The sequence below is a fragment of the Silene latifolia genome, chromosome 7 (assembly GCF_048544455.1).
Source record: "Silene latifolia isolate original U9 population chromosome 7, ASM4854445v1, whole genome shotgun sequence".
NCBI classification, from domain to species: domain Eukaryota; kingdom Viridiplantae; phylum Streptophyta; class Magnoliopsida; order Caryophyllales; family Caryophyllaceae; genus Silene; species Silene latifolia.
In genome coordinates, this window is record NC_133532.1 from 125,724,147 (window position 1) to 125,841,921 (window position 117,775).

The window sequence follows — 117,775 nt, forward strand, 5'->3', positions numbered from 1 at the left end:
TCAACATGACAAATTCCGAATCAAATCAAATTATCGATCCCACAAAACCTCCCTCTTACTCGTTTATTCGTGTCGAGCAACCGGGTACTAGTATTGCTCTGATTGCTTTCAATGGCAATATCTATGACAAATGGTCACGTTCGTTCCATCTCGCTCTTATGGCCAAAGGCAAAGTGAGATATATTGATGGTACTATCTCAAAGCCGTCTGACACTTCTGTCAATTTCGAAACTTGGCGACCGACCAATGCTTTGGTCACAATGTGGATTTTGTGTACAATCGAACCCGGGTTACAAAAGCAAATCTCTCTTCACCCCGAGGCAAAACAGATATAGAATGATATAAAGAAACGTTTCTATCAAAACAATGAGGCTCGTATTTATCAGTTGCAGGCAGAGTTGCTCGCTTGCCGCCAGGATCCAACAGAGTCATTGACGGCGTATTATGGATAGATGACAACGATTTGGGATGGCTATTCTGGAACACGACACTATCCCGTCTTGTGTGATTGGTTGAATATTATCAACAACCGTCGGGAGGAGAAAAGGGTACGTGATTTCCTCATCGGACATGATGAACGCTTCGCCAAGACCCGCTCTCAAATTATTAGTTTTACTCTTCTTCTGTTAAATCATGCAACGGGTCTGGGCCGCACCCAAATGGAGGAGAGAGAGTCCGCTTTATAAGGTCAAGGAGGTTCCACTCTAAAACCAATTGGCTATAGAGGGAGTAGCCCCTTGCCTTATAAAGTGATAATTTTCTCCTCTTTTATCAATGTGGGACAACCCTCACATGTGGAAACTTTGGGTTTTTTCACACTCCCCCTCACATGTGAGACCCACTTTTCACACAGACTGGACAAATTCATTCAACTGAGCAACTTTGCTCGTCCAGCTGCAAACATGGCCCAGTATTAACTCAGATCGGACAAATTCAACTGAGCAACTTTGCTCGTCCGTCTCTGCAAACTTTGGCCCATGAAACCCAGGTCTTTAGACATGGGCTCTGATACCATGTTAAATCATGCAACGGGCCTGGGCCGCACCCAAATGGAGGAGAGAGAGTCCGCTTTATAAGGTCAAGGAGGTTCCACTCTAAAACCAATTGACTATAGAGGGAGTAGCCCCTTGCCTTATAAAGTGATAATTTTCTCCTCTTTTATCAATGTGGGACAACCCTCACATGTGGAAACTTTGGGTTTCTTTACATCTTCCCAATTTAGATCTTATTTATAATCGACTTTTACAAGATGAAAAACGCTCCGAAATTTGTCGTCTCATAAAACTGAAACCACACACAACACCATGACAGTCCATCACGGACCACAACAATCGGGGGGATATTCGTACCAATACCTCTGAACCCTCCAAATATTTTTGTCTCGCTTGCCAAAAGTCGGGTCATAGTTTGAAGTATTGATTTAATGTCATAAGGAACTTTCCCGAATGGTGGGGAGATCGTCCTCGTGACCGTATTTATTTTGGTCCAAATGAAACGGATTGGAGCAAGGCTGTTCTCGTCCCTGATATTCGTGGTCGTGCTCAGTTTGAGCATAGCAAAATCTCTGTTCCGGGCTCTGTTCCAAAAGCTCACATGGCGTCTGCCCAGAACCACATCGTTGGTAATATTGCTTCATCTTCCCGTTCATCTTTATCTGCTCTTGACAGGGTGCATCCCATCATATGTCGGGATGTTTGTCTCAATTTATGAATATTCGTTCTATTGCCCCCTTATCCGTTGGCCTATCCAATGGCGATCTTACTCTTGCTATTAAAACTGGTGACATTTATTTGTCTCCTCGCCTTGTTCTATGAAACGTTCTATAAGCTGACATTTTACAATGTAACCTAATTTCAGTTGCGTGCTTATTAATTGACACGTCTCTAACTATACAATTTTCGCAGCACTTATGTCAGATTCAGGACCGTGCTTCGAAGTCGGTAAATGGTGCGGGTGAACAACGCGAGGGGTTATACTATTTCAAAGAGGTTCACAAAGATGAGGTACATATTAATGCCGTTGGGACTGCTAACACGGTCGAGCTTTGGCATCAGAAGTTGGGGCATCCTTCCTCTAGTCTATCACGTTTTTTTCCTTTTTTGCACAATAAAAGCAAGACTTTTAACGTGAGATCAAAATCAGAAATTAAGAGCTGAAATTGTTAAGAAGACTCCAAACATTCTAAATACAGTTATTCTTCTGTATGACGAAAAGTTATTTGTGACATCTAATAATCACTTTTTCTTTTTACAATTATTTAAACGGGTTGTGAAAAATTACAAGCTTATTTCACGTCACAAATTAGAATTGGTGTTCAAAATAAGGTTACTAAAGCTCTTTCCCATCTTCTGCCGTCCAATAGACTCCTAAATATTTAATTTATCTCGTCAAAGTCAAGTAGTCAACTTCTTTTTATTAACCTCATATAGTCAGTCCTATACAGTAAGAGCATCTCCAATGGTTAAGCAAAAGGACTTGCTTGCAAATAAAAAAAGTTTTCAAGCTACTTGCTTAACCATTGGAGCACTTTACATGTACTAGCTTAAATTGAGCTAGTAGCTTCATGGAGCTAGTAGCTCAAATGGGCCTACAAGAAAAAATCTACCAATTAAAACAACACTTAAATATTTTTAATTTTTATTTTCTAGGTAAAATAAGTAAATGTATTAATTAAAAGAGTGTTGTGGAAGGTAGTTGACATATGGTGCATTTAAGCTACAACACTAAGCTAGTAGCTTACCATTGTAGTAGTTTGTAGCTTAAAAATATTCTAGCTTGAAAATCTTATGTGAAGCGAAGGTAAAGCAAGAAAGAACTACCTACTATCATTGTGGATCTTCCCAAGGCGTGACCAGGCCCCCAAGGCAAAGGCATTGGTACATGTGGTCCAGTATTTAGAGCCACAAAATTCAAAACTATCGAAGAAACCAAATTAAACTATACTCCCTTCTATTTTGAATAACTGTCTCATTTACCATTTTCGTCTATTTATATAACTGTCTCATTTGCCATTTTCCGTCTATTCATATAACTCTCCCTGTGTACCATTTGCCATATTTGGACATAGTTTTTTACTTTCCTACCTTTGACTCTTTTCTTTATTTACCACCCCAATACCCTTAACTCATCATATTCAATACTTTTCATTATTTAACTCTAATATTCTTATCCCTATACAATAATTTTCATTATGTTAACTATATTCCTTAATTTGCGTGCCATTGTCCAAATGGGACACTTAATCGGAATAGGAGGGAGTATTTGTTTTCAGCAAAAATTAAAATCGACATGATCCAATGACAAGCCATTAATTTGTCCTATCAATATAAGTGGGTGATTATTTCACACGTCTTACTTTAAACAAAATACTTCTAACTTAAATAAGAATTTATGATATTCAAAATAGATGATTACTTAATCAATCGAGTCACTTTTAATTTCAAACTTCATTTGGAGCGCTTCATTGAAAAAAATATCAAAATATCAAAATCAGGTTTAGGACTTTAGGTACTTAATTTTGCCCTTGAAGGACGTTTCTTGATTACGTACTTAATTTTCTCCTTCACAGAACCCTACATAATACGACTAGTATTCTTGTCCACCAATTAATAATCCCTCCGTCCCAATTAACTTTTTAACTTTCTTATTCTTTACAGGAAATTTTAATTAAACGTAAATAAATGATTATGACACGGGAGAGTATTTGATACATATATGTACACATGCCACAGTCCACAAAATACTCTTCATCAACACAAAATTTCATTTGTACTAAACCTTAATTAGTTAGTTAGTTATTAAACACAAAAATGTACCAAAATAATTGGTTATTAGGCTTTCTCCAAAATATAATAATTCTTATAATAATCCATCAAACCTCGATCACCTCAGTCGAATCCGCCTGGAGCTGCTCAAATAGCACAATGTTCAACAACGGAAGTACTTATCAAACCAATTTAAACACCGTTTTCCGCGATCTCGCCTCCAACGCAACTAACAACCCTCAAGGTTTCTATAGAACCACAGCCGGTAACCCGTCAATAGAGGCCGTCTATGGCGAATACCTCTGTTACGGGGGCGAGAACATCAGCTCATGCCATCAATGTGTCGTTACCGCCACCACTACGGATATACCATCGAATTGTCGAAACACGAAGGTTGGTATTTTCTGGGAAGACCATTGTCAGGTTCGATATTCAAACACGTCTTTTTTCAATAGTATCGATGAATTTCCTTCGATTACTGTTTGGAATTATGCCAATATAATCGGTGACAAATCACGGTACTTTGAGGCAGTAACGAATATGATTAGTAATGTGCTCGCAGTTCGAGCAGCCGAAGGCGGGTCATTTAAGAAATTTGCAACCGATTTTGTGAATTATTCGGCGATTCAGCCTATATATGGGTTGGCACAGTGTACTCCGAACTTAAATGCTAACGATTGTTACCAGTGTTTGAACTCGTCGATCGAACGCTTTGATAAACAGAGGCCGGGAGGACGGGTTTTGGTGCCGAGCTGCGTAGTACGGTATGAGACTTACCCCTTCTTCAATCTTTCGTATCTACCACAAGTAGTTCCACCATCACCGTCACCATTACCATCACCATCACCGTCTCTGGCCTCTGATTCTAAACCAATACATGTATCAAGCAACGCTAACGGTACGTACTCCAATATTTCTAATTTAGTATAACTACTACGGAGTATAATTTTTTTTTTCTTTTGGGTCTCTAAACACGTACAATTTTCATAATAGGAATATTTATAATAGTTGAACCTCAACTATCACCTTAAGGTTTTGGTTGAGTTTCAACTATTATAAATATTCCTATTATGAAAATCAAATAAATTTAAGAATAAAAGATGAATCATCTCAACTAAAACCATGGTTGAAGTTCAACTATTATAAATATTCCTATTATAAAAATCAAATAAATTTAAGAATAAAAAATATTTATTGTCACCAATTCACCATCCTAGAAGTAGAAACGCCACTAGCTGAATAATGGGTCGGGTTTGAGTTGCGAGTCTTGGGACAAAATTAGTAAACGTGAGTCATTTGTTATTGAGTCATATGGGTCAAGTATATCGTTTATTGTATTATAGTAATGATTGTTTTTAATCAACCTTTTGTTGATAAAGTTTTTAAATTGGTGGCCTGCGATGATCCATATGATATTTCGGGTATATTGGGGAGCAGTGTTATATACAGGTTTGATGGAATGGTTGTTGTTGGCTGTGGTTATGTCTATGGCATTGGGCGTGCGCGAGACGGTTGTCAGCTAGAAGAAGAATTCACCTACTTACCAGTGGTACAATTTTGATATTAATTAAATTTGTGACTTCCGCAACTAGTTGTGTAATACTTTGGTAAGGTTGTAATTTAAATTAATTTAATCATGTTTGGCCTGAGAAATAATTAACTAAATAATGTTTTGTAGTTCTTGTATAATTATACGATTTTTTTATAAGTGTGTTAGAGATTATAATAATTAAATTGTTGTTTATTCGTACCAATAAAACAATAAAGGGGGAATTATTTTTAATTGTTATTTTATTACCACGTCATCAAACTTAACGCTTATTTAATAACCTTTACATTAGGGGGTACCATGGGCAAAAAAAAATGGAACCTCAAGGGTACCGTAGGCAGATTCTTAAAAGTAGGGGTAACATGGAAAATCTGACAAAATTAAGGGGTACCACTGAAAATTTCCGTATCTCAGTTATGAAATTTTTTTTTTGAAAAAAACAACGTACAGATATTAATGGAGAGTACTTGATCATATTATTAAATTTAAATATAACTATTAGATATAATGAGTAGCAATTGTCCGTATTCGATATTCGGGATCTGGTTGGATGTCGAACTAAGTGGAAAAAAGATAGTGTAATTCTGAGTATGTTATTTGTCCCACATTGAAAAATAATGCAGCTTTGATGAATATATATTACGTATAAATAGTAGAATTGTCCCACATCAGAAAAATAATCCAAGTTTGGTGAATTATTACATATAAATAATAGAATTGTCCTACATCGAAAGATTAGTATAAGGTAGGGTGATTATATGATTATAAATAAGAATTAACCCACGTATATATTAATCTTTTATTTTTTTTTAAAGAGATATTTTAATAATATGTAAACCAATCATTAGACATAGAATGTAAACATTAAACCCTTCTAACGTTTTTTTTTTTTTGCATTATAAATAAGTTTATTATCCCGTTGCAACGCACGGGCATTCAAACTAGTATCTATTTAAAATCTACTATTTATAATGTTCCAAACCCCGGGTACGGGAGTGGTTAGTTATAGTAGTTTGCTAGGCTATGTACAAGGTCCACGATCAACACGGGTCTTTTCCAGCGCATTTTGTCATCACTCAGTGCATCCCGGGATCCTTCCTAAGACCTCACCCATCCTAAGACTACTCTCAGCCAAACATGCACGCTTAACTGTGGAGTTCTTTCTGATGGATAACCAGAAAAAAAAAGTGCACCTTATTGATATGGGTAGTATTTTCAATCCTTTTAAGCACAAGTCATATTTTAAGCCTATACTTCAATAAACCTCTTCAAGGGGTACCCCCACCCAAATAACGTCTTCGGTTCAGTGGAGTATTACAATTATGCGTTTTATGATGATCACTTGGCCACTGCAGCCCCTGAAGGGGGTGGCTTACATGGTCCATGTGGTGGTGCGGGAATGCATGGGCCCGGGGGACTCAACCCCCTCGTCATCAAAAAAATAAATAAAAAGAATATATATAGGAAAAAACAATTTATGTATCTTAAATACAAAAAAAAGGAATTTTTTGGGTAAATAGGGTCATTTAGCAAATTAATTGGATTTTTGGAGTCGGTTTCAAACTAGTTGGGGTCAATGGGTCCACGTCATTGCTTTCATCTTTTTTTCCCTTTTTATGTAAAGCCGCTGAGTTCTCTAGCGGCTTATATCCCTACCATTTTTATAGTACCAAATGCAATTTTTTTTTGGTTGGCCATGAAAGCCGCTGACTTTCTTGGCGTCTTTGGCTCTTTGCATACTAAATTTCAAAAAGTTGCATGCTTACATCATACTTGGTATATGCTGCATTTTGTGAAGCCGTTAGGCTTACACTAGCTACCCAAAATGGTAAAGATACAAGTCGCTAGGAATCTTAGCGGCTTTATCTAAAAATTGGAAAAAAAAAATGAAAGCGATGATGTGGACCCATTAACCCCAAATAGTTTAAAACCGATTCCAAAAGTCCAATTAATTTACTAAATAACGCTATATGGCCAAAAACAAATGAGAATTTATGGTTCATACAAAGGCTACATAAAGTCTTAGCCTCTTTCTCATCTTCTGCCCTTCAAAAAATTCTAAATATTCAATATATCGCTTCAAGCCAGTGTAGTCAACTTCTTTTAAGCTCATTTAAGATAGTCAACGGGTCCAACCATGATCGAATTGGACTATTAATCAGTCGGGTCCCTTTCAATTTCAAACTTCATTTAGAGTGTTTCATGGGTTGGTCACTTTCAATTTCAAACTTAAATTTGTCCTTCAAGGACGTAATTTACTCCTTGAAAAATATCAAAATCAACCTCTTTTTTTCTTAAAAGGATTCCAACCCATAATGCACGCACAAAGGCAACAAATGATAATGACGATGGCAGTATATAGGATCAGGATCCGGTGAGAACCATAAAATATTCTTCATCAACACAAATTTTCATTTGTAACGCTAAACCTTTAATTAGTTAGTAATCAAACACGCACAAAAATGTACCAAAATAGTTGGTTATTAGGCTTTCTCCAAATTTTAATTCTTATAATAATCCATCAAACAACGATCACCACAGTCGAATCCATCGACATCTGATCAAATAGCACAATGTTCAACAACAGAAGTACCTGATACAATTCCGCATGATGACATATTTAAAAATTCATTAGTTTATTTTCTAATTTAGTTATCTCTTTATCTCAGTTTTAGGAAGTTTAATTATCTATTATATCTTTTAGGTAATTTATTATTTAGCAAAAATAAGAAAGATCTCATCAGAGATACTAGGTCGTTATTAGATTATTTTTGAAGCCTATATAAGGCGTGTAATTGCGGTCACAATAGATAAGTTGAAGATTGAATTAAAATTAAAGTTGTAGCTTTGTTTGTGTTTGCAAGTTCTGTAAACATAGGATCGGCGCATTTCGTTCCAAAACGGTTTCTGTCTGACGCATTTTCAGGCTTAAACTAGATCGTCTAGCATGCGCTTTGCTATATCGGTCACCCTTGTCCAAAGCATCGGTCTGTTTTGAGCAAATATCCCCATTTGTTCGTTCTTATTCACGTTATTGTTATTGTTTTATTGTTTTTGTGCTCTCGTTATTTCATATCTGCACTGCTATTGTTATTGCTTCCGCTACTTTCGAAAATTCGGGTTAATTTCGTATCATAAGTGGTATCAGAGCTTCCTTATGTGTGCTTGGTTTATACATTTTTGTCTATGTCGTCGTGGGTTTAGTAAGTGGCATATTCCTTAAGTCCAACCATAACTAGATCAAAGTTCGCGATTGTAGAATTGAATTTCCGATACAAAGCAGGGCTCTCTATCGGCACTCAAACAAATTCTAGCTACTTAACGCGCTACACAATCTCATCTCTCTCTCCGTTTTAACATGAGAAATTGAGAACATATATAAATAAGAATTGAAATTGCGATACACTACTCTATTTTTGACTTTTATCATTATTTAAATCGGTTATGAGACGTCAAAGCTTGTGACGCGTCAGTCGTCACAAGCGAGAATTTATGTTCTAAATAAGACTCTATATTAGGATATTAGGTCCATTAGAGCCGGCTATCGCCTAATACCATAAATCCTAGACGATAACCGGCCCTAATGGGCCTAATATCCTAATACTCTACATAAGCTCTTTCCCATCTTCTACCTTTCAAAAGATTCCTAAATTTTCAACGTAAATATAATAATTTTCCTAAACATGGTCAATTTCCTAAAAATAAAATAATTAATTAAGATGGTCAATTTCAAGGAGACCAAAAAAAGAAGATGTCTGATAATTTTCCTAAATATTTATAGAAGATGATCAATTTCCTTAAAATAAAATAATTAATTAGTATAAACATGCAGACTTATGGTATTAATTATTATCATCATACAATTATATATTAAATTTAAATTCTATGCAATTTTATTAAACTTTATAGTTTATTAGATGAATAGAGATGTTAATTATTTAACATACATAAATATAATAAGTAGGTTATAAATAATTCAAGTTAGATTCCATAATATATAATATTGCATAATTATTTCGATTTGATTTAATGCATATATGTAATATATTTACATAGATATATAATTCTCTTAAAATTGCATGCCTAAGTAGTTAAAGTAATTTCGTCAGAAAAGAAAAGAATTGTATTAACATTGAATATAGTTATATGATAATAATCACTCATTTGAATAGTAAAAGTAACAATATTATCAACGAGATTAGTGAGAGTGGTAGAAACAACAACGGAAGTAGTGAAATAATCAATATTAATACGACAATAGTGAGTAACAATAATTACAGCGGGAGTAGTGAAATTGTCAATATTAATGCGGCAATAGTGACAGTAACAATAATCAGTAGGTCTCATGAGAGACCGTCTCCCACTAATTTAGTGGGAGACATAATAGGAAAAAAAAAGAAATTTAATGGGTCCCTCACACCATCATGTGAGAGGTCTCTCAATAACGCTATTGAGAGGCCGTCTCTCTGGAGCTTTTGTGAACAATAATTACGGCGAGAGTAGTGAAAGTAACAATGATTATGGGCAAGTAGTGAAATGTTATTACTATTGTTTCATTAATAAGAGTAAAATATTAATAGCGGGAGACCTGAATTTGTCTCACAATTTATTTCATCGTAATTTTAGATTATGTTATAAAAAATATATTAAAATATAAATTTATGGGTTATGCAACATTAAGTAATTTTATTTAATGAAAATAAAAATTTAATGGTAAGTAAAAGTAGCCCGGATAAAGCCGGGCACCAATACTAGTATAGTTAGAAAGCCAGGTCCCCTAGAAAAGACATAGATACATATGGTCCAGGCCGTCTAGCATTGAGACAAATGGTCCAGTATTTAGAGCCACAAAATTCAAAACTAACCTGATTCGAGAAGCCCAATTAGAAGTGTTGGAAATTTTGATGAATACAATGTTTTTTTTTTTTGTTTTTTTTTTTTGGAATATTCTTTCGTGTATTCCTGAACTTTTTCGTTTTCTATGGTGTACCCCTTGTTTTTCACAAAAAAACTTTGACCGAGAATAATTCTCTATTACGAGTTTAGAAAACGGTAATTTTTTTTCCAAACCAATTATCTCGTCAAGGCCTTCAATTTGAAAAAAAAAATTCACCGCTTTTTGAACTCTTAGCCGGTAGTTATGGTTGGTCAAACATTTTTTAACGAATAAACTTTGACCGACCATAATTCCCGACTACGAGTTGAGACGTTGGTGAGTTTTTTTTCAAACGGAAGACCTCTTAAAAACGGTCAATTTGGAAAAAAAAGTTTATCGTATTCTGAACTCGTAGCCAAGAGTTATTGACGGTCAAAGTTTTTTTGCATGAAAAGAGGGGTATATCATAAAAAATGAAAAAGTTGAGGGGTACACGAGAGAATATCCTTTTTTTTTTTTGCAAAAACCAAACTCAATCTAATCCGATGCCAAACCAATAATCCAATATAGCTTATTTCAGAAAGTCAACGAGTCCGACAATGATCGAATTGGAAAGTATTTAATCAATCGGGGTCACTTTCAATTTCAAACTGCTTTTGGATTGTTTCATGGGTTGGTTTAGGTACTTCATTTTCTCCATCCATGACTTTTTTTGCTAATGTACTCAATTTTCTCATTCACACATTGAATAATTTTTTCTCCTTCACAAATCACATATTGAATAAATAAATATTTGATATTCGCATTGATACAAATTTAACACCACAATTTTTCACTTACGCACAAAATGTACCAAATTAGTTATTTATTAGGCTTTTTACCGGTGCTAATCGTTACAATAATCCATCAAACGACAACCGCGTCAGCCCAATCCGCCTACATCTGCTCAAATAACACAATGTTCAACAACGGAAGTACTTATCAAACAAATTTAAACACCCTTTTACGCGCTCTCGCTTCCAACGCAACCAACAACCCGTCAGGTTTCTATAGAACCACAGTCGGTAATCCGACAATAGAGGCCATCTATGGCGAATATCTCTGCACTGGGGACCAGAACATTAGCTCCTGTCACCAATGTATCGCCACCGCCACCACCACGGATATTCCAACGATTTGTGCAAACATGAAAGTTGCCATTTTATGGTACAACGAATGTCTGGTTCGATATTCAAACACGTCTTTTTTCAATAATATGGATCTTTATCCTGGATCAATTTTAGTGAATGTTAATAGTATAGTTGGAGATAAAAACCGGTTTACGGACGCAGTAGTGAATATGATTAGCAATGGGATAGCGCTTCGAGCAGCCGAAGGTGGATTAGATAAGAAATTTGCGACGGATTTTGTCAACTATTCGATAATTCAGCCTATATATGGGTTGGGACAGTGTACTCCGAACTTAAATCCTAACGATTGTTATCAGTGTTTAAACTCGTCGATGCAATACTTTCAACAAAGGATAGGTGGTCGGTTTTTCGTGCCAAGCTGCGTTGTTCGGTTTGAGACTTACCCCTTCTTCAATCTTTCGTATCTATCACGAGTACCTCCACCGTCACCGTCTCCGTCTCCGGCCTTTGATTCTAACCCAATACCTGTACCAAGCTACTCTAACGGTACGTACTCCAATATCTCTTATTATCTTGAATTATGGTAAACACCTACACATGCTGAGTAAATGGGTCGGGTTTGAGTCGGGTCAAGATTAGTAGACGTGAGTCGATTGAATATTAGGTTTGACTTGGGTTGGGCAAAGAGTTTGACTTTGACGGTTTGACTACTTATATGCAATAGCAAATCCAGAAACATTTCTTTCTGGGGTCCTGATTAATATTTAAAATCTATATACATATAAAAAAGTTATAAATTTATTTTTTTAGCCTAAAAATTAGACAAAATAAGCAAAAAAGAAATTTGTTTCCGTTGGTCGCGCACCCCGAAAGGTTGTTAGTAGATCCGTCGCTGCTTATATGTTCTAAATTAATTTTAAACACTAAAACTTGGGAGAGACGGTCTCTCACTAAATTATTGAGAGACCAAACTTTCTTACCCTTTTATTTGTATTTCGTACTGATGGGGCATATTCTGCACCGCTGACCAAGTCAACAATACTGAGCAAGGTCAAGGGTATCCACAGTAAAGTCAACGACTCGAACAGTCTAGCCGACGGAGCCCATCGGCCTGTCACCTGGGTCTCGGCCAGACAAATAGCCAGCCGGGACACAAATCCGCGTACTCATATCCAAGACCCTCGGCGAGCTCGCCACAGTCCATCGGCCGAGGGTACAACGGTCTTTTCACCTAATAGCCACTTGGCCACCTGGCCACTACGTGACAAAAGGTGAATGCCTATAAATACTCCTCAACCTTCATTGAGGAAAGGATCCACAAATTGACCTAATAAACACTATTCATCTGGTAATATCTTCCTTATCTCTCTACAATACACTCTTAGCCAAGTAACAACAACTTACCTCTCTAAGTTTACTGACTTGAGCGTCGGAGTGAGTACGCTCGGCCAAAGCCGAGCCCTCAGTTTGTTCATCGTTTCAGGAGACCGCAAGGAGGATTCAAGCAAGGACATCATTCAACTAGCTACGAGTGGTATCAAACATCCGCTCCGGAATTACACAGGAACAATTGGCGCGTCTCGTGGGGGAAAAAGCATACTAAAAGCTAGTCACATTCATTCCCAAACAACAAAAACAAAAACACAAGAAAAACCCACCCCAAAAGCTAAGAGGATGTCAAAACAACATGTAGTCGTGACCGACGAAACCGAGCCACACCAGGATGATACATTTCACCATTCTGGGGTAGTGCAACCTTCCACCGGCGGAGTAGTCCAACCGGAATTCGGAATGCCGATAACACCGGACACACCGCCGCCCGTCAACCAGGTCACCATCATGGGACAGGTGGTTGACATAGCAAAGTCGAAGACACTCCTGGACCTGGTGGGAGTGCACCAACTCACACAGCACGCCGACACGAGCGACGGAAGCCATCCGGGAGACCGGGGCCCGGGCGTGACTCCAAGAAACTTGAACGAAGCACTGGGAGAAGCAGACCCGATCAAGACGCCGGAGGAGCCCAGGGTGGTCGTGGTAAACATAAGTCCTTCTCGCACTCGGGAGAGGACACCGCCGCCGCAACATCGACGAGGCACACCCCGGGAGAACCAGCGAAGCCCGACTCAGGAGAGTCGGAGAAGAAGCCCAAGTCGAAGAAGGAGTCCTTCCCGCTACGAAGAGAGAAGCCGGACTAGGAACGTGAGGAGTCGGTCGCCGCGTGTCATTCGACACGTGGTCAAACAACCCCTCAGTGACTATGTCCTAGACACCGCCGTGCCACCCAAGCTGAAGTTACCGACGCTCACATACAAAGGAGATAGTGACCCAACCGACCACGCCGAGGCCTTTGAGTCTCACATGTCGGTATGGGAGCAGCCCGACGAGTGCAGTGCGGGTCTTCCTAACGACCCTACATGGATTGGCTCAGAGTTGGTACAAGGGGCTCCCCGACGGCTCGATATACTGTTTCGCCGACCTAAAGGACGCTTTCTTGGCCCAGTACTCTTGTAACAAAAGGAGGGCCGTGGAGACATCGGACCTCCTAACTATCAAACAGGAGGAAGGCGAGTCTCTACGAGCCTATGTGAAGAGGTTCGACGGCAAGGTTCAGCAGATTCGGGAGATCAACCCCGAACTGGCGGCTTTCGCACTAATGAAGGGCCTCCCAAAGGGAAGCTTAAAAGACGAGCTCATCAAGCACGGGGGTTTAGGCCTAGATGCCGCTAGGAGAATGGCCGATCAGGCCATCAAAGTAGAAGACTACCACAAAACCTGGGCAGGCCCGAGCGAGACTGAGCCCTCAGAAAAGAAGTGCCGCCGGGAGAACAGCCAGGATGAAAGACGCCGCGACGACAGTAACCCACGGTCCGACAAATCCACCAGGAAACAGAACTCGGCGGGCGCCGGGGGGAGTTCGGCACCATACTACCGAAAGCAGTACTATGATCACACCCCCCTGGTTGTATCCGCCGCAGAAGTCCTCGCCCTGAGCAAGAGCGAAGGTCAGAAGTGGGAAAGGCCTCCTAAACCGAGGGGCGACGGTGACACAAGCCAATACTGCGAGTACCACGGCTACACCGGCCACTCAACAAACGATTGCCGACATCTGAAAAATGCCATCGAGGAACTGATCCAGAAGGGGAGTCTAGGCAAATATATTGCCGGAGGCCGAAGAACAGATACCGGCGGATCAAACAAGAAACCCGTCTTAGAACGGAAAGGAGTAATCAACGTCGTCATCGGGGGCGACGAGAACGGCGAGTCCACTCGTGGGTACAAACGGCACCTGCATGAGCTATATCTAGCCATCAACTTTGTGCCCAACTTAGCAACCCCCGCTTCCAACATCCCCGATATGACCATCGGAAAGAAGGATTACGAAGGAATCGTCGCTCCTCACAGCGACCCACTCACAGTCCACCTGGACATAGCCAACCACTTGGTGAAGAGGTGCCTAATTGACACAGGCGCTTACACAAATATTATGTACGGAGAATGCTTTCTTAGCCTCGGTCTGAAGGTTGAAGATTTGACCCCCTGCACCAGCCCGTTGTACAGCTTCTCTGGGGCCGGCATGGAACCCCTGGGGTCAATCAGGCTGCCAGTAATGTTCGGAGAGCGAGGTGCAGCCAAAAACGTTATGTCGGAATTCGTGGTCATTGACGGTTCATCCGCCTACAACGTCCTCATAGGCCGCGACACCCTGAGCGCGGCTGACGCGGTGATGTCCATCCGAGCTCTGACATTGATGTATGTCTCGGACCGGGGGGAAGCGCATAAACTCATCTCGAAGAACGAGAACGATGAGCCGGTGAGTATCCAAGTATTCGCCAGAGGGTGCAACCTGCAATCCTTCGAAACGGCGAAGAAATCAGAAAAGGGGAAGAGCCCATCCTTACGGCAGGATGGCATACCCAAGGATACCACCGTCGGCATGGTAGAGGGAGCGGAGACCGAGGAGGTAGAGATTGACCCGGGCCGCACCGTGACTATCGGTGTCGACCTGGAACCAAAGTTCAGAGCCGCTCTCCTAGATCTGCTGAGGGAAAACAAAGACGTCTTCGCCTACTCAGCGGCCGAGATGCCAGGCGTGAGCCGGGAGGTAATCATTCACAAGCTAAACGTACTCCCCACCGCTCGCCCTGTCAAGCAAAGGATGAGAAACTCCTCAGCCGAGAAAGATGACGCCATCAAAGCCGAGGTAGATAAATTACTAGAAGCGGGCTTCATTATGCCTTGTACTTATCCTGAGTGGTTAGCCAACGTCGTGATGGTAAAGAAGTCATCGGGGGCATGGAGAATGTGCGTAGATTTTACCAACCTTAATAAAGCATGCCCCAAGGATTGTTACCCTTTGCCTCGGATAGATAGCTTAATCGACGCCACGGCAGGCTACACCATCCGAGCTCGCTAGACGCCTTCTCGGGATATCACCAGGTATTTATGGATGAGGAGGACATGCCTAAATGCGCATTCATCACCGCGAACGGCACATACATGTACAAAATGATGCCGTTTGGTTTGAAAAACGCCGGTGCAACGTACACCAGACTGGTGGACAAAGTATTCCAAAGTCAAAAAGGGCGAAACATCGAGGCTTACGTCGACGACGCTATTGTGAAAAGCAAGTCCGACAGCGAGCACTTGGCCGACTTACGGGAAACATTTTGTTCACTAAGGAAGTACAAGATGAAACTCAACCCCATGAAGTGCAACTTCGGTGTCCGGGCAGGTAAATTCCTCGGTGTACTCGTCAGTGCCAGAGGCATTGATGCCAATCCAGATAAAGTCCAAGCAATCTTAAATCTACCGGAACCAAGGAACCGAAAAGAGGTTATGGTACTGACCGGGAGAATGGCGGCTCTCGCCCGTTTCATCTCTCGATCAGCCGACAAGAGCACCCCATTCTTCAAAGTGTTAAAGGGGAATAAAGACTTCAGCTGGGGGGAAGAACAGAGCACAGCTTTCAAACAACTAAAAGCTCATCTACAGACTCTCCCGACTCTGTCCAGGCCGATGCTAGGGGAGACGCTATACCTGTACATAGCAGTTACCTCGGCCACGGTCAGCGCCGTGATCATCAGGGAAGAAGACAAACAAAGCAACATCCAATCTACTTTGTCACCACACACCTTTGTTTACCGAAAGGAATTACCCGCTGATTGAAAAAGCAGCTTTCGCCGTCGTCATTGCCGCAAGGAAGTTAAAGCCCTACTTCGATGCCCATCCCGTGACGGTCCTAACCGACCAGCCATTGGAGAAAGCACTGGAAAAATTTGAACAATCCGGCAGACTCGTCAAGTGGGCGGTGGAGCTATCCGGTTTCGGCATTGAATACAAACCGAGGCCTTCGATAAAGGGGCAGGCACTTGCAGATTTCCTGGCTGAGTGCACATATCAAGAGGAGATACACCCCGGTGTATGGGAGGTATTCACCGACGGGTCCTCCACAACAAACAACAAGCAGCGCCAAGCATCCTTATCATCGGCCCAAACGGGGACGAGTTTGAGTACGCTTTGAAGTTCACCTTCCCGGCCTCAAACAACGAATCCGAATACTGGCGATGATAACGGGGGTCGAACTAGCCAGGGCCGCCGGAGCGGAACACATTGTGTTGAAGACAGACTCACTATTGGTTACCAACCAAATCAGAGGAGAGTTCGAGGCGCGAGACGATGGGATGGTAAGATACCTGGAAAGGGTAAAAGCCGACACAGCCAAATTAAAGTTCTTCAAAATTCAGTGCATCCCCAGGTCCGAGAACCACCGGGCCGACGCTCTCTCCAAACTTGCCAGCTCAACCATCAAGAACATCAGCCGAACCGTGCTGGTAGATATCAGGAATACGAAGAGTATCACCGAGGACGTCGGCATGATGGGAAACGTAGAGACCGAGACAACGTGGATGACTCCGATAATGAAATACAAGCTCACAAGTGAGTTGCCGGATAACCGCAATCTCTCGGCTAAGCTCAAAAGGATCGCCGCCAGGTACTTGGTATTCGAAGGGGAACTATACAGAAGGTCCGTAATAAGACCACTCTTGAAATGTGTCGGTCCAACCGACGCAGAGCTAATCTTGTGAGAGATTCACGAGGGCATATGCGGACACCACATGGGGGCAAGAACGCTAGCCCACAAAGCTCTCCGCGCCGGCTACTTACGGCCCACCATGCTTCAGGACTCGAACGAAGACCAAGAAATGCGCAAACCGCGGATGCATGCCCGGTGATACACGCTCCTTCCCGAGACCTACAACCGGTGCTTAGCCCCCTCCCTTTCGCACAGTGGGGGATGGACATGCTAGGGCCATTTCCAACGGCCTCCGGAGGAAGGAAGTTCTTGATCGTCGCGGTTGACTACTTCACCAAATGGGTTGGAAGCGTAGCGATCGGCGAAGACCACAGCGGCCGTCAGAAAGGTAATCTGGGAAAATGTCATAACCCGTTTTGGATTACCCCAAGTCATGGTATTTGACCACGGCCGAGAATTTTGGAGTGACCTAATAATGAACTGGTTAGAAGAGCTTGGCATCAAGTTTGCATACTCCTCCGTCTGCCACCCACAGAGCAACGGACAGGCGGAGGCAGCCAATAAGACAATCCTCAACGGTCTGAAGAAGACGGTGGAAGACCTTAAAGGAAGATGGGCTGATGAGCTACCCGGCGTCCTGTGGTCCCTACGGACCACCGAGAAAGAAGCAACGGGGTACACTCCTTTCCATTTAGTCTACGGATCCGAAGCAGTCCTACCAATTGAAGCGACGGTGCCAACATTCAGAACGGCTACCTTTAACCCGGTCGAAAATGAGGAAGGCCTTAAAGCCTCCCTAGATCTGGTCGAAGAAAGCCGTGACACAGCACGCCTCAACTTGGCAGTATACCAAAACCGTATGAAAAGAGCCTACAACCGAAGAGTCCACAAAAGGGACTTAAAAGTAGGAGATCTAGTCCTAAGGAAGTCGGCCGCCACCAACAAAGGAAACATTCACGGTAAACTGACGGCCAACTGGGAAGGTCCCTACAAGGTGGTTGAAGAAATGAGGCCGGGTACATACCGGCTGACAGACATGGAGGGTGTGCCTTTGATGAGCCATTGGAACACAGACAACTTAAGAAAGTACTTTGTATAGCGGCGGAGGTGTCCAAACCCAATGTGGACACCCCAACGCGTGATCTTAAATGAAGAAACAACCAAGTTCTCCATCCAAGTGCTTGTCCCCTCCATAGTTGCCACCCAAAGAGAAGAATTGCTGCCGAGCCATAACCCCGTTACCTTGGCAATTGGCCGAGAGCGACGGGGACACAATGACCGGTATGCTAGAAGAATTGCTGCCGAGCCATAACCCCGTTACCTTGGCAATTGGCCGAGAGCGACGGGGACACAATGACCGGTATGCTAGAAGAATTGCTGCCGAGCCATAACCCCGTTACCTTGGCAATTGGCCGAGAGCGACGGGGACACAATGACCGGTATGCTAGAAGAATTGCTGCCGAGCCATAACCCCGTTACCTTGGCAATTGGCCGAGAGCGACGGGGACACAATGACCGGTACGCTAGAAGAATTGCTGCCGAGCCATAACCCCGTTACCTTGGCAATTGGCCGAGAGCGACGGGGACACAATGACCGGTATGCTAGAAGAATTCTTCTTGCGAGCCATAACCCCGTTACCTTGGCAATTGGGCCGAGAGCGACGGGGACACAATGACCGTGCACGCTAGAAGAATTGCTGCCGAGCCATAACCCCGTTACCTTGGCAATTGGCCGAGAGCGACGGGGACACAATGACCGGTACGCTAGAAGAATTGCTGCCGAGCCATAACCCCGTTACCTTGGCAATTGGCCGAGATCGACGGGGACACAATAACCGATACATCGAAAACGTTACGCAGCTGAGATATGCATTCAAACCGCCTCGGCCATACCAAAGGTAAAAACGAAGGCACTGAATTAAATAACGCAAAAAGACAAACAAAGGTGGTTGATCAATGCCTCGGCCAAGCCAAAGGCCAAAAGGATAAACTTTGTTAAAAGAGGTGAAAGAAGAATACAAGACGACGGCCGTCCCCATAGGGGCAAGCCTAAACACAACCTACCAAGAGAGTTTTTACAAACAGGGAAAAGAAAAGCAAAAGATTACAAACATATCAATTGAAGCGCCAAAAGATGGCAGGGAGGAAAGGCTCAATAGTTGGCCCCCGAACAGCTAAGGCTATCCGAGATGCCGGGTGAGTCCGGAGACGACCGCCCGTCTCCCTATGCCTGTTGCTTCCCTCTATCAGAGGCAGCAGCATCTACGGTGGCCGGCTCAGGAGAAGGCTCGACATTTTCAGGCACCTTTAGCCTCTCAGCCTCCTTTTCGGCCTCCTTTGCATCATAGGCCGTCTTGGCCAACGCTATCTGAGCTGCTTTCGCCGCCTCCGCCTTCTCAGCAGCCGCTGTCTCCACAGCTTCAGCCAGCTCATCCAGGATCTGGTCATATTTATCCCACGGGAAAGTGCCGTCGGGGTCGAGCCTTCTGATTGCCTCCTTAGCCGCCTCCTCGGCCTGGTCCCGGAATTGAACGCACATTTTTGGGAGGAGATCATCTTGAAGCATGACAATATCCTTCTCCTTTTGAGCAAGGATAGCCTGTGTGTCCCTAAGCACCTCCGCCTGCTTCTGGAACCGATCCTCCCACTCGTCCCTCTTGGCAACCACGGTGTCGTAGGCATCCTTATACCTATCCCGCTCCTCCATCATCTTGGCCGTGGCACCATCAGCCGACTCAACTTTGGCCCTCTCGGCCTTCAGCAGCTTCTCAGCCTCCTCCGCACGCTTCTCGGCAATACGAAGATCCAGCTTAGCCTTCCCGGCTTCCCCTTTCGCAGCAGAGACATCAAGCTTGAGCTTTGCAATCAGTGGCCCAGATTGGGCCGCGGCCTTTTCCTGCTCCGTGACGAGGGAGCCGGCTAAACGGATCCACTTCCCCAACTTCTTGTATATTCTCTCACCCTCCGCCACGAGCTCGGTGGGAGGAATTTGCTGAGCTGAGGAGTCCACGGTGATATTTCTATCACCCGCTTTTTCAGGGACCTTCTCAGGCTGTTTCTCTGATGGCCGTTCAGTCAGAACGCCGGCAGCCGATGATGGATCTACAAAAAATTTACACAGAGCATCCATGTCACCATGCATTGATACATCGGAAAGTCTGTCATCAGGAACGCCCAACGAACCGGCTAAATCCGAACCACAAGTTAAATCCGTACCGGTTTGGACCCTCTTATGCGGAGGGCTGGTGGAGGCAGGTTTCTCCCCGGCAACATTGGAAGCCGGCGGTGGATCTTTCCTCTTCTTCGGAGAAGGGACCTTAGCAGCGGTCACCTCCTCCTCAGTAATGTTGATCACCTCCACATGAACCTTTTCGGCCACCGGGGCCGAAGAAGGAGTTGCCATTGAGACAGCCGCCGACTTGGACGCTGCCTTCTTCGATCTCTTCGGCACGCCTACAAGAACCCGTGCATGGGCCGTCTCCCGATCCAACCCCCTAGTCTGCTTTTCCATGATTTCGTTGGGGGATAGCCTGCGATCTTTCGGATCAGCCGTAGGACGCAGATTGACAACCTTCCCGTCCTTATCAAGCCCTAGCCTCTTCAAGTCCTTCTCAGACAGATCCCGCCCAAACCGATCTGCAAGAAATCAAACAAGAGTTACATAAAGGAAGTAAAACAAGGCTCTGACAAAGGAACATAACAAGCAAAGGTGGGCCTCACACCGACCCCACTCACCCCAGCTGAGGGCCGGTATGAGGCCGACGCGGCATAGCAGCTCATCCTGGATAATAATCTGAGTTGGGGGCAGCCATCCCTCCTTAGCATCAAACAGCTGCACCGCCCGCTTCTCATCCACAGTAAGGGGGACAAACGAAGTGTCCATCTTAACTTTGCCACCCCGGATGATGTGTTTCTCATACTCATCCCGGGTCTCACACCGTAAGTGAACGGGGCTCTGGAATGACCGAGGCAATGGGTAGTCATCCGGCACCTGGACGTACACCCATCGCCCTGGCCAGTCTTTGCAAGAGGTGAGTTTGTTCACAGAGACGTAGCCCGGCTCCGCCTGTACGCTGTACCACCCCACTTTGCCGGATTTTGACGGCCGAAGACTATGGAGGCGGCGAAACAAGTTAACTGATGGGACCTCCCCCCTAAAAAGACAGATCCATACAAAGCTGACTATCGTCCTCATGGCCAACGGATGCAGTTGGGCCACGGCGACGTTCATAGCTTTGATAATGGCCATGACGTGCTCATTCAAAGGAAACCGGAGCCCATACTCCAGATGCCTAATGTACACGCCAATATGACCCGGGGGAGGACAGCAGACCGCCTGACCCTCCTTAGGGATAACAATCTTATACCCCTCACCGAAGGAGAAATGATCTCCGAAAAGAGTCTCTCCGGAACTGCTTGCGAATTTATTTGTAAATGCACGGTCGAGGCCAGTCGTGCAGGCCTCACCATGATCCGGGACAGTCGTCCTTCCACCATCAACGGGAGCCCCCTCATCATCAGCATCATCCTCATCCTCCAACTCCTCCCGGAGGGGCGGACCAGCAACGGGAGAGGGAGACCTAGGGCCCCCAAACCTTAACGGGACGGCTTCTAGTATCTCCTCCTCGTCAAAGCGCGACGGGGAACCCCCCGGCGCAGAAGTGCTAGCCCCAGCGTCAACAGAGGACATGTTCGCAAATTACTAACGAAATAAAAGAAAATTTGTTTGTTTACCTCAAAGAAAAAACACTCGCCGGATCGAAGACCGAAGATTGGAAGAAAAGAAAGCCCTTGAAAGTTTAGAAAGAGGAAGATTTTGGGAGAAAATTTTGAAAATTTGAGGAAATGAAAGTAATGGCCAAAATCACGGAAAAACTGCCCTATTTATAGGGAAAAGCCCACGAAGAAGGACCAATCAGGGCACAGCCCATGAAGCGTCAACCAATCAGCAAGCAGACACGTGTCAGACATGCAACCACGGAATGTCAATCGTTGCAACAGTTAAATGTCAATCAATGCTACAGTTACCAAGCGTATTCAACACGCCCATTCACATCTCTTCGCCTGTTCATCTCCCACAACAAATTCCTAGGCACCTGCTCTCCGCCGGCCACATGATCGACCAAGCCAGGAAGCACCGGCCGGGGGCAATCAGAAATAACCGGCACTCTCAGCCCTGGTCTCGGCCGACATCACATTCTTTCCCACATCGGATACCCTTTACGCATCCATGTGGAGGGGGGATATGGTAGGCCTACGAATGATCAAGCCGATGCATCAGAAGAAGCCGACGCAAAAATTTTTGCAAAATACTTGCGCAGAATATACGCTCAACATACATCGGAGCCCATGCCACGGCATAGACTACGCTGGGGGCAAATTGATGGGGCATATTCTGCACCGCTGACCAAGTCAACAATACTGAGCAAGGTCAAGGGTATCCACAGTAAAGTCAACGACTCGAACAGTCTAGCCGACGGAGCCCATCGGCCTGTCACCTGGGTCTCGGCCAGACAAATAGCCAGCCGGGACACAAATCCGCGTACTCATATCCAAGACCCTCGGCGAGCCTGCCACAGGTCCATCGGCCGAGGGTACAACGGTCTTTTCACCTAATAGCCACTTGGCCACCTGGCCACTACGTGACAAAAGGTGAATGCCTATAAATACTCCTCAACCTTCATTGAGGAAAGGATCCACAAATTGACCTAATAAACACTATTCATCTGGTAATATCTTCCTTATCTCTCTACAATACACTCTTAGCCAAGTAACAACAACTTACCTCTCTAAGTTTACTGACTTGAGCGTCGGAGTGAGTACGCTCGGCCAAAGCCGAGCCCTCAGTTTGTTCATCGTTTCAGGAGACCGCAAGGAGGATTCAAGCAAGGACATCATTCAACTAGCTACGAGTGGTATCAAACATCTGCTCTGGAATTACACCCGGAACACGTACCCCTTTTGTTGTTGATCGTAACATTGTAATTTCGTACTTATTTACCTAATACATGTACCCATTTTATCGTTAATCATGATTTGTACCTATTTTATTACTTTTAGTACCACTTTTTCTTAAAATTATACAATGGTCTCTCAATAAAGCTTATTAAGAGACCGTCTCTCAGGAGACCTACTCAATTTTAAAAGACTTCGACTATTTAGACTTCGATTTTTTGACCGGGTAGGAGAAGTAGCTCACTACCTTATAGGGGGGATTTAGCGTGCTGCTATTCGGTAACCACGATGCTACTCTACTTTATCCCGAGTAGACCTGTCAAACTGACTCCCCGAATAACCAACCTAAATAACCATACCCGTACGTACCAACCTAACACCCGAACTATGGACCTGAGATTGCCCCCGTAACCCAAATTGACCTGAATAAATATGACCAGACCAGAAAAGTTATTGTTGCACATGATCCATTATGCCCCTAAATAATTTGAAAATAGCCAACCTGAAAATGGCCCGAACCTGAAATGACATGACCCGACCTGAATTCTTCCAAATCCAAAAGTGACCTGACTTGACTCGAAACCCGATCGGAACCTAGCCCAGTTGACCTGTTTACCAGGTCTAATCTCGGGCACCATCACTAAGTATAGGAAGAGACTTCAACACAACTTCATGGCATAGTTTTTCATAATAATTCATTATCCAATACTAACAATTCTCAAACAATTTATAATGCATAGGAAAGAAGAAAATCTCAACAAAAGTGATTGTTGCCATCATAATAGCTACTATGCTTGTGTTCTCAGTAGCATTATGTTTGATATGCGTTTGCGTTTGTCTTCGAAAAAACAAAGCAAGGAAAGTTGATGTTTCGACTCATGCCGTAACTTGTAAGAACTACTTATTTACATTAACATTTGATCTTTCTTTACATGCTCAAAAGTAGACATCCCCTTACTTTTGAATCTTATTTTGAATATAGCCAACCAAGATTTCACCGTCGAGTCCTTGCAATATGACTTTGCAACGCTTGTTAATGCGACAAACAACTTTTCAGACGAGAATAAACTAGGTGAAGGCGGATTTGGTGGCGTTTATAAGGTACACTCACATGTAACTTAGTATCGATATTCATCAAGAGGGATTAGACTAGGTAACTTAATTATATGATAATTTGTGTGCATACTGCATAGGGTACATTATCGAATGGGAAATTGATAGCGGTTAAGAGATTATCCGCAAGCTCTAGCCAAGGCATACAAGAATTTAAAACAGAGGTTTTGGTGGTAGCCAAGCTTCAACATCGGAATCTGGTGAGACTTCTCGGATTTTGCTATACTAAACAAGAGAAGCTTCTTGTGTACGAATATATTCGCAACAAAAGCCTCGACAATTTCATTTTTGGTACGTTATTCATTACCACGTTAATAATTTTGTAGGATTTTTGTACAAAATTGCCGGATAATAAATTACTGTTAAGAGGATTCCAAGAGACTTAATACTCATTTAAGACTAATTACCTTGTTAAAGTTTTATTCATGTAAATAAATGACGTATGACCTATGAGGCTATGATGTTTTAGATGAGGAAAATCGACGACAGCTTGATTGGAAAAGGCGTTACAATATTATAAGAGGCATTGCTCGTGGATTGCTTTATCTCCATCACGACTCTCGGATCAGAATTATACATCGGGATCTTAAGGCAAGTAACATCTTGTTGGATGACGAGATGAATCCTAAAATTTCAGACTTTGGCACCTCTAGGATTTTTGGTGTTGATCACAGCCAAACCAACTATACAAACGCTGTCGTAGGAACATAGTAAGTAAATACGGTTACTGTTAATTTATAGTTCCTCAATTCAATGAAACAAAGGTAGTACTTAATTAAACATGTGGAATTACTTACCAATGATAATTTTGTAGTGGATATATGGCACCAGAGTACGCGTTGCATGGGCAATTCTCCATCAAATCAGATGCATACAGTTTCGGTGTGCTTGTCTTGGAGATTATTAGTGGAAGAAAAGTCAGTACATTTAATCAAGTTAGTGACGACGAGGACCTTCTAAGCTATGTAAGCACTCCTTAGTATGTTACGAAAAGTAAAAATGATTTAAAGTCGAGTAAAGTTGTAACAAATATAATTTGATATCTGCAGGCTTGGAGACAATGGGAAGCTGGAACGCCACTAGAAATTGTGGATCCAATTATACGAGATTCATGCTCAAATAATACCGATGTTATGAGATGCATACAGATCGGCTTGCTTTGCGTCCAAGAATCGGTAGAAGATAGACTGACTATGGCGAATGTCGTCCTCACATTAGACAGTTACTCTATTACTCTCCCGGTGCCTGAGCAAACGGATTTCCTTGCCAGACCAAGAGTAATTACATCTTTCCCTAAGGAAGTTAATAATTCAGTTCATTCATAAATGAGGACTCCGTCACTGAACTTGAACCTAGGTGAACCAAATTACAATCGACGGGTTTATCCAGTGTTCAGCTAATGTACATGTTGCATATTCCCCAAGTCGGTCATAATTAGCATGTAAAACTCGCTATATATAGAGAAATGTTATGTTTTTTGAGAGAAAACGAAGAATTATATTTGATCAAGTTTCGCAATTGCCAAAATGGTGTCAAAATATCCGATACAAAGCAGGGCTTACTATCGGCACTAAAACAAAGTCTAGCTACATAATGCGCTACACAATTTCCCTCCGTTTTAACATTTAACATGACACAATAAAAAAAATTAAGAACTGATATCGCTCAGAAGACTCCACAAATTGTACACAAGGTTCAAAAGAGTCCAAAACACTCGATTTTTTTTCAGTATATATTATCCAGTTTAATTCGGATTAGAGCCGAATAAAACTATTAGAGTCGTAAAACTCTTACTCATAAATTTTAACAAGGTTGCATTTCTAAAGCTTAAACTCCAAACTTTTTATGTAGACTGTAGTCAACTTGTTTGAGTCAATGTAGTCAACTTCTTTTATTAACCTTTTATGTAGTTGTTGATACACAGCTGTATGCATAATTACTCAAAGATATTGATACATATATGGTCCAACATGTAGACATAGGGCCTACTATTTAGAGGCTTAGAGCCAAAAAATTAAAAACTAACAAATTTTTTTTTTTCAACACAAATAAAATCGATCGTATCCAATGCCAAACTCATAACCAATATACTCCCTTCTATTCTAAATAACTCTCCCTATTTCTTTTTTGGTCTATTCACAATACTCTCCATATTTCCTTATTTGGCAAACTTTTATACTTATTTTAATAAGCTCACCCTACAACAATACCCCACAATACTCATACTTTATCTTATTTTAATCATCTTACCCCACAACAATACTTATTTTACACATTGAAAAATATCAACATCAACAAATACTCATCTCCTTATCCCCGTGCCCTTCCTAAAAGGGGAGGAACTTGATTAGGAATTTTCTCCTTTAATGACTTTTCTTGGTTAGGAACTTGATTTTCTCCTTCGCAGAACTTTACACATTGAAAAATATCAACATCAACTTTTTTTTTTTCCTTTTAATGATTGAACACATAACAGTATAATAGTAGTCAATAAATATTCGTATTTGTTACATAAACAAATGCAACGGTTCACACAATACTCTTCATCAAAACAATTAATAATTAATTAAGCACAAAAATGTATAAAAGTAGCTGTTTATTAGCCTTTTTACCGGTGCTCATCATCGTAACAATCATACATCAATCGACAACCGCGTCAGCCCAATTTGCCCACTTCTGCAGTAATGACACAATGTTCACCAACGGAAGTACTTATCAAACCAATTTAAACACCCTTTTTCGCACTCTCGCCTCCAACGCGACTAACAACCCATCGGGTTTCTATAGAACCACAGTCGGTAATCCGTCAATAGAAGCTGTCTATGGCGAATATCTTTGCACTGGGGACCAGAACATCAGCTCGTGTCACCAATGTGTCGCTACCGCTATCACTACCGGCATTCCAACGATTTGTCCTAATATGAAGGTGGCTATTTTATGGTACGACGAGTGTCTGGTTCGGTATTCAAACTCGTCTTTTTTCAATAATATGGATAATTTACCTGCAAGGATTGCCTGGCATGCTAGCGACATAATCGGTGACAAAATCCAATACATGGACGTGGTAACGAATATGATTAGTAATGTGATCGCGGTTCAGGCAGCCGAAGGTGGATTATTTAAGAAATTTGCAACCGATTTTGTGAATTATTCGGCGATTCAGCCTATATATGGGTTGGGACAGTGTACACCGGACTTAAATCCTAACGATTGTTACCAGTGTTTGAACTCGTCGATCCAACTCTTTCATGAAAAGCCGGGTGGTCGGGTTTTGGCGCCGAGCTGCATTGTACGGTTTGAGGCTTACCCTTTTTTCAACCTTTCGTATCTGCCACAAGCACCTCCACCGTCACCGTCACCGTTGCCATCATTAGGCCCATCACTGTCTTTGGCCTCTGATTCCAAACCCATACCTATACCAAACAACTCGAACGGTACTCCCATATCTCTCATTTAATTTATCCAAATTATTATTTCACTTATTTTAACTCCGCCTGTGAGTGTTTTCGGGCATTCGCTGCCGGTCCCAAGCCCGGATAAAGGAGGAGGGTTGCGGTAGGTCTGTGGCAGCCAGCATAAAAACTTCGTCACATTTTATGGACATGAATCGGAATTTGAACATCGTTGGGGCGTCTCCTCAGAAGCGACGCGCTGCACTTTCCCTTTTTTATTCGCATTTTGAGGCGTGCGTGCACCCATGGACGGTTCGAAAGGATGATTCATGTCAGCCGACCCCAAATCATTTTGGGATTAAGGCTCTGATGTTGTTGTTGTTGTATTATTTCACTTATTTTGAATTATCGTATACATCTATATATGCTGAATAATGGGTCAGGTTTGAGTCGGGACAATATTAATAGGCGTGAGTCGATTGAATATTGTGTTTGACTCTGGTTGGGCACTGAGTATGACTTTGACAGTTTGACTACTTATATATGTTCTAAATTAATTAAAAAAGACTTCGACTACTTAAGATTAATATAAAAAGACTTTGATTGTCTGACTATTTGACTGGGTAAGAGGAATAGCCCACTAGTTTATGGTAGAGCTGGCAAGACTGACACTATCAGAATGACCGACTCAAATAACCCGATCCGATACTTGAACTAAGGTCTCGGGCTTGACCCCACTAGAAAATTGCACTAATCCATTGTATATGCCTAAATAACATGAAAATGGCTTGATCTCGAAATGACTCAACCCGAATTCTTGCAAACCCGTAAGTGACCTAGACAAGGCCCAAATAACCTGACCTGAACCCAGCCCACACTCGAATTGAAGGCCTGAATCTCACCCGAAACCCGAATTGCCAACCCAATTCAACCCGGCGGCTTGAATGTTTATTATAGCACCCTAATCGTTATCCCTAAAAAACTTGATAACAAGTAATCACCTACCCGAAAATGAACCGGACCTGATTTACCCGTTTGCTAGATCTAAAGTGACCCTACTTGAAATGACTCGATCCGAACCCAGTTGACCTGTTTGTCAAGTGTTATCTCGAGCACCATACTACTACATTGCATATTTTCTCTGAATAATCCCCTATTTACTAAATGAATAGGTGAACTCGCAAGTTTTCTCTCCAAAAAGCATCTTTTTAAGTAAGGAAGCTATTGATAATTTAATTATATTCACTAGAATAGGAAATTAATAATTGTAATGTATTTTATTATATATTTCTTTTCATTAAAATTAATCTTCATCAATATATATAATTTTCACTAAATACTAAATTATAATATTTTAATTAAAGTATACACAATATAAAACTATAAAACATTAGTTTTGTGGTATAAAAAAAACTTTTAAAAATATATATATATTTAAGCACATTACTCAATTCACTTTGATTAATTTTCAGTTTTAATTTTTTTTTTGCTCGAAACAAAATAAAACGAGAAAAATGAACAATTAGTGAGATAGCACTATTATTTTACTGTTCAATTTTCTCGAATAATTTTACGGCTCAATTTTTTATCTTATATCAAAATATAATGACGTGAGATATGAATGTTTTTTTTTGTACATAAATATAAAAAATTAATGAGGTGTTAATTTAATAATACAAAAATAAGAACTCCAAATACCGCGAATTTATTGCGCGGGATCTAAACTAGTTCTTTATCAAATACTAACTAGTAACTACTCTTATATTCTTTGAATGTATAGGAAACAAGAAAATCTCAACAAAAGTGATTGTTGCCATCATAATAGCCTCTCTGCTTCTCTTCTCAGTAGTCTTATGTTTGATATGCATTTGTCTTCTAAAAATCAAAGCAAGGAAACTTGATGTTTCTACACATGCCGAAACGAGTAAGAATAACACCATTTACGTCTAATATTTGCTCTTACATACCTGCTTAAAAGTTGATATCTCCTCACTTTAATAATTTGATTCTTATTTGGAGTTGTAGCTAACCAAGATTTTATTGCCGATTCCTTGCAATATGACTTTGCAACGCTTCTCAACGCGACAAACAATTTCTCGGATGAGAATAAACTAGGTGAAGGCGGATTTGGTGGCGTTTATAAGGTACAGAGTACACTCTTCGCTGAAGGGAAAAAAACTCAAATTAGACTAATTAACTGAAATGGAAAAAGAATGTAATTTAGATAAAACTATATACTCCCTTCTTGTCTGATTGTTGGTTCCTCTTTCATTTTCCATGCTAGTCGGGTGTTGGTTCTTTTTCTTTTTTTGATAAGTTTTGTGTGTTTAATTTCATGTGGGATAGGATGTTTTATGTGGTCCAAATTCGTTTCCTTAATTTTGATGCCCAAAAGAAAGGGAACCAACAATCAGACTAGGAGGGAGTATCTTATATGCGAATTTGTGTGCATAGGGTACGTTATCAAACGGGCAGTTGATAGCGGTGAAGAGACTATCCGCAAGCTCTAGCCAAGGCATACAAGAATTTAAAACAGAGGTTTTGGTGGTAGCCAAGCTTCAACATCGCAATTTGGTGAGATTACTAGGATTTTGTTATACTGAACAAGAGAAGCTTCTTGTGTACGAATATGTTCGCAACAAAAGCCTTGACAATTTCATCTTTGGTATGTTATTCATTTCTCGGTTCATAATTTTGTACGATTTTTGGATAAAATTGTCTGATAACAGGTTATATAAGATGACAAAGTTTAAGTTTTATACATGTAAATGATGCATGATCTATGATATTTCAGAGCAGGAGAATCGACAACTCCTCGACTGGGAAAGGCGTTACAACATTATAAAAGGCATTGCTCGTGGGTTGCTTTATCTCCATCATGACTCCCAGCTTAGAATTATACACCGGGATCTTAAGGCAAGTAACATCTTATTGGATGACGATCTGAACCCGAAAATTTCAGACTTCGGAACCTCAAGGATTTTTGGTGTGGATCACAGCCAAAGCAACTATACAAACATTGTTGTAGGAACATAGTAAGTAAATACCGTGACTGTTAATTAAATTCTCCTACATAACGTACTCTCTACGTCCCAGTTGTTTAAATTTGATTAAAATACTATGTAGTGGATATATGGCGCCAGAGTACGCGTTGCAAGGGCAATTCTCTATCAAATCTGACGCATATAGTTTCGGTGTGCTTGTCTTGGAGATTATTAGTGGAAGAAAAGCCACCAGCTTGAATCAAGCAACTCATGATGTTCAGGACCTTCTAAGCTATGTAAGTACTCCTTCGTATGTTAACGGAACGTAACAAATAAATGAAAGTTTAGAGTTGTGACATAGAGGATGTGATTTCTGCAGGCTTGGAGACAATGGGAAGAAGGAACGCCACTCGAATTTGTAGATCCAACTAGTTTTATACCCGCGCAGAAAATGCGCGGCTTACTTTTTAAAAATGCAAGCAACATATAGAGGAAATATATATAGAGCAATATATAAGTATATAACTATACCGACTGATTCTAGTTTTTATTTTTCACAATCAAAGAATAATAGTAAAATAGAGGAAATACTACGTTTATCTAGAGGTGACAATCATTGACACGACCCGATAACTCGACACGAAGTTAGCAGGTTAGGGTTAAGACCATTTAAGTAATTGGGTTGACACGGACACGACATGAAACTTAAATGGATCGGGTTAGGGTTGAACTCTTTTGACACGAATCCGACACGAATAACCCATTTATTTAAAAGTGTCATAATATATTTGGGTCGAGTCAATAATTTAAGCAAACAACTTAAAAATATGCATTTTCATTTATATTTTTGGGATAATATGGCTATAAAGCTTAGTTTATTTTATTAGTTTATTGGGTTAAACAGGTTAATTGGGTTAAAAATGACATGCTTAAAGATAAGTGGGTTAAACAGATCGGGTTGGGTTATAGAAAAATTAAATGGGTTGGATTAGGGTTGAAACAAATGACCCGTTTATGTAGTGGATTGGGTTAGGGTTGGGGTAGTGATAACCCGTTTAAAGTTGACACGAACACGAACATAATACGACACTGCCTGTTTGCTAGGTCTACGTTTATTATCACTTAAGAAGCTCATGGCCATGGTTTGCATAATAGAGACCATAAATAGGGATCATACTTCAGTCCGTACCCATCTAACCACTCAAAATTGTCCATCAAACTCCATACAATATAGGTTTTTATTTTTCCAATGGAGTACCGTAAATCTCTCACCCTCTTATTTCTTAACCCTCTTTCACTCTTTTTTTTTGTTTTAATAAAAAACCCTCTTTCATTCTTTCCCTTATAATCTCCCTTTAAACTCATCTACAACTCCGCCACCTTCATACTTACCTCCATTCAACCAAAAAACCAAAAAACACAACCAGCAGTCCACCACAACCACACTCAATAAATCACGAGCACCTCCATATGGTTTATACAATTTTATCAAAATTATTTGGATAGATGCTTGCATGCCTTACTTGATTGCTAATTATTGGCTAAATATTCAAGAGGAAGAGTATTTTTTTCCTTATTTTTCTATACAACTTCATCAATATACAATTTCGTCAAATGTTATCTCAAATTTTTTCCCCTTATTTTTGTAATATATATGTATTTTTTTTCCAAGTTTAATTTATGTGTAATTTTTTTTCAAGTTTAATTTTAGTATGGAGTACAAATGTTCGTTGATTTAAAAATCGATTTTCAAAGCAATACGGTATTTTTATGCACAAAATTTTTAGATCCACTCATTTTAATGATGGTTATGATCTTTTTTAAAGAATGTTCATAACAAATTCCTTTTGAGTATAATTTTAATGGAATGCTCTAGAATCTACCCCACATAATAGATCTCAACTTTAGATTAAAAAATTAATACCGTATTTATTAACATTTCTTTTTTTAAAAACTCTCTTATTCAAAATATTACTTAGCTCGAGGTGTTTATGACGGGTGTTTGGGCTATTTGGGAGATGCGTAATAAGGTGGTTTTTGAAAATAGAGTGGCACGAGTTGAGGATGTTGTGTTGAGGGTGCGGGGAATGATTGGCGAGCTCGATGGCATGGAGAGGGCAGGGGAGCAGCGGCTGGTGGGAATGCAGGGGAGGGACCGTGATGGGGTGACAGTTGGTCGAGGGGTAACGGTGGAGCCAGGGGTTGTGTTAATTAGCGTGGATGCGGGTGTTAAGGAAGGTAAAGGAATGGGATTGGGGGCGCTGTGCAGGGATGAGGATGAGAATTTGTTATGGGGTTGGGAAGGCCGACGTCGAGAGGAGTTTGAGGTAAGCGGTTCTGAATGCGCTTCGGGAAGCTCAACGGATGAAGCATGCAAGGGTCCATGTGGAAAGTGATTGCAAGACTGTCATCGAGGCTCTGAAATGTCGTACATTAGGGCGTAGTGATTTTCATATTGTTATTAGTAAGATTTTAAAGTTGTGTGTAGGTTTTAATTCCGTCTCTTGGTCTTATGTCTGTCGAACTTTTAACCGAGCTGCTCATTTGCTAGCTCATTCTTGTGCTGTGGATGTAAGTAGGTTCCTCGATGGTACGTCTATTCCTCGTTACATCGTTGAAACCGCTAAAACTGATTTATTAATGAGAGTATAATCCTGATTTAGGATTGTTTCCAAAAAAAAAAAAAAATATTACTTAGCTCTTGGATATTCCAAAATTTATTATATTTTGTATGGTTTGTATTATAGTTGAAATCTTTTAAATCATGAGAGAGTGACTATTTAGGAGAGAGAGTAATTAATTCTTCCCAAGAACGTGGGATAAGAGTTTTTATTTTTTTATTTTTTTAATCCCTAAAATTAAGGAGCCAATAGAAATTGCCTAAAGAACTCAGCTTTTATACTAGTTAGATAATACGAGATTCATGCTCAAATAATACCGATGTAATTAGATGCATACAAGTCGGTTTGCTCTGTGTCCAAGAATCGGTAGAGGATAGACCGACAATGGCAAATGTCGTCCTCACATTAGACAGTTACTCTATTACTCTCCCGGTGCCTGAGCAAACGAATTTCCTTGCAAGACCAAGAGTAATTACATCTTTTCCTAAGGAAGTTAATAATTCAGATCATTCATCAAGTAAATCGATACCATTATCCGTAAATGAGGACTCCGTCACTGAAGTCGAACCTAGGTGAACCAAATTACAATCGACGGGTATATCCCATGTGCAACTAATGTACAAGTTGCATTTTCCCCAAGTCAGCCATAATTTAGCATGTGGTGTGAAAATGTTATGTTTTTTTGAGACAAAATGAAGAATATATTTGATCAAGTTTCACAATTGCGACAATACCACAATGGTGTCAAAATATCCGATACAAAGCAGGGCTCACTATCGGAACTCAAACAAAATCTAGCTACATAATGCGCTACACAATTTCCCTGAAATTGCTAAGAAGACTCCATAAGTCAATGTAGTCAACTTCTTTTATTAACCTCATATGCAGTTAGGCAGCCGGGTCATCCAGGCAAAGACATTGATTTACATTAGTGGTGGAGCGAGCCCCAGCTGGCGTTTGAAAATTTCAAAACTTTTAGATAAAATTTTCGAATTTTTTCAAGTTCCCCTTATACTATTACTCTTTCGTCTGCGCTGATTTCAAATCCTGCTATGTGACTGTTTCACATAGTCAACGGGTCCAACAATGATCGAACTGTTGGACTATTTAATCAATCGGCGTCACTTTCAATTGCAAACTGTATTTGGATTGTTTCATGGGTTGGTTTAGGTAATTTATTTTCTTCCTTCCACGACTTTTATTGATAATGTACTTAATTTTCTCCTTCACACATTGAATAATATCAACATCCACTCTTTTCTTTGAAGTATTCAACACAATTTTTGTATTCTTGTCTACAATAAATATTTGATACAAATTTAACACACACTATTTTTCATTTGTGCTAACCTTAATTAGTTACTCCAATTAATTAAGCACAAAAATGTACAAAAATATTTGTTTTTTACGGTTTTTACAAATACTAAGCCTTATTATTATTATTATTATTATTATTATAATTCATCAAACAACAACCACCACAGCCCAATTTGCCAACTTCTGCAAAAATGACACAATGTTCACCAACGGAAGTACCTATCAAACCAATTTAAACACCCTTTTTCGCAATCTCGCCTCCAACGCGACTAGCAACCCATCGGGTTTCTACAGGACTACAGTCGGTAACCCGACGATTGAGGTCATCTACGGTGAATACCTCTGCACTGGGGACCAGAACATAAGCTCCTGTAATCAGTGTGTCGCCACCGCTACCACTACGGACATTCCAAAGCTTTGTCCTAATAAGAAGGTGGGTATTGTATGGTATGACAAATGTCTGGTTCGGTATTCGAACACGTCTTTTTTCAATAATATGGATGAATCCCCTATATATTGCTTGGCAATATACAGACATAATCGGTGACAAAACCCGTTACATGGACGCGGTAACGAATATGACTAGTAATGTGATAGCGTTTCGAGCAGCCGAAGGCGGGTCATTTAAGAAATTCGCAACCGATTTTGTCAACTATTCGGCGATTTTGTCAACGATTGTTATGAATGTTTGAACTCGTCGATCCAATACTTTCACCAGAAGCCGGGTGGTCGGGTTTTGGCGCCGAGCTGCATTGTACGGTTTGAGGCTTACCCCTTCTTCAATCTGTCTTATCTACCACAAGCATCACCACCATCACCGTCACCATTGCCAGCACCGTCTGATTCTAAACCAATACCGCTACCAAGCGACTCTAACGGTACTCCAATATCTCTCAATCATCGAAATTATAACTCCGTATCTGATCTTATGTTGAATTATCGTATAACGGGTCGGGTTTAAGTCGGGACAAAATTAGTAAACGTGACTCGATTGTGTTTGACTCGGGTTGGGTAGAGAGTATGACTTTGACTACTTTTATGTTCTAAATTAATTTAAAAAGACTTTGACTACTTGGATCAAACAAAAACTAGACTTTGATTCTTTGACTAATACTTAACTGGGTAGCTTGGAACTAGACCTTACAAAATTGACCTAACACGAATAACCCGTCCCGAATAACTCGACCCAATATTCGAACTTGACCTGAATCCGAATTGTCAGATTCGGTATAACCTGACCTAATTTTTTATTGTTCCAAACTGGTTACTATCCACGAGACCTTGATGATAGTTGACCCAAGAATTAACTGATCCCGAATGACCCGGCTCGACCCGACCTGAAGTCTGTTAACGGGAAATGACTTGACCCGAAATTGACCCGACCCGACCGACCCCTTTGCCAGGTCTATTTAGGACGAATAGCGAACTAGCTTATAGAAGGGGTTCAACCGTGTGGTACATGTGATGAGAGAAATGTGACCGTTTTTTGATAAATAGTGACCATTTTTTTTACTAAAAAATGACCATCTTTTTCAAAGTGATCACTATTTGCCATAAACCGATCACTATTTACCAAAAAGTGGTCATAATTTGTCAAAAATACGAAAAAGACGGTCGTACAATAGAACTGTTGGGGTTCAGTGGTGCAACACTGTAGCCACGATGCTACTCTACATCCGAAGAGACTTCAATACAAGTACATAGCTAAACTAGGTAAAATTGACCCATCTCGAATAACTAGACTCAACACCCTAACAAGATTCGAGCATATCCTCTAACCTGCATTGACCTGAACCAGTATGATCCGACTCGAATGTTTATTGTTACAAACTTGCCATTCAATAACCATAAAAAACTTGTTAATAATAGACCTGAAAATAGCCTGAACTCGAAATGGCCTGAATTCCTGCAAACCAAAAAGTGACCCGACCCAAACTTACTTGGCCTAGACCCGATCGGAGTAACCGGTCTACAAGGTCTATAAATAGCATACTTTCTTTGAATAATTCTTTAGCCAATATACTAACTATTGTCATACAATTTTAAATGTATAGGGAAGAAGAAAATCTCAACAAAAGTGATTGTTGCCATCATAATAGCCGCTGTGCTTGTCTTCTCGGTAGCCTTATGTTTGATATGCACTTGCGTTTGTCTTCGAAAGAACAAAGCAAGGAAAGCTGATGTTTCTACTCATGCCGAAACTCGTAAGAATAATACCATTTACGTTTAATATTTGATCTTACATACATACTTATAAGTCGATATCTCCTGACTTGATTTTGATTCTTATTCAGAGTTATAGCTAACCAAGATTTCACTGCCGATTCCTTGCAATATGACTTCGCAACACTTCTCAACGCGACAAACAATTTTTTAGACGAGAATAAATTGGGTGAAGGCGGTTTTGGTGGCGTCTATAAGGTACATTCACACGAAACTTGTATTAATATTCAAGACGAGGTGCTTAATTTCCACTAATAATTAGGGCTGGTCAAAAGTGCGGGTCGACCCGTCCCGACCCGTCTCCCAACCCACCCTATATCCGGGCCAGTTCCGGGTCCTCAAATCCCAAGCCCTACCCATCTCAACTCGGACCCGCCATAAACCCGCCTCACGGATCACCTTTAACCCGCCCCACCCGCCCTATCTCGGGCCGGTTCCGGGTCTCCCAAGTCAACCCAGCCCGTCCCCTAACCCGGCCGACCCGCACCATTGACCAGCCCTACTAATAATCACCAATTTGACTATTTAGTGAATAGAAAAAAAATCAAATTAAACTAACTGAAATGGTAAAGGATGTAGATTTAGATAAAACTTATCTTATATGAGAATTTGTATGCATAGGGTACATTATCGAACGGAAAGTTGATAGCGGTGAAGAGACTATCCGCAAGCTCTAGCCAAGGCATACAAGAATTTAAAACAGAGGTTTTGGTGGTAGCCAAGTGTCACGGTCCGGTACTTTTGCCGGATCGGGGCGCGCACCCTTGCCTGTCTCAAGGCAAGATGCAACTGACAAGGATCTTCGAGCTAGTGAAAGATCACTCACTAGCACGATACTCGGGTCTCGGCAACACTCGACAGGATGCAACGAGAGCGTTAGGCTCTAGTGTTTGTCAGGCACTAGGCACTCGTAATCGGTCTCGGGGGTGTGAGCCGGGATCCTAGTGTCGATCCCTCAAACACGGCTTGTTAGTAAAGTGAAGGCTAAGAGTCGTTCACAACAAAGCAACAACAAGCAATACGAAGGCACAAGGTAGGAAGTAGATTTTCATTCACTAATACTCCCTAAACAGGGAAATATGATAGTTACATCCTGGTAGCAGGAAACATTGATTTTACAAGTTTAGTTCAGAATAGCGATATACCTATTTATGGAAAGAAAAGCTATTCTAAAACTATGCTAGACTAAGAAATTATTTACTACAAATGTAAAAGGGAAAAGAAATTACATAAGCATAAATAAATCTAAGGGTTCAAGTGTGCGGATCGTCACACTCTCCCCCACCTAATCTGTTGCCGCCCTCGGCAACACAAAAATCTTGAATGGTGCTTCAGTGAGACATCCTCGGTGAGCTCTGACCGTCCATGCAGTGTTGGGGGTTGTCTTGCACAACTCGGCTTGAATGTGCGCTTCGTCCCAAACAATGACTGGCCTCTTCGTCCCTTCAAGGATAGGCTGGAGTTCCTTGACATGCATAGAAGCTGCCAAACATCATGTTCTTCAAGTCCACCACATGTTCCTTGCCTTTCGGGAAAGTCCACTTTGCCGCTGCTTGAAAAGATCTCTTTCGGGCTTTCTCCAAGTACTGGCTCCAACGGACCTTCATATTGTCTCTCGTCACTTCAGCACCTGCATTCAAGGGAATGTGAGATCTCCAGGACGTCGAATCAGCATTTCGGCGCGACCCCCTGATGGTACGAGGCCTTATCTCTTGGGTCGACTGACCCGCAAACCAGGACGTCGATTCAGCACATCGACGCGGCCCCCTGATGGTACGAGGCCTACTTCTTTGGGCATTTCGGCCCTCATTGTCTACTCCTCGGTGAAGGGGTAGACTCTTCTTTCGTCCCCCAGGCCACTTAGCATCGTAGTTAGCCTGGGTCTTGTTCGCCCTCGGCTCGACCGAACCTTTAGGCATTCTCCAAGGTCGCATCCCTTGTTTCGGCGTCGGTATCACCCTCATAGACGAAATTCGATGCTGGCCCTTGTCTTCGTCGCTGTCTACCGTCTTCACTACGATAGACCCCATTAGTAGCATCGATCCGTCACTCGGTTTCAATACCACCAATGCTTTCTGAAAGAACTGCATCCCGAGTACTAACTTGAAGTCATCCAGCGGAACGGTGGTGAAGTCGAGCTCCCCCGCCCACTCACCCACTTGAACCGCGACCTTCTTAGCCACTCCTTGGACGCGTCTCAATTTCCCATTAACCGGCTTTAGGCAGCTGTTAGCATCCCGCAGAACTAGCTCCAACCGATCAGCTTCCTCTTTCGTAACAAAGTTGTGGGAGGCGCCCGAGTCGATCAAGGCTCCTGCTTGCTTCCCATTCACCATCAAGTCCACGTACATGAGCCCGTTGGATTTCTTGGCGCAGGAATCTTCGTACTTCCCCATCGCGCTAATCCTTTGAAGAGAGCCCATCCGTGGTTGGTCTTCACCATTACTCGAGTCTTCGTTGCACTCTTGGTGATAGTCGGCCAGCGCCCCATCAAGACATTCTTGAGCCCCCTTCGGCATCTTCTTGAACATGGCATTGAACTCCGCTTTGTTCGGACAATCGGCCATCTTGTGAGGACCCTTGCACACAAAACACGCGAACGGTCTCTTCGTTGTGGAAGCAGTAGAGTTTCCCGCCTTCGAATACGAGCTTGAGGGCGAGTTTGTAGTGCTCGCCGATTGGGCTTGACTTCCTTGTGAGCGGAACCGACTGTTCCCAACTGAAATGGCGCTGTTTTGTGGCCTTTGTCCATTGTACCCACTTTGTGACACACCAGTGTTCCCCGTTGGTGCCACAACTCTTGGTGCCTCTCGTTCCCCATGAAAATCGAGCAGGCGCTTCGCGGCCGATATGGCCGAAGACAGAGTTTTGGGATTCTGCCTCATGACCTCTTGTTGTGCCCACCTCTTCATCCCATCAATGAATTCGAATGTCCTATCTGTCTCGGACATTTTGGTAATCTCGAGCATGCACGCTGAGAATTCCCTCACATATTCCCGGATTGATTTGGTGTGCTTGATTTCCTTCAACTTCTTCCGAGCAACAAACTCCGTGTTCTCGGGGTAGAAGTGATCCTTCAAGATCCTCTTGAAGTCGGCCCACGATGTCACCGTAATCGTGCCCGCATCGATTTCCTTGTACCTAGCCCTCCACCACATCTTGGCATCGTCGACTAGATACATGCTTGCCGTGACAACTTCCGCGTCTTCATCGAGCCCACTTACTCGGAAGTATTGCTCCATATCGAAGATAAAATTATCGACCGCTTTCGAATCCCTCGTCCCATCGTAGGTACGAGGTGGAGGTGCCTTCACCTTATGGCTCCCCACAGATTTCCCGTCATTGGCCACCGCTTTCACGAGCGTGGCACAAGTCTTCTCTAACATCTCGACCTTTCGGTGCAGATGATTGATCTCTTCCTCCCGATCATCGGGGATCGCAGCACTGATCGCTTGGATGCGGGTGTTCGTCCCGTCCACTTTCGTCTCGAGTTCACAAACCGTCTTTTGCAATTCCTCGAGGCTCGCGGCCATCCGCATATCGATGCCCTCGAGTTTGGGAAGCTTGACGTCGATTGCGTCCTCTAAGGCATCCACTCGGTCCTCGATTGTTTCGCCCATTTTCTCGATCTCGATAAACAAATGCGGCTTCCAGACGCTCGTCCGAAGACCGGGCTCTGATACCAAATGTCACGGTCCGGTACTTTTGCCGGATCGTGGCGCGCACCCTTGCCCGTCTCAAGGCAAGATGCAAGCGACAAGGATCTTCGAGCTAGTGAAAGATCGCTCACTAGCACGATACTCGGGTCTCGGCAACACTCGACAAGATGCAACGAGAGCGTTAGGCTCTAGTGTTTGTCAGGCACTAGGTACTCGTAATCGGTCTCGGGGGTGTGAGTCGGGATCCTAGTGTCGATCCCACAAACACGGCTTGTTAGTAAAGTGAAGGCTAAGAGTCGTTCACAACAAAGCAACAACAAGCAATACGAAGGCACAAGGTAGGAAGTAGATTTTCATTCACTAGTACTCCCTAAAGAGGGAAATATAATAGTTACATCCTGGTAGCAGGAAACAATGATTTTACAAGTTTAGTTCAGAATAGCGATATACCTATTTATGGAAAGAAAAGCTATTCTAAAACTATGCTAGACTAAGAAATTATTTACTACAAATGTACAAGGGAAAAGAAATTACATAAGCATAAATAAATCTAAGGGTTCAAGTGTGCGGATCGTCACACCAAGCTTCAATATAGGAATTTGGTGAGATTACTAGGATTTTGTTATACTGAACAAGAGAAGCTTCTTGTGTACGAATATGTTCACAACAAAAGCCTCGACAATTTCATCTTTGGTATGTTATTCATTATTCCATACATAATTTTGAACGGTTTAAACAAAATTGTAGGCATTTTATATGACGTATGACCTATTATGTTTTAGATCATGAAAATCGACAATTACTCAACTGGGAAAGGCGTTACAATATTATAAGAGGCATTGCTCGTGGGTTGCTTTATCTCCATCATGACTCTCAGCTCAGAATTATACACCGGGATCTTAAGGCAAGTAACATCTTGTTGGATGACGAGATGAATCCTAAAATTTCAGACTTCGGCACCTCTAGAATTTTTTGTGTGGATCACAGCCAAAGCAACTATACGAACATAGTTGTCGGAACATAGTAAGTAAATACGGTTTGCTGTTACATGAACTCTTTCTGTATACTTCGTTTTTTTTGTATTCTATATACTTCCCCATACTATTGTACTTCCTCCGATTTTTAATGATGTTCGCATTTCTTGAAATGCGAACAACATTAAAAAACGGAGGAAGTAGTACTTAATTAAACATGTAGAATCACTTACCAATGAAAATTTTGTTGTGGATATATGGCGCCAGAGTACGCTTTGCAAGGACATTTCTCAATCAAATCTGATGCATATAGTTTTGGTGTGCTTGTCTTGGAGATAATAAGTGGAAGAAAAGCCAGTACATTTAATCAGGCTGGTGATGCCGAGGACCTTCTAAGCTATGTAAGTACTCCGTAATATGTAGTCAAGACAAAGATGATTGAAATTTGAGTAGAATTGTGACAAAGGGGATGTGATCGATATCTACAGGCTTGGAGACAATGGGAAGCAGGAACGCCACTAGAATTTGTGGATCCACTCATACGAGATTCATGCTCAAATAATACCGATGTTATGAGATGCATACAGATCGGCTTGTTGTGTGTCCAAGAATCGGTAGAGGATAGACCAACAATGGCAAATGTCGTCCTCACATTAGACAGTTACTCTATTACTCTACCGGTGCCAGAGCAATCGAATTTCCTTGCAAGACCAAGAGTAATTACATCTTTCCCTAAGGAAGTCAATAATTCAGATCATTCATCAAGTAAATCAATACCTTTATCTGTGAATGAAGACTCCATCACTGAACTTGAACCTCGGTGAACCAAATTACAATCGACGGGTTTATCCAGTGTTCAGCTAATGTACATGTTGCATATTCCCCAAGTCGGTCATAATTAGCATGTAAAACTCGCTATATATAGAGAAATGTTATGTTTTTTGGAGAGAAAACGAAGAATTATATTTGATCAAGTTTCGTAATTGCCACAATGGTTTCAAATATCCGATACAAAGCACGGCTCAATCGGCACTCAAACAAAGTCTAGCTACATAATGCGCTACACAATTTCCCTCCGTTTTAACATTTAACATGAAAACATAATAAAAAATTAAGAACTGAAATCGCTCAGAAGACTCCACAAATTGTACATAAAGTTCAAAAGAGTCCGAAACACTCTGTTTTTTTTTTATTATATATTATCCAGTTTAATTCGGATTTGAGCCGTATAAAACTATTAGGATCGTAAAGCTCTTACTCATAAATTTTAACACCATTGCATTTCTAAAGCTTAAACTCTATACTTTTTATGTAGACTGTAGTCAACTTGTTTGAGTCAATGTAGTCAACTTCTTTTATTAACCTTTTATGTAGTTGTTAATACACAGCTGTATGTATAATTACTCAAAGATATTGATACATATATGGTCCAACATGTAGACATAGGGCCTAGTATTTAGAGGCTTAGAGCCACCAAATTCAAAACTAATTTTTTTTTCCCAAAAAGATTAATAACCGATATATAAGGAAGATGGTAGAGTTACACCAGGTGTATGAGGCCCTCATACACCACCAATAATGACGCGCCACATGTCCAATTCAAAGAATCTTATTTAATCTAATTAATCCCTTGATTCCTTCATTAATTGCCCCTCCTAATTAATGTTCTCGGTTTTGCCACATATTTTATTAATTAAAAAAACTTCTCTCCTAATTTATATTTAAGTCTTATTTATTACTAATACCTTTTATTATTTTTAGTATTTATGTATACAGTATATACCTTTAATATTTCGTATATTTATGTATACCTCTAATATACGTACACAGTCCTGTATACGCTACGGTTAATTGATACGTATTGTATCAATTTCTTTATACGGTATGATTATTCCTTATATGTATGTTTATGTATTTACGTTAATTTTTTTTTTTAATTTTTTTTTTCAATTAATATTTTTTCATATAATACCTTTTCTTTTGTCTTATATTATTTTAAATTATACCTAAATTTCGTTGTAATTTATTTTTTTGCGTAATGTTTTGTTTTATACACACTGTTTTTAATATTTAATTTCTTTAAATTAATTTTTTTTAAAAAAAATTAAAATTAAATTTATTTTATGATTAATTTTCATTGTACTTTTTTTTTTTGCTAATGTGGGTATGAGTAAGTTATGTCTTTTTTTATACACATTATTTTAAAATTTTAATTAAATTGATAAATATTTTATTTTTTTAAGTTATAAGAAGTATTTGCTAATATCCATGACCTAGGAAGTTAGAAAGACCTTTATATATATATATATATATATATATATATATATATATATATATATATATATATATATATATATATATATATATATATATAGGACTGGACATATGATGAGTATAAGTTAGTGGGTGCAAAGTGGTTTCCTTACTTAGTTCATGCTTTCCTTACTAAGTGTCTCGTGTTCGAATCCTCTTGTGGGTTTTTGTTTTTGTTTTTGGCATAATTTTGCACAAGTTAACCGTATGCTATTCTAATACTTGAAGACATATACTCAATACTGTGAAAATGAATTAAGGAAAATAGTCATTGATTTTGATTGATCATACATTATTTGTTTAAAGAAGTCAAATGATATACAAAAAAAAAATCATACTTCCTATTTACAACCTATGACTATAATTTGTATATTGAAAATATTGAGAATTTGAATATTGTGACCTAAATTGCGATTGGGAGAACGTCGGAGTATTTTGTGACGGTGTAAAACGTGGAGTATTTTGTGTACCACTCATAAAGGATGAAGCATCATCGTTTGGAACATGTCGGGTTGGGTTCGTATTTGGGGGGAGCGTAGTGGTTGTCGGATCCTCATCATTTGTCTTTCTCCTTCTCTTTGTCTGTTTGACAATACGTCTTCTGCCATTCCCTCGCTTGTCGGGGGGGTCTCTAATGTCACCTTCTTGTTGAGGTGTGTTTATGATAGTCTCCCTAGGTCGTAGTCTCCTACGACCCCACATTTTTGAGGAAACTCCACCTGCCGCAAATGAATCTATAGATCGTATCCCAAAGCATGAGCCTCTAACTCTTTGATTAGTTCATCGGTTTCGCTATTATAAATGGCAGAAGACCCTTCACTTTGCATAGCCAACCTCTTAATGTGATCATTTTTTACCGTTATCTCAAGAGACCTTTTAACACGTTCTGACTCATCCGGGTTGTAGTACCCAACCCGAATATTTTCGTATCCTCTAACCAAATCCTTGCGCTAGCGTTCGATTATGTATTTGTCTGGGATAGCTTTTACGTCCAACACATCAAGACACTTCATGATATGGCGACATAAGATCCCTCTAAATTCAAACATCTTACAACCACATTTATACTCACCAGTGATTGTGTCAATACTCACTTCAAAACTTCTTCGATCTTTCTTCCAAAATGCTTCTGTCACTTTTGATGTGGCCCTAAACCTCTTGATGAAACCCAAACTATTTGGAAGAGTTTCGACATTGGTGCTTATACAACCATATACCTCTGTTTTCACCTCTCCGAATTTACTGTTTGAGTAGACCTTACTAAAGATATCCTCGAATAATATCATGGGATCCCATTTAAGTGGGCTCTTAATGTCTTTGGCGTTATTGACTTTCTCGTCCTCCACCTTTTTCTCTATGGCATCCTCGTACTGCTCCATGAATTGCATCAGGCCGGTTTCTATGCTCATGTACGTTTTAATAAATCTGTTTGTTTGTTCACTCCTCTGAGTAGAAGACATACCCGCACAGAAAGTGTCTTTCCAAAAAACAGGCATCCACCGTTGTCTCATATCCCATGCACCCCTCAACCATTTGTTGCGTCGCAAGTTGTATTTTTCCATGAAATCGTCCCACATATCTTGCAGTTCCTCCTCGGTGATACTCTCGTGTACAAGCGTACGCAAATCTCTGTCAATCTGAGCAAATTGTGGGTGGTCTTTTAGATTCTTATCCGCGTTTTGAAGAATATGCCAAAGGCATAATCTATGTTTAGTCTCCGGGAACACTTTCTTGATTGCCCCTTCCATTGCTTTACATTGATCAGTTAGTAAGACGGTCAGAGCTCTCCTCATACATTCTATCCACTTCTCAAACACCCACTCGAATGACTCTGTGTCTTCGTATGAAATTAAAGCCGCTGCATATAATATTGTACTTCCATGATGATTAACTCCAACGAAAGGACAGAAAGGCATCTGGTACCTGTTGCTTAGGAATGTACTATCGAACGACGATGGGTCACCAAAAGCCTTGTACATGGCACGACATCGTGCATCAAACCAGAAAATGTTCAACAGCTTATTATCCGCGTCCCTTTCAACAGCGTAGTAAAAATCTGGATTCTGCTCTTTTAAGCCCTCAAAATAATTTAAGACCTCTTTAGCGTCACCACGAAACCTACTTTTGCGACGTTCGCTGTTGATGAAGTTTCTCGCGTCCTGCCCATTGAAATGTAGATTATGAATCCCTCCAACCTCTCTAACTAATGTGTTGAAGTTAGGGTAATTGGTATGCGGCTCGTCGTTCAACACCAACCTGGCCTTGAAATATTCGCTTATGTGCCTATAATTGACTACATGTCGGCTAACCTCAGGATTCAAATCGTGATTATGTACCAAATCACAAGTACAGATTACAAATTTCCCAGTGTCGTGATTTAATTTCCCAAATACATACATTTTACATGGTGTTACACACGAGCTTTTCTTCATCGTATTGCCCTCTGAACACATAAACCTAATCTTGTTCATCATGTGGAATCGTGGTTCTTTATCCCCAACTCCGTTTCGACGTACCCCCTGCTCCTTGAAGGGAGCCAAAAGTTGGCTACTACGAACATGAAGTTCAAACCCCGTCTTATAAGCGTAAGTATAATAGAAAGCGGCAAACTGTTCACCTGATTCAAATTCCGCACCAATCGTAGGCTCAATAGCTGGTTGATTGTCTTCATTGCCTTCCAGAACACGTGCTGCATGCCGTAACAATTGATCATTTGTTTCATTCTCGTCAATGACTTCGTTTTCTCCCTCCTCCTCGATATACAAAGCATTTAAATCAAAACTATTCGACATTTTTAAATGATGAAGGTTGTTTTGAGAAGATGAAGGTGATGGAGTTGATGAACTTAGAGTTTGCTGTGTTGAACTACTTTGACTGTAGAAGTTGAAAGGTTAATCTCAATTTACTTTTAATTATTTTTAATTTTTTCTCTGATGGTATCAAGCTATACCTCGCAAGTGCACGATTTTATCGTTGTACACTATTAAGGGTCGATCCCACAAGGAGCAAGGAAGACTACTAATCGTTTTAACTCTATGGTTTAGCTAAGTCGACAATAATGGGAGAAGGTTATACTAGAACTACCAACAACAAGGTAAAACAACTAAATAAAGAAATAGGAGAAAAAGCAAGATAGACTAAATGGATGTAAATCAAATGATTAAAAACCTAAGACTCGGTTCTTCCCAAACAATTCGTAATTCCACACAATCAAATCTCTTGGCTAATCACAAGGGTAGTTAGGTGAGGAGGTGACAACTCTAATTCGCCTAAGACCCCCCTCTCGGGTTCGAAATAGGACACTAGTACTACCCACCAACCCCCCTCTCGGGTTCGAAGGTCGGAATCCCTAACTCAATACCCGACTACCCCAAAAACATGCATTATTCCCAAGGTAGTCCAATATTTTCTAAGGTCATTAACCCCGTCAATTCCCGGGTCATCCCACTCCCTCTCTCGAGGGTCGATTTCAAACGCTAGTTTAGAGGTGTCCTACCCCGGTTCTCCCTTTCGGTCTCAACCAAGGATAACAATAGGGTCAAGTCTCGGGTATCCAAATCACAACCTAACCAACTCTCGTTGGTGGTCAAGGGTCGTAAGTCAACACTATCCAAAAGTCAACCCATAAACCATGTCAATCCTCTAAACTACCCTCACCAATTTCCCCAAATAATTAGCCTTTATGAAATTCAATTAGTGAAATTACTCATGTTGGGTCAAACCGAGCCCTAGTGGAAGACTACTCACTAATCATGGTCCTAATCGCAAAATAAACAATAAAGATGGAAACTTTGGTCACAAACATGGTGGGAAGATGGATTTTACTACTAAACATGCAACAATCCAACAATAGTTGTAAAGAAAGATGATTTAATCTAATAACAAGGTTGATTAAACTAAAAGACACAATCTTTAACCAAATCAACTCAAAGATTAAGTCTTTGAGGACAACTATCCAAAGATGAACAAATGAAAGAGAAACAAAGGAAAGATGAACAATGAAAAGATGAACAATGATGAAAGTAGCAACAACAAACAAACAACAGCAACAATTTTAACATAAACAATAAACAAGAGAGAGAGAGACTTTGACTAAACTATCAACAAACAACAAGTTTCAACAACTTCCAACAACAAGAAATCTAACAACAACAAACAACAATGGAAAACAATTGAAGAACAAGGGAGAAAAGAGAAAAAGGAAAGAAACAATACCAATTATTGAAAGGATGAACAATAAGGAAGAACAAGATAAGAACAATAATAATAATCTTTGATTGATGAAGAATGATTGCCAAGTTACAAAGGATTTGAGTTTCCTCTCTTAACCTTACAAATTTCTTCCCCAAACTAGGATTAGATCCCTAATTTTCTGGGAAATCAAGTATATATATGCCCCCTAAAAGTTAGGTGAGAGTACAAGAAGAAGAAGACGAAAACTGCAGCCGAAGGAGTAAATTGTACCCGGGAGGGTACAATTATGCCCGGGCGGGTACAATTATACCCGGGCGGGTACAATTATACCCTCTCGGGTAAAATGTCAAAATGGGCTGAAAAAAAGCTAAAAACGCCAAACGGGTAAGAGGTACCCGACCGGGTAAGGTTATACCCGGTCGGGTGTCATTGTACCCTCTTCTGTAACTCCTCAAAGTTGCTTCCATTCTTCGAGTAAATTCCGTTCCAAGTTCCGTCCCTCTTACATTTTCGAGCATGGTACCTACAAAAGGGTTCATAAGTACGGGAAAAAGCTCAAAAGAGGTCTTACACTAAGCATGAGGGAAAAGAACTCGGACTAGGCCAATACTAACTAAATGAGTTCATAATGCTTGATTTATCATGACAAAATGGGTCCGGGACATCAAAATATAGGGGTTGAAATGGTGTTATCAAATCTCCCTACACTTGACCCTTACTCGTCCCCGAGTAAGTCCAAAACCAAAGCACAAGAGACTACAATAATATCTATCAAGAGCGTGTGCACAATATAAGCATCACTCAATTATTCTAAATTAATAGCCGATCGAGTATTAGCGCACTCAACGCCCCTTCAACTCACAATTTGACACTCATGAGGGAAAAGTGCCCTATTGCAAGGCAAGTTGGGTCTTGCTACAAAATTTTTGACACATCCATCATGAAAGCACGTAATCAATAAATAGAATGCATCTAACAAAATGATTCACTTTCCTCATCTAAGTGGCCGAACTTTTCAAACAACAAAACACGGTCTCGGTCGGGAGTACCGTCTCAGAAGTGCCAATTGAGGTGCCAACCCCCTAAATGTGACAAAAGCAACCCTTGTGTGACCAATGCTCAAGAAACAAATTCAAGAGCGGGGAAAGGGAAGAAAGGGCAAGTCCGCCGAGAATTACAAAACCGACACAAGATTCAACCAAAGGACCCATGACTAAGGGGACCAAGGCAACGACATCCTCACGGTTTTCACTCGTCACTCAATGAAAGAACAAGGTGATTTTTGTGACAAAAAGTAACCAAAATCACTCAACTAACTCGACTAGCGAAAACGCGCCCGCAATCTAATGTGTAAAATCGTCCTATGTCCAATGAAATACAAACAATGGGAAAATGCACAAAACATGAAGCAAGGGTTACAACGGGGCTAAGGAGAAGGTCGAAACGGGATTGGTGCAAGCACCGTTTGGACATGTGGGGTTCAAATCAAGAATCGTCGACACATCACATCCCATCTCTTATTGCAACACATGAGACACGTCTATGCCCTAACATAGCAATGATGACCAAAACTATGCAAAAGTTGCATAAACCCAACTCAAGTAGGAAAAATTTGATAAAACTCCTTTTATTTCAACAAATGGTAACGTCTACACCGTAACAACGACTCCGTTTCCCAAGCCATGCAAAAAATGTGCAAACCCGACTCATCTTTGGAAAAACATCAATTTGCCCCTTTTTATTTAGCAACGGCTTTTTCTACCCCTTTAAATGATGAGTAGGGGTGTTGCTTGCCTTTTTCTTTTTCTTGACAACAAACAAATATATACAACACAACTCATTTTTTTGATTTTTCATGACTTTTTCACTTTTCTATTTTGTTTTTCATTTCTTTTTTTTCAAAACCTCTTATTTATATATAAAGCCAAATCATACCAAATCCGTGGCAGTTGAAAGGCCACATGTTGTTTCATTATCTCATCTATAAATAAACTTTCACTAAATGCAAACCCTAGTTTCTCAACCAACAATTTACCATTCATTTCTGATTTCTCTTCTCCTTTTCTTAATACCCTAAGCTCAACAACCCTAAATCTTTAAACACCAAACTTCTTCTTTCATATAATGGATAAGAACATTCGCCTAACATTGATACACATGGAGAGGAACAAATACTATATCCGCCGCTTAGACGATTTAGAGACGAAGATCAACGACTACCTTGATAAGATTCGGGAGATGGGTATTAGTCATGACGTCTTGTCAGAAATGGAGCAGATGAGGTTGCATGCAGATTATGAATCTGCTATACAAGACCTCCAAAAAATAAAGGAGAATAAGAGCATTCTCATGGAAGAGAATGACTCCCTTGAAAAAGTTATTACTAAATTTTTTTCAAATTAATTTAGTATGTATGTATGTATGTTTGGATGTTGTACCCAAATCCACAATTTTTCCTCCTATTTGGGTATTCATCTCGGTTTGTTAGTTTTTTAATTTGTAAAATATTTAAATTATTATATAAAATGTGGACTTCTAGTATTTTCCATTTATGTACTTTATTCAATTCCATCTTTTTTACTTGTTTATTTGAACAGTTAAAATTGATTTGACAAAACACAACACAAAAAGAATAATGAAATGAACAATTGGGAGATTTGACATAATACCAACCAAAAAGAGTAATAAAAAATGAACAATTCAAATTTGATTTGACTAAACACAACTTCAAATGACATTTGTAACTTGAAATGACTATTGTTGTTGCGTGTGTAAGAAAATCCGGCAGCATGCATAAAGTCTTCAATTCTGAGAAACGATTTGACTTCCAAATCAAATCAAGTCACAACTTTTAATTAAAAAAAAAAGGATTTTAAAACCCTAACTACTACCTTTTCCCATTATAAAAGGCAAAACACATTCATCTCAAAATTATCTTTCAGTACACAAACCCTAATCTTTTTTTATCCATACTCCTCCATTATCAATCAAGGTATTTGTTCTTTTATCTTCAATTATTGTTTGGGTTTTTTGTTTTTGTCACAATTGATTTTATTGAATAAATCCCAAACCCAAATCGATTTTTTTAACTATCTATTTAACTGATTGTGCGGTTGTTGCTTCTTAATTTAATTTAATTGTTTCAGATGGATAGACAGTTTGTTGTTTTCTTATTTCAATACACAATGGATCGCAGAAACGTTCGACTATTGCGAGAGATTGACATTGATTGGAAACCCTAATCACGGAGCGTCTCATGTACGAGACATGGCCATAACAAGAGGGATGCATGACGTACAAGCAAATATGGATAATATGATAAGCATATTAAGGGCAAATCGCGAACCAGCGCTAATAGAAATTAGGAAAATTGAAAGGGAGATTGTTCAACTTGAATCTCTTGGATTTTAATTAATTTTAGTTAATATTTCGTATTTTGTAAGGATTATTGTAAGTATGGTTTGTATTATATTTTATAAATCTATGAAGATCCTTTTTCTTTACCCAGATGCAAGTCTCTTCAGTTGCAAAATTAACAATGAAATTTATACAAAAAAAAAAAGGAGAATTAAACGACAAAATGTAAACGAAAATAGATTATTATTAACATAAACTTTAAAAAAAAAAGTACAATATTAAGCCTAGTCCTTATTAATCAAGGACTTTAAAATCTTAATATCATCCTCTAATTCTTCCCTAAGTTTGCAACATTTTTCATGTGTACCCAACACGGATTTGACGAAATCATCCGCTTCCTTCTCCATTTCCTTCATGCCTTTTGCATAACAATCGCTGCGAATTTTAATCGCCCCGACCACCATCTTCATCACTCTGAACTCCTGTTCATGGAGTATGGCAACCTGTTCTTCTAAACCAGTTAAAGATTCAATAGCAATATTGTGAAGGCCTTCCATTTGAAATTTCTAAGGTTTTAGAGAGAAGATAAAGAGAGATAAAGTGAATGAGTAAGGAAAGGTTAGGTAGAAATGGATACTTCTTTTAACTCAGCCGTATTTATAACAAGGATGGTGACCTTTGGTTCATGAATTAAATTAAATTAAATTAAGTGGTTCATGAATAAATTCAATTAAACTATTAAATTAAATAATACGCCTCAGTTGGAAACCCTAATCACCAGAGCGTCTCATGTACGAGACGGATTGTATGGTTTGTATTATATTTTATAAAACTATGAAGATCCTTTTTCATTACCCACATGCATGTCTCTTCAGTTGCAAAATTAACAATCAAATTTATACTAAAAAAAAATAGTAGAGAATTAAACGACAAAATGTAACAACGAAAATAGATTATTATTATTAAGATAAACTTAAAAAAAAGTACAATATTAAGCCTAATCCTTATTAAGTAAGGATCGTAAAATCTTAATATCATCTTCAAATTCTTCCCTAAGTTTGCAACATTTTTCATAAGTACCCAACACGGATTTGATGAAACCATCCGCTTCCTTCTCCATTTCCTTTATGCCATTTGCATAACAATTGTTGCGAATTTTAATCGCCCCGACCACCATCTTCATCGTCCTCAACTCCTGTTCACGGAGACAGGAAACTTGTTCTTCCAAAAAACTCATAGATCCAATCATAAGATCGTTAAGGCCTGCAATTTCGACTGCCATTTCAAAAAATCTGAGTTTTTAGAGAGAAAATAAAGAGAGATAAAGTGAATGGGTAAGAAAAGGTTAGGGAGAAGGGTGATTCTTCTTTTAACTCCCCGGTCGTATTTATAACAAGGATGGTGACCTTTGGTGAACCATAACATGAATAAATTAAATTAAATTAAATTAAACTAAATACAATTAAATTAATAAAATGTGGTGGTTCATTAATAAATGCAATGAAAATTAAAGAAACGCATCGGAATACTAAAAGACAAAATTTTCTAAGATTATAATTACAATATTAAGGAAAATAAAGATTACAATATTAAGGAAAACTAAATTAATAAAAACTAAAACTAAAACTAAATTAAAGGTTACAATATTAAGGAAAAAAAATAAAACTAATTTCTAAGATAAAGAAGGCAAAATAGCCTCTAAGGCCCCGATCTCCCTCTCCAAGTCCTTCCTGAAATCGTATGTCCTCTGATAGTCATTTAAGAAGGATTGTATGAGGGACTCGAGTGATTTGTCGAAATCTTTGATACCTCTTTCATGGCAACGGTTGCGGCGTTCCATAAGGGATTTCATCCTCGAAACATGCTCCAACTCCGTCACACGGAGCTCATCCACCAAAGCTTGTTTACCTCTGATTGATCTATTAACAACATCAACGGCCGCGTTTTCCATCTTGACGTATACAAAAATAAGGATTAAATTAGAATTAAGAATATTAAAGGTATTATTGAGAGAAGAGAGAGAGGAGTTGAACAAATAGAGAAAGAGATGAAAATAAGTACTAATGAGAGAAGTTAGAGAGAGACTTTGATTATGTTTTAGTTGATATGATAACAAAAAAAAAAATGCTTATAAAGGTTGTAATATTTACCAATCCGTGGCTTTATTTGTGATTGGTCACTTATAGGATCAACGACCACGATTTAATGTGGAATATCATCAAATATTTTAATGACAACTGAACGGTCACGATTAACTATTAAGTACCATCACTTTTTAAGTTGTTTTAACACTAGATTGTCCTTTTCCCGCCAAAATATTCGTATAATCCTATTGATCATACGTTGCAACGATTAGTCGATAGCAACGTACGATCTCATCTTAAGTCTTAGAAACTTGTTAAAATTAGTCCTACACTGTTGATCGGAATAATTAACTAATTATAGCAACATACGATTGATAACAACTTAACTTAGGTCTTACGTCCCGAGACATAGGAATCTACACCCGTATTGATCATACATTGCTATGATTAGTCAATAGCAACGTACGGTCTATAACATTTTAAACATAAGCATCTAAACCCGTATTGATCGTACATTGATATAATTAGTCAATAGCAATGTACGATGTATAACATCTTAAACCACAAGACATAGGTATCTAAACTCGTATTGATTGTATATTGCTATGATTAGTCAATAGCAACGTTCGATCGATAACATCTTCAACCATAATACATAGGACCATAATACATTGGTATCTAAACTCGTATTGATCGTATATTGCTATGATTACTCAATAGCAATGCACGATCGATAACATCTTAAACCATAAGACATAGGTATCTTAATCAATTATCCCGTTCTAATCATATATAAACTCATATTGATCAAACGTTAAATCTTAACCTTAGATCTTAAATTTACGTCTTAACCTTACGTATTACACATACGATCGTACATATGGCTAAAACCCTAAAACCACAAATAAACCCTATAAACCCTATACACCCAAAACTCCTAAAAAACCTAGAAACCCTAAACCCCAAATAAACCCTAAACCCCAAATAAACCCTAAAATTTTATTTTAACCAAACCATGATGGACTAAAATTTGGATGATCATCAACGCGACAAGCTAATGTTGGACTAAAATTTTAACTTAATAAACAAAATAAATTAAGTAACAGTAAAACCATTCATTTTTTAACTGTTGTTTTTTAAACACAACAAAAATAAAAACTTATATTTTAATATCAATTTAACTGTTGTTTTTTATTTCATAACAAATAAAAACTTATATTTTAATATCAATTTAACGATTGTTTTAATATTTTAATATTTTAAAACTTGTTTTTTATATTCATTTATTATATTAATATGTTACTTTATTAATGTAACTGTATATTTATATTATGTTTTCAATAATAAAATTTATATTTTAATATTTTAACTTAATAAAACTAACATTTAAAAATATGTTTCGGCATTAATATGTTACTTTAGTCTACGAATTACATAAAATATTTACTTTCAATTATTTAAAAACATGTAAATAAATTAAGATATATATTATTTACTATTATTTTTAATAATATAATTGGTCATTAATAATTTTAATCTACTTGCCTTTTCGAAATCTGTAAAATAAACTAAGATGCATAGGGAAGACAAACGTTAATAATTCAATTTTATGGAGAATAGTAAGAGTTACACTATTTTTTTTTAATTCCATTTTATCGAGTATGATAATAGTCGCCCTTTTTGGTTTATATTTTTTAATTTTAATTTATAAGGACAATTAAATTAAAAGAAAGGTAATATGAAAAGAAAATTACTTTCATTAATATTAAAAACGACGTACAAAGGGAAAAAAAACAACAAACAGAATTTAAAAACTAAACCTAATGACTACAACCAACACAAGAATCAAATCTAAGTTTCTTAGAATTGAGCCTTCTTGGACGAGTCCTCCCGAACCTCTTCTTGGACATCTTTGAAGGGAGGATATCGGGGGTTTTTGTGCATGGCGAGTTCCCCATAGCTTTACCGGAGTTCTTCGGCTTAGTAGGGGTTGCTATAACCTCAATCACCTCCACTACTTCGTCCTCCTCTACCTCCTCCACCCTAACAATGGAGGAATCAACTTTAGGGGTAGCTAACATCTCTATCCCATCGTCAATTTTCTTCCAATACATTTTGTCGAGTTCAAATTTACCCCAATTAAGCATATTAAATTCCTCCTCAAATAAATCGACAAGGAAAGTATTTCCATGGTAACCCGGACTAGCTCTCGTTAAAGCATTTTGGACATTTGTAGGACCAACTTGCTTGATTATTTCTCTCATGAACAACCTCGTGCAAACAATGTCTCTTGCATGGGCTTTTCTCTCTTCCGACATTTTTCTTATTTCACTTTAGGATAGTTAAATTAATTTAGTAGGGAAGATGAACTTTGGATTAATTAAAAATTGGAGGGAATGACTATATTTATAATACAATATTTCCCTCCAAAAAAAAAACAATCAATGCATGGTTTACCGCCAAATGCAAGTTAGGTGGGGAAAACCCTAACGACCTTTCATCTTCTTAATCATTACAAAATAAAAAAAACAACTTATAGATTATCAGCAAACAATTGGTGTAGCACAGTTGGTAAGATACATAATTTTCTAACTAGACGTCCAAGGTTTGAATTTTGTTGCGGTATGTTTTTTATTAACAAGTTTTTTCTGTGTACTTTTTGTAAAAAAAAAAGTATTTAAATAAAAATAGTTGTACCATAAATAATTATGTCAAACAAATTTTTATTATTAACATTTTTTAAGAATTTTTTTATTAAATAATTATGTCCAATATTTTTTTTTAAAGAAAATTAAAAAATAAATTTTTAAATTTTTTTTTTATTTTTTTTTATTTAACTCACTAATTTCATACTTAATATTTTGAAATTAAACAAAAATAATTTAACGTAAAAACAGTGCCTTATAAAATGCAAAAACAATTTATCAATAATAATAATAAAAAAAATAAAACCTTGAAATACAGAACGCAAATATATTCAATAATAAATTAAAACGAAAAATACATATAAAAAATAATCAGCGAAAATAATTATAAAAAATGTTATAAAAAATGTATTGTATAAATATAACGTATTAATATCGTATATGCAAAACGTATAAATATAACGTATTAATTAATGTATCCGCCTCAGTATAAATATACGGTATACAAATGCATACATAAATATTGAAATACACAAAAATATTAATAATAAATAACAGTTAAATATAAATTAGGAGAGAAGATTTTTTAAATTAATAAAATATATGGCAAAACCGAGGACATTAATTAGGGAGGGTAATTAATGAAGGAATCAAGGGATTAATTAGATTAAATCAGATTCTTTGAGTTGGACAAATGGCGCGTTATTATTGGCGGTGTATGAGAGCCTTCATACACCTGGTGTAACTCTACCCTTTTCGGATATATAACCCAATTGTCTTCACGGGTCATTTTAGTCAACTGATTTGACTTTAGAGGATCATGTTCATCACGGTCTATCAACTCAGAGTACTCTAAATTCTATTCAAATTAATAACTCCATACGACCATATACCCGATCTGTCATTTTCGTTTTTGTGAAGAATCCCATATTATCCCATTCGGGTAAGACCCAGACCCATTTGCATGATTTAACATGGTATCAGAGTCCATATCTAAAGTCCTGTGTATGATGATTAACTGGGCCATTGTGTGCCAGCTGGAGTCCCAGAGAAAATATGTGTGGGGAGAGTGTCAAGGGGGCTACTACTGTTAAGTGGTACTTAATTTTCTCCTTTAATGACTTTTCTTGGTTAGGAACTTGATTTTCTCCTTCGCGGAACTTTACACATTGAAAAATATCAACATCAACTTTTTTTTTGTTCCTTTGAATGATTCAACACATAACAGTATAATAGTAGTCGATAAATATCAACATCAACCTTTTTTTCCTTTGAAGGATTCCAACCCATAACAGTTCACACACAATACTCTTCATCAACAATTCAACACAATTTTTCATTTTAAATTTTATTATTAGCTAATTAGTAATTAAGCACAAAAATGAATCAAATTAGTTGGTTATTAGCCTTTTTACCGGTGCTAATCGTAACAATGATACATCAGTCGACAACCGCATCAGCCCAATTCGCCAACATTTGCAATAATGACGCAATGTTCACCAACGGAAGTACATATCAAACCAATTTAAACACCCTTTTTCGCACTCTCGCTTCCAACGCGACTAACAACCCATCGGGTTTCTATAGAACCACAGTCGGTAATCCGTCAATAGAAGCTGTCTACGGCGAATATCTCTGCAGAGGGGACCAGGTCATCAGCTCATGTCACCAATGTGTCGATACCGCTACCACTACGGACATTCCAAGACTTTGTCCTAACATGAAGGTCGCTATTGTATGGTACGACCAATGTCTGGTTCGGTATTCAAACGCGTCTTTTTTCAATAATATGGATGATTCCCCTGCAATAATTGCCTGGCATGCTAGCGACATAATCGGTAACAAAACCCGGTACATGGACGCGGTAACGAATATGATTAGTAATGTGATCGCGTTTCGAGCAGCCGAAGGCGGCTCATTTCAGAAATTCGCAACCGATTTTGTGAACTATTCGGCGATTCAGCCTATATATGGGTTGGGACAATGTACCCCGAACTTAAATCCTAACGATTGTTATGTATGTTTGAACTCGTCGATCCAACTCTTTCGCCAGAATCCGGGTGGTCGGGTTTTGGCGCCGAGTTGCATTGTACAGTTTGAGGGTTACCCTTTCTTCAATCTTTCGTATCTACCACAAGTACATCCACCGTCACCGTCACCGTTGCCATCATCAGGCCCATCATCGTCTTTGCCCCCTGATTCCAAACCCATACCTATACCAAACGACTCGAACGGTACTCCCATATCTCTCATTTAATTTATACAAATTATTATTTCACTTATTTTGAATTATCGTATAGATCTATATATGTTGAATAATGGGTCGGGTTTGAGTCGGGACAAGAATAGTAGACGTGACTATTGACTAGGTGAGTCGATTGATCATTATGTTTGACTCGGGTTGGGCACAGAGTATGACTTTGACAGTTTGACTACTTATATATGTTCTAAATTAATTAAAAAAGACTTCGACTACTTAATTAATACTTCCTCCTATTTTATATTTTCTTCCCTATTTTCTTATTCGGGTTTTCTTCCCTATTTCCTTTTTTGGGATGATTTGTGTGGTATAAATTTAATGATATGTGGGATAGTGTGTTTAGTGTGGTTTAAATTCACTTTATTATTTTTTGTGTAAAAATGAGAAGGGAAGAAAATATAGAATAGGAGGGAGTATAAAAAGACTTTGATTGTTTGACTATTTAACTGGGTTGGGCACAGAGTATGACTTTGACAGTTTGACTACTTATATATGTTCTAAATTAATTAAAAAAGACTTCGACTACTTAATTAATATAAAAAGACTTTGATTGTTTGACTATTTGACTGGGTAAGAGGAATAGCCCACTAGTTTATGGTAGACCTGGTAAGACTGACACGATCAGAATGACCGACTCAAATAACCCGATCCGATACTTGAACTAAGGTCCGGGGCTTGACCCCACTAGAAAATTGCACTAATCCATTGTATATGCCTAAATAACTTGAAAATGGCTTGATCCCGAATTGACCCGACCCGAATTCTTGCAAACCCGAAAGTGACCTAGACAAGGCCCGAATAACCCGTCCCGAACCCAACCCAAACCCGAATTGAAGACCTGAATCTTACCCGATACCCGAATTGACCCAACTCTATTTAACCCGGCCTGAATGTTTATTATAGCACCTTGATAGTTATCCCTAAATAACTTGATAACAAGTAACCACCTACCCGAAAATGAACCGGCCCGAAATGTTACAATCCTAAAAAACCCAAACCCGAATTAACCTTAGCCGAACCCAACCCGATTGCGAGATCAAAAGTGACCCTAGTCAAAATGACTCGATCCCAACCCAGTTGACCTGGTTGCTAAGTGTTATCTCGAGCACCATACTACTACATTGCATACTAACTCGTAACTATTCTTTTTTTCTTTGAATGTATAGGAAACAAGAAAATCTCAACAAAAGTGATTGTTGCCATCATAATAGCCTCTCTGCTTGTCTTCTCGGTAGCCTTATGTTTGATATGCACTTGCGTTTGTCTTCGAAAGAACAAAGCAAGAAAAGTTGATGTTTCTCCTCATGCCGAAACTTGTAAGAATAATACCATTTACGTCTAATATTTGATCTTACATATACCTGCTTAAAAGTTGATATCTCCTCACTTTAATAATTTGGTTCTTATTTGGAGTTATAGCTAACCAAGATCTCACCGCCGACTCCTTGCAATATGACTTTGACACGCTTCTCAACGCAACAAACAATTTTTCTGACGAAAATAAACTAGGTGAAGGCGGATTTGGTGGCGTCTATAAGGTACACTCTTCACTTAATAAGAGAAAAAAACTCAAATTAGACTAATTAACTGAAATGGAAAAGAAGGTAATTTAGATGGTTGAGGCCTAACTATTATATTTATTCCTATTACATCCCCTCACTCGAGTGCCCATTGGGCCCGAAGAGTGGTTAGTGCACAGGCCCCCGCATTTTCACTTCGTGAGTTATTGGAGGTTGCCAGGATTTGAACCTGTCACCTCTTGGTCACACTGGCGTTGATACCATGATAGATGAACTATCCTAACCAAAACCTTATGATGATGGTTGAGGCCTAACTATTATATTTATTCCTATTAAAAACTATCTTATATGGGAATTTGTGTGCATAGGGTACGTTATCAAACGGGAAGTTGATAGCGGTGAAGAGACTATCCGCAAGCTCTAGGCAAGGCATACAAGAATTTAAAACAGAGGTTTTGGTGGTAGCCAAGCTTCAACATCGGAATTTGGTGAGACTACTCGGATTTTGCTATACTGAACAAGAGAAGCTTCTTGTGTACGAATATGTTCGCAACAAAAGCCTCGACAATTTCATCTTTGGTAAGTTATTCATTTCTCCATTCATAATTTTGTACGATTTTTGGACAAATTGTCGGACAAGTTATTGTTAGACGTTTCCAAGAATGAAAGTTCTCGTTTTGTTTAAGACTAACACCCAATTACGTATTTCTCATCCATGTATAAAGTTTAATACATGAAAATGATGTATGATCTATGATGTTTTAGATCAGGAAAATCGACAACTCCTCGACTGGGAAAGGCGCTACAACATTATAAGAGGCATTGCTCGTGGGTTGCTTTATCTCCACCATGATTCTCAACTCAGAATCATACACCGAGATCTTAAGGCAAGTAATATCTTGTTAGATGACAAGATGAATCCTAAAATTTCCGACTTTGGCACCTCTAGGATTTTTGGTGTTGACCACAGCCAAAGCAACTATACAAACGCAGTCGTAGGAACATAGTAAGTAAATACGGTTACTTATTTTAATTAATTTTTTGCTATGCATTCCAATTATTTGTTTAACTTTGATTAAAATAATTTGTAGTGGGTATATGGCGCCAGAGTACGTGTTGGAAGGGAAATTCTCCATGAAATCAGATGCATATAGTTTCGGTGTGCTTGTCTTGGAGATAATCAGTGGAAGAAAAGTCAGGACATTTAATCAGGCTGGTAATGCCGAGGACCTTCTAAGCTATGTAAGTACTCCGTAATATGTAGTCAAAAACAAAAATGATTGAAAGTTTAGTAGAATTGTGACAAAGAGAATGTGATCGATATTTGTAGGCTTGGAGACAATGGGAAGCAGGAACACCACTAGAATTTGTGGATCCAATAATACGAGATTCATGCTCAAATAATACCGATGTTATGAGATGCATACAGATCGGCCTGTTGTGCGTCCAAGAATCAGTAGAGGATAGACCGACAATGGCAAATGTCGTCCTCACATTAGACAGTTACTCTATTACTCTCCCGCTGCCCCAGCAATCCGATTTCCTTGCAAGACCAAGAGTAATTACATCTTTCTCAAAGGAAGTTAATAATTCAGATCATTCATCAAGTAAATCTATCCCTTTATCGGTAAATGAGGATTCCGTCACTGAACTCGAACCTAGGTGAAGCGAATATCAATCAACAAAACATTGTAGATGTCCAACATGTGTGTGTGGTTTACATGCTATTGTCTACATTACTGTTTTTTCCGTATGTAGCTAGTAGGAGTCGCACCATGTCTCTCAGTAAGTTATCTGCTATTGAAAAGTTCTTTTGAACTCCTTTATGTGTTATTCATAACCGTTCTATTATTGATCGTAACCCAATATGACCGGGGGTTCTAGCGGGGGCCCTCGCCCACTTGGGGATTGTGATTTTTGAAGTTTGAGTCTTTAATTTCCGAGTTATTTTCATAATAACCGTAATTGTTTTATCTTTAATGAGACTAGTTGCAAGGCAAGTATAATGTAAGTGCGAGAGGGATTCAAAACCGTCTTAAGTCTTAACCACTTAACTAAGACCAATTCTATAGTACCCACTACCCATTAACTAGAGTCTTAATATTGTAAAGCATGTTACTGTCCGGATTACCGCATCCTTTGAAGTTAACTAAATACTAAGATCTAAGCACGTTAGTTTTCAGTTGACCTTGACTTACTAGATTATGCAACTATAACCACGAGACTTGATAATAACATTCGCAAACCAAATCCTCGCTATGCCAATCTCGCACACGCCTCTCCGTCTACTGACAACCTCCCCAATACAATCAAGCAACCTCTCGTTCTTCCTCATTGGCGACAAGCTATGCAAGACGAATTCGCTGCTCTCGAAAGAAACTCCACTTGGTCCCTTGTCCCACGCAATTCAGCTACCAATATTATCAGCTGTAAGTGGGTTTTTCGCAATAAATACAATCCGGATGGCACCCTCAAACAACACAAGGCACGCCTTGTTGCAAAGGGCTTCCATCAAAGACCCGACATTGATTACACCGAAACCTTTAGTCCAGTCGTAAAACCTACAACAGTCTGTCTAATTCTATCCCTGGCTGTCACGCAATCTTGGTCATTAAGACAATTAGATGTTAACAATGCCTTCCTCCAAGGCACCTTAAATGATGATGTGTTTATGACTCAACTCCTCGGCCTTGTTGACCAAACAAAACCTGATTATGTTTGCAAACTCAACAAAGCGATATATGGCTTAAAACAGGCTCCTCGAGCTTGGTACACTGAGCTAAAAACCTATCTCATTACCTATGGCTTTAAGCAATCTATTTTTGACTCGTCTTTATTTATTTTACGTACCAAAACAACCTATATATATATGCTTATCTACGTGTGTTGTGCGGAAGCGTGAATATCCCGTGTTGGGCCAAGCCCTCACGGATTTACTCTTGGCCTCCTTCCCAAAAGGCCTCGTACTATTATATTTTCTGGACACTTATAAAGATGATCTTCCATCTTTATTCTACCGATGTGGGACAAGGGTTTGCACCCTAACAACGTGGATTATATTATCATCACCGGACCACATCCACCGCAACTTCACCATTTTATTTCTCAATTATCGAAGCGATTCTCACTAAAAGACCTTGGACCATTATCGTATTTCTTAGGCATTGAAGTCACGCCTAATGCTCTTGGTTTACACCTCAACCAATCCAAATACATTTATGATCTATTAACCAAATACAAAATGATTGAAGCCAAACCTAACACTACACCTATGGCTACCTCGCCGTCGTTGACACGTGAAGATCACAACCCCGTTCAAGACCACGCGACATATCGTGCAATCGTTGGAAGCTTACAATACCTATCACTAACTAGGCCTGACATTGCCTTTGCTAAAACCGTCTTGCCCAATTTCTTCACCATCCCACAGCCACACATTGGACCGCCTTAAAACGCCTACTACGCTATTTGCAAGGCACTCAAACCATTGGTATACAACTGTATCGAAATTCACCCTCTTGTCTTCATGCTTTTTGTGATGCAGATCATGCAGGTGAAAAAGATAATTACATCTCGACGTCAGGCTACACTGTCTATCTTGGTCGAAATCCTATCTCCTGGTCTTCTGAAAAGCAACATGGCCTTGCTCTCTCCACCACTGAAGCCGAATTTCGTGCTATCGCAACTGTCACCACTGAGACCTTATGGCTTCGCAACCTTCTTGATGAACTTCATATCGCTGTCACCAAACCTCCAGCTATATTCTGCGACAACATCTCTGCTACTCTATATGCCAAGAACCCGGTCTTTCACTCCCGAATGAAACATATGGCGCTATCCTTTCACTTTGTCAAGGAACAACTTCAACGAGGTCAAATCCGCATCCAACATATCGCAAGCAAGGACCAACTCGCTGACATTCCCGCGAAGCGTCGCCACAGGGATCATCATTTGAGCTTACGTAACAATATTGGCCTTACTCATCGGACGTCCATCTTGCGGGGGCGTATTAACCACCTTCTCAACCAAGCAACCCAAATATCCTCATATAATTCTTTACCTAAAAATAAAGCAAATTGATTATGTATATATTAGCAATTAGGAAAGTTGTATATTTGCATATCTTGCATATAGCCTAATCTCCCTCCTTGTATCCCTATAAATACCCCATAATCTCATTGTAATATACACAAGCTTTAACCTAAATCTATCTTTCTTATAGTAATTACTTAATTAGTATTTTGCAAACTCTATAAATCCATAATTTTACAAATGACCAAATGAATACAATCAACAATATAATGGCATTGTCGAACAAATTAATCACTTTCATAATCATAATCGCGACATTCAACAAGCTTGCAATTAGTTCAGATGATGAAGATTTTGGTGCTAGTGCAGTATGCATAGGAACCAACACAACCACAGGTAACCCATTGTACCAAAATTACAACATGAGCGTCTCGTCTCTTCTTTTCAATCTCTCTCTCGAATCCAAATCACCATTTCCCGGCTTTTTCACCACTTCGACTGGTCCATCTCGAGCCAAGGCCTACGGTTCTTACATTTGTTGGGGCGATGTTTCTCCTAAACTATGTAAAAAATGTGTACGTCTCACAACCGAAGCACAATTAAACCAAAATGTCTACGAAGAATGCTTCGTGTTTGGTATTTACTTAAATTCACATTTATGCTTCATTCGATATGCAAATCAGTCCGTAAATGAATATAAGAAGGGTTTTGTAGTTGCCATGGGACCCAGTGGCGGAAAAGTGGCCGATTATACGCCGTATAATAGGACATTATCGACGAGTATTGAAGGGTTGATCAAAGAAGCTGAATATGGGAATTGGACTAGGACTAATTTCGCGACAAGAGTTGTCCCGGTGAATGGATCTCGAGACAAAATTCATATCCTTGTTCAATGTACTCCGGTTATATCGGCCAAGAATTGTAGTCGATGTTTGCAGGAAGCGTATGATTATGTGCCTATACATTATAATGGAACTCAAGGTGGTGCAATTATCCATGCTAATTGCATAGTTAAGTTTAATAATCAATCTTTCATTGGTGGTGCTTGTAGGAGTTTAAATCCTATTTATTTACATGTTTATTGGGTTATTTTGATTTCACTCTTCTTGGTGTTTGTATAAAATTAGATGTTATTTATGAATAGGAAAAAGTTTGGTTAATTGAAAGGCATGTAATTTTTTAAACATAACGGAATATTGTATTTTTAGTTGTCTAAGGCGGGAATTGGCAGCAAATTTTAAGGAAATAACATTTTAAGGTAGTAATTTTATAAAAAAAATTATAAAAAGGAGTAATTTAAAAAGCAGATTATTGCGAATATTTTATAAATTTTGTCCTGGGACACCCGTCGAAATCTTCAATTATTAAGATGAACTCAAAGTATGACGATAATAGAAGAACTGAAGTCGAGTCCTTTTGAAAGAACAAGTCGAGACAACAAGACATTGAGACGTAGAGACGTCTCAATGTCTAGTTGAAAATTAATATGTATAACCTATCTTTTACGAAATTATAATCACATAAAATAGATAGTTAACGTCTTAACGAGTATATGGCGCCGATGTGATAGTGCACTAGAGCGGTTACGGGTATAAGTGTTGCTTGTTGAGTACGAGTGCATGAAACTTCCGTCCATCCCTACCCTGGCAGAATAATATCCCTAAGGATGTGTTTGGATAGCAAAAGTGGAGAGAAAGGGAGGGGAGGGGGAATGAGGGAAGGGGAAGGGAGAGAAGGGAAGGGGAGGGGAGGGGAATGGAGTGTGATTACTTGGATACAATTTCCTTCCAAATCTTGTCTATTGTGGAGAGATTTTGATTAGGCTTGGAGGAGGAGAATTGGATCCCTTCAAATCTCTCCCCCTCCATTTCCCTCCACCCTTATTTGCTATCCAAATAAAGGATTTTAAATCCCCTAATCTCCCCCCCCCCCCCCCTTCTTTTCCCTCCAAATATCTAAATCCAAACACACCTTAAAGGACAATGTCTAAGGCGGATCCTATGTATAGGACCTAGGCGATTCAGACTTGATCCACATTCGATGGATCCCAATGTGTCAAGACCCAAGCCTAAACCCGTCTCACTAGAACCTGTTCAAGTAAATTTAGATCATGTTTTGGACACTTTTCCATCCCTACATGTAGTGATTTTAAAACAAGATTTCTACACCGATTGCTACACTTCATCCATGTAGGGGATTCGAGCTTGTATGATACTTTCCCAATCGGCATGATCACTAGGATAAAGCCTTCATACTTTCGCACCAACCGTTTGTCTCGTTCCTAGAGGAATCTCACCTGCTATTTGTTCAACTTTACCATGACCATGTTGCCCACCTTTTGAATTATATTTTGTTTGTGAATGAATGAATGGACACCAACAAAAGTCATCCCGAAATTCCCGTCATCTCATTTGTACTTGATGATGACATCTTTCTTCATTTGGATATTTTTGACAAACTACACCGTAAATCATGCTCCACAAGATTGGTTTGTTTCTATTCTCCAACTAGGCCCGATTCTTTTGGATTAAAAATAATTGAAATTAAAATGAACTGAAGTGAGTTATATAGAGTTGGAATGAACTGAAGTTGTCTGAAATTAGACTTGGGAAATGGGTTAACCTAGTCGGGTGTCAGCTTGGGTTGGGTCAATTTTGAATTTGCAAGAGTTCTGGCTGGCTTATTCGGTTCGAGCCCTTTTCGGATCAACTATTATCAAATTATTTATGAATAATAATTAGTGTGTAACAATAAACATTTGGGTTGAGTTTGGGTGTGTGGTCGGGTTAATTGAGTTGGGTAATTCAAACCCGTCAATTTTGTCAAGTTTAGCTGAAATGATGAGTGAAACTAAACTTAATAAAATTAAACTGAACTAAATTTAGCAAAGTGAATAATTTAATAATGATAATAATAATAATAAGCCGAGAAGAATAAGAACTTAATTAGTCGTATATGTGTTTCTTGAAAAGTTTGACAATATCATATTTGCGATCCGCATCGGGAGTCTGGTTTAGAAATAAAAACATTATTAGTTTAATTTTGATATCAGATCAAATAAAGTTTAATTATTTATTATTTTCAAGCAATCTTTTAATATTATGAAATTTAATCTCTAGAGATATCATTTTTTTTTTTGAGTTTATAATTCATGTTAATAAGCAATATCCAACTTGTTCGTTGGAAAACACATGAAAGATAGTAATCTTCAATTGAATTTAAATTTCGTGAGCATTAAAACCATCAACTAGTTTTAATCCCGTGCAAAAAATGCACGGGTTAGATTTTTTTATCATAACATTTGAAATATGTTAGTTAATACGATAATTGGATTTTTTTTTTGGTAATACGAAGCAGGGGAACCCCAGAGCAAACACTAACAAAACACGAAACTAACAAAATACGATAATTAGATGTATTTAAAACTTTATCTACATTGGTTTTAAGCAAAGTACTTTCATAAATCTTTTATTATTTTGAGTTTATGTTAGAGTCGTGTAAAAATTTCTTTATTAAAATTCTTAATCAAAATATTGGTATAAATTGTTTAATTTCAAATTCTAAACAATATAAACCAACAAAATTAAAAATTTACAAATAATAAAAAACATCATATAAAATTATAAACATTTGAAACAAAAATAGTCGTATACGTGTAAAACACTCTCTTATGAGTTAAGCTTGGAGTTATGAGTTTCTTTCCCTGAGTTATGGAGGTCCATTTAAGAAAGGATCACTTATTTTTGGCGGGCAATTAGTATAAACAAACTATTTTGTGTCTGAAATCCTGTTGCAACCTCCTTTCTTCGGCGGATGACTGATAGCTAGTGAACTTCTCCCCCGAGCCCATTGCCCCCATTCCCTAGGGGTGTTGCCCCCAGCTGCGTGCTTTTCAAACGGGACTCCCGCCACGCGGGAACCACTTTAGAAAGAAGTCTGAGGCAAGCACACTTTGGGGATATTTTTATTTTCGTGGTTGGTTCCACCCCACCCTCAATACGTGCAATTTCTTTTCCATCGATCCGGCCGTGAAATCTTCTAAAATGTTAATGGGTAAAAGAATTGGGGGTTTTCAAAAATTGCGATGCAATTACAACCCGTCTTCGAGGGGACACATGAATTCAAATAACACGAAATCATATGCTCAATAATGCACTAATTAGACCCATACAAAAAAATATGCAAAACCGTCGACAAAACTTTTCTTATAAGACCAAATCTAGTACAATTTATATAATTAATCTTAAATTGAAATCGTCTTAACTTAAAACATCTCGCATACTTTACTTTATTTAAATTAGTTGTATTATTGCCCTACTCACCCTCATAAATCTTGGAACGTCCATTCTAATCTTATTTGTCATCAACCCATATATTTTCCATTTTTTTTCTTCAAATTTGGATTGTGATCAACTTGTTGACTTGCCCAACCCACCCCTTAAGCCCAAATACTCACCTAATACTTACCCATAATATTCACCTAAAAAAAAAAAACCTTACCCCTATTTTATCTTCCTCTGAATTTTTCACCTACACATCACCCTTTCATTCTTGACAAATTATCATATTTGTCCCCTAAATTGCTCTGCCAATTTGCATACAAAATTATCACTAATCTTCTCCGCCTCATTTACCACTAACAAAATAACTCCAAATCAGCGCATAGTTCGTTTTTAATTGCTCATACAAATTATCACTAATCTTAACTTAATATTAACCTAATCTCTATCTAATTAGATCGTCATTTATGAAGTTATTTGGAACTAATCATTTGAAAAAATTATATAAGTAGACTAACCCGTTGCTTTTTTCTTACTTTTTATGTTAAGTTGTGGATTCATCAAAATATATGAAGTGGCGAATTATTTGTCTAATGTTGTTTAAAATATTTCCAGATATAAAATTAGTGTATCAAATGTATTTTTTATTTAAAATATTTCTGAAATTGTGTTAGAAATTAAAATTGTTTCTTAACAACTAAAATTCTCAAGATGATCGCATAAAAATAAGTTCTCGTTTAGTAATTATTTGTCTAGTTTAGTGGATCTAAAGTTTTATTTCATTATGCATTTAATTGAATTACCTATATTTATTTCATATTTTACTCTATGGAAGCCTACTGTCATTATAAGAATAATGAATAATTCAATTTGAATAAGTTTTTGAATAATTTTATATTTCTTGGCTAATTTGAAGGTGATGTAAAATTGATTTATATACATGGGATTGTATATTTTAACTATATAATAATATCATCATATCATATAATATAGAGTTCATTAATAATTAATATGGAGAACATGAGAGAGAATTAAAAGTAACAAAGAGGGTGATTAAATATGCTTAGAACGTGGGTTTCAAAAAAGAAAATAGAATTTGTTTTTTCATGCCCTAAATTTCAGGAGCCAATAAGATCATCTTAAATGCTCTAGCTTTTATAGATAGAGGATTAGTCTTGCTGAAGATGGGTCGGAGCAAGTGACGGATAATGTCATTCACAAAACGAATAGGGGGGACAAGGTGGGGGCACCCCCATGTGCTTCCCTCTCTCCTCTATTTGGGTCATTTGTGAGGGAAAACGGTATTCGTTACTTCAAAGTGACGGATACTTACCGTTGTAAAACCATAGTTGTGACAATGTGGCCCTCTTTTGACTCAAAAAAATCCGGTTAGCAAAACTAGTGAAAATGAGTAATGTATACGTTTGGTTGAAGTCAACTCTTACCATATTCAATTTTCTTAGAGCAAAGTCTTCGTTGACTCACAGTCAAAGTCATATAGATGTTAACAGCCAATGACGATTGGACGTGCTTTTGACTCAAATTTCTGTGATTCCGCTTAGATGATGTTTCTGTGAATTGAATTTATCTGAATTAAACTATTAGAATCTAATCTAAAATCAATTGATCTGAATTAAAATGAACTTATATGCAATACAAACTTGTACATTAATCTGAACTGATCTGGACTGAAATGAACTTAATCGACCTCAATTGAACTGCATGGAATTGAACTAAACTTATAAGAATTAAAATTAAAACTAAAGAAACAAAAGTTGCTCTTATTATTTTTATTTAATGTTTTTTTCATACAGAATCACTTTTCTTGATGACAAGAGTAATTCCATATCGTTTCACTTCGAGAACATAAATAATCTACATGAATTGTTTTATGTTCAAACTTCAATATACACTCTATGAGTAGTATTTTCACTGTGAGTAATACGAACTTTCAAACTTAATTAATTAATAAATGTTAAATTTTCACCTGTCAAATACTGAATTTATGACTATTTGTAATTTTGTACATCCTATATTACAAAAATTAACATTAACCTGAAAATTATGACGATAAATGTGTTAAAATAAAATACTCGTACAAATAAGAACTAACCAATGAAAAACTGAATCGAAACGAGCTTCATTCAAGCTGAACCTCAGTGAAATCAGGCTCTATTCAAACTTAACTAAACGTCTAAACTCAAATACGAATTGAACTCGAGATTGTTTTGACCGAGCCAATTCCAAGAGTCGACGGAATCGGACACTAATTTCAACTCTAGCTCCCACCAATATAGAATTCAGTCTTTTTCATTGATTAGTTTGAAGAAAAGTCTATAAATGTAACAATCCACCAAAAAATATCGGCAAATATAATTTGTTATTTCAGCTTAAAAAAGTTACGCTAATTAATCACGCAAATAATAAAAATGTACCTAAATAATAACTTATTTGCATTTTTCCGAGTAATAATAATATTAAGTACTATGATCTACAAAACAACATCCACGCCAAATCGATTAAGCCAGTATTGCTCAAACACCACAATGTTTGCCAATGGCAGTACATATCAAACTAATTTAAACACGGTTTTCCGCAATCTCGTCTCCAACGCCACTAATAACCCATCCGGGTTTTACCGTACCACTGTCGGAAATCCGACAATTGAAGTTGTCTATGGTCAGTACCTCTGCCGTGGGGACCAGAACATAGCCTCCTGTCACCAATGTGTCGTGACCGCCACCACAGTCGACCTCCCTAAGACGTATTGTCCTAACGGGAAGACTGCGGTGATATGGTACGACGAGTGTATGGTTCGATATTCGAATGTGTCTTTTTTCAATACAATGGATCAATCTCCTGCAATGTCTTACAAGAATGGTAACAACATAACCGGAAACTCTACACAGTTCATGGAAATATTAGGGAATATGATGAATAATGTGATCGCAGTTCGAGCTCCAGAAGGCGGGCCCCTCAAGAAATTCGCAGTCGACAAAGCGAACTATTCCATTTTCGAGACTATATATGGGTTGGGACAGTGCACACCGGACTTGAGTCGCAGTGATTGTGACCAATGTTTGGTTTCATGTTTCGATATGTTTGATCAATCTCGAGGTTTTCAGATTATGACGCCGAGTTGCCTTGTACAATACGAGCTTTACCCCTTCTTTAATCTGTCGTTTCTGCCACAATCGCCACCGTCTCCATCAATTGCTAGTAGTTCCAACCCTGTTATTATGCCAAGCCGCTCAATAGGTATTTCATTTTCCGCTCATTTATCTGAATGATTTACGAATAGTAGAAATAGATAATTGATAAATAAACAAATGACCAGGACGTAGGGGTAAATTAACATTATCAACCTTACTAGATAAACTCAGCAAGTATTTTTCTTTTGGTGTAAAGAAAGCCACCAGGACGAATATGATGCTGATGGGCTTTGAACCCAGGTCATGAGTACTACTGCTCATAAATTTACGAACTAAGCTAGCAGATATCTACATACACGAAGCAAATAAAACAAACTATGAATGCAAAGGAATAATGAAATCAAAGAACAAATTTTTGTATATAATATATTAATCTTGTCTTAGTTTTTAGTATATAAAATAGTTCGGTTGAGTTAATTGATTTTCTAAAATTGCAAACCGAAACAGAACTCCTTCCATCTCAAAGTAACGGTAAGTTAATGTAATCCTCTGAAAAGGGTGATCTCATATTACTCATATATATAGTCAATACAAAGGTTACACGGAATGTTCCAGAATATATGACTACGAGATATTTACGATAACTAAAAGATATACAATCTAATATTAACATATTTACACTAATACACCCCCGCAGTTGGAGCGGGAGGAGGCCGTACGCTCAAGCTGGAACGAAAACGATCAAATAGATACCGTGGGAGTCCCTTAGTGAAAATATCAGCATATTGAAACGCAGCAGGGACATGTAAAACACGGACTGTTCCAACCTGTACTTTCTCGCGAACAAAATGAATATCGAGCTCAATATGCTTAGTTCGCTGATGTTGAACGGGGTTACCCGAAAGATAAACAGCAGAGATATTATCGCAATAAACCAGGCTAGCACGTTTAATAGGAACCCGAAGTTCAAGAAGCAAATTGCGTAGCCAACAAGTCTCTGCAACAGCATTAGCAACCCCACGATATTCGGCCTCAGCACTAGAACGAGATATCGTGGCCTGGCGTTTGGATGACCAAGACACGAGATTGTCTCCCAAAAACACACAATAGCCAGACGTGGAACGGCGTGAATCCGGGCAACCACCCCAATCAGCATCCGAATAAGTAGTTAGAGTGAGAGAACGGGATGCTTTAAAAGTCAGGCCATAAGTAAGCGTACCTTTAAGATAGCAAAGAATACGTTTCAAAAAATGTAGATGCGGTTCACGAGGAGCATGCATAAAGAGGCAAACTTGCTGGACGGCATAAGATATATCTGGACGGGTGATAGTGAGATACTGAAGAGCACCAGCCAGACTGCGATATAAAGACGGGTCAGCAATCTGCCGTGGCACTTAGCTTAGCGCCAACATCAACCGGGGTGGTAGAGGCATTACATGACGACATAGAAGCACGACTAAGAATGTCCCCAGCATACTTCTTTTGCGACAAGAATAGATCAGTACCGGTACGGGTAACAGTAATGCCCAAAAAATGGTGTAACTCACCTAAATCCGTCATAGCAAACTCCTGCGAGAGAGATTTAATAATAGAGCGCAAATGAGTGGTGCTAGAAGCAGTGAGTACAATATCATCCACATACAACAGTAAATAAGCCATCTCAGTAGCCATGGAATATATAAACAATGAAGAATCACAAGCACTGCTACGAAAACCCTGTGAAATGAATAAATGTCGCAAACCGTTGAAACCAGGCGCGTGGAGCCTGCTTGAGACCATAAAGTGATTTACGGAGCCGACACACATGGGAGGGTTTCGCAGAATCGACAAAGCCGGGGGGCTGATGCATGTAGACAGTCTCGGCCAAATCACCATGAAGAAAAGCATTTTTAACATCAAGTTGGTGAATGGGCCAAGATCGGGAGACCGCAAGACTAAGAACGGTACGAATAGTAGTCGGCTTTACAACAGGACTAAATGTCTCATCACAGTCAATACCAACCTGTTGTGTTTTATCATTAACGACGAGGCGAGCCTTGTATCGTTGTAAGGAGCCGTCACTGTGGAATTTATGACGAAAGAGCCACAAGCACCGAATGACATGAGCATCACGGGGTCGAGGCACCAAGTCCCACGTGTGGTTAGCCCTTAATGCACTAAATTCATCCTGCATAGCAGCATTCCAATTCGGGTCTTTGAGAGCGAGGGTAGGTGATTTGGGAATGGGTGATAAAGCAGGTGGGTTGTGAGCTATATCAGCAAACCCCTTGGGCTTGAAAATGCCATTCATTGCCCGAGTGGTCATGGAGCGAGGGGGCGGTGGGGGAGGAGGGGGAGGAGGGGGAGGTGGTGTCGGGGTAGAGGACGTGGGAGTTTGTGGCTGGGTAGAAGGCGTGGTAGGGGAAGTTGAGGTGGTCACGGGTGGGGATGCTGGCTGTGGGGACACGGTTGGTTGGGTTGTGGGTGTTTGTGGCTGGGTAGTAGGCGTGGTTGGGGAAGATGGGGTGGCGGTATGGTTAGGTGATGGGACTGGCGAGGAGAGTGTGTGGGTATGGGTAGTGGTGTTGGGTGGCTCGGTTATATGGTCAAAAAGGAGCGGGTTGATGGGCGTGGCTGGAGGGTCAAGAAAGGAGTAAGAGGGAAGCGGAAGCTGCGAAGTCTCAGCAAACGGGAAGACGGACTCGTCGAAAGTGACATGGCGAGAAATAATGATTTTTCCACTGGCTAAATCTAGACAACGATACCCGCGTTGTTGAGACGGGTAACCAAGGAAGACACACCTAAGAGACCTAGGAGATAATTTATGGGGACGCTTGGCAGAAATATTAGGATAGCACGCACAGCCGAAAACGCGTAAATGATCATATGATGGATCTTTGGAGAAGAGAACAGAAGTGGGAGAGCGGAACTGGAGTATTTTTGTAGGTAGGATATTGTGAAGATAGACCGCCGCATTTAAGGTTTCGACCCAAAAGTCGGGAGGTAGGGAGGCGTGAGAGAGTAGAACAAGAACAATTTCATTGAGACGATGGATCATACGTTCAGCTTTACCATTTTGTGGGGAAGTTTGAGCACATGAGAAGCGGAAGGTAAGACCATTTTTAGTGGCAAATTCATGAAACAGATTATTATCAAATTCGCGTCCCAGATCACACTGAAATGATTTGATTTTGCGATTAAATTGAGTGTGAATGTAAGTATTAAAGGAGATAAAACGATCAAATGCATCGGATTTATTTTTGAGAGGATAAACCCAAACGAATTGCGAAAAATTATCAATGAGCACAAGATAATACTTATAGCCACTTTTACTCAAAATAGGACTAGTCCATAAATCACTGTGTATAATATCAAACGGAGCAACAGTAGCAGAAGTAGAATCAGAAAAAGGCAAACGTTTGTGTTTACTAACTTGACACGAATGACATAAATTTGAGCTAGTCTCTTTATTGCAGCTAATTCGAGAATGACTCTTAAGAAAATTAACAATGTTGGGGCCAGGATGACCAAGACGACTATGCCAGATATCATGAGACAGAGAGACTAAGCTGTGACCCTGATTATTTGTGGACGACGCAGACGTGGAAGACATGGGGTAAAGATCGCCATTACTGTCACTCCTCAGAATCGTCATCCCAGTCTGAAGGTCCTTCACAGAGAAACCGAAAGGGTCAAATTCTACAGATACGTTATTGTCTTTGGTAAATTGCCGTACAGATATAAGATTCTTTATAATTTTTGGTGTATGTAAAACGTTGGTTAATTGAAGGGTACGGTCCGGTGTTTTAATAAAAGTATTGCCAGAGGTTTGAACCGGAATGCTGTGACCGTTACCGACCATAATAGAACGAATTGAAGATGCATTGAAAGGAGGAACCAACGTACCTGGATCGGAGGTTAGGTGAGACGAGGCACCCGTATCCATGAACCAAGGTCGTTCCGGAGCTTGCAATCCCAGCGCCTGGAAAGCTTGAGCAAGGTCGGTGGGTTGGGCTTGCTCGTGATCAGCAACATGAGCTTGTCCAAAATTGTTGCGAGACCCACTGGTATTGGAGCGATTGGACGAAGCACGGCTAGCATTCGAACCCGTCCACGGCTGCCATGGTGGAGACCAACCCGGGTATGTCGGGTAGGGGCAGGAGGGAGGGGTCCAAGGGTAGGGCCACATAGTGAAATTGGACCACGGAGAAACAGAGTTGGGCACTGTGGGATTGTTTTGAGATGACGAGCCATTTTTCTTATAATTACGATTATCGCGTCGGCGATTGTTATGGCCTCTGTTCGATGAGCGATTCTGAGAACCGTTGGGATTGGAGTTATCGTCCCATTGTGACGAATCAGAGGGCGGGGCAGGTGTGGCAGCTAAGGCCGTGTTTGGCTCCTCCCGAGCAGATGGTGCGGTGTAATTCTAATTCTAACATGCTCCTAGCGGCTTCGAACTGGGGCAAAGTTTGATTAATGTAGGCCGCGACAGTATCGTAACTACTAGGAAGACCACGCACCAATTGAAGTACTAACCTTTGATTGTCGACTGTGGAGCCTACGTCCTTCAGTTGACCGGCGAGATCCTTCAATCGTTGACAATAAGCATCGAGGGAGGGCATACTATCAAGTTTCAAATTGTTGAATTCATGTTCAAGTGTCGCGGCCCGTGCTCCTTTGTTGTTGAGGAAGATATTCTCAACTCTTTTCCAAGCCTGATATGCGGTCAATTCATCTTCAAGGACACGGGGAAGCAAATCGTCACTCATCATGCCATAAATCCATTGAAGGACATGGGCATCAACCTCACACCATTCATTATAGTTCTCGACAGAAGGTGACGGTGGCGGAGTGCCATCGATGTGCGCGAGAACCTTGTACCCACGGGCATGAAGAGTGAAAAGCCGGACCCACGAGGCATAGGTGACCTTTGTTCCGTCGAGGATACGGACCTTGTTTGTGATATTGGACACGGTGTACACAGGGTGGAGGGAGGCTTTGGGCGGCGGGGGGGAGCCAGATTTACTGGGGTCGACCATGTTGTCGAGGAAGAAAGGTGTTTGGCGGCGGGGATTGGCGGCCAAAAACGGGATAAGGATCGAGGGTTGCTAGGGTTTAGAGGTAACCTAGGCTGATACCATGTAAGTTAATGTAATCCCCTGAAAAGGGTTATCTCATATTACTCATATATATAGTCAATACAAAGGTTACACGGAATGTTCCAGAATATATGACTACGAGATATTTACGATAACTAAAAGATATACAATCTAATATTAACATACTTACACTAATAGTAACCACTTTGTCAAAACCGTTTGGTTAACCGAACCGCTTTGCAAAACTGTTCAAAAAAAAAAAAACCGAACCAAAATATTGATATTTTTTTTCGATTTTACGGTTCGGATATTGTGGTTCTGTTTATTTTATACTCCTCTATTCTACATCAACTCGAGCACCATCACCGTTTGGGATGTCAGCTGGGCGGGTACCCCCGCACCCGTCCCATTTGAGACGGATACGGGTAGAGCTTTTACGGGTGGTGGGGCGGGTACGGTTACAAAAATTCCACCCATCATGGGTGGTGGGCCGAGAGTGGGTTTTACGTCATACCCACCTAATACGGGTACGGGGGAGCCTGTGAGAATTCCTTGGCAGATACGAGTACGGGGGAGTCTATATCCATCACCGTTCCGCCCCGCCCCAATGACATCCCTAATCACCATACCCTTTCTTGAAATAATTCTTTATCTTATTCTAACTATTCTCGTAAAAAATTTAATGTATAGGAAAAAAGAAAATCTCAACAAAAGTGATTGTTGCCATCATAATAGCCTCTCTGCTTGTTATCTCGGTAGCCTTATGTTTGATATGCACTTGCGTTTGTCTTCGAAAGAACAAAGCAAGAAAAGTTGGTGTTTCTACTCATGCCGAAACTCGTAAGAATAATACCATTTACGTCTAATATTTGATCTTACATACCTGCTTAAAAGTTGATATCTCCTCACTTTAATAATTTGATTCTTATTTGGAGTTATAGCTAACCAAGATTTCACCGCCGACTCCTTGCAATATGACTTTGACACGCTTCTCAACGCAACAAACAATTTTTCTGACGAAAATAAACTAGGTGAAGGCGGATTTGGTGGCGTCTATAAGGTACACTCTTCACTTAATAAGAGAAAAAAAAACTCAAATTAGACTAATTAACTGAAATGGAAAAGAAGGTAATTTAGATGGTTGTGGCCTAACTATTATATTTATTCCTATTACACCCTCTCACTCGAGTGCCCATTGGGCCCGAAGAGTGGTTAGTGCACAGGCCGAGATTGCCAGGATTTGAACCTGTGACCTCTTGGTCACACTGGCGCTGATACCATGATAGATGAACCATCCCAACCAAAACCTTAAGATGATGGTTGAGGCCTAACTATTATATTTATTCCTATTAAAAACTATCTTAGATGGGAATTTGTGTGCATAGGGTACGTTATCAAACGGGAAGTTGATAGCGGTGAAGAGACTATCCGCAAGCTCTAGGCAAGGCATACAAGAATTCAAAACAGAGGTTTTGGTGGTTGCCAAGCTTCAACATAGGAATTTGGTGAGATTACTAGGATTTTGCTATACTGAACAAGAGAAGCTTCTTGTGTACGAATATGTTCGCAACAAAAGCCTCGACAATTTCATCTTTGGTAAGTTATTCATTTCTCCGTTCATAATTTTGTACGATTTTTGGACAAATTGTCGGACAAGTTATTTTTAGACGTTTCCAAGAATGAAAGTTCTCGTTTTGTTTAAGACTAACACCCAATTACGTATTTCTCATCCATGTATAAAGTTTTATACATGAAAATGACGTATGATCTATGATGTTTTAGATCAGGAAAATCGACAACAACTCAACTGGGAAAGGCGTTACAACATTATAAGAGGCATTGCTCGGGGGTTGCTATATCTCCATCATGATTCTCAACTTAGAATTATACACCGAGATCTTAAGGCCAGTAACATCTTGTTGGATGAAAACATGAATCCTAAAATTTCAGACTTCGGCACCTCTAGGATTTTTGGTGTCGATCACAGCCAAAGCAACTATACAAACATAGTTATTGGAACATAGTAAGTAAATATGATTAGTGTTAAATAAATTTTGCTATATACGGAGTACTTTGGTTTCCCAAATGTGACAGCAACATCAGAGTTTTAGTCCTATAATGATTTGAGGTTAGCTGACATGAATCATCATCTGAAACTGTATTGCAATTCAGCTCCACAATATACGGAGATATATATAAGCAATGAAACCTATTTAATAGTTAACTAAACATGTAGAATCCCTTACCAATGAACACTAACCAATACTTGTGCTTTTAGTGGATATATGGCACCAGAGTACGTGTTGCAAGGGCAATTCTCCATCAAATCAGATGCATACAGTTTCGGTGTGCTTGTCTTGGAGATTATTTGTGGAAGAAAAGTCAGTACATTTAATCAAGTTAGTGACGACGAGGACCTTCTAAGCTATGTAAGGACTCCTTAGTATGTTACGAAAAGTAAAAATGATTTAAAGTCGAGTAAAGTTGTAACAAATATAATTTGATATCTGCAGGCTTGGAGACAATGGGAAGCAGGAACGCCACTCGAATTTGTGGATCCAATAATAAGAGATTCATGCTCAAATAATATCGATGTTATGAGATGCATACTGCTCGGTTTGCTGTGCGTCCAAGAATCAGTACAAGATAGACCGACAATGGCAAATGTCGTCCTCACATTAGACAGTTACTCTATTACTCTCCCGCTGCCTGAGCAAACGGATTTCCTTGCCAGACCAAGAGTAATTACATCTTTCCCAAAGGAAGTTAATAATTCAGATCATTCCTCAAGTAAATCTATACCTTTATCGGTAAATGAGGACTCCGTTACTGAACTCGAACCTAGGTGAAGCAAATATCAATCGACAAAAATTGTGGATATTCCACATGTGTGCAGTGTGCGTGGTTTACATGCTATTGTCTACGTTACGGACTCACATCACAAAAAACTTGGGACAGACAGTCTCTCATTAATTTATCTACTATTGAGAGGTTGTTCTTTTGAACTCCTTTATGTGTTATTCGTTACAGTTTTATTATTGATCGTAACCCAATAAGACTCTTTAATTTCGGAGTTATTTTCATAATAACCGTAATTATTTTATCTTTAATCAGACTAGGCGCAAGACTAGTATGTACAATGTAAGTGCGAGAGGGATTCAAAATCGTCTTAACTCTTAACCACTGAACTAAGACCTATTCTATAATACCTATTAACTATAGAGACTTAATATTGTGAAGCATGTTACTATCCGGATTCCCGCATCCTTTGAAGTTGACTAAATATATTAAGATCTAAGCACATTAGTTTTCAGTTGACCTTGACTTAATAGATTATGCAACTATTATGTAATTACTAATTACTTAATTAGTATTTTGCAAACTCTATAAATCCAAAATTTTACAAATGACTAAATGAATACATTCAAAATTATAATGGCATTGTCGAACAAATTAATTACCTTCTTAATTATAATCTCAATATTCAACAAGCTTGCAATTAGTTCAGATGATGAAGATTTCGGTGCTAGTGCAGTATGCATAGGAAACAACACAACCACCGGTAACCCATTGTACCAAAATTACGACATGAGCGTCTCGTCTCTTCTTTCCAATCTCTCTCTCGAATCCAAATCACCATTTCCCGGCTTTTTCACCACTTCGACTGCTCCATCTCGAGCCAAGGCCTACGGGTCTTACATTTGTTGGGGCGATGTTTCTCCTAAACTATGTAAAAAATGTGTACATCTCACAACCGAAGCACAATTAAACCAAAATGTCTACGAAGAATGCTTCGTGTTTGGTATTTACTTAAATTCACATTTATGCTTCATTCGATATGCAAATCAGTCCGTAAATTATTATAAGAAGGGTTTTGTAGTTGCCATGGGACCCAGCGGCGGAAAAGTGGCCGATTATACGCCGTATAATAGGACATTATCGACGAGTATTGAAGGGTTGATAAAAGAAGCTGAATATGGGAATTGGACTAGGACTAATTTCGCGACAAGAGTTGTCCCGGTGAGTGGATCTCGAGACAAAATTCATATCCTTGTTCAATGTACTCCGGTTATATCGGCCAAGAATTGTAGTCGATGTTTGCAGGAAGCGTATGATTTTGTACCTATACATTATTATGGAACTCAAGGTGGTGCAATTATCCATGCTAATTGCATAGTTAAGTTTAATAATCAATCTTTCATTGGTGGTGCTTTTAGGAGTTTAAATCCTAGTTATTTACATGTTTATTGGGTTATTTTGATTTCACTCCTCTTGGTGTTTGTATAAAATTAGATGTTATTTATGCATTGGAAAAAGCTTGGTTAATTGAAAGGCATGTACTTTTTTAAACATAATGGAATATTGTATTTTTAGTTGTCTGGAGGAATTGGTACAAACTAGTTTAGACCCTGTGCAATACACACGGTATAATAGAGTTTTCTATATTTATAAAATTTTATATAAAATAGTTAACACATACTTGTTCTCATAATAGATTTTTGACAAAAAATTGTTGAAAATGAAAATTAATACAAGATTTATTTATCGTACCAAGTTTTACACTTCTAGCCAATGGTGGAGTTAGGGGGCTAGTAAGATTATTCATGTAGTAGACTGAGATTATAAAAGTTTATTAGTTTAGTTCAAACATATACAATTTGTAATTACATCTAATACACCAAATTCGACTAAATAATTTTTTTCACGAATGTGAAAAGATAGTTATGTAAATCTATGTTCGATAACTAAAGCATCAGTTCATAGACTATATATCTGGGGTAGTACCTCTTATTTATTTTATGAGTTTTTTTGAGTTCTGCTTTAGTATAAAGTTTTTGAGCACATTTACTAAAACATTACACTAAAAAAATATAATATTGCTCAAAAACTATATTTATAAATGGTAATATGCTCAGAAAAAAATGTGTATATGCTCAAAAACTACAAGGTCTGGGTACTACCTTAGATGCGTAATCCTTTTTCTCCTAAATCATGTACGAAAAAAAAAATAAGTATTCTTTTGTGACGAAGGAATCCGAAACCGCTACCTTCGACTTCGGTGCGTACTGGGTAAACCTTCAAGTATATGAGATAGATTGCGAACCCGTATACTAGGTAAGACACCCGAGGGTGACAGACTCGAAGTTTATAAGACTAAAAGACATGGACTCGGGCCATAAATATTCCACAAGACTGCTCTTTGTGGGCTTGAACCTGTATCACCCGTAAATTTCACCAAAATTTTTAATCACTAGACTCCGCCCTTACGGGCTATCTTTATTTAATAGGTGTAAGTGGGTAATTTTTGGTAGGACTCTGCCACTCTACAAAGTTACCTTTGAGTTTTTTCAAATTCAAAGATACTGCCTATTAGGGTAAATTTGATTTTCTATAAACCCTAATTTATCTGGTTTAAAACTTTAGAATTATTATCGTTTTATTTACAAATATGACGCAAACAACAAGTAGTAGGTCTCTTCCGGAGGATCTTATTATAGAGATCTTATCAAGGCTGCCTGTCAAAACTCTTCTACGCTTCAAGTCGGTCTCGAAGTCATTGTTCAACCTGATTATCAGTTCGGAGTTTGTCAAACTCCATCTAGGTCGATCCCTTATCCGATACTCTAGCATAATTCTCCTCTGTTCGGGTAAGCCGTTCCTCGCTTCTTTTGATGTCGACCATCCTCAATGTCCCCTTGTTCAATTTGATATACATCCCGACGTCATCAAGCTTCTTGAGCCGCATCCCGATAAAAATAAATTTTTTTATCGTCACCCTCCCGGGATTATTATAGGTATTTGTAATGGAGTGGTTTGTTTTAAGAAACAAAAAGAGATTGTTCTGTACAACCCTGCCACCCGTGCCTATCGAAAAGTACCAATTCACGGAAAGTGCAGTGATGAGTTAATTGTGTACGATTGTGTTAGTGACGATTTTAAGATTTTCAGTATTATTAATTACGATGGGAAAAGAGGGGATTCTGATGAGTGCGATACTTATTTGTACAATTTAAAGGATAATTCATGGTCGAAGATTAAGAGTCCACCTCGGGGTATTCATTCTATTCCATCTAGCTGTTGTAATTCTAACGACTCTTTGTATTGGTTGACTTACGATCGTGGCTTGGTAAATTTACGGATTGTGCGTTTTGATGTATCGAGTCACAGTTATGAAGAGATATCATTACCTATACCAGCTAAAGGCCTTTGGAAAATAAAAATAGGGGTATTAAACGGACGTCTACATTTAATGGATAAAGAGTTGGGTTTGAATATATGGATGCTAAAGGAGGACAAATGTTGGACTCGAGTGTTTCATTCTTCAGACTCGGAATATAAGCATTTGCTCTCATCTCATTCAATGACAGATTTTTCCCTGGAGCCTTACGCTTACTCAAAAGACGGACGCAAAATTATCATACGAGACCTGCTAGTGTATACAAAAGTCATTTGCTGTGATCTTGACTCTCAAACTATCAGTGTGGTTCAAGTACTTGGTTTGCCGGAAGGTGGTTACTTTAAAGGAATACCATGGGCGGAATCCCTTGTTCCGCTTGCATAGTATACTCCGTATTATAGTAACATAATTACTCGAGCGCTCCTCTTTTTTCTTTGAGTCTTAACATAATTACTGTGTAACCCCGGTCCTTTAGATGATTCTAGGTTTGAGTTAAGTTTACTATACTCCGTATATAATTTGATTGTAGTGTTACAAACAAACGATTAGCAATAATACGACAATTATTTTTAGAGTAAATTAAAAATTACTCCCTTTTAAAATTCAATTTTTTAAAATTACTCCCTTATATAATTTTTTTTAAATTACTTCCTTAAAATACACGGCTGCTCAGGTTATATTAGTTATTTTTTATTGGTGGTGCTTGTATGAGTTTAAATCCTACTCCGTATTTATTTACATGTTTATTGGGTTATTTTGATTTCACTCTTCTTGGTGTTTGTATAAAATTAGATGTTATTTATGAATAGGAAAAAGTTTGGTTAATTGAAAGGCATGTAATTTTTTAAACATAACAGAATATTGTATTTTTAGTTGTCTGAGACGGGAATTGGCAGCAAATATTAAGGAAATAACATTTGTTCCGGGTGTAATTCCAGAGCAGATATTCGTTACCACCCGTTGCTTGTAGAATGATGTCCTTGGTTGAATCCTTCTTGTCTTTATCGTTCCTCTCGGCCTCTCCTGCAACAATGAACGAACTGAGGGCTTGGCTTTGTGCCAAGCGTGCTCACTCCGACGCTCAAGTCAGTAACTTAGGGGATAAGTTGTTCCTTGGCTAAATGTATATTGTAGAGAGATAAGGAAGATTATACCAGATGAATAGTGTTTCTTAGGTTAAGTTGTGGATACTTTCCTCAATGAAGGTTGAGGAGTATTTATAGACTTTCACCTTTTGTCACGTAGTGGCCAAGTGGCCAAGTGGCTAGCAGGTGGAAAGACTGATCTACCCCTCGGCCGAGGGACCTATGGCAGGCCGGCGGGCCCTGTTGGCTCACCGCCGAGGGGTCTTGGATGTGAGTACGCGGGTATGTGCCCCGGCTGGCAAGTTGCCATGCCGAGACCCAGGCTGACAGGCCGATGGGCTGCATCGGCTAGGCTGCCTAAGCCGTTGACTTGCTGTGGATATCTTTGACCTTGCTCAATATGTTGACTTGGTCAGCGGTGCAGAATATGCCCCATCAATTTGCCCCCAGCGTAGTTTATGCCGTGGTATGGGCTCCGATGTACGTTTGAGCGTATATTCTGCGCAAGTAATTTGTAAAAAATTTTCTGCATCGGCTTCTTCTGCGGCGGCTTCTTTTACCTCGGCCTGGTCTTTTCTTAGGCCGTACCATGTCCCCCCTCCGCATGGATGCTTAAAGGGCATCCGATGTGGAAAAGAAAGTGACGCTGGCCGAGACCAGGGTTGAGAGAGCCGGTTGTTTTTGATTGCCCCCGGCCGGCGCTACTTAGCTTGGTTGATCATGTGGCCGGCGGAGAACAGATGCTTGGGAATTTGTTTGAGGAAGGTGAATAGGCGGAGAGATACGAATGGGCGTGTTGAAGACGCTTGGTCACTGTTGCATTGATTGACGTTCGACTGTTGCAACGATTGACATCCCGTGGTTGCATGTCTGACACGTGTCTGCACGCTGATTGGTTGACGCTTCATGGGCTATTCTCTGATTGGTCTTTCTTCATGGGCTTTTCCCTATAAATAGGGCAGTTATCCCGTGAAATTGGTCACCAATTTCATTCTCCAAAATTTTCTTCTCTCTAAACTTTCAAAGGCTTCTTTGTCTTCTATTTCTCAGAGTTGTTACTCCGGCGAGTGTTTTTCTTCAAGGTAAACAAACAAACTTTCCAATTTCTTAACTCTGTAAGTTATTATTGTAAACATGTCTTCTGCTGATGCCGGGCCTAGCAAACCGACGCGGGGGGGGGTCCCCGTCGCGTCTTGATGAGGAGGAGAAATTGGACGCCCTCCTGATAAGGCCTGGGGGCCCTAGGTCTCCTTCTCCTGAAGTCGATCCTCGAATTTTGGAGGAATGGGAGGATGACTCTGATGTCGATGATGACGCAGACGATTTTGGTGATGATGTCAAGAGGCTCGTCCCAAAGAGGGGAGGCGTGACGTTATGGATCACGGTGACGCCCGTAAGGTACGCGTTGACCGAGCTTGGACCCATAAGTTGGCCGGTTGTTCCGGTGAGACATTTTTCGAGGGCCATTTCTTCTTTGGCAGGGGATACAAGATTGTTATCCCCGAGGAGGGTCAGGCCGTCTGTTGCCCTCCGCCGGGCCATACCGGCGTATACATGCGACACTTGGAGTACGGGCTCGGTTTCGCTGAATGAGTACGTCATGGCCATTATTAAAGCTATGAACGTCGCTGTGGCCCAACTGCATCCGTTGGCCATGAGGACGATAGTCGGCTTTGTGTGGCTTTGTCTCTTCAAGGGGGAGGCCCCGACGGTGAATTTATTCCGCCGGCTTCATTATCTCCGCCCGTCAATCTCTCGGCCGCGTCGGTTGGTACAGTGTGCACATGGAGAAAGGTTATGTCTCTGTTGACAAACTTACTTCTTGCAAAGACGGAGAGAATCGGTGGGTGTATGTTAAGGTGTCGGATGACTATCCGCCGCCCTCTCCTTTCAAAGACCAAGTGAATTTGCGGTGTGAGACTAAGGCGGAGCATGACAGATGGGTCACCCGGAAGAAGCTCAAGATGGATGCCAGCAAGGTCCTTCTTAAAGAGGATGAGAAGTTGGCGATGAGGCTTTTTGAGGCGGACAAGAGTGGGGTGCCGAAAAAATGGATTCCCCCAACGAGATCATTCTTCGGATGAGCCGCTCTGCCATGTCGGCCTCATACCGGCCCTAGCACGGGGTGAGTGGGGTCGGTGTGAGGCCCATCACCGCTCTTAATGTTCCTGTTTTTTCGAACTTCGATTTACTTCTTCTACTTGATTCTTGCTTTTATTTCTTTCGCAGACTACTTTGGACCGGATTTGTCTGAGGATATCCTCCAGGAGAATGGGGCTGCACAAAGACAAAACCGTTGCTAACTTGCATCCCAAGGCTCTGACCCATGACCGTAGGACGTCGCCGAATGATCTTATGGACCAGCGGCTGAAAAGCTTGAATGCGGTGGAGGCCCAGGCGAAGGTTGTTAGTAACATGCCGCGCCATACGCGAAAAACAAAACCTTCGGCGGTGATGGCGTCGACATCGGCTCCGCCTTCCATCCCCCCTGTTCAGAAGGAGACGGTGGAGATCGTTTACATCTCCAATGGGGATGACTCCGATGAGGAGGAGGGGTCTCCCCTTGTCCGTAAAAGAAAGCAGACAGCCTTTACCGCTGCCGTTGCTTCTGCTGCTGACGAGGAAATGCGCCCTTCGGCCAAGAAGGCCAAGCACGGTATTGATCTATCCTGTGGCTCAGACTTAGCCGGTTCATTAGGCGCTGCCGGTGACAGGCTCTCCGGCATGTCTATGTATGTTGATACTGATGCTTACTTTAAATTTTGTAGATCAGCCGCTATCGGCCGCCGCTCTTGTTGAGCAGCAAGTGGAGGAGAAACCCGCGCAGGCTGGTGATCATAACGTCATCGTTGACTCTTCATCCCAGAAGGTTTCCCTTTCCCGACCGCAGGCTGGTGATCATAACGTCGCCATTGACTCTTCATCCCAGAAGGCTTCCCCCTCACAGCTTGTAGCGGAAAGCGCGAGGTTGATCAAGAGATCGGCGAGGTGGAACGAGGCGACCGGTGCTCGTATCATGGAGCAGAGAAGGCCGTGGCTCGATCCGCTTTTGAGCTTAATGCCACTAAGAAGGTGGCCGCGAAGGCGAAGCTGGATCTTCTCAATGAGCAGAGGCTTAGGGGGAGGCCGAGAAGGCGCTCTTGGCCGAGAGAAAGCTCGGGAGGATCTTTGAAAAGGAGGTCCTTGCTGAGAGAGCCAAGGCCGAGACTGCTGCGGCCGAAATTGAAAAGCTGCTGGCGAAGTGTGACCTTGTTCAGAGGCACGCCGACCTCTATTTCCAGCAGAGGAATGAATTCAGGGAACGGTTTCAGATCCAGGGGAAAGTGATTCGGAGCAAGGAGGCCATCATCAGGCAAAAGGAGGACGACATTGAGATGCTCCAAACCAAAATGCTCCCTGACATGTGCTCCGAATTCCGGGATCTGGCCGAAGACGCTGCCAGGGAAGTAATTGAGGAGCTTTTCCCTCTTGAAGGTTCCTTTTCGTGGAGCAAATTCGACGAGCTGTTTGACGACAAGCTCGAAGCTAAGGAGAAGGCCGTGGAGGAGAAGGCCAAGGAGGCGGTGCGGGTGAAGATAGAGCAGGAGGCGGCCGAGGAGGCAGCAGCTCTTGCTGAGAAGGCTAAGGCGGCCAAGGAGGAAGCCGAGAGGGCAAGGGCAGCTGAGGAGGCCGAGGCTAAGGCTGAGGCTGCTGAAGCTGAGGCTGCTAGGGAAGCCGCTGGGTTGCCCCTCGAGGAAGGTGCTGCTACCGCTGCTGATGGCGAGCAGCAACAGACATAGGGAGATGATATCTGTACCCTTTTGCCTTTGTCTTTGCATTTTGTGCAACTTTGGTAGGTTGTCTTTTGGCTGACCCTTATGGGGACGGCCGTCGTTTGTATTTCTTGTAATTTGTTGAACATATTTAATAAGAGCTCGTTTCTTCTGCCTCCGACTTGGCCGAGGTCTTTACCTCATTCCTTTTCTGAGTACGTTATTAATTGGGCGTCTCCTTTGTTTCCGCCTTGGCTTGACCGAGGCAGTCTAGAGTGCGTTCCTCAACTGTGTAATGCTTCTAAGGCGTTTTGATTGCTTTGCGAGTATCAACTGCGCTGGTCGTGATTGCCGCTCTTATCGGTGTGTGACAGTGTGAGCCAGCATCTGCTTCTTGTTATTGACTGCCGTGGCGTCTACCACTTGGAGTGACTGCGACGGCGTCAAACCTCTTGGGGTGACTACCGTGGCGTTTACTACTTGGGGTGACTGCGACGGCGCCCACTTCTTGTTGGAGACTGCCGTGGCGTCTACCACTTGGAGTGACTGCGACGGCGTCAAACCTCTTGGGGTGACTGCCGTGGCGTCTACTACTTGGGGTGACTGCGACGGCGCCTATTTCTTCATGGAGATCGCCGTGGCGTCTACCACTTGGAGTGACTGCGACGGCGTCAAACCTCTTGGGGTGATGGCCGTGGCGTCTACTACTTGGGGTGACTGCGACGGCGCCTATTTCTTCATGGAGACTGCCGTGGCGTCTACCACTTGGAGTGACTGCGACGGCGTCAAACCTCTTGGGGTGACTACCGTGGCGTCTACTACTTGGGGTGACTGCGACGGCGCCTATTTCTTCATGGAGACTGCCGTGGCGTCTACCACTTGGAGTGACTGCGACGGCGTCAAACCTCTTGGGGTGACTGCCGTGGCGTCTACTACTTGGGGTGACTGCGACGGCGCCTATTTCTTCATGGAGGCTGCCGTGGCGTCTACCACTTGGAGTTACTTGCGACGGCGTCAAACCTCTTGGGGTGCTGCTAGTGGCGTCTACTACTTGGGGTGATGCGACGGCGCCTATTTCTTCATGGAGATCGCCGCTCTTGGTCGGTATGACAGTGTGAGCCGACATCTGCTTACTGATAAAGACTACCGCTCTTGTCGGTATGATAGTGTGAGCCGGCGTCTGCTGCTTCCTAGTGACTAGGGGGAAAATGAACATTTTGATGGAAGACTTGGACGATTTTTCATTAGGTAAAAACATGCGTCGGGGTGCCCACAACTGTTTTGGACACCTCTTTGCTACATAGAGTATTCCGAGATTACCGGCGTCCTAATGGCCTATCAAAGGCACACCTTCCCGATCACCGCTAGTTACATCCATGAGGTCGCCCTCTTGTTGTAAGGATAGACTTTTCCCTTTCTCTGATTTCTTTGCCACTTTGAGGGATTGCATGTTGCATCCTCGCGGCCTATCCGGGACGTTGACCACCTCGTCATTCTCGTCTTTGGAGACGAGCTTATGCGCTTCCCCCCGGTCCGAGACATACATCAGTGTTAGGGCCCGGATGGACATCACTGCGTCAGCCTCGCTCAGGGTGACTCGGCCTATGAGAACGTTGTAGGCGGACGAGCCGTCGATGACCACGAACTCGGCTAGGACATTCTTAGCCGCATTCTTTTCGCCGAACGTCACCGGGAGTCTGATTGATCCCAGTGGTACCAGGCCGGCCCCAGAGAAGCTGTATAGTGGGTTGGTGCAGGGGCTCAAGTCCTTGACTTTCGGCCGAGGCCGAGGAAGCACTCCACGAACATGATGTTCGTGTACGCGCTGTGTCAATCGGCACCTCTTGACCAGGTGGTTGGATATGTCCAAATTGACTACAAGTGGGTCGTTGTGAGGAGCGATGACTCCTTCGTAGTCCTTCCTTCCAATGGTTATATCGGGGATGCTGGAAGCGGGGATCGCTGTGTTGGGCACAAAGTTGATGGCCTGATATAGCTCGTTCAGGTGCCGTTTGTGCCCATGAGCGGACCCTCCGTTCTCGTTGCCCCCGATGACAACATGGATCACTCCTATCCGTTCGAAGACGGATTTCTTACCTGAACTGTCGGCGTCAGTCTTTTGGCCTTTGGCAACGTACTTGCCGAGGCTCCCCTTCCGGATCAGTTCTTCAATGGCATTCTTCAGATGCCGACAGTCGTTAGTTAAATGGCCGGTGTAGCCGTGGTACTCACAGTACTGGCTCGTGTCACCGTCACTTTTTGGCTTGGGGGGTCTCTCCCACTTCTGGCCCTCGTTTTTGCTCAACGCGAAGACCTCGGCGGCCGATACGACTAGGGGGGTGTGATCATCGTACCGTTTTTTGTAGTACGTTCCCGAGCTCCCCCCGGCATCCGCCGAGTTACATTTCTGGCAGGTTTGTCGACCGTGACCTATTATTCTCACGGCGTCGTCATCGGACCGTGACCCGTTCTTTGTCACGGCGTCTTTCATCCGGGTTGTCCTCCGGTGGCTCTTCTTTCGGAGTGCTCGGCCTCGCTGGGGCCTACCCAGGTCTTGTGATAGTCTTCTACCTTGATGGCCTGGTCGGCCATCCTCCTGGCGGCATCCAAGCTCGGGCCTCCGCACTTGATGAGCTCATTTTTAAGTCTCCCTTGGGAGGCCCTTCATCGCCGCGAAGGCCGCTAGTTCGGGATTAATTTCTCGAATCTGTTGGACCTTTCCATCGAACCTCTTCACATAGCTTCGTAGAGACTCGCCCCCCCCTGTTTGATAGTTAGGAGGTCCGATGTCTCCACGGCCCTCCTCTTGTTGCAAGAGTCTTTGGGCTAGAAAGGCGTCTCTTAGGTCGGCGTAATACTATACCGAGCCGTCGGGAAGCCCTTTGTACCAGTTTTGAGCCATCCCATGCAAAGTTGTTGGGAAAACTCGGCACCAGACCTCATCGGGCTGCTCCCATACCGACATGTAAGACTCGAAAGCCTCGGCGTGGTCGGTGGGATCACTATCTCCTTTGTATGATAGGGGTGGCAACTTGAGCTTAGTTGGCACATGGACTTCTAGGACGTAGGCGTTGAGGGGTGTCGACCACGTGTCGAACGACACGCGGCGATCGGCTCCTCGCATTCCTAATCCGGCTCCTCTCCTCGTAGCGGGAAGGACTCCTTCTTCGACTCGGACTTCTTCTCCAACTCTGCTGAGTCGGACTCCTCTGGCTCCTTTGGGGTAAGCCTCGTTCGTGCTGCGGGGACGCTGTCCTCCCATGAGCGCGGGAAGGACTTAGGTCTACCACGCCCACTTTGGGCTCCCCCGGCGACTTGACTGGGTCAGCTTCTCCTAGTGCTCCGTTCAAATTTCTCGGAGTCACATTTTGGGCCCTGGTCTCCTGGACGGTTTCCGCCGCTCTTGTCGGCGTGACAGTGTGAGCGGGCGTATTACTAATTAGGTCCAGGACCATTTTCAGTTTTGCTATGTCAACCACATGTCCCATGATGGTGACCTGGTTTGGGCGACGGCGTGTCCGTATTATTGGCATCCCGACCTCCGGTTGGATTACTCGCCGGTGGAGGGCTGCACGACTCGAGAATTGTTGAAGGTATCATCTTGGTAGAATGCGGTTTCGTCGGTCACATTGCGTCTTCTTTGTTTCGACATCTTCTTAGCTTTTTGGGTGGGTTTTTGTTGTTTTTTTTTTTGTTTGGGAATGAATGTGACTAGCTTCTAGTAGCAATCCCCACAGACGGCGCCAATTGTTCCGGGTGTAATTCCAGAGCAGATATTCGTTACCACCCGTTGCTTGTAGAATGATGTCCTTGGTTGAATCCTTCTTGTCTTTATCGTTCCTCTCGGCCTCTCCTGCAACAATGAACGAAGTGAGGGTTTGGCTTTGTGCCAAGCGTGCTCACTCCGACGCTCAAGTCGGTAACTTAGGGGATAAGTTGTTCCTTGGCTAAATGTATATTGTAGAGAGATAAGGAAGATTATACCAGATGAATAGTGTTTCTTAGGTTAAGTTGTGGATACTTTCCTCAATGAAGGTTGAGGAGTATTTATAGACTTTCACCTTTTGTCACGTAGTGGCCAAGTGGCCAAGTGGCTAGCGGTGGAAAAGATCGATCTACCCCTCGGCCGAGGGACCTATGGCAGGCCGGCGGGCCTGTTGGCTCACCGCCGAGGGGTCTTGGATGTGAGTACGCGGGTATGTGCCCGGCGCAGCAAGTTGCCATGCCGAGACCCAGCCGACAGCCGATGGGCTGCATCGGCTAGGCTGCCTAAGCCGTTGACTTGCTGTGGATATCTTTGACCTTGCTCAATATGTTGACTTGGTCAGCGGTGCAGAATATGCCCCATCAACATTTTAAGGTAGTAATTTTATAAAAAAATTATAAAAAGGAGTAATTTAAAAAGCAGATTATTGCGAATATTTTATAATTTTGTCCTGGGACGCCCGTCGAAATCTTAAATTATTAAGATGAACTCAAAGTATGACGATAATAGAAGAACTGAAGTCGAGTCCTATTGAAAGAACAAGTCGAGACAGCTAGACATTGAGACGCAGAGACGTCTCAATGTCTAGTTGAAAATTAATATGTATAACCTATCTTTTACGAAATTATAATCACATAAAATAGATAGTTAACGTCTTAACGAGTATATGGCGTCGATGTGGTAGAGCACTAGAGCGGGTACGGGTATAAGTGTTGCTTGTTGAGTACGAGTGCATGAAACTTTCGTCCATCCCCACCCTGGCAGAATAATATCCCTAAGGGTGTGTTTGAATAGCAAAAGTGGAGAGAAAGGGAGGGGAGGGGGAAGGGGAAGGGAGAGAAGGGAAGGGGAGGGGAATGGAGTGTGGTTGCTTGGATACAATTTCCCTCCAAATCTTGCCTATTGTGGAGAGATTTTGATTAGGCTTGGAGTAGGGGAATTGGATACCTTCAAATCTCTCCCCCTCTATTTCCCTCCACCCTTATTTGCTATCCAAATAAAGGATTTTAAATCCTCCACTCTCCCTCCCTTTCTTTTCCTTCCAAATATCTAAATCCAAACACACCCTAAAGGACAATGTCTAAGGCGGATCCTATGTATAGGACCTAGACCGATATATGTGTCATGCATATCATGTTCGATTCAGACTTGATCCACATTCGATGGATCCCAATGTGTCAAGACCCAAGCCTAAACTCGTCTCACTAGAGCTTGTTCAAGTAAGTTTAGATCATGTTTTGGACACTTTTCCATCCCTACATGTGATTTTAAAACAAGATTTCTACACCGATTGCTACACTTCATCCATGTAGGGGATTCGAGCTTGTATGATACTTCCCCAATCGGCATGATCACTAGGATAAAGCCTACATACTTTCGCACCAACCCACTTGTCTCGTCCCCAGAGGAATCTCACCTGCTATTTGTTCAACTTTACCATGACCATGTTGCCCACCTTTTGAATTATATTTTGTTTGTGAATGAATGAATGGACACCAACAAAAGTCATCCCGAAATTCCCGTCATCTCATTTGTACTTGATGATGACATCTTTCTTCATTTGGATATTTTTGACAAACTACACCGTAAATCATACTCCACGAGATTGATTTGTTTCTATTCTCCAACTAGGCCTAGTTCTTTGGGATTTAAAATAATTGAAATTGAGATTGAAATGACATGAAGTGAGTTACATAGAGCTAGACTGAATTAAAGTTGTCTGAAATTAGACCTGGTAAATGGGTTAACCAAGCTGCGTTAGTTTAGGTTTGGGTCAATTTTAAATTTACAAGAGTTCGGGCTGGGTTATTCGGTTCGGGTCATTTTCGGATCAACTATTATCAAGTTCTTTATGAATAATAATTAGTGTGTAACAATAAACATTTGGGTTGAGTTTTGGTGTGTGGTCGGGTTATCCGAGTTGGGTAATTCAAGCCCGTCAATTTTGTCAAGTTTAGCTGAAATGATGAGCGAAGCTGAACTTAATATAATTAAACTGAACTAAATTTAGCAAAGTGAATAATTTAATAATGATAATAATAATAATAAGCCGAGAAGAATAAGAACTTAATTAGTCGTATATGTGTTTCTTGAAAAGTTTGACAATATCATATTTGCAATCCGCATCGGGAGTCTGGTTTAGAAATAAAAACATTATTAGTTTAATTTTGATATCAGATCAAATAAAGTTTAATTATTTATTATTTTCAAGTTATCTTTTAATATTATGAAGAGTAAATTATCAATTACACCTACGTCAAATGCACATTTTTACATTTACTCCCACGTCAAATTTTTTTATTAAATTACACCCAAGTTAATAGCTCAGTTTACAAATTGCACCCAATATCGGAATCCGGCCACTTTTCCGTCAAAATTCAAATTTTCTGGGTAGAAAATTGATTTTAGGACATTTTTACCCTTCCTTTCTTCTTCTTTTATGAAGCATACTTCTCATCATCTTGTTTTTTTCTCCTCATTCATTCTCTTCATTCTTCTATATCTTTCTCATTCTCTTCATTCTCATTCATTCTCATTCGATTAATGCCAAGCAATTATAATTTTCGATTCGGTTCTTCCTAAGCGCATAGTGTTGTTGATGTTGTATTGTTTGAGAGCAGTTTAGGCGATTTGTTGACGAAAATCCAGAAGACAAATCATAAACATTACAAATCTTGGTTAACACCATTAATCTTCCCTTTCCTCACCAAAACACCAAACCCAGATCGAACTAAATCATCTGGACATCTCAAAAATAACATTGGTTTAACAATTAGACCAAACTTGTGAAATTTGTGTTAATCCATAATTAAAAAGTTGTCACCTTTTTTCTCCAATTAATAATGAAGAAGTTGCTATAAACACCAATGTTTGCCCAGGAATTACGAAAGCCCCAATTTACAATGGAGAAAAAAAACTACAAAATTCATAAGGTAAATGAATAATTAGAATAATGATCGAAGGTTTAAAGGGGGGAAATGGAGGAAAATTAAGTGAAGCTTAATGTTGATGGAGATGAATTGAAGGGAGTAGAGGCGAGAAAGGGGAAGTTCTGGTAAATGGAGGATTGAGGAAGAATAGATGCGGGGGCAAATTCGTCATTTTATAAATTTTTCTACCTGAAAATGGCATTGGGTGCAATTTATAAACGGAGGTATTAATTTGGGTGTAATTTAAAAAAAAAAATTGACGTGGGAGTAAATGTAAAAATGTGCATTTGACGTGGGTGTAATTGATAATTTACTCTATTATGAAATTTAATCCCTAGAGATATCATTTTTTTTTTGAGTTTATAATTCATGTTAATAAGCAATATCAACTAGTTCGTTGGAAAACACATGAAAGATAGTAATCTTCAATTGAATTTAAATTTCGTGAGCATTAAAACTAGAGGTGGCAAACCTATGACACGACACGAAAACACGATACGAACCCGACACGAAATTAACGGGTTTGGGTTGAGACTTAATGGCCCATTTATATAAGCGGATCGACACGAACACGACACGATATTTAATTGGGTTGGGTTAGGGTTGACCTCTCTAAACACGAACCCGACACGAATGACATGTTTACTAAATTAATCCTAATTTTTCCTGATCCTTCATCACATAAATATACTTAAACTTTCAAAATATGGACGTGACACAAAAACACGACATGAACCCGACACGAAATTAACGGGTTAGGGTTGAGGCCTTATGACCCATTTATGTAAGTGGGTCGACACGAACACGACACGAGATTTAATTGGGTCGGGTTTAAGTTGGAGGGATTGTGACCCGTTTACATGTGACATGAACACGAACCCGACACGACCCGATCTATTTGCCAGGTCTAATTAAAACCATAGTTGTGACAATGTGGCCCTCTTTTCACCCAAAAAAATCCGGTTACCAAAACTAGTGAAAATGAGTAATGTATACGTTTGGTTGAAGTCAACTCTTACCATATTCAATTTTCTTAGACCAAAGTCTTCGTTGACTCACAGTCAAAGTCATATAGATGTTAACAGCCAATGACGATTGGACGTGCTTTTGACTCAAATTTGGTGATTCCCGCCTAGATGATGTTCTTCTGAACTGAATTTATATGAATTAAACTATTAGAATCTAATCTAAAATCAATTGATCTGAATTAAAATGAACTTATATGCAATACAAACTTGTACATTAATCTGAACTGATTTGGACTGAAATGAACTTAATCGACCTCAATTGAACTGCATGGAATTGAACTAAACTTCTAAGAATTAAAATTAAAACTAAAGAAACAAACGTTGCTCTTATTAATTTTATTTAATGTTTTTTTCATACAGAATCACTTTTCTTGATGACAAGAGTAATTCCATATCGTTTCACTTCGAGAACATAAATAATCTACATGAATTGTTTTATATTCAAACTTCAATATACACTCTACGAGTAGTATTTTCACTGTGAGTAATACGAACTTTCAAACTTAATTAATTAATAAATGTTAAATTTTCACCTGTCAAATACTGAATTTATGAAAATTTGTCTATTTGTAATTTTGTACATCCTATATTACAAAAATTAACATTAACCTGAATATTATGACGATAAATGTGTTAAAATAAAATACTCGTACAAATAAGAACTAACCAATGAAAAACTGAATCGAAACGAGCTTCATTCAAGCTGAACCTCAGTGAAATCAGGCTCTAATCAAACTTAACTAAACGTCTAAACTCAAATACGAATTGAACTCGAGATTGTTTTGACCGAGCCAATTCCAAGAGTCGACGAAATAGGACACTAATTTCAACTCTAGCTCCCACCAATATAGAATTCAGTCTTTTTCATTGATTAGTTTGAAGAAAAGTCTATAAATGTAACAATCCACCAAAAAAATATCAGCAAATATAATTTGTTATTTCAGCTTAAAAAAGTTACGATAATTAATCACGCAAATAATAAAAATGTACCAAAATAATAACTTATTTGCATTTTTCCGAGTAATAATATTAATATTAATTACTATGATCTACAAAACAACATCGATGCCAACTCGATTAGGCCAGTATTGCTCAAACACCACAATGTTTGCCAATGGCAGTACATATCAAACCAATTTAAACACGGTTTTCCGTAATCTCGTCTCCAACGCCACTAATAACCCATCCGGGTTCTACCGTACCACTGTCGGAAATCCGACAATTGAAGTTGTCTATGGTCAGTACCTCTGCCGTGGGGACCAGAACATGGCCTCCTGTCACCAATGTGTCGTTACCGCCACCACAGTCGACCTCCCTAAGACATATTGTCCTAACGGGAAGACTGCGGTGATATGGTACGACGAGTGTATGGTTCGATATTCGAATGTGTCTTTTTTCAATACAATGGATCAATCTCCTGCAATGTCTTACAAGAATGGTAACAACATAACCGGAAACTCTACACAGTTCATGGAAATATTGGGGAATATGATGAATAATGTGATCGCAGTTCGAGCTCCAGAAGGCGGGCCCCTCAAGAAATTCGCAGTCGACAAAGCGTACTATTCCATTTTCGAGACTATATATGGGTTGGGACAGTGCACACCGGACTTGAGTCGCAGTGATTGTGACCAATGTTTGGTTTCATGTTTCGATAGGTTTGATGATCAATCTCGAGGTTTTCAGATTATGACGCCGAGTTGCCTTGTACGATACGAGCTTTACCCCTTCTTTAATCTGTCGTTTCTGCCACAATCGCCACCGTCTCCATCAATTGCTAGTAGTTCCAACCCTGTTATTATGCCAAGCCGCTCAAAAGGTATTTCATTTTCCGCTCATTTATCTGAATGATTTACGAATAGTAGAAATAGATAATTAGGTAAATAAACAAATGACCAGGACGTAGGGGTAAATTAACATTATCAACCTTACTAGATAAACTGAGTAAGTATTTTTCTTTTGGTGTAAAGAAAGCCACGAGGACGAATATGATGGATGCTGATGGGCTTTGAACCCAAGTCATGAGTACTACTGCTAATAAGTTACGAACTAAGCTAGCCACTTAGTTGTTAATTATTTACGTCGACTTAGTAACTATAAACCATAGCTAAATGAATTGTTGTGATACATGCTTTTAATGTGTGTAGGAAAGTTAAAAGTGTCAACAAAAGTGCTTGTTTCCATCATAGCAGCTCTGCTTGTCTTCTCAGTGGCATTATTTTCGATATGCATTTATCTCCTAAGAAAGAAAGCCAAGAAGGTTGAAGTGGTTACTAATGTAGAAATCGGTAAGGATAATCCCGTCTTCATTTACTAGCGATCCTATTTACATACAATGTAGGAGACGTTTTAGAAATTTTTTCTATGGAAGTAGCAAGTTTTAGCTCCTTACTTAGCTCTGATTGAAGTTTTGCAACGATTTAGTTGATCAAGATTTCAGCGCGGAGTCCTTGCAATATGACCTTCAAACTATTCTCACGGCAACAAATAATTTTTCGGATGAGAATAAACTAGGTGAAGGTGGATTTGGTAGAGTATATAAGGTAAACTCATACTAAACTTAGTCTCCATAGTTGAAACAGTATCCAATTATAAGTTTGAATTATTGGACCGTCTTATATGAAGATTTGTGTATTAGGGTACATTATCGGATGGACAATTGATAGCGGTGAAAAGACTATCTAGAAGCACTAGCCGAGACATACAAGCATTTAAAACAGAAGTTTTGGTGGTAGCCAAGCTTCAACATCGGAATTTGGCTAGATTGTTGGGATTTTGCTATACTGATCAAGCGAAGCTACTTGTGTACGAATATTTTGCCAACAAAAGCCTCGAAAATTTCCTCTTTGGTATGTTTGTTATTTCAATATTTACATTTAGTTTGAACTACGGCCTTTCATGTCATATTGAATGACCTAGTTCAAAGTTATGTAGAAATGATGTCTTGCCTATGATGTTTAGATCATGAAAATAGACGACAACTCGACTGGCAAAGGCGATACAATATTATAGTAGGCATTGCTCGAGGATTGTTGTACCTTCACCATGAATCTCAGTTCAGAATTATACACCGGGATCTCAAGGCGAGTAATATCTTGTTGGATGAAGAGATGAACCCTAAAATTTCGGACTTTGGCACATCAAGGATATTTGGTGCCGATCACAGCCAAAGCAACTATACAAACACGGTGGTTGGAACACAGTAAGTGATCGCTATTGATGTATTTTGTACCGACTGTTTCTTTGAAATGTCTATATATAGTTTGAAACGCGTGTAAAGTATAACGAAACAGAGGAACTAAGCTCCTAAATATGTATGTATTTGTTAGAGTATAAAATTGATCTTGGGGCGCCATTTTTAAAGGGGAATATTAAGCACCGGGTAAGAGGAGGCCTGTAAGGTTTTGGTTGAGATGGTTTCATGACAGTATCACTTAACCAATGATAATTTTGTAGTGGATATATGGCGCCAGAGTACGCGTTCCATGGGCGATTCACCATCAAATCGGATGTATATAGTTTCGGTGTGCTTGTTTTGGAAATTATATGTGGAAGAAAAAACAGTAGTTTCAGTCAAGCTAGTGATGCCAATGATATTCTAACCAATGTAAGTATCTACTTAATTAGTATGTTGCGGAGAAAAAAAATTGATCAAAAGTATAAATAATATAAAACTATAAAATATTAAATCTTTTATTGATGCTATTATTTGAGAATGACTTGACTCATACTATTATTTTATAAACAAAACTATATATCGTTTTGATTACTTTCATAACAAAAAAAAATTAAGAGAATTTATAAATACCACTATTATTTTATAGTTCAATTTTACTCAGTTTTCTTGAATAATTTTCCCAATTCATTTTTTTTTCTCATATCAAAATATAATGACGTGAAATATGAAAAATTAACGAGGTGTTAATTTAGCATGATTAAGTAATACAAAAATAAAAACTCTTTAAATACCACACATTTATTGCGCGGGATCTAAACTAGTTGTGATTAAGAGATTATGATATTTGCAGGCTTGGAAACATTGGGAAGCCGGAACGCCATTAGAATTTGTGGATCCAACAATAAGAGATTCATGTTCAAATGCCAGCGAGGTTATGAGATGCATACAAATCGCCTTGCTGTGTGTTCAACAAGCGGTTGGAGATAGACCAACAATGGCTAATGTCGTCCTCACATTGGATAGTCATTCTATTACTCTTCCGCTACCTGAACAATCGAGTTTTACAGCCCGGCCTAGAGTACAAAGAACCGTCTCTAACGAGATTGGTTCATATCATTCATCGAACAAACCAATACCCGTATCTGTGAATGATGTCTCCATCAGTGAACCTGAAGCTAGGTGATATAAATCGGAATTGCCAAGTGCAGGTTTATATGTTTTGATATTCTTTCGCTAAACTTGGAAACGACGGTGTTAATGTTGAGGTAGTTCGGAATTTAAGCACAAATAGGATTATACATCCACTTGTACTATAAGCATTGTATAACTAAGGTATAAGAATCCGAGCATATATGTATTCTTTCTGAGCTAATTCAAAGTTCATGTTTTTAATGTTTAAATGGATGAGCTCAATACTTTCTAATAAAGCTCATATTCTTTAACATAAAGCTCGGATACTTTATCACAAAGCTCAGATTCTACACCGTACAATATATACAACTGGTTATATAGTCCATAAATTGGAATTTAAGGGTCTTTGATTGTGCTCGTTTTGAATTGAACCGAAATTAAGTAAAAAAAAAAAGGGACCTAGTAAAATTGATATAATTCGGACAAAAATATTCCAATTCCAAACGGAAAAATAAATGAATTCAAACTGACGGTGGTGGTTGTCGTGGAGTCGTCTGTCATGGAAGGTTTTTGCTCTGCATCTGCTTTCAGACACAACCACCCAATTTGATTACATCTTCTGCACGATTTCGTCTATGCCAAAGTTTATCTTAAGCGCTTTTAATGTAGTTGTGGATTCTCTAAATCATTACAATTTCGAAAACATCTTCGCTTGTACTCCGTATTACTCCTTCTGTCCCGGTCATTTAATGTTCTTTTCCATTTTTGGTGTCTCAGTCACTTGTTGTCTTTTCTATTTTAAAAATAAACTTGATGAGTAATTTGATCATTCACACTCAGTTTGTTCCACTTGTCATTTAGTAATTGGCCACTTCCTCTTTCTTTGGTCTTTGTGTCGCCAAAACCAAAGGACAACAATTGATCGGACTGGAGGGAGTATTTTATTATGAACTGATTTTGATTTCCTTAGGTAAGCCATGTTACTGTCCGGATTGCCGCATCCTTTGACCGATAACTTAATGATAGGATGCAAGTGTGTATATATAATGAATATAAAACAGATGCAAAACCATTGAATCCGTTACACAATATTAAGCTCTAAGCATACTGGTTTTTCATTGACCTTGACTCTATAAATAATCGTCGATCAATTATACAAATGTCAAAATTAATACAATCTACAAAAAAATAATGACATTTTCTAAGAAATTAATCACCTTCATGATTATAATCTCAATAATCAACAAGCTTGCAATTAGTTCCGATAATCCTGAGATCTTAATTTCGACATCATGTTCAGGGAACTCAACCAAAGAATTGTTCCAAACTTACGACATGAACGTCTCACCTCTTCTTTCCGAACTAACTCTCAAAACCCAACCATCAATACCCGGCTTTTTCGCCACCTCTATCAGTTCATCCGGATCCACAGCCTATGGTTCTTACATTTGTTGGGGCGATATAGCTCCTGAACTTTGTCAAATATGAGTATTTAACGCAACACAAGCTCTTGTACAAAATTACTTCTACGAAGAATGCTTCGCATTTGGTAATTATTTGGATTCAAACTTATGTCTCGTCCACTACGCGAATCAATCAGTAATTGAGTATAAGAAGAAGTATGTTCTTGCCACGGGAAGTATAGGCGGAAAAGTGTCAAATTATTCGGCCTATAATAAAACTTTATCAACGACGATTGAAGGGTTGATCGAAGAAGCTGGATATGGGAATTGGAGTAGGACTAACCTTGCGACGAGGGTTGTTCCGGTGAATGGATCTCGAGTTGAAATTCATGTCCTAGTTCAATGTATTCCGGTTATATCAGCCGAGAATTGTAGTCGATGCTTGAAAGAGGTGTATGAATTTGTGCCTTCCTCTTGTGGTGGTACTCAAGGTGGATTTGGTGTTCATGCTGATTGTATTATTAAGTTTAGTAACCAATCTTTCGTCGGTAGTGCTTATGGGAGTTTAAATCCTAGTTATTTACATGTTTATTTGATAATGTTGTTTGCTTTGTACTTTTAATTTGACAGAAAACATCATATACAATGAAAGTAGAGCGCAATGTCACAATGTGATAAGTAAGTGTCGAAGTAATTATGTACACTCGATATATCATGTTATTGTTCATCTTGATTTAGTTGTATCGAACAATTATTCTTTGTATGGGAGATTTCATAGAAACTAGTTTAGTAATGCACAGTACTTAAAATTTAATATTTTTATAAAATTACTTATATAATATTGGTATCTTATACAATATATAGTATTGGAGATTTCATAAAAACTAGCTAGTCAAGTTGAGATAATACATCTTCAAATTCTCCAAACTCGGACAAAAGATTCCACACGGAAAAATAATAAATTCAATGAGTATATACAATCACATCAAAGTTAGCAGAAGTCATAGAATAATACTATCTAGTTTAACTACATCAATCATCTTGGGTTTGTGTTTAAGTCCGCGGTGACAGATTTCGAAGAAAATTGATCACTATCACTATGTTCTTCACCGGTTTTAAGCCTAGGAATGTTAAATTGAGGGAAGGACATCATTGGTGGTGATGGCAACGGAAGATCAATCAAGTCGACAGTTAGCATTAAAACCACATTTGTCATGGTGGGTCTTTGCTCTGCATCCGGTTGCACACATAGCAATCCAATCTGAATACATCTCTCAATGTCTTTGCTTGAATAACTTTTGTCAAGTTCGGGATCAACTAATTCAATGGCTCTCTGTTCGTTCCATAATCTCCATGCCTTTAATTCGAAACAAAGGTTAACTTAGTCAATATATGGTTAGCAGGTCAATATATTCAAGGTCGTATGTACGAAGTATATAATAACTTACATTCATTAGGAGGTCGTCTTGCGAATTACGTTTAAACATTCTATGGCCGGTTACTATCTCCAAAATCATGACTCCAAAACTATAAATATCGGTTTTGCTCGAGTATTCCCCTAGCAAACATTCCGGTGACATGTATCCTCTGCATACATAATCCAGTTATAGTTTCCCAGAAGAGTTGTTAACATCTTAATTATTCGGAACAAAAAAGAAGGCCAGACCATATGGAAGGATAAGACATACCGTGTTCCAGCTATGCGAATGGTGTTCCTAAAATTTTGTGTTCGTTCAAAGAGTCTTGCCAAGCCAAAGTCAGCTATCCTCGGGTTCATGTTATCATCCATTAATATGTTTTCAGGTTTAAGGTCACGATGTATAATTGTGAACCGTGAATCTTCATGGAGATACTGAAGACCTCGTGCAATTCCTACTATAGTGTTGTACCGTGTTGCCCAATCCAAAATTGGATGCTTTTCTCGATCTTAATTAAACCATAAAAGGAATAAGTCAGACAACCAAAAACACTTTCATAACAATACGTTTCAGAAGTTACGATTATAGTATATACCAAATAAGAAGCCGTCCAAGCTTGAATTAGATAGAAACTCATAGACGAGTAGCTTTTCCTCTCCTTCTGAGCAGTATCCAATGAGCCTAACAAGATTTTTGTGTTGAAGCTTAGCTAAAAAGCGAGCCTCTGCCATGAATTCCTTGGTACCCTGTCCCGAGCTATCAGAGAGCCTCTTAATGGCTAAAATCTTTCCATCCTCAAGGGTACCCTGTCGTTATATTGAAAATTCATTAAGGATTTCATAACCATTATTACCGCGTCATTTGAAAATTAAGGGAATCACGTAATACAATTAAGTTACTAAATAAAAATTTGTAAAATGATGGATGGGAATATGGGATTAAGGATTGTACCTTGTAAACACTGCCAAACCCTCCTTCGCCGAGCTTGTTTTCAGCTGCGAAGTCTCCGGTTACAGCCTTGAGAGTGGCAAAATCATAATGCACAACATCTTCTTCTCCAATACTGCCTACATCACTTGCTACTGTTTCATGACAACATCAATTAAAGCAGAGCAATAAGATTGGAAAGGATCGAAAAAAAAAAATTCATAAAGCAGAGAAACCCATAATCGGGACTAAATTATACTGTCCCAGTTCGGTTCAGTTTCATTCACTTTTCAGATCCTGACTAAGGATATCGATGTTTATATGTTTGATGTTAAAAGTAATAGTTTACCACGATGTAGCTTCGTTTGTGATGCTGGAGGTGCATTGTTGCTCGCTTCCTTGGGCCTTTTACCGCGCATACATATACACAAAACAACCGATAAAACTAGGAATCCAACTGATGCGCAAGACGCTACTGCTGCAATGATCGCCATCTTCGCTGATGGTGGTGATATAATGGCGCGGGTTTGTATTATTGTTGGTGGAGGTGTTAGCGATTCTACAATTTTCAAATTCCATTTAAAAATAATTATTGTCGATATAGTTTACCGCGAAAGTGTTAATTAAGTCCTTTAACTTTGTTCAATTGTTGAATTAGGAGTTTATCTGGATCAATTAAGCCCCTTAAGTTCCAGCAAAAGTGAAATTCAACCCCGATTTTAAAGTTTTTACAATAATTTTAATTAAAAATATTTTATATTAGTTTAAACAATTTATTAAATACTAGAAATTACTAATTGCAACTTTACGAATTTCTACATAATTTATTAATCATTGAAGAAAACTTTTACATACATATTTAATAAATTGTTTATAATTTATATAGTGTATTCATACATAAATACTAATAAATTGTCTATATACTATAAAATTCCAAAAAAAAAAATCTCAATATTTAATATAAATATAAATATAAAAGTTTTAAAATTATAAAACAAAATATTTTATATTTGATAAATTGTATTAAAAGTGATTTTAATTTAAGATTTTGGTGAAAATTAATAACATGGGGTTGAATTTCACTTTTTGTGGAACTTAATTGCTCTAAATGATACTTACGGGCCTAATTTTACAATTGAACAAAGTTAAGGGACTTAATTAACACTTTCGCGTATAATTTACTGTCAAACTTTATGAGAGGAGCATTACAGTAAAAAAAAAAAAAAAAAAAAAAAAAAAAAAAAAAAAAAAAAAAAACTCACTTTGATCGTCGGCCGGGCTAGGAACCAGAGACGACACTGGTTCATCATTCAATATAGGTTTGCTTCTATTATACCATAACTGACAACTCGGGTAGTAGACCACGACATGCGCACTTGCAGGGCAATATTCAGTCATTATACGATATGCAAGCGCAAGACAATTAGTGCAATCAGAAGGGTTAATATCAGGTGTGCACTGTGCAAAACTGAACAACTGCTCCGATACTACTGACCAATTAAATATGCGAGAAGCGAAACGTCTGGGAGAATAAGACGCGTTCTGGATTAGGCCATTCATTTCATTTTTGAGTACTAGACCAAACTCAGCAGAGTCTGTTTCATTGACGTTGCTTTTCACATACCACCCAGGTTGGGTCGTGTTGTCGTACAAAGAGAATATGTTGCGATCTGAGTATCGCAACATGCACTCCTTGTACCATATTAGACTTTCTTTACCTAAAGGGCACTCTTCGCCTATCAATTGTGTCGCATCCTTAACACATGTGTGGCAAACATCAAAACCAACATCAAATCGGCATTGGAATAAGCCGTACACTCTGTCACTCCCATCACCAACCGAGTTATTATAGAACAATTGAGATGTTTTGGCGGTGAGACTGCTGAAAAAGAGACCGAGGTTTTTATCAAAAACACTCCCCTCGGAGTAATTCGAACTAGTGTAGTTACAATACTTCGCTACAGGTGTGAATTGACCATCAACTGTGATTAAAAATCGATAAATCGAAAGAAGTGAAAGTACAACAACAATTTTTAACCCCATTACGAGAGAAAAAAAGATTGATTATGTGCAATGGTGTCGCTAGAATTGGCGCTCACCTCTGCTGAAAAATGAAAATTTCGAAAATTTTCTTGCTGAAAATTTTCGCCCCCTAACTGCAAATCCTGACTCTGCCACTGATTTATATATGTACTTCTTTTTAATTTGCAAGGTAAACAGTTGATTATTATGTATTATTATGGCTTGTAAAGTACTTTCTAATCAAATCTTTACAAGACAAGGTATTATTGTTAAACTTGTTTATAATTTTTCATTTAAGTCAACCACTATATATATAGTTTGACATGTAATATTTGGTGCAATCAAGGCCGTCTTTACGTCGAGCTCTAGCTAACCGAGGACGCAGACGAAGAACAAGCCTTACTTTGATCAAATCTACTGTATTTGCTGTTATTATTGTACTGTTTTTCCAATTTAATCAAGTCAACAACATTCATTTTGGATAAACAAGTACAAGCGTTTTGTCAATTGGACTATTGGAGTTGCAAGAGGTCAACAAAAATAGATTAATGAAACAAGTTGTTGTTAAATATATGTTTTTGTTGTTGTCATTGATGCAAATTGAGTTGAAGGTATTTTTGCCTCTTTAACAAAGCCATACAATAATAACCCAACTTGTTAGACTAGTGACAACACATGATAAGATCTCTTCAACCATTTTTCGTCATGTATGAGCTCATTTAGACACAACAGTTGCAGCTGGTCAATTTTAAAACGGACATATCCATCTTAAGGTTAAAGCGTGTTGTTATGTAGCACCTCATTTGAATAGATGAGACAAAGTTTTTGTTGTTCTCTATGTATCCTGCTTTTGTCCCATTTGTTTATTCTATAAAACCCATTTTAAGTTTAAACGGATATGTCCATCTTAAGCGAGAATATGTGAGTCAACATAGACCCTTCTCCATTTGAACTAATGGCTCCATTAAATTGATAGTTAATAATCCCCAAGAGATGCTCAATTCAAGTGGCCTAAAAGGGGCACGTTTTAGTTCGTCAAAAACCGATTAGTCATGGACCCTGATACAATATTAAATCGTATAAAATAGTTTGGACATACCCGTAAACGTGAGAAATGGTCCACCCCATAAGGCGTGATCAAAGGTACGGACGGAGTACTATTGTACAATTATTGTCGATACAAGTAGGACCTATGGTATTCGACTACGACTTTTAGTTCGATGAGTTTAAACTAGCTCGTTTATGCCTATGAAATAAGTCTAGTACGGATTATTGTTGGGTAAATTAATCCAACACAAGTTACACAATAAAGTTTAATGAAAAATGTTACGATGCACATGTAACATGTTGGAGTTAAATGAATGTGAATTCATTTCCGTAAGAATGTGCAGAAAACAAATGAATTGTGTTTAATTCATTTGTTGTGATAACGTGAAGTAACTTTATGATGTTAAGTTATAACGTTACTTTCACATGCTATATAAAGGATGCAATTCCTTTGGAAAAGACATCTCACAACAAAATATCAAACAAGGTGACTTAGCTTGGTAATTAGCAAGTCGGGGTTGAGGGTGAGAGGCAGTATAACGAGTGTTTTTATACAATAATTTAGGAGGTTACTCTAGGGGTAATATTAGTGGCATTGACTAATATTACTGGAGGGCTAGAGGTTGTTATCTTATATTATTGTGGGTTTCAAATTGGTATTTAATTCGAGACGGTTACGTTGTACTGGTACTATATTATTATAGTGGATTCTAGTCTATTTGGCTAGTGGGTTTTACTTCCGGTTTGGAAGGTTTTGCCCTAGGTTTGACCCTAAATATTGTCTCATCTTATTATTGCTTACATTTATTTACTTTTACGGTTTAATTGTCAATTGGTTGCTTCCGTTGCGCGTGGGAGATTGACGCTAATTTCCCAACAGTGGTATCAGAGCCACTAGGCTCGGTCTGGTGGCTGGTTTAATTGGCAAGGATGTCAAATATGGGGTCTCAATTTGCAATACCAAAATTTGATGGTAAAAGTAGTTTCACCCTTTGGCAAAGAAGGATGAAGGATCTCCTGGTATATCTTGGTTTGGCTAGAGCCTTGAAAGGAGATGATGGTAAGCCAGAGAAGATGAGTGATGACAACTGGGAAGAGGTTTGCACCAAGTGTGCAAGTACCATAAGGTTGTGCATCTCGGATTCCGTCATCAACTGTGTTCTTGATGACGACTCTCCATCGGTGATATGGGAAAAGTTGGAGAAACTCTACATGGCGAAGAGTTTGACCAACAAGTTGCTTTTGAAGCGGCGGCTATATCGGTTGAGGATGGATAAGGATGATAATTTAATTGGACATGTGAATTTGTTCAATGGACTGTTAGACGAGTTAAAGAAGATCGAAGTAAAGCTTGAGGAGGAAGATAAGGCGTTATTACTCCTCAATTCTCTCCCGGACACATATGAGACTTATGTGGATACTATTTTGTGCGGTAAAGACACCATCACGGTGGAGCAAGCACAGATAGCTTTATTGTCCTTTGATGCGAGGAAGAAAGACAAGGCTGGGATACGGAGCGATAGTACGGGTACAGTTGCAGTTGCTCGGGATGGGAGAGGTCGATCGTTTAACAGAGAGGATGGATCGAAGCATGGCAGGTCTCGGTCCAGGAATGCTTCTAGGAATAATGATGTGAAGTGTTTCAAGTGTGGTGATCTTGGGCATATTAGGCGGTTCTGTCCTAAGAAATGCGAGAATGAAGAAAACAAGGGCAACACCAACTTGGTTGCCGGTGAAGGAAGTAGTGGTTATTTCCTTACCGATGGTATTGACATATTTGCGGTCACGGATGTAAACGACGTGTGTTCCAAGGAAGAATGGATATTAGATTCTGGTTGTGTCAACCACATTTGCACCCGGAAGGATAGTTTTGAGGAGCTCCAAGAAGGCGTGGCTAGGAAATTGAGTTTGGCTGATAACTCAATAGTTGATGTCATGGGTATTGGGGTGGTGAAAATCAAAATGTCAAATGGGGTGGTGCACACTTTGGACAAGGTTGCCTATGTTCCAAAGTTGCGGCAGGATTTAATTTCACTTAGTCAACTAGACTCCGAGGGTTATGGGTGTAAAGCTCATGGGGGAGTAATGAAAGTGACTAAGGGTTCTATGGTCCTCATGAAGGGGGAGCTACGTCGTGGTTTATACCGTCTGGATGCATATGCAATAAAAACCTCACAGGATGGCTGGAAACGGAAAAATCGTGCACGTGTTTCGTTCGTGGAAGAGGCGACGAAGGTAGATTGTTTTCAGGTTACAGACGGGCGCAAAGGTAAAATTTCTGCTGGTAGAAAGGTGGAGTGCAAGAGGTTTCTCTCCGGAGTAAAGTAACGTCATTGACTGGGTTTAGGCTGTACATGGTGCATTGGCCGTGATAGTGAGTTAGGGTGAGGACCGGATACTAACTCGGGTGTGCAACTGGTAGTTTTCAAAAGGCCAATGGTTGATTCCTCGGTGGTTGTCACTTGTGTTGGAGGGGGAGATTTTTTGGGTAAATTAATCCAACACAAGTTACACAACAAAGTTTAATGAAAAATGTTACAATGCACATGTAACATGTTGAATTTAAATGAATGTGAATTCATTTGCGTAAGAATATGCAGAAAACAAATGAATTGTGTTTAATTCATTTGTTGTGATAACGTGAAGTGACTTTATGATGTTAAGTTATAACGTCACTTTCACATGCTATATAAAGGATGCAATTTCTTTGGAAAAGACATCTCACAACAAAATATCAAACAAGGTGACTTAGCTTGGTAATTAGCAAGTCGGGTTTGAGGGTGAGAGGCAGTATAACGGGTGTTTTTATACAATAATTTAGGAGGTTACTCTAGGGGTAATATTAATGGCATTGACTAATATTACTGGAGGGCTAGAGGTTGTTATCTTATATTATTGTGGGTTTCAAATTGGTATTTAATTCGAGACGGTTACGTTGTAATGGTACTATATTATTATAGTGAATTCTAGTCAATTTGGCTAGTGGGTTTTACTTCCGGTTCGGAAGGTTTTGCCCTGGGTTTGACCCTAAATATTGTCTCATCTCATTATTGCTTACATTTATTTACTTTTACGGTTTAATTGTTAATTGTTTGCTTCCGTTGCGCGTGGGAGATTGGCGCTAATTTCCCAACAATTATTGATTGTCATTTCAGTCCAATTTCTCATGACCTCAAAAGCATACGCAAGAGTCAGAAGCGTATTCTTTATTCATGTATTGCAACAATTTGTTGGGTTTCTTTTCTTTTAATTTTCGAGTTTTTAATGTACCAGAAAGAAAAGGTATGTTTGTTGAGTCTTTCGCGGTTGGCTTGTAGAAGAAGTAACCCACTAACATATACATATAAACCAGCCTCCTACTCATAAATCTACCGAAGTTGGATGATACAAAAGTCTTTAGTATTAACTATCGACAATCAATATTGTCAACTAAAATTGTGTTGGGGAATTAGCACCAATTACCCACACGCAACGGAAGCACAATCGACAATATAAAACCAAAAATAGATAACCTTAAACAATAATGCAATTTGATTTGAAGGAGTTTTGTCTCTGTAACAGTCATACAATTATTATAACGACGCAACTGGGTAGAGTAGTCACAATCCATGATATGATCGCTTCAAAATTATGGATTTAGTACAAGGCTTTTTGGGAAGGAGCGCAAGAGTAAATCCGTGAGGGTTTGATCAAAGCGGACAAATTCGTACTATTATGGATGTGGACACCGGTACACAGCAGAGGCCCAACACGAAGGATATTCACGCTTCCGCACAATAAAATCGCCATGCTATGTGTTCATCAAGCTGTCGAGGATAGATCGACAATGACAAATGTCGTCTTATATATGACCAGTGGCAGAGCAACACTTTAACGGAGTACAATCTTTCATATTGTGAAAGCAGAGCAATATGCCATGGACAACATTTTCTCGAAAGTAAAAAAAAAAAAGAACATTACATTTTTTTTGAAGGAAAAAAAACATGACGTTTGAATACAATTACATCAAATTCATTGCGATGTAATTCCATCTCACAAGATATACCATAAGCGACAATTGAAACTTGAAACGCGTGCTCAAAATGCATGATAGTTTTTGTGCAAACACCTTTGTAGACTACCATTCTAATAATCACCTTGGTTTTGGGTACAAGTCTCGTGTCAAATCGGTCACCATTGTGGCGGACTTGTTGGAGTAATTATCCGTATAATCTCGTTGTTCGCCACCGTAGATAGGTACAGAGAGTTGAGGAGATGACATCTCTAGTGCTGATGGCAACGGAATATCGCCTAAACCCATTAGCATGTAAACTACTGATGACATTTTGGGTCTTTTCTCGTCATCTGTTTGGAGACATAGTAGCCCAATCTGAATGCACCTCATCAACTCCTCTTTCGAGCAATTGTTGTCGAGTTGAGGGTCCGTTAACTCGAACGATCGGCCCTCTTTCCATAGTCTCCATGCCTTTCATTAGAAACAAGATCGTCTCACCAACAGATACATATAATACTCCGTACAAAGTATAAATTGCATTGATATGGATATTTGAACTTACATGACTAGGGAGATCCGCCTTTTTTGTTAATTGAAAAAATTTCATATTGTTCTGACCGCTTACAATCTCCAAAAGCATGACGCCAAAACTATAGACATCAGACTTATCAGAGAATTCCCCCATCAGACACTCTGGTGCCATATATCCCCTGCATTAGTAGTGTCAGAGTTTAATAGACCTTTTAGTATCAATTAAACATCTTATTTCTACCTAACAAATTACAATTGGCGTACTATTTTGTATAATTTTGCATCCTCTAAAATCGCGTTTTGTTAATATTTAGAAGTACGGCCTAATGGAATGAAAGACATACTGTGTTCCGATAATGCGGCTAGTGGTCCCACGCTTTTCTACAACTTGAAGGAGTTTGGCCAAGCCAAAGTCAGCTATCTTCGGATTCATTTCCTTATCCAATAAAATGTTGTCAGGTTTAAGATCGCGATGAATAATGGTGAGCCGAGAATCTTCATGTAGATACTGCAAACCCTTTGCAATCCCCAGTATAATATTGAACCGTGTGGCCCAATCTAAAACAGGCCGCTTTTCTGCATCTTAAGTATCATAAAGAGAAGAATTCAAATAATGCAAATCGGACATTCTCAACAAAATTTAGTTTGATGACATTAATATGGTACTCTTATTAAATTTGGATCACGCATCAATCGCAATCCCGTAAACCCTTTCCGAAGCTTGCAAAAATGATCGAAATGTATCCAAATTTAGTTGCGTTAAATAATACGGAGTATCATGTTAAGCTTGAAACCGATATTTAACTCCAATTAACATAATGATAATCTATGGTTTCTTTTTTAGATGTAGAGATTTTCCATGGTTGAAATAATTGAAAATAAGTTTTCAAGATTAATTACCAAACAAGTATCTTTCCAGGCTTGAGTTAGGCATAAACTCATAGACGAGTAGTTTTTCGTCTCCTTCTAAACAAAATCCTTGGAGCTTCACTAGATTAGTGTGTTGAAGCTTAGCGAGAAAGCGGGCCTCTGCCATAAATTCCTTGGTACCTTGTCCAGATGTGCTAGACAGTCTCTTAATAGCTAACTGTTCTCCACTCTCAAGAGTCCCCTGTTGAAAAATTTGGAAGGATTAAGCCACAAAGGTCAAAACTCGAAATGTAGTAAGTCACTCTCAGAGTAATCACTTTAAAAGCTAGGAGCTAATCCCTCTATTACCAATTGATTTTAAAGTGGTAACGTCCTTTGGCTTATAAAATGGATTTTCTCTCCTTCATTTGGATGTGGCCTAGGCCTGTTGCATGATTTACTATATTTATACAAACTATATGCAAGATACTATGATTACTATCATTACATATATACTCTACCATCGTATATAAGCTTAATGCGTGACAGAGTACCTTATAAACAAAGCCGAATCCTCCTTTACCAAGCGTGTTTGCAGCTGAGAAGTCTCCTGTTGCAGTTTTCAAAGTTGCGAAATTGTATTGCACAAATTCTGCATCGCCAAGACCCTCTGCAATCGATCATGAGAAGTATCTAAGTCAGAATTATAGGCCAAAACCTAACCCGGAAAAACATTAACAAACTCTATTAGAAATAATTTGGTAATAATGTTTGCTGGGAATGTATGATGCAGAGCAATAACTAAAATTGTTAAATAAATTGTAAAAATCAGTTACAAGGTTGTTAGCTTAAGTCGGTTAGTTAGCTAAGTCGGTTTAACTACCTATAAATAGCTGATCAATTACTCCATTGTATTTCATTCATCATTTTACAGGAAACTCTCAATAAAATCTTCAATCTTTCAACTATCCCTCTCTCTCGGTTATTCATCTTCTGTTAAGTTTGATCTTGTACAGAATCCTCGAATTACCCTTTCACCATTCCTGGGTTAATTCCTGTATCCTGTATCATGTCCTAACAATTAAGCAATTTATTGTAAGAAAGTTGTCGTCTGTTATTAGATCCATTTTTCCTACAAGTTTTTGATTGGTTTAAACACAACCCCAACACGTGTCCGTAAGTCGTTCATCAGATGAAGTTGTACTTATTGAGGTGCACGGCCACTGTTTTTCTGAATGACTCTGCAACACCTAGATCGATTTCTTCCTAAAGAAGGAGAGATAACCAATCTCGTAAGTTCGAAACAGGTTTTGTTACAAACCAATTCACAATGGATGGAGTAACTCGTTGGTTAATAAAAATTCAACTCTTTCCTATTTTTCAGTGTTGACTACTTAGTGTGACCAATTTATTTGGTTTGGAGCTTTGATCTTCACACTTGAGGCACATGTAAGATCCCTTTTTATGTTCTCAAGCATATCCAGACCGCTTTGCCTTATATCACACAAACTTTACAAATTCAATTGAGGGATTTTTCTCACGAGCTTGAAATACTTGATGCTGACGGGGTTTGAATCCAAAACATGAGTAATACTGCTCATGAGTTTACCAACTAAATTTGTTGACATCTGCTACAACCATGGATTTTGATATGGAAAGTGATAGGGCGACACCCGGTGTTACCGAATTTGAGTAACACCCTTATTAAAATAATAGTATAAATTAAAATCAAATCTTTTCTTTCAATCTTCCCACCCAAAAAATTTTATTGTTTCACAATTGCGCCAAGATTAGTGAGGGTATTAATGGAATTTAGATTTAAATTAAACTTGGAGTTAGGCTACTTTTCATCAACAATGGCGACACTAGACATACCCTCTCCAACTTCTACAAAAAGTACAACCATGGTCGGCTAATTGATGGCTCTTTTTTGCTCATGGCTTTGTATAAATCGGTGTATGTTTGCATACAAAATTGAACTACATTGTGCCTATAAACAAAGCCTCAGAATCTTTCCTAAACTTTGCAATATTAGTACTTCGTAAATAATTTCTCCAAGATTTCATTCATTAAATGAAATTGGCAACAATCTTTCCACGATCGAATTAGCTAGAAATTTGATTTCCGCTCATCAATTTCATAAATTATTTAATAAGAAGAATTATATTTCCCACATTACCCTTTTTCAATAAACCAATTTGAAATTCAAAAAATAAAGAGGCAAAGTAAAAATTGTTGGTAATTTACTAAAACGTCCCCGGTGTTACTGAAAGTGAGTAACATCGAGTGTCACTATCTCATTTTCCTTTGGAAAATGAGATAGCGACACCCGGTGTTACTCAGTTTGAGTAACACCCATGGCATAATTGTAATTTACTTCATATTTATGGTATTTTTTTAAGTTTTAAAATTTCAAATTGATTAATATACAAAAGGGTATTGTTGGAATTTTATGTCAAGCTACAACTACTTAACTGAATACTAAAAATAATTAAGGAGGGTAGTTAAATTGGATTTTATAGATGTGCTGCCCTACGAGATATGCTAATTTCCACTCGATCTATTTGGATCGGAGTCGTCAATGGCGTGGTACTTTATACTTGCAAAACAAAATTGACATGTGGTGCACTAATTTAAGTATGAATGTTAACTGGACAAAGTATGACATGTGGTGCACTTGCCCCATCTTACATTACTAGTTCATCGTCATTAGCAATTGCATGAAGTATTTCTATCAAAATACAATAAAATCATATAATGTAAATTATATTAATCATATTCACTAGTCATGACTCGTGAATGATAATGTGTTTGATTATTTCTATAATTATTAATATTGATTCAGTAATGACTGATTGTATCTTCGAACTTCAACCATAATTTATAAATGCAAACTTTAGTTACATATTTACCCTTTCTGCTTTTGGCCCAAAATCTAGATGTTGAAATTATCTTTATATTAATTTTATTATTTTAATTAGGGTGTTACTCAAAATCGGTAACACCGGGTGTCGCCCTAGCACTTTCCTTTTCCTTTTGATATATATCATGTTTAAACCAAATATGGGTCAGAATCACGCCCATCGAGATGAAGGATGGTTCACTTTATAAATCAAAGAAAGTTTCATCCTACTATGTATCTATAATACCGGGTCACACCTAGATTTCCGCTAAAAACATCCGGTGTTCATATGGTAGATGACTTACCAGTACCATCGTCATGTAGCGCCATTGGTGATGCTGGAGGTACAATGTTGCTCTCTTCAATTGGCTTTTTACGGCACAAACATATCCACAGAACAACCGCTAGAACTATCAATCCAACTGATACGCTGCCAGCTATCGCCCCAAGGATTGCAGGCTTCAATGACGGTTCCTCGATATCTCCCGGAGCTGAAAACAATGTTTGTTTTTGATTTAGAGTTGTGGATGCCATAAGAAAGAACATGAATACATGATACATTTAACTAATATACAATTAATATATTGTGTCCCTCTTAATTATTTGTCTATCACTAACTAATATCTTTCTCATGGTTTTACATTGAATAGAAATGTACATTAAGCCATTAAGGTAATGGTTGAGACCCAATCAACTGATCGTACACCTTAACAAGAGGAAGTATATATAATCCATCCCTTATACAGAAGATATACTCCGTATATGTTTAACAATAAAAAGGGTAAGGAGATGACTCACGGGGGTGATTGCTGGGCGGGAAATGAGCTGGAGGAAGAGGAGGAGGAGGAGGAGAGGCCGGAGATGATGGCGTATCATTCAAAAAGGGCCCGGTTTCAAACCGTAACTGACAACTAGGCTGTAAAATCTTTGCCCCCATATTCTTACTGCAACAATACATCACATCAGCTAGCGCCGTGTTGAGACAGCTAGAGCAATCTGTAACACTCAAATCAGGGGTGCACTGCGCATAACTATAGAATGTTTGGTTTGAAGTCCAGTTGGTTTTCGCCATAGCGAAATATGGCAAGTCGGACGAAGCATTCTTGACGAGCTCCCTCATTGAACTATTAAATACCGGAGAAAACACGGCGTAATTTGGTATGTCGGCTGTGTTAACTTCACGTAAGGCAGGCGTTGTCTCGGACAAAGAGAAGATGTCACGGGATGCATACCGTAACATGCACTTATCATACCATACTATAGCTTCCCCAGAAAAAGGGCACTCTCCGGTTATCCCTCGAAACGCACCATCGATACATGTGCTACAGACGTCGATGCCAACATCATTTCGACATAGATAGAGGCCATACACTTTGTCGGGTGCCTCACCATTTGCGCCACTATAGAACTTTAGTGCAGAGGATTGTTCTTTGAATTTGTAAAGAAGATTTATGAGGTTATTTTCAAATATACTGCCCGAGGTGTAGTTCGATGCAGTTTTGACACATGCGCTATTTGCATATGGTATCTGAAAGATCAAAAGTGATACTAAAACAAGCACAACTCTCCTCATTATTGCATTTCAAGGAAATTATGCAATGCCTATTTACAAATTACAAGGGAATGTCCATTAAATTTTAAGTCAACCATCATTGTTTGATATGTTCTAATCTTCTTATCTTCTTAATCACTATGTTATTAATTGGTGCAATCCACGTTAATTTCACGCACGACTTTGGCTTAAGAATAAGAATAGGTCTTTATCAAGTGGGTGCTGCAAGTCTGACCGAAGCGGCCCAAACCAGATCCGAGATGACCCATAACCTGAGTCCGCCTGATACAATTTTCTACCCGACTCAGACCGAAAGATAACTCAACATTGCCAGAAAGCTGGCCTGACTCGAAATATAACCCTGACATTAACGAAACGTCAAAGCAATAAAGACCAAAAGATAATTTGGAAAAACTAAAAATAATATTATAAAAAGAATTATTTTAAAATCCTCTAAAATAATTGACATAGTCCCCTTTTGTAAAATTAAAGATCGTAATGTTTTAACTTAGATGTTTGTTTCTCAGAGCTCCAACCCTCACTATCTTCTTAAATACGGATTTTGTTAGGATGCAAACTCATGTCCCACATCGGTCGTAAAAAAGATAAAACATCATCTTTATAAATACCACAAAATATAGTAATACGAGGCCTCTTGGAAGGAGCCCAACATTAAATCCGTGAGGGCTTTGCCCAAAGCATACAGTATCGTACTATTATGGACAATGGATGAAGCAGAGGCCCAACACATGGTATTCACGCTTCCGCACAACAAGTGGTATCAGAGCCCAAGGTTAGACTTGAGCTAGACACGAAGACGCATCAGGTCTAAGACTTGAAGGTGGTCGTATAATGAAAGGCGTGGAACTCCTATAGCTCGAGGGAGAGCTAATATGGCTTGACCCAAAGCGGATTATATCATACTATTATGGACAGTGGACACCTAAAACTTGAAGGTGGCCTTATAATGTAAGGCGTGGAACTCCTATAACTCGAGGGAGAGCTAATATGTTCGCGAGAAACGAAGGCTTGGCCCAAAGTGGATAATATCGTACTATTATGGACAGTGGACGCCAACGCACCAGGATCCCAACACGAGTTATTCACGCTTCCTTAAACCAGATTTAACCCGCAAGACTATAACCATCACCACGAATACGGATTTAACCCGTTTATGCTGGTTTGAGACTGTCAAGAAACCATCTCAACCCAAAGCTTAAGCTGATGGTTAGAGTTACAAGATCGGTTTTATACTCTAACACGCCCTCACATGAATACCTTTTTGTGCTTGAAGTGTGGATGCAACTGCAGTCCTACTCAACCATGTTGCTAATATTATGTTTTAGAATTA

General features: G+C 39.6%; 9 protein-coding genes and 1 pseudogene across 9 annotated transcripts; 7 read left to right on the forward strand and 3 right to left on the reverse strand.

Annotated features, from left to right (window-relative positions):
- Positions 1-24,056: 24,056 nt before the first annotated feature.
- Positions 24,057-25,942, forward strand: LOC141593029 (cysteine-rich receptor-like protein kinase 10). The gene is made up of 6 exons (XM_074413962.1): positions 24,057-24,201; positions 24,294-24,412; positions 24,505-24,715; positions 24,894-25,134; positions 25,239-25,389; positions 25,474-25,942. Exons 1-6 carry the CDS (start codon positions 24,102-24,104, stop codon positions 25,747-25,749), a joined length of 1,098 nt encoding a protein of 365 aa, XP_074270063.1. The 5' UTR covers positions 24,057-24,101; the 3' UTR covers positions 25,750-25,942.
- Positions 25,943-26,818: 876 nt separating this feature from the next.
- Positions 26,819-34,153, forward strand: LOC141593027 (cysteine-rich receptor-like protein kinase 6). Its single transcript, XM_074413960.1, has 8 exons — positions 26,819-27,858; positions 29,597-29,740; positions 29,842-29,960; positions 30,271-30,481; positions 30,611-30,851; positions 30,943-31,096; positions 31,180-31,231; positions 33,710-34,153. Exons 1-8 carry the CDS (start codon positions 27,003-27,005, stop codon positions 33,733-33,735), a joined length of 1,803 nt encoding a protein of 600 aa, XP_074270061.1. The 5' UTR covers positions 26,819-27,002; the 3' UTR covers positions 33,736-34,153.
- Positions 34,154-34,787: 634 nt separating this feature from the next.
- LOC141590737 (cysteine-rich receptor-like protein kinase 6) lies at positions 34,788-42,538 on the forward strand (annotated as a pseudogene).
- A 2,319-nt stretch (positions 42,539-44,857) lies between these two features.
- LOC141590738 (protein FAR1-RELATED SEQUENCE 5-like) lies at positions 44,858-46,699 on the reverse strand. The gene has a single exon (XM_074411301.1). The coding sequence runs from the start codon at positions 46,697-46,699 to the stop codon at positions 44,858-44,860; it is 1,842 nt and encodes a 613-aa protein (XP_074267402.1).
- Positions 46,700-57,354: 10,655 nt separating this feature from the next.
- Positions 57,355-61,785, forward strand: LOC141593026 (cysteine-rich receptor-like protein kinase 6). The gene is made up of 7 exons (XM_074413959.1): positions 57,355-58,421; positions 59,614-59,763; positions 59,867-59,985; positions 60,336-60,546; positions 60,733-60,973; positions 61,059-61,209; positions 61,298-61,785. Exons 1-7 carry the CDS (start codon positions 57,569-57,571, stop codon positions 61,631-61,633), a joined length of 2,061 nt encoding a protein of 686 aa, XP_074270060.1. The 5' UTR covers positions 57,355-57,568; the 3' UTR covers positions 61,634-61,785.
- Positions 61,786-64,268: 2,483 nt separating this feature from the next.
- Positions 64,269-65,120, forward strand: LOC141590739 (antimicrobial ginkbilobin-2-like protein). The gene has a single exon (XM_074411302.1). It carries the CDS (start codon positions 64,269-64,271, stop codon positions 65,118-65,120), a length of 852 nt encoding a protein of 283 aa, XP_074267403.1.
- A 5,582-nt stretch (positions 65,121-70,702) lies between these two features.
- On the forward strand, positions 70,703-79,542 carry LOC141590741 (cysteine-rich receptor-like protein kinase 25). The gene is made up of 9 exons (XM_074411303.1): positions 70,703-71,537; positions 73,691-73,980; positions 74,933-75,077; positions 77,203-77,352; positions 77,454-77,572; positions 77,898-78,108; positions 78,295-78,535; positions 78,791-78,941; positions 79,026-79,542. Exons 1-9 carry the CDS (start codon positions 70,709-70,711, stop codon positions 79,359-79,361), a joined length of 2,472 nt encoding a protein of 823 aa, XP_074267404.1. The 5' UTR covers positions 70,703-70,708; the 3' UTR covers positions 79,362-79,542.
- Positions 79,543-96,436: 16,894 nt separating this feature from the next.
- LOC141593030 (cysteine-rich receptor-like protein kinase 25) lies at positions 96,437-100,020 on the forward strand. Its single transcript, XM_074413963.1, has 7 exons — positions 96,437-97,289; positions 97,618-97,758; positions 97,895-98,013; positions 98,109-98,319; positions 98,432-98,672; positions 98,927-99,077; positions 99,499-100,020. The coding sequence occupies exons 1-7, from the start codon at positions 96,455-96,457 to the stop codon at positions 99,829-99,831; spliced, it is 2,031 nt and encodes a 676-aa protein (XP_074270064.1). The 5' UTR covers positions 96,437-96,454; the 3' UTR covers positions 99,832-100,020.
- A 2,198-nt stretch (positions 100,021-102,218) lies between these two features.
- Positions 102,219-105,570, reverse strand: LOC141590742 (cysteine-rich receptor-like protein kinase 25). The gene is made up of 6 exons (XM_074411304.1): positions 104,790-105,570; positions 103,552-103,682; positions 103,196-103,406; positions 102,871-103,108; positions 102,631-102,769; positions 102,219-102,539 (listed from the first exon to the last, which is right to left on the reverse strand). The coding sequence occupies exons 1-6, from the start codon at positions 105,568-105,570 to the stop codon at positions 102,219-102,221; spliced, it is 1,821 nt and encodes a 606-aa protein (XP_074267405.1).
- Positions 105,571-110,728: 5,158 nt separating this feature from the next.
- On the reverse strand, positions 110,729-116,445 carry LOC141590743 (cysteine-rich receptor-like protein kinase 15). The gene is made up of 7 exons (XM_074411306.1): positions 115,671-116,445; positions 115,178-115,363; positions 112,525-112,640; positions 112,022-112,232; positions 111,466-111,703; positions 111,153-111,300; positions 110,729-111,061 (listed from the first exon to the last, which is right to left on the reverse strand). Exons 1-7 carry the CDS (start codon positions 116,443-116,445, stop codon positions 110,729-110,731), a joined length of 2,007 nt encoding a protein of 668 aa, XP_074267407.1.
- Between the last annotated feature and the right edge of the window lie 1,330 nt (positions 116,446-117,775).

What these genes read in the sequence shown, in the direction of transcription:
- LOC141590741 (XM_074411303.1), top strand. Translation starts at nt 70,709, where the DNA reads ATGTACCTAAATAATAACTTATTTGCATTTTTCCGAGTAATAATAATA. An exon ending in TATGCCAAGCCGCTCAATAG is followed by an intron (nt 71,538 to 73,690) that starts GTATTTCATTTT and finishes GAGCTATATCAG; the next exon opens with CAAACCCCTTGGGCTTGAAA. An exon ending in CTGGCGAGGAGAGTGTGTGG is followed by an intron (nt 73,981 to 74,932) that starts GTATGGGTAGTG and finishes TGTTGGGGCCAG; the next exon opens with GATGACCAAGACGACTATGC.
- LOC141593029 (XM_074413962.1), top strand. Translation starts at nt 24,102, where the DNA reads ATGCTTGTGTTCTCAGTAGCATTATGTTTGATATGCGTTTGCGTTTGT. An exon ending in TTCGACTCATGCCGTAACTT is followed by an intron (nt 24,202 to 24,293) that starts GTAAGAACTACT and finishes TTTTGAATATAG; the next exon opens with CCAACCAAGATTTCACCGTC. An exon ending in CCTCGACAATTTCATTTTTG is followed by an intron (nt 24,716 to 24,893) that starts GTACGTTATTCA and finishes ATGATGTTTTAG; the next exon opens with ATGAGGAAAATCGACGACAG.
- LOC141590738 (XM_074411301.1), bottom strand. Translation starts at nt 46,699, where the DNA reads ATGTCGAATAGTTTTGATTTAAATGCTTTGTATATCGAGGAGGAGGGA.
- LOC141590742 (XM_074411304.1), bottom strand. Translation starts at nt 105,570, where the DNA reads ATGGGGTTAAAAATTGTTGTTGTACTTTCACTTCTTTCGATTTATCGA. An exon ending in CTTGGACGGCTTCTTATTTG is followed by an intron (nt 103,109 to 103,195) that starts GTATATACTATA and finishes GGTTTAATTAAG; the next exon opens with ATCGAGAAAAGCATCCAATT. An exon ending in AAGACGACCTCCTAATGAAT is followed by an intron (nt 102,540 to 102,630) that starts GTAAGTTATTAT and finishes TTCGAATTAAAG; the next exon opens with GCATGGAGATTATGGAACGA.
- LOC141590739 (XM_074411302.1), top strand. Translation starts at nt 64,269, where the DNA reads ATGGCATTGTCGAACAAATTAATCACTTTCATAATCATAATCGCGACA.
- LOC141593030 (XM_074413963.1), top strand. Translation starts at nt 96,455, where the DNA reads ATGTACCAAAATAATAACTTATTTGCATTTTTCCGAGTAATAATATTA. An exon ending in GGTTACTAATGTAGAAATCG is followed by an intron (nt 97,759 to 97,894) that starts GTAAGGATAATC and finishes GCAACGATTTAG; the next exon opens with TTGATCAAGATTTCAGCGCG. An exon ending in GATTTGGTAGAGTATATAAG is followed by an intron (nt 98,014 to 98,108) that starts GTAAACTCATAC and finishes TTTGTGTATTAG; the next exon opens with GGTACATTATCGGATGGACA.
- LOC141593027 (XM_074413960.1), top strand. Translation starts at nt 27,003, where the DNA reads ATGTATAAAAGTAGCTGTTTATTAGCCTTTTTACCGGTGCTCATCATC. An exon ending in CCTTGACAATTTCATCTTTG is followed by an intron (nt 30,482 to 30,610) that starts GTATGTTATTCA and finishes ATGATATTTCAG; the next exon opens with AGCAGGAGAATCGACAACTC. An exon ending in AACATTGTTGTAGGAACATA is followed by an intron (nt 30,852 to 30,942) that starts GTAAGTAAATAC and finishes AATACTATGTAG; the next exon opens with TGGATATATGGCGCCAGAGT.
- LOC141593026 (XM_074413959.1), top strand. Translation starts at nt 57,569, where the DNA reads ATGAATCAAATTAGTTGGTTATTAGCCTTTTTACCGGTGCTAATCGTA. An exon ending in TATACCAAACGACTCGAACG is followed by an intron (nt 58,422 to 59,613) that starts GTACTCCCATAT and finishes TTGAATGTATAG; the next exon opens with GAAACAAGAAAATCTCAACA. An exon ending in CCGAGGACCTTCTAAGCTAT is followed by an intron (nt 61,210 to 61,297) that starts GTAAGTACTCCG and finishes CGATATTTGTAG; the next exon opens with GCTTGGAGACAATGGGAAGC.
- LOC141590743 (XM_074411306.1), bottom strand. Translation starts at nt 116,445, where the DNA reads ATGAGGAGAGTTGTGCTTGTTTTAGTATCACTTTTGATCTTTCAGATA. An exon ending in GCTACATGACGATGGTACTG is followed by an intron (nt 112,641 to 115,177) that starts GTAAGTCATCTA and finishes GATCGATTGCAG; the next exon opens with AGGGTCTTGGCGATGCAGAA. An exon ending in AGGCGGATCTCCCTAGTCAT is followed by an intron (nt 111,062 to 111,152) that starts GTAAGTTCAAAT and finishes TTCTAATGAAAG; the next exon opens with GCATGGAGACTATGGAAAGA.